General features: G+C 38.5%; 1 protein-coding gene and 1 non-coding gene across 2 annotated transcripts; both read left to right on the forward strand.

Moving 5' to 3' along the window:
* Nucleotides 1-15,106: 15,106 nt before the first annotated feature.
* Nucleotides 15,107-106,603, forward strand: EYA4 (EYA transcriptional coactivator and phosphatase 4). Its single transcript, XM_068984957.1, has 18 exons — nt 15,107-15,200; nt 34,559-34,720; nt 36,511-36,579; nt 44,465-44,557; nt 49,549-49,615; nt 51,135-51,277; nt 51,455-51,598; nt 53,313-53,392; nt 55,444-55,609; nt 63,001-63,137; nt 66,790-66,873; nt 88,763-88,852; nt 95,084-95,142; nt 95,250-95,410; nt 97,918-98,032; nt 99,979-100,100; nt 102,539-102,639; nt 106,523-106,603. Exons 1-18 carry the CDS (start codon nt 15,107-15,109, stop codon nt 106,601-106,603), a joined length of 1,968 nt encoding a protein of 655 aa, XP_068841058.1.
* Nucleotides 35,372-35,443, forward strand: TRNAC-ACA (transfer RNA cysteine (anticodon ACA)). Its single transcript has one exon. It is a non-coding gene; the product is annotated as a tRNA-Cys (tRNA).
* Nucleotides 106,604-144,179: the final 37,576 nt, after the last annotated feature.

Genomic DNA, 144,179 nt, shown 5'->3' on the forward strand with positions numbered 1-144,179 from the left:
CTGCCTGTCTGGCTGAGATCTCGTGGTTCACCTTTTCAAACACTCATCTGCATGGACTCAGCTTTCTATCCCTTTTTCTTCTTATCATGCCCTTTAGCAAAATCAAAACTGTCTGCCCTCTCTGCTCATATTCTCTTGGCTTTTGATTGTTTGAAGACTTACCTTAAATAATATTTAGACTGACAGAGAAATCTAGGAGCGCCCTCAATTAAAGAAGATAGCTGTTTCTTCTCACATAACATTCCAAAGGTTGGTAGATGATCAAGAGCTGGAGGTTGGTTTCCTCTTCACTTGATTTTCCTTGGTGGATCCAAAGTGGTGGTTGTAGTTATTACCATTTCACAGCAGCTGAAAAAGAATAAGAAGAGGGAAGACCATAGCCCAAATGGAAATGACACTTGATCCAATTAGTTAGAATGCAACTAAGTGTGCAAGCCCATATGTAAGAGAGGTTGTGACATGCAAAAGTCTGGTTGGGTGAACATGAGCACAACTAAAATCATATTTATTACAAAAAAAGAAGGGAATCACAAGATATTGAGAAATAACTACAAGTGTGCCAAAAAACTCTACCAATTCATCCTTCATTCTCCAACTGGGACTTCAGTCCTGCCTGACAGTTATTCTGTTTCACATCAACTCCCTTTCTCATTTATGGTAGTATTTATTTAAAACTTTCTCCACTATCCTTAGCCTTATTCCATTTTATCTTCCCACTCCCATGTTTGAATATATTGCTTCCTATTTCCCAGATAAACCAAAAACTGCAAGCAAGGAATTTCCTCTGCTTCCTTTGCTTATGCTGTCAAAGGCCAAATCTCCCATATATGTTCTGGGTCCCCTATAATTCCAGAGGTTACTAATAACTTCTGGTATTAATCCAATGAATATTTTTAACTATCCTGAGACCATTCCCTCCTGACATTCCTTCCATTTCTTCATTCTTTCTTTTTTTCTGATGTCTCTTTTGTGTTCCTCTGTTGTGACCCATCCCTTAAGCAGCGGTGCTTCCCAGGATACTACCACTGTTACCTTCTAATTTACCACTCTTTCACTGAGTGATATTTTCCTTAAGCCGAGCTGGTGAATATTTAGGCTGATGAATCTCCAATCTGTTTCCAGCACAGATCTCTCCTCCAAGTTCCCTGTTGACTGCTGGATGTCTCTACTTGCACCTCCCTTAGGCACTTCCATCTCAACATGTCCAAAATTGAACTCAAATGTCTTCAAAATTTCTCCTGTTTCTTTGCTTCCTATGTCAATGACTCATGCCTTCTCTATCACAGAAATCTGAAAATCCTCCCTTGATTCTTTTCTCATGCTCCACTCCCATAGTTGATCAGTAATTCTGTCTCCTTAGAATTTCTAGAATCTATTTACTTTTACTGATCTCTACTATTCCTGCTCTAGTTCATACCCATAATCCATCACCTAAATAGCAGTCTCCTAATAATTTCCCTGCATCTAATTTTCTCTTTCAATCTACTTTACACATTAAGCAGAATGATTTATACAAAGCATATGTTTAATTTCTCTTCTTAAACCATAGATTCTCTCTGATACCTTCAGTATATATTAATTCACTTTTCTTAGCCAGACGTGGAAGGCTCTTTATGATCTAGTGCCTACTGATCATTCTAATATTTTCTCTCTTTCTTCACCCCTTATAATTTCCTTGCCTCAATGCTGTTTGCATGTCTGAGCTTTTAAGTAGGTTCCCCACTCTGCCTCAGTTTTCCTATCTTCCCTTAGCTCAGCTCCTGTTTGGGTTTTAGAACATTGCATTTGATTTCCTCTGCTAGGAACCTTTCTCTGATATACCCCCTCCAAGGACTGTTGAAGAATGCCTCTTGCTGCTGCTGCTGCTGCTAAGTCGCTTCGGTCGTGTCCGACTCTGTGCAACCCCATAGATGGCAGCCCATCAGGCTCCCCTGTCCCTGGGATTCCCTAGTCAAGAATACTGGAGTGGGTTGCCATTTCTTTCTCCAATGCATGAAAGTGAAAAGTGAAAGTGAAGTCGCTCAGTCGTGTCCGACTCCTAGCGACCCCACAGACTGCAGCCTACCAGGCTCCTCTGTCCATGGGATTTTCCAGGCAAGAGAACTGGAGTGGGTTGGCATGAATGCCTCTTATATATTCCCAAATGGTTGTGTGTTTTCCCCTGTTGTAAGTGTCTGCATCCCCACTAGCCTTTGAGCTTCTTTTTTTCTAGTCCCTTTGTTTTTAAAAAAAATTTATTAAAATATAGTTGATTTACAATGTGTTAGTTTCAAATGTACAGCCAAGTGATTCAGTTTCACATATCTATATATATATATATAACTTTATATATCTCTCTATATATATTCTTTTTTACCTATGCTGTGTGCTTCAGTTCAGTTCAGTTCAGTTGCTCAGTTGTGTCCAACTCTTTGCGACCCCATGAATCACAGCACGCCAGGCCTCCCTGTCCATCACCAACTTCCAGAGTTCACTCAGACCCACGTCCATCGAGTCAGTGATGCCATCCAGCCATCTCATCCTCTGTCGTCCCCTTCCCCTCCTGCCCCCAATCCCTCCCAGCATCAGAGTCTTTTCCAATGAGTCAACTCTTCGCATGAGGTGGCCAAAGTTCTGGAGTTTCAGCTGTGTGCTTAGTCGTTGAGTAATGTCCGACTCTTTGCGACCCTGTGAACTGTAGCCCACCAGGCTCCTCTGTCCATGGGGATTGTCCAGGCAACAGTGTTGGAGTGAGTTGCCATGCCCTCCTCCAGGGAATCTTCTCACCCAAAGGACTGAACCCAGGTCTCCCACATTGCAGGTGGATTCTTTACCATCTGAGCCACAAGGAAGCCCAAGAATACTGGAGTGGGTAGCCTATCCCTTCTCCAGGGGATCTTCCCTACCCAGGAATTGAACCAGGGTCTCCCGCATTGCAGGCAGATTCTTTAACAGCTGAAAGTCCACTTTTTACATACATATTTTTTTTTTACATTCTTTTTCATTATAGGTTATTACAAGATATTGAGTATAGTTCCCTATGCTGTATAATAGGTCCTTGTTGGTTATCTGCTTTATGTGTAGTAGTGTATATATTTTAATCCCAAACCACTAATTTATCCCTCCTCTTCCTTTCCTCCTTGGTAACCATAAATTGTGTTCTATGTCCCTCTACCTAAATACCAGCCCTCACACATGAATAGCAGAGTAGGGCAAAGTACCACCTCTCTCACAGCATCCAACGTAGCTTCACAAAAATGAGTAGAGATGGTGGGGCCAGCTGACTATGGTTATAGCACTGTGGGTACCAGGGCAGTTGTGGGACTATGTTTAACACCTGCTGCCTACACCCATTACATCCACCCTCCAACCCCCTTTTCCTCTGGTAGACACCAATCTGATCTCTCTATCTATGGGTCTGGTTATGTTGTTTGTTTCTTCATTTGTTTTGCTTTTTAGACCCAACATAAAAGTGAAATCGTACAGTATTTTTTTTTGTTTGATTTATTTCACTTAGATTAATACCCTCAAGAGCCATCCATGTAACCGCAAATGGCAAGATTTCATTCTTTTTCTTGGCTGAGTAGTATTCCACTGTGCATGCATGCGTGTGTGTGTGTGTGTGTGTGTACCACATCTTCTTTATCCATTCATTCCTTAGTGGATACTTAGGTTGCTTCCATATCTTGGCTATTTTATATGATGCTGCAGTGAGCATAAAGGTACATATATCTTTTCAAATTAGTGTTTTCATTTTCTTTGGATAAATACCCAGAAGTGAAGTTGCAAAGTCATATGGCAGTTCTGTTTTTTAATGTTTTGAGGACCCTCCATACTGTCTTCCACAGTGGCTATACCAGTTCAGATTTTTCTCAACAGTGCAGGAGAGTTAGTTCCCTTTTCTCCACATCCTCACCAATACTTATTTCTTGTCTTTATTAATTGCCATTCTGACAGGTGTACAGTGGGACAGTTGTCTTGACTATAGGTTTTTACAATGAGGCTTTTGATATGTCACTTGACTATTAAATTTAAAGTTAAGATAACTGGTCTTAATAGTCTATAGCATAGTCTAATATTCATTAGGGTTGGAAGGGACTCAGAAATCAGTTAACTCAAACTTACTCAGTTTATAGAGAGGTAAACTGAAGGTCAGAGAGGTCAAGTGATTTGCTCAGTATTTGGGAGGAAGATCCAAGACTAGACATTAACCTTCAGTTCTCTTCCCACTTCACTCTATAAACTATGTGGTGCCTAAACAGGAGAAGGAATGCCATCTTTTAGGAAGGTGGATCTTTTGATTGGTCAGTAATTGTGGTTGAAGCAGTAAGTTCTGGACAGTATTGTGATGCACACCTGAAACAGAGTGGGTCGGGATTAAGGTGAGGTAAATGAGAACAAGAAATAAAAGGCAAATGTGGGCCTCTTTTCAAGCTCATGGGACTTGTAATGAGTTTGTTAACACACAGTCATTTGCACATGGTATACAGAATATATATGTTGTGCAATGTTGAGTGAATAAGAATTTCTCTCTGTATGCATGTGTGCGTACATATCACAAATACACTCTAAAATGTATATTAAATCATACTGCTGCTGCTGCTGCTAAGTTGCTTCAGTCGTGACTGACTCTGTGTGAACCCATAGATGGCAGCCCACCAGGCTCCTCTGTCCCTGGGATTCTCCAGGCAAGAATCCTGGAGTGGGTTGCCATTTCCTTCTCCAATGCCTGCATGCATGCTAAGTCACTTTAGTCTTGTCCGACTCTATGTGACCCTATGGACAGCAGCCCACCAGATTTCTATGTCCACAGGATTCTCTAGGCAAGGATACTGGAGTGGTTGCCATTCCTTCTCCATATTAATTCATACTAGTAAAAACAAAACAATAACCAAAAAATAATTTTTTTCCTTTAATCTTTTCAATAATACTAATAGGTATTGTTCCCACTATATAGATAGAAATAAGGCTGCAAGATGCTTGGCCACATCCCTCATGGCTCAGATGATAAAGAATCTGCCTGCAATGCAGGAGACATGGGTTCAATCCCTGGGTTTGGAAGATTCCCTGGGGAAGGGAATGACAATTCACTCCAGTATTCTTGCCTGGAGAATTTCATGGACAGAGGAGCCTGCTAGGCTACAGTTCATGCGGTCACAAACAGCTGGAAACAGCTAAGCGACCAATACTTTTACTTTCACTTCAAGGCTCTGAAAGGTTAAATGTTTGCCCGAAATCACAGAGTGCTGTGAAGCGCTGAGTTGAGACTTCATGACACATTTCTTGAATTAGAATCTGGATCTTTCTACAAGAACCTTTTTAATTGCCCAAAATATATAGGCAGTATTCCGTTATCATTTTTTTCCTGCCATGGCTGGTCTTCAAACCAAATGCGTCATTTTATTTTTTTGTTGTTTGTATTGCATAGTATTCCTGCTTGAAGGTATACTCCACATCCTCTTTTCTGATATTCCGTATTCGTTTTGCCTTTACTGCTTTTCCCTGGTTTAGAGGGCTCACCTGATGTGCTGCACTGTGGCATTAGTTTGGCTTGTGATCTTCAGTTTTCCCACTTTAGGTCTTCATCCTTCAGCATTTGAGGGGAAAGCAATACACATTGTTAACCTATGTGCTAACTAGTAACAATGTATAGAGTCTGTGTCCTGGTTGACTGTAAGCAAGGAGTGTTCATAAGAGCCTACCTCTCTGGGCGGTGGCTAACAGCTCACATTTTTCACAAAGGGGATATGACAGCTGTGGCTGAGCTTTGGGCTTTGTTATGCATATACTAGACTGTGAGACGTCTTGTAAATCTCTTCTTCCCACACATCCCAGCATAGCACCTTGCATACAATAATTGCTCAAGAATCTTTGTTAAATGCATAATAAATTAAAGTTATTACTGCCATTATACTGTGGACTTTTTTCCTGACTGTGACGTTTAACATTGAAATGTAAACTGATATACATATACACACATGCATTATATGTGTATATATACACACGCACATAAATATATACAATCCATGTTTATTCTCAAACTATTTCAAATATAGTAGTTGCTAAGAAAGTACACAGATAAATTGTATGAAGTTCGTTACATGAGCTTAAGGTTTTATTCAGCCTGAGTACTTTATGTTTTAGACAGGTTAGCTGGGGAAATGTTAGTTGAGTAACTCAGCATAACTCTATAAACAGATTAACCAAATAGATAGTCTGGAATCTAAAGAAAAATTATGGTTTTATAAAGTTTACAATTTTGGCATTTCCAGGTTAGAATACTGTATACTTCTTTCTTTGATAGATACTTGTAAATAGAGGAATAGCTAAGCCAGCAGCAGTCATTTCTAAATTGATGAAGACTTACTGCTGTGGCATTCTGTTCCTGTGATTAATAGACATAAATAGAGTGATGTAATTTCCTGTTTTCTCTCTCGTTTCTTTTTAAGAAATTATTTTATTGAAGTATAGTTGATTTACAATGTTGTATTAATTTCTATTGTATAGCAAAGTGACTCAGCTATATATATTCTTTTTCATATTCTTTCTCATTATGATTTCACAGGATGTTGAATATAGTTCCCTGTGCTGTATATTAGGACCTTGTTGCTTATCCATTCTACATATAACAGTTTGTATCTGCTAATCCCAAATCCCCAGTTCGCCCTTCCCCCACTCTCTCCCTGTTGGCAACCATGGCAACCACAAGTCTATGCTCTCTGTGAGTTTGTCTCTCTTGTTTCTAGGCCACTATTAGGGCTGGACTATCTAATCATATCCACGCATAGACCATGGGATGGCCTTTTCTTATAGAGGATGGATTATGCAATAGTATGTCAATATTCATTCCAGAAATTCCTTGAGTTCTTTAATATCTGATGTGATTTCAGTAAGTACAGACTTTGCATAGCTTTATAAATGAAGGAGACAGGATAGTTTGGGGGAAATATCCAATAGCATGATTTCCATTTATATGAATTCGTGAACAAGTGTATCTGTCAGCTTTACACTTTTGGACGGGCAATGTTTGCCCAAATATTATTTGTTCTAGATCAAAATGGAAGTGTTTTGTTCACATGCAGATAATTTCTGGTCTAGAAGATCATCGAAAATCATTCATAACTTAGCATGTAGGAATTTCTCTAGAGGCATTCTTTTAGCAGAAAAATCATATCTTCATACTTACTTTCATATTCACTATAAAGTCTGTTAACATTCCCTTGTGGTGCAGACGGTAAAGAATCTGCCTACAATGCAGGAAACCTGGATTCGATGCCCTAGGTTGAGAAGATCCCCTGGAGAAGGAAATCGCTACCCACTCTAGTATTCTTACCTGGAGAATTCCATGGACAGAGGAGCCTGGTGGGCTAGAGTCTGTTGCGTCACAAAGAGTTGGACATGACTGAGTGACTAACACTTTCACTTTCAACATTTGTTCAGCATCCCTTGTAGGCAGAGCTGATAGCCTGCTGATAAACATCCAGTGCTTATTATGTAACACTGTAAGACTATAGAAAGAAGGAAAACTTTGTAAATATAAGACCTCTCTCTCTACTAATGAGTATTTTTGCCATTATTAAAAAAATATCTTGTATTTGCATATGATTTCCAATTTTAAGAGCATCTTCCCAAACATAGTCTATGGTCTTTACACCATCTACCTTGTTGGGCAGGACAAGTGTTATTTTCCTGGTTCTCTCCATGAGGAAATAGAGGTGCAGTGGCATCTAAGTAATGTCACTCCCCCTGGAAAAGAGTGGAGACTGAAGTCCAAGCCTTCCAGACATGCCATTCTTCCTGCCAGGCCAGTTGAACTTTTTAAATAGAACTCTGAAACCAGCTTCATGAGTTTACCTTTTGCTGACTACGGTGTTCGAAGGAGGGGCGACCTTGATGACACTGAGGGTTTTAACACTTGTGTGAGCACAAGCCACATCCATTTCGCTGGATCCAGAGCCTGTCTCCATGTACCCATCAGTGACTGGAAGTAGAAGGGTCCACCCTGCCGTGTGGCAGACTACTAGAGCTAACGTTAGTGATGGCATGTGCCAGAGGAATCCAACAAGCAACTCTCTCAACTCTGACCCTCAATTTAGTGTGAACTGAGCAGGCCCCACAGTCATTCAAGAATTTGCTGCACCCTTCGCACAGAAGTTACTATTGCACAGCCTTTTATCCTTTTCTTCTCACTGCTGTTACTGCAGTCTGCCCTCTAAGTTAAATTTCTCTGCAGAAAGGAGATGGAAACATGCACGTGCACGCTTGCACACACACACACACACACACACACACACACACACACACTCGCGCAAACCCTTCCCTTCTTTCTCCCATTTGCCTCATTCTTCCTCTCCGGGGAAGATGAGGCTGCTGCTGCTAGGTCGCTTCAGTCCTGTTCAATTCTGTGCGACCCCATAGACGGCAGCCTACCAGGCTCCCCCGTCCCTGGAATTCTTCAGGCAAGAACACTGGAGTGGGTTGCCATTTCCTTCTCCAGTGCATGAAAGTGAAAAGTGAAAAGGAAGTCGCTCAGTCGTGTCCGACTTTTAGCGACCCCATGGACTGCAGCTTACCAGGCTCCTCCATCCATGGGATTTTCCAGGCAAGAGTACTGGAATGGGGTGCCATTGCCTTCTCCAAAGATGAGGCTAGATGCAGCCATACAAGAGGCAGGTCAGAGTGAGCCATCTGCTTCCTCTCCCCACCCCCACCCCACAAAGATGTGCTCAGCAGCTCCTCCTCCACATGCTGACTGTAATTGCTCCTGGAGTAAGGTTCCAATATACATGTCATTCAGATTGCCTTGCCTCTTCTACCTAAGAATTCTTGTAAGAATCCAGGAAGAGCTGCTCAAACTGCTAGCTATGAATCCAGACATGCCAAGGAGTCTAAATTAATCAAGTAACATCTCATTTGGGATAAGGCTTAATACACTGAGCTTGTGGCAAGCCACAATGTTTGGAATGTGTTGCACATGCCTGAAATTTGGTTATAATAGGTTTCGTTTAGCAGGGATTCTCAGGAGTAGCCCAGATAGTATTCATCTTAATGTTGTTGTGTTTAGGAGATAGTTCCGTGGGTATCCCTGAAGTTCTACCTTACTTTGAGGTGACCCTGAGAGTCACTGAATTGGAATATCCAGAGTTTTCTGAAATTGGGCATCATGAAATGAGGATTGAAACCATGTTTATCTATTATTTTGCTTAAAGCTAAATTTGCCCAAGAGTAGCTCAGCTTTGGAAGATGTTTTCCTAGAAGAACATCCCCATCATCAAAAGCCAAGCTGTTTACGGGATCAGCTTAACCAGGACATTTTTCTCATGTTCATAAATTCATAGATGGGTGTGAATTCGGCAGTGAAACCTAATCAGCCTTCATCACCTCTGTTATGACCTAATACTTCAGTATTTTCTATTATAAAGGGGTTTTAAAGCATCATTAAAAGTCTTGTAGACATCATAAAGTCTACACGATTATATTTTTGTTTTTACACTATAATAGAAAAAATGAAATAGTTTTAAAACCAATCTTTCTGGTTTGAAAGAGAATAAGACTATTTTTTAATTTTCACTCACTTATAGACATTTGTACACACACTCTATGTGAGACCTTAACATCAATTCGTGGTCACTTTGGAACAAAAAAAAATAAACACTACAGACATTGCTTAAGATCCTTATTTACTGAGCTACCTACCCATCCCCTCTCTCCTTGAAAAATAACTATCTGAATTAGGAAATTATCATTACCATGAGGGTAATGCTGGGTATTGTTACCTCAGCCAGATATCCTTGGAGTGGTCATTCCTGACACGCCGGCAGGGCTTCAGGACCTGCCTGCCTGGTTCCCTTGTTACCGTGGCCTCCCTATACCCACTTTGCCCACTCATAAACTGTCCCCATGCCAGTGGAGAGATGTTTCTTCCTCAGGTGGCACTTCTGATCCCTGAAAGTGAAAGTCACTCAGTCGTGTCCAAATCTTTATGACCCCATGGACTATACACAGTCCATGGAATTCTCCAAGCAAAAATACTGGAGTGGGTAGCCTTTCCCTTTTCCAGAGGATCTTCCCAACCCAGGGATCGAACCCAGGTCTCCCGCACTGCAGGTGGATTCTTTACCAGCTGAGCCCTGCTCAGCCTTTTTTGAGTGGTAAGGGAGGGCTTGTAGTGAGAAGGTTGGGATGGGAAGAGAAAAGGTACAGATACGTGACAAGGTGTCTCCAGGAGTGGTCATGCACTGAAGGGTTTACACTGAGGGTGTCAGAGAGGAAAAGGAGGAGGGACATGGGCAGGAGAAAGGGATTTGGAGAAATCTAGGAAGATGAACTAAGCTGTGGAATATTTACACAAAATACACCAAAAAAAGTATTCCAGTATGTTTAAATGCACCAGTAGCTAAAATAATGAAAAATTGAAAACTGGTTCTGCAACCATCAATGCTATAAACATGTTTTCAAGTTTGTTAGATCTTGCCATATTTCTCTCCAAATGTGCTGTACCAATTTACATATCTACCAGAAGTATCAGACTTACCTCCTTTACCACACTCTACCCAACATTAGCCCTTATCAGATTTTGTCATATTTTCCAGTCTGATGAACCTAATGCAGTATTCTCTTGTTGTTTAAAGCTGCAGTTCTCTGATTAGTAGAAGAGTAATTCAGTGCCTGGCCAATGTGCTTTTTATAATTTTTACAATTTTGAAATGAATTTTATTTATTATAGGTTAATATAGTTTTACAGCATCATATTTAAAATTTAAGAAAGCAACACAAGAAAATTAAAATTAACTTCTTTTGTGAGCGTGATTGTCCACTTTTGAGGTATACAGAAAACCTTCCTCAGAGGTATTTATTATTTTTATTTAAATATAGCTGATTTATAAGTTGTCCTAGTTTTAAGTGTACAGCAGAGTGATTCAGCTATGTATAATAATTATATGTGTGTATATGTGTGTGTGTGCATATATATATATATATAGTTCCTTTTGCTATACAGTAGTTCCCTGTTTGTTATCTATTTTGTAAATAATAGATATAGTGTGTATATTTTAATCTCAAAGCACCAATTTATCCCTTCCCTATATTTTTCCTTTGGTAACCATAAGTTTGTTTTCTATGTTTGTGAATCTCTCTCTATTTTGTAAATAAGTCATTTGTATCATTTTTTAGATTCTGCATATAAACAATATCAAATGATATTTGTTATTCTCTAGCTGACTTCACTTTGTATGACAATCTGTAGGTCCATCCATGTTGCTGCAAGTAGCATTATTTTATTCTTTTTTATGACTGAGTAATATTCCATTTGTGTGTGTGTGTGTGTGTGTATGTGTGTATACACCTCTACTTTATCCATTCATCTGTCGGTGAACATTTAGGTTGCTTCCATGTCTTAGCTATTGTAAATATTGCAAATAGTGCTGCTCTGAACATTGAGGTACATGTATCTTTTCAAATTATGGTTCTCTCTGGATGTATGCCCAGGAGTCAGATTGTTGGATCATATGGTAACTCTACTTTCAGTTTTTTTAAGGAACCTCCATACTCCTCAGATTATTTAAGCTAAATGTATAAAATAAAACTATGTACTTAGCATAAAATTGAATATACATATATATATTTAGTAAAGAAAGTCTTAAAAGAGATATACAAATGAAAGACTCCTCCATATAGCCACTGAATATGTTAATATAGCTCCATGGCTACAGACATACTATTAAAAAGTTAATAATAGCAGAAAGTAAATAAAACATAATAAGAGAATTGGGAAAAAATTAACCCATAATCCACATACAAAGACACTTACTATTTTTATTGAAAAACAACTTTATTGAGGTATATTTAACATGTATATTTTACATGTTCAATTTGATGATTTGACATGTATACACCAGTGAAGCCATGACCACAATTATCCATCAATTTATCCATCACCCAAAAGTTTGTGCCTGCCTCTTAATAATCTTTCTTATCTCCCTTCCACTTCCCCCCCACTCATTTTCTGACAGCCACAGATCTCCTTTCTATTTATTTTCACTCTCTTCCATGCTGTGAGTATCTGTCAGCGTGTAATTCCTTTGTATTGCTGTATTCTGTTGGTTAGTACCTCCATTTGGGCATTCACTTCTTGATGGATATTTGTGTTGTTTCCAGTTATTGAATTGATTGACTTTTTTAGAGAATATATATATATATATATTATATATAAATATATATATATATAAATTTTCTCATAAGCAAAACATTAAACACAAAATCATACCTGTTATTAATCAGAGCCTGGGGCAGTACCTGGCATGTATAGGTGTTCAGTAATTATGTGATGAAAGAGTTAGATGTTTGTTGGCAAATCTGAAAGCTAATGAGGAAAACAAAGCAGGCAAACCTAAGTAAAAGAGTATGGGGCAGTTGAACTGAACTAAACTCAGATATTTTTCCTTTACCCCCAGGTCAGGAGGTCCTGCACTGCTTACTTGCAGATCTTTCCTTCAAAGCAACGTATCAACTCACTTTCACTGAAAACAGTCTCTCCACTTTGTTCCTCTTTTGTTCCATCCTTCTCTCAACCAGTGAGGTCAAAGCCTGGATGAGCTCTGAAATTTCCCTCTCTTCACGTCTACTTAGTTTCCAAGTTCTGATAACCCAGCGTCTGGCGTGGCTGTCATTGCATTGCCCCTGTCTTGCTTGAGTTCAGTCTCTTCCCACGCCTCTGCCTTAGCAGGTCGACAGGGTCTAATCTCAACCCCCCTCACCCCGCTACTCCAGTTTTCCCCTCTCTAATTCAGACTCTGTGTGCTCATCATATATATTTTTTAATATTTTCTAAAATGAAATTTTGGAATTACTGCACTGCTCCTCTCTGCTAGCAGGATACAACTCAGTCCTCCTCATAGATGGGAGGACTCTGTGCTCTGTGTGACCTGCTGCCTAATCTCTAGACCCAGAGCTGTTTTACTCCTGCGGTATCTCAGCACACCAAATCATTTCCTGTGCCCATGCCTTTGAATAAACCTGTCTTCCCAGCTTCTGAATTCCCTCAGCAACTCTGACCAGAGGAAATCACTCAGAACTCTGTCTTGAAGCTTTCCTTTATCTCTGCACACAACATGCACGTTCATTTACACAAAACCCGGCAAAGTTAACCCTTCTCTCCTCTGCTGCCAATATCCATAACACTGCCCTTAAACGCTGTGCTGTAATTGCGTCTTTCTACGGGACTTTAACCACAGTCACAGTGTGAAGTCCGTTAAGTTTTTCTTTTGAGTCTAGCAACAGGTGGAAAGGCAGGGACCTCACATGCGCTCAATAAGTACGTTGGTTGCTCAAGAAATACAAATAACTCAGACTGTGGTACTCAGTACTTATGAATAAATGAATGTCTGACTTAAATGTCTGATCATCAAGCTGTAATTTTCCAGCACAAAATGTTTAATACCTTTCACTTGTTTTCAATCCTGTCGTCAACACCTTAAGTCAAAAACCATTTAACTTCCTGAACTATTGAGTCAGCATCCAAAAACCATTTAACTTTCTCAACTGTGGCATCAGCTTCCAAACAAGCCTGTGTCAGTAACTTCTCCCTCTTTTCTAAACCATGCTAACACAGAATAGCTAGACTAAGCTCATACAATGACTGCTTTATTTACAGTACCCCTCCCCCACTGCCTGGCTTTCAAAAGCTCTAGCTGTACTGGTAATCCATCTTTTTTCTCTTCTCCAACACATAGTCTCCATTTTAGTTGTCCATTCTTCTCACTTCTCCATGCCACACTGTGTCATTCCAGCGGTTTTCCAGGGTTCCAGTCTGTCCTCTCCCCAGAATACCCTGTCTTCTCACCTCCATGTGTCTGAATTCTATGAATCATTTGTCTTGTTAGAGTTGTAGCTGTGTGGCTGAGCCACATCTCCTATGGATACCTTTGGTGTTTCTGATCTATAGCACCCAGAATCTTAATTGTATCATAGTCAGTCTGATAATAGATGAAGTAACCCATTGCAGCCTTTGAAAGTGACCGATGGTTACAGTATAAGAGTATGTATATTCTTCTCCCCTACCTCACTCTAGAATTTAAGCTCCACAAAAGCAGAGAATTTGGTTTGTTCATAAAGGAAAATCAAGGGCACCTGGGCATCCAAATACCTGTCAAATAGCAAAGGTATGAAATTGTCTACTACCTGGTGGGGATTCAAATAATCGTTTCTTTAGAAGAAGAACTTGAAAGGAAATATGAACAAGTTTGAGTGATCTCTGAATTTTAGAGAATGTGATACATTGAAGGTAGTTTCTTAAGTGGAATCATAAGAGCAGCAAATCACCATATTTATTTTTCAAAAATGTAGCGTGTACATTATGAATTGTGGAGCAGCTTCTCAAAAGTAATGATTTCTGTACCTGTCAGTGTTAATCAGTCAATCATATGTTTGCTGGAATTCTTGTACATTAGTATAAGATGAAAGATCAAGATGAATAATCAAGATCATTCCAGTACAGGTTTAGATAGATAGAACATAAAAAATGATGTGAGAATATTCTACCTCAGAGAAAATAGATGCAGGTTCTTGGATTCAGAATAGAATGATGATACTTTTATTTCACCATGGCTAAGGTCATCTGCCAGCTCTTCCCTAATTTTATGCAATTGTTAAAAGAAAATCATAGCTCACTCTTTCAAAGATCTTAACCCAGAATCTGATGTGTAGTACATATTTGTTAAATATTTGAACTTATACCACTAGAGAACCTTTTGTGTTTTGTTTTGTTTTTTCTTCCTGAGGGGTAGGGGAGGGTAAGGAATTTAAGAAGGGAAGTGACATGATTATAGTTGTATTTGAGAACAATAATTGATTATTGTATAGAGGGAGATTTAAAGGAAAGATAGAATTATCAGGAAGCTGTCTGTTCATTCATCAAGGTAAGGTCAGAGCTCCTACTACTTGGAATGCACTTAAGAGTGAATGAACTGCTAAGTACTGACAAGGATGAAAAGGAGTGAATATTTTGGCATCTATTTAGGCAGAAGCACTGAAAATATTTGGTGAACTTGGTAAAGACTGAGAGCTTGAGGATATTACCCAGGGTTGTGATTTGAGTGACCAATTTAATAGTACAGTAAGAGATAAGAACATGAATAAGTGCGAAAGAGAAGATGATGAGTTTGGCTGTGAACACAGAACATTAGAAGAGTCTGAAAGAGATCCTGGTGGAGATGACCAGTATAGTATTGCAGATAAGATTTGGTATTTAGAAGAGATTAGAAGGCTGCGATTTTTGAGGGAGCGATTTTGAATTAATTAATGAAAAATAGTGGTTGAAGACATAAATCTGTATGGAAATTCCCTGGAAGAGCGTTTACCTGAGTGACATGACATGAGGGCTGAGACTGCAAAATCACAGACATCAAAAGGTTAAGAGAACAAGAATGACCCACAAAGCAGTCTGAACATTAATGGCCAGATGTGACGTAAAGAAACCAGGAGAGAGTAGTTGTATCAGTTAAGATGGTTTCAAGTGCAAGTAACAAAGAATCTGACTCACCAGGCTTTAAACAATAAGGTCATTTATTGGTTCACATAACTGGAATTCCAGAGGTTGACTGGCCTTAGACTGGTTGATCCAGGTGCTCAATAACTTCATGAAGAAATCACTTTACTTTGTCTCCTTTTGCTGCCTTCCACAATTTCGAATTTGTCCTAAAACTTTTGCTCCCCTGGGGATAGAATGACAGGAGGCCAGGGTTGCAGTAGGGTAGAAATCAACAGTCTACTCTCCCTCATTCATATCCAGCTGAAGACACAGTTTGAATCTGGAAGCTCTCCTAGAAGTGTGAAGAGGAACTTACCCACAAGTCTCCAGCAAAGTATTCCTTAGGTCCCATTGGCTCCTTACGATTCCTGATACAGTCATTAACTGGGAAGATTAGACTGTCGTCTCCTGGAACCGAGAGTAGTCTTAGCTTTCCCTGATATGTTGACCTTCGTTCGTAGAAAATGAATACCTGAACAAAAAGTAAGATTATTTTGGGTGAAAGGAAATGAATAGAAAGTGCTGAACCCATGACCAGGCAACAGAACCACTACAGAAATCTTAGATAAGCCTAAGAGGAAGAATTTTTTAGGAGAAATCATTACCAGTGTGAAATGCCAAAGAGGACAAACTAAGAGTTAAAGAAACAAGCCCATTAGGTTAGGAATTACAAGGAAGTGAATCTGAGTAGACTCTGGAAACTGACCACAGAGATGACTGTGAGGCGAGAAAGAAAATATGAAACACTGACTCTAGTTTGAAGATTCTGGGTTTTGAAAGCAAGAATAATGATTATATAGCAGCTTGATGGGAAAATAGTAAGATGAGTGGTGTTTTGCAGCCATCAATTACTGTTTCAGAGTCAAGTCCACAGATTCTGATTAGAGCTAGTCCAGTGACCAGTTGTATGAACTTAGTAAACTTGTCGAGTTCTCTTGAGTTCTCATCATTTTAGAGGGACAAAAAGGCACCTGTGGTACTTCGTTTTTGTTTTTAACCTCACAGAGTTGTTAAATTTCAAAAATATTAAGAAAAAAATATGTAATTTTTATTTTAGGTGACCGTGTATATGTGTGTTTAGGAGAGATTTTAAATGCTGTAGTTCATTGAGGCTTCAAAAAATACTTGCTTGGGGACAGAAAATAGAACAGTTTTTCTTTCAACCTCATTATTTGGTGCTGTGGTCTGAATATTTGTGTCTTCTCAAAATTTGTATGTAAAAATTGTAGCCCTCAAAGAGATGGGCCTTTAAGAGGAGCTTAGATCATAAGGGTGGCACCCTCATGCATGGAATTAGTTCCCTTGTAAGAGACTCCAGAGAATTTCTTTGCCCCTTTCACCACGTGAGGAGACAGTGGGAAAGCACAAAGCATGGACCAGGAAGTGGCCTAACCAGGGAAATCCACCCCACTGGCTCCTCAATCTTGGGCTTCCTAGCATCCAGCCGAAGAGCAATACATTTCTGTAGTTTATAGACTAGCTATTTTGTGGTATTTTGTTATAGCAGCCTGAACATACTAAGATACTTGATCTCAAGCTAAAATTTGAATTTTGTAAAGAATATAAGAAAATGTTTAATTTCAGGTAAAACTGTTACTTAAAATATAGAAAGCACAGTACTTAACACATGCTACGTGTGGAAAGTGTTAGTCGCTCAGTGATGTCCAACTCTTTGCAACCCCATGGACTGTAGCCTGCCAGGCTCCAATATCCATAGGATTTTCCAGGCAAAAGTACTGGAACAGGTTGTCATTTCCTACTCCAAGGGATCTTCCTGACCCAGGGATCAAACCTGGTTCTCCTATACTGAAGGAGGATTCTTTACCTGAGCTATCAGGGAAACCCTCATTAAATAATTATTCATTTACTCTAGTCTTCCAAATTTAAAGATGATAAATACTAGCGATTCTCTCAATCAGATTGTAAAATTCTTTGTATTTGAACTGTATTTTTTAATTATCAGAGAGTTGATTCTAAAAAACAATAGAACTGTGCCACAGAAAATTAGTGATATTGAGGTATGTGATCAAGCCTAGGTAACTAAGAGTAACAAGGTCTGTCTGTTGAAATTACTAAAAAACCTATTTGTACATTCAACAACTATTAATTGAACACTTATGTGCCAGACACTGTTCTAGGTCCTAGAGCTACAGCCCTCTTCTCTCATGAGCATACATTCTAGAGGGAGAGACAGTTAAACAATACATTAATATATACTGTGTCAAGGGAGATAGTTGCCTTGAAGTAGAGTAAAGCAGTATTGTACATGGCATAATTATAGTATACATTGGATAACTTATATATATAGTATAAATTGGTAATCACTGGGTGGGGTTGTTGCTGAGGAAGACACAGAATCGATCTCTGAAATAAGAGATAACTGAACAGAGGAACAAGACAAGGAGGATGGCTGGGGGAACTGAGCCCCAGGGAAAGGGAACATCAGAGGCAGAGACCCTATTGGGAGCTTGTTGGGTATGTTTGAAGATGGGCAGGTCAGGGCTGGGGAGAAGAGGGTGCCGTGGACTGGAGGAGCTCTCTGTGTGAGGGAATCACTTGGGAACCGAGGTCAGAGAAATCGGGCATCAGTGTATCAGGTAAGGAAGTGACTTGAAAGGCCAGGTGAGGAATTAGAGAATTTCTCCAGGAGGCATGGGAGGGCATTAGAGGGTTCTGAGCAGAAGTCGAACTTGGTTTGAGTTGGTTATTGCAAACCTCTACCCTAATTACCATGGGGAGAAGAGGATGTCCTAGGCCAAGTGTGAAACTGAGAGATAAAAACAAACACAGCTTTCTTTTCTCCTTTTAAATTCAGAATAAAAATTAAGCTACCTATCTAGGAAGTTTGTCTAAGTAATGGAAAGGACAAAAAAAAAATCTATTCTAAAAAATAGATAGTATTTGGTTTGTAGTTGTTAGGATAGTAATTATTCATACAGAACTATCAGTAAACACTAGTAAACCATTCTACGTGCAATTGTACATATTTGGGAAACCTTGCTTTGTAGCTGGTAGAATAAGAACACTCTCCCCCTTTAACACCAACAAACTACAAAGGATTATTGAATTTAGTGTCCTAAAAGGTCATGACATTGTGCCATTTTATTGTAAAGAAAATGACATAGTAGGTATTTTTGGCAAGCTTTTAGGAACTGGTCGATGTTTTAAATTCAGAACATTGTGTGTTCCCCTTATATGTTCATGGTTGGAACACATTTAACTTTATGCAATATTGAAAAACCTTTTTGGCAATGAGACTCATGGGACAGTGATCTCAAATCTTCTCTCACCTATATTTTATAGGCTACACAGCAACTGACTTCAGAATTTAGGGGCAGTCATCTCTGCTTTCCAGGCAGAAGTTATGGAGTGATTTTGTTTGGAAAACAAGAAAAAGGAAAGGTTGCACATTAGCCTAACAAAATCCCATTCAATGTGCCGGATGTTTTTTGCTGACTGTAGAGCATTATTCCACACTCCCAGCTTTTGCAAACCACCCATCATTTCCCCAGGGACCTTAACAGATGAAGCATTGAATTCTCTGCAGTCAGTGTTACCTCCCACCTGGGAAAAAGACAGCCCTGTAATTGAATCCCAGCATATGCATTGTCATCCCTCCTGCCTGCCCCTCTGGTGCTACAGCAAATTAAAAGATCTCAAAGGCTCAGCCTGCCTTCCAGCTGCCAGCCCCCGGTAGACATGAGGGAGCCAGAAGGGACCAGGTGGAGCAGTTTTGAGTTGCACTAGACACCCAGCACAAGGAGGTTGGCTGTAACTTCCCAATGAATATTTATACCAGCCCCATTTCTCATCTTGCTCTTTGGCATGGATCAGAGCGCTGAGCTCCTGCTGATTTCAAGGGCCCTGCATTGTGTTTGGACCTGCTCCGTGAAGTATTACGTCAGATGGGCAATGGGTCCCAGGTTCCTATCACTAAGATGGCTGGTTGACTTTTTTTTTTAATGGAGACTATCATGTTATGGGGTCAGAGGACTGGGGCAGTGGGGGAGTTCCCTGGCATCTTCTGGCTGTTTATATGCTGTGAATCACGCAGAGCCTCATCCACTGCTTTCTGTAGAGCAGAAGTTGAGTTGATTGTATTAAGGCCACACAACCCCCTGGATGGTATATGGGCATATTACTGCATTTTCTTTATCGTTTTCTTAGAGGTTTTATTTTTGTTTGCTAAGGTCAGGCACTTATCACAGGGCTCCCTCCTCACATTTCACATTCTGATCCCCTGTGGCAGGTGCTAACTTCCTTGCGTTCAAAGTGAATGGGTTGAGTAACCTCATAAAGATACAGAATGTCTTGGCATAGAGAGGGAGAGAGTACAGAATGCCTGTCTGTGGAAGACTTGCAGTGTTATTTCAAGAGACCTGTAAACCTGAGAAGAGATTTGGAAAACCATCTACACACACAACCATTAACTTTTTCTAGGTAGTAGATCATAGACTTAGATTCCTGTTCCTGATTCCCTTATTGTTATCTAATAAAGCACATGCCTTATGTACACTTTAGCATCAGATTTCTTAAGAGAAGTCACTTTTCTTTGTTTCTTTGTATGATGCAATAAATTTTAAACCAGTGATAAAAATGAACTTATTTACAAAACAGAAACATAGAAAACATACTTATGGTTACCAAAGGGGAAAGGTGGGGGAAGAGATAAATGGGATAAATAAGGAATTTGATATTAGCATATACACACTACTGTATATAAAATGGAAGCAATGAGGACCTACTGTGTAGCACAGGGAACTATACTCAATATTTTGTAATAACCTGAAAAAGAATATACATATGTCTGTATATATACACCTTTGCTGTACACCTGAAGCTAACACAGCATTGTAAATCAACTATAGGTCAATGAAAATTAAAAAGTAAAATAATGTTCTAAATCAATCTCAAAAAATAAAATTACATTTTTAGATACTTAAATGTAAATAATTAGAAAGCAGGCTGTGATCATGAGAATCCAGCTTAAGTTCTCCAAGCAAAAGCTGTACAAGAATAGCCTGACAGCAATACCAGAAAAGAGGAACAGAAGCCTGTTTTATGCTTAACATATGGTATTCAACAATATGTGTCTTAAAGCCTCTAAATATGTGCTGAGTCACTTCAGTTGTGTCCAATTCTCTTCAACCTTATGGACTGCAGGTCATCAAGCTCCTCTGTCCATGGGATTCTCCAGGCAAGAATACTAGAGTGGGTTGTCATGTCCTCCTCCGAGGAATCTTCCTGACCCAGGGATCAAAGCCGCATCTATTATGTCTCTTGCATTAGCAGGCAGGTTCTTTACCAGTAGTGCCACCTGGGAAGCTTGAAAAATAGTACTGCTAGTAGCGCAATAGCTATTTCCCAGTGATTTATCTCTAGAAATATAACTCTAGTGTCCTCTTTGGCCTTTGAACATTGGCCTGTTCAACATGTTTATTGTGATTTGGCAATGGATGCATGCCAAGAAAGTTTATAGGTGTCATGACACAGGAAAGAGTGCTTTGAACAGCAAAGTTGGAATCTAACAGGACAAGATGAAATAATGGACTCAGTCCAACAAACTAGCATTTAAGAAGAACACATGAAAAGCTATTCCCTTAAGTTCCAAATGCCAGCTGCATGTGTTGTGGCTGAGAGAAAAGAAGGCTGTAAAGCATTGTGTGGGATAAATCCTAGGGGTTTGGTTGGCTGGGTTTCAGTGTAGGTTCATACCATAAAGTGTCTGATAGAAAAGCTAGTGCACTCTTCAGGCTACACTGATAGGTCCAGAGTCATTGTTGTGCTGTCCCTACTGTATGTTGTACATTTAAAGGTTCTGAGTTGAGACATTCCTCTCTGATATTTAAAGGGCAGTGATGGGCTCCAAAATCACTGCAGATGGTGATTGGAGCCATGAAATTAAAAGACGCTTACTCCTTGGAAGAAAAGTTATGACCAACCTAGATAGCATATTCAAAAGCAGAGACATTACTTTGCCAACAAAGATCCATCTAGTCAAGGCTATGGTTTTTCCTGTGGTCATGTATGGATGTGAGAGTTGGACTGTGAAGAAAGCTGAGCACCGAAGAATTGATGTTTTTCAACTGTGGTGTTGGAGAAGACTCTTAAGAGTCCATTGGACTGCAAGGAGATCCAGCCAGTCCCTTCTAAAGGAGATCAGTCCTGGGTGTTCATTGGAAGGACTGATGTTAAAGCTGAAACTCCAGTACTTTGGCCACCTCATGTGAAGAGTTGACTCATTGGAAAAGACCCTGATGCTAGGAGGGATTGGGGGCAGGAGGAGAAGGGGACGACAGAGGATGAGATAGCTGATGGCATGACCGACTCAATGGACATGAGTTTGAGTGAACTCCGGGAGTTGGTGATGGACAGGGAGGCCTGACCTGCTGCAATTCAAGGGGTCGCAAAGAGTTGGGCACGACTGAGCAATTGAACTGAACTGAACTGAACTGAATGGGAAAGACTTCCCTGGTGGCTCAGACAGTAAAGTACCTGCCTGCAATGTGGGAGACCTGGGTTCAATCCCTGGGTCAGGAAGATCTCCTGGAGAAGGAAATGGCATCCCACTCTAGTACTCTTGCCTGAAAAATCCCATGGACAGAGGAGTGTGGTAGGCTGCAGTCCATGGGGTCGCAAAGAGTTGGGCACAACTGAGCAACTTCACTTTCTCTTCTTTCTTCTAATGGGAAAGAAAGTTTAGCCTCGCCCCATGTTAATGGGTTAAATTTCTTCCAGGACTAAAGTTGCCTGAAAAACCATGTATGGAAAACTTTCTGATAATAAGAGTGAGTTGAAAATGAAATGGGTTGCCTCTTAAGAAAATTATTTTCTTGATACTACAGGTTTTCAAACAGGTTTTCAAATCCAGCATTTATTGAAGGTGTTGTAGAAGTAACTGTAGTCCTAGCTAAACTTCATGACTTCATAGCCTTCACAGTCAAGGCTATGGTTTTTCCAGTAGTCATGTATGGATGTGAGAATGGGACTATAAAGAAAGCTGAACACCGAACAATTGATGCTTTGGAACTGTGGTGTTGAAGAAGACTCTTAAGAGTCCCTTGAACTGCAAGGAGATCCAACCAGTCCATCCTAAAGGAAATCAGTCCTGAATATTCATTGGAAGGACTGATGCCTTGGAAGGACTGATGCTAAAGCTGAAACTCCAATACTTTGGCCACCTCATGCGAAGAGTTGACTCATTGGAAAAGACTCTGATGCTGGGAGAGATTGTGGGCAGGAGGAGAAGGGGACGACAGAGGATCGGATAGCTGGATGGCATCACTGACCTGGAGGACAAGAGTTTGGGTGAACTCCAGGAGTTGGTGATGGACAGGGAGGCCTGGCGTGCTGCAATTCATGGGGTTGCAAAGAGTTAGACACGACTGAGTGACTGAACTGAACTGAACTGAGCTGATGCAGAAGCTGAAACTCCAATCCCTTGGCCACCTGATGCGAAGAACTGACTCATTTGAAAACACCCTGATGCTGGGAAAGATTGAAGGCAGGAGGAGAAGGGGATGACAGAGGATGAAGTGGTTGGCTGGCATCACCAACTCAATGGACATGAATTTAAGTAAACTGCAGGAGTTGGTGTTGGACAGGGAGGCCTGGCGTGCTGCAGGCCATGGGGTCGCAAAGAGTCAGACATCACTGAGTGACTGAACTGAACTGAACTGAACCTTCATGAAGGTACACTGTGTGCCAAATTTTATGTACTTTGCATGGATGATCTTATTTAAGTCACTCAGTCACCCTCTGGGGTATCATTACCTCCATTTTTGAGCATAAAGTCCACTGACTGGTAAATGATGGAGATGGAGTTTAAAACTCAGGTTTCACTCTATGGGATCTTTCCCCAATGGCTCAGTGGATAAAGAATCTGCCTGCAATGCAGGAGACGCAGAAGGCGTGGGTCAGGGAGATCCCCTGGATGGCAACCCGCTCCAATATTCTTGCCTGGGAAATCCCATGGACAGAGGAGACTGGCAGGGTACAGTTCATGGGATGCAAAGAATCAGTCACAACTGAGCACGTGCACATTCAGGTTGTAGTGCAGGCCCCAAAGGTCACACTCACAGCCTTGTGCATAAAATGATGGTATGTTTGCATTCAAGGACATTGGCTGTCCCTGGAGACTGAAATTCCATCATTTTTACAGAGAGCTATCTTTATTTTGTATGTTATTCTAATCAGTTACTCTTTTAGAGTCAATATTCTAGCATTGGAAAGCCTTCATTTATTCATCTAGTAAAATGTTTGATTCTTATTGGTAGAGTTTTTTTTTCCTTAGAGAAAGAGTCTGTACATTTCTTGGTGTAATTAATGATATTAGATGTTTTGATTGTGGCCTTATGGCTTTATTCTTTTGCTTGCTAGAGGGAAATAATTTCCTGCTTCACTAACCATGGTTTGTAACCGATCTAGCAGAAACTTGAGTCCTGTACTATTCAAATAACGGTTGGAGAATTCACTGGGCTTGTTTTTCCTTTGTTTTCAGAGTAAAGAAGGAGGGTTCTGAAAATCTAAATTTAGAGAAATACTTTAGAGGTACATTTTATAAATATTTGCTCACATTTCATGGATGGGGGGGAGACCATGTTTTATCTGAATAATCTGTTAGAGTCATAGTGAAGAAAGAGCCAGAGCTGCAAGACTCAAGTAAGGAAGAGCTGTAAGGAAGCCCTGGAAAGGAAGGACTGTAAAAGTGTCCAGAGAACAGTGTGTCCATGGCTTTCTTTGCTGTTATTCCACGGCCTGAGGTCACTCTGGCAGACAGGTCACTTGCACTGCAAGCATTCAGGCCTTGGGGACAGGCATGAGATCACCGGCAAATTGCAAGCACAGCTCCCATTATTCATGGCCCACTTCCCCGATCCTCGTTGATAGAGATCTTCCTCCCATATATCCTTTTCCCTGCAGCAGAGCCCATTTTTAATGATGTCTGCTGAAGTGGGCTAGTGAAGGCCTCCTTCTGTGATGGTCTGGCCATCCCATCAGTGACATAGACAGTGTGTAGCAGAGAGCATTCACGTTTCCATCCTAACTGCCAGGAGAGAAACTGGCTCTGGGCTGCAGCTGGGACAAGGGTTTCTTGGCTTATCTGAAATGTGTTGGTTTAAGATGGCCAGAAGTGCTTTATTCCAGAGAGTGGGAATTGGTACCCAGTAGTCACATGCCCCAGTACTCTTGCCTGGCAAATCCCATGGGTGGCAGACCCTGGTAGGCTGCAGTCCATGGGGTCGCTAGGAGTCGGACACGACTGAGCGACTTCACTTTCACTTTTCACTTGCATGCATTGGAGAAGGAAATGGCAACCCACTCCAGTGTTCTTGCCTGGAGAATCCCAGGGACAGGGGAGCCTGGTGGGCTGCCGTCTCTGGGGCCACACAGAATTGGACACGACTGAAGCGACTTAGCAGCAGCAGCAGCAGCAGCAGTCACATGCTCATGACTTCCATCTGATCTAGGTTGACCAAATGGGCTTATCACATTGTTTTCTTGCATAGTGGTTTTCCGTATCCACGCAGAGCACCTTCCTTCCCACCCTCTTGCACATGCATGCGCACATGTGTATATACACGCACACACACCCTTCACTCATTTGAGAGCTCTGACATTGCACATGCACATATGAAAACTTCCATACACATTGACATCACCCTGCTAACTCCCATCTCCCTTCACCTGTCTGCTTTCTCTCCCAGTGGCCTCCAAACTCTCAAAAGATACTTTTGGATTCCTAGATACATCCCTGGAACTTGCTGGATGCTCAAGCAGTGTTTGCTAAACTAGAGTACACTTGACTCCAAGTAATTCAAATCATTTCATCTTATTTCATTATTTATCCGTAGCACTCACTATGTATCCAGCACAATTCTAAGTGTAGAAGGAAAAGCAATGAATAGAAAATAGCCCCTGCGCTAACCTACAGTCTCATTAAAATAGAAGCTGATTTTGTTCTTCCTATTTTTTCAATACCAAAATCAAGTCGATTACATTCTTTGTAGCCAAAGATGGAGAAGCTGTATACAGTCAGCATAAACAAGATCTGGAGCTGACTGTGACTCAGTCATCAGCTTCTCATAGCAAAATTCAGGCTCAGACTAAAGAAAACTGGGAAAAACAGTAGGCCAATCAGGTATGACTTCAATCAAATCCTGTATAACTTCACAGTAGAGGTAACAAATAGATTCAAGGGACTAGATCTAAGAATGTGCCTGAAGAACTATGGACAGAGGTCCGTAATACTGTACAGGAGGCAGTGAACAAAACCATCCCAAAGGAAATGAAAAGCAAGAAGGCAAAATGGTTGTCTGAGGAGGCTTTACAAATAGTGGAAGAACAAAGAGAAGCAAAAAGCAAGGGAGGAGGGAAAGATATATCCAATGAAATGCAGAGTTCCAAAGAATAGCTAGGAGAGACAAGAAGGCCTTCTTTAATGAGCAGTGCTTAATAATAGAAGAAAACAACAAAAGGGGAAAGACTAGGGATCTTTTCAGAAAAATTGGAAACATCAAGGGGGCATTCTGCCCAAAGATGGGCACAATAAAGGATAAAATGGTAGAGACCTATTAGATACTGAAGAGATCAAGATGAGATGGAAAGAATACATGGAAGAACGGTAAAAAAGATGTTAATAAACCAGATCACTACTATCGTCTGGTTTGTCACCCAGAGCCAGATATTCTGGAGTGCGAAGGCAAGTGGGCCTTAAGAAGCAATGCTCTCAATAAAGCTAGAGGATGCAATGAAATTCCAGCAAAACCATTCAGATCCCTAAAGGATGATGCCATCAAGGTTTTGCACTCATTATGTCAACAAATCTGGAAGACCCAGCAGTGGCCACAGGACTGGAAAAGGTCAGTGCTCATCCCAGTTCCCAAGAAGGATAGTACCAAAGAAAGTGCTAGCTCTTGGACAGTCACACTTATCTCCCGTGCTAGTAAGGTCATGCTTAAAATCTTGCATGCTAGGCTTCAGCATTGTGCGAACCAAGAGCTTCCAGATTGTCCAAGCTAGGTTAAGAAAAGGAAGAAGAACTAGAAATCAAATGGCCAACATTTGCTGGATCATGGAGAAAGAAAGGAAATTTCAGAAAAACATTGATCTCTGTTTCATTGACTGTGCCAGAGCCTTTGAATGTGTGGATCATGACAAACTGTGGAAAGCTCTTAGAGAGATGGGAATATCAGACCATCTTATTTCTCTCCTGAGAAACCTGTGTGCAGGTCAAGAAGCAACAGTTAGAATCCTGTATGAAACAACTGATTGGTTCAAGACTGAGAAAGGAGTACAACAGGGCTGTCTTTTGTCACGCTGAGCACATCATGAGAAATGCCAGGCTGGATGAGTTACAAGCCAGAACTAATATAGGTGGAAGAAACATCAGCCATCTCAGATATGCAGATGAGACAACTCTAAAGCAGAGGGTGAAGAGGAACTAAAGAACTTATTGATGAGGGCAAAGGAGGAGAGTGAAAGAGCCAGCTTAAGACTAAATATTTAAAAAAAACTAAGATCATGGCATCCGGCCCCAGTACTTCATGGCAATTAGAAGGGGAAAAGGTGGACATAGTGACAGAATTCCTCTTCTTGGGCTCCAAAATCACTGCGGATGGTGACTGCAGCCATGAGATGAGAAGATGATTGCTTCTTGGCAGGAAAGCAATGACAAACCTAGACGGTGTGTTGAAAAGCAGAGACGTTACTCTGCCAACAAAGATCTGCATAGTCAAGGCTATGGTCTTCCCATTGGTCACATATGGTTGTGAGAGCTGGACTGTAAAGAAGGCAGAATGCCAAAGAATTGATGCCTTTGAACTGTGGTACTGGAGAAGACTCCTGAAAGTTCATTGGACAGCAAGGAAATCAAACCAGCCAATGCTAAGGGAGGGTCAACCCTGAATATTCACTGGAAGGACTGATGCTGAAGCTGAAACTCCAGTATTTTGGTTATATGGTGTGAACAGACAACTCACTGGCAAAGTCCCTGATGCTGGAAAAGATAGAAGGCAGAAAGAAAAAAGGATATCAGAGAATGAGATGCCTGGACAGCATCACTTAGCAATGAACATGAACTTGGGTAAACTCCAGGAGATAGTGAGGGCTTTCCTGCTGGCTCAGCTGGTAAAGAATCCACCTGCAATCAGAAGACCTGGATTCAATCCCTGGGTTGGGAAGATTCCCTGGAAAAGGGCATGGCAACCTACTCCAGTATTCTCCATATGGAGAATCCCCATGGACAGAGGAGCCTGGTGGGCTACATTTCATGGAGTCGCAAAGAATAGGACACAACTGGGCAACTGAACAATTTTTCAGCTAGGGAAGTGTAAGTCATTCAGTCATGTCTGACTCTTTGCAACCCCGTGGACTATAGAGTCCATGGAATTTTCCTGGCGGGAATGCTGGAGTGGGTAACTGTTTCCTTCTCCAGGGAATCTTCCCAACCCAGGGATTGAACCCAGGTCTCCCGCATTGCAGGCAGATTCTTTACCATCTGAGCTATCAGGGAAGCCCTTTTTCAGCTAAGGAGAATGAAAAGGTTTGTTTAACATTTAAAAAGGAAGTCATGAGAAAAGCATGACTTGTCCATAAACACTTGTCCATAAATGCATTCTGATGGTCAAGTAGACCTTGAGAGCATTGGACACAGAGCCCTGCATACATACTGTCCACTTTGTGCAAGAGAAAAGCTGCCATGAGAGGGAATGCCTTTGAAAGTCTAGGATGCTTTTGCATTTCTTGGGTCATGAAGAATTGATGGAATCTCAGCCTGTAAACAAATAGGCTATGACTCATTACTAGGGTCTGTGCAGAAGGAATCATGGTTTCTGAGTTACAGTAAACTCTAAATGCACAAATATAAAACATACTCTTCTTGGGTTTTGAAGAGAATATTTAAGTCAGCTAGAAACAAATTCCACCTATGCTACAGATAATACAGACAAGAACCAAGAAGACAGCTTCATGTGACAGGCAAGTCTTCTTTCTTTTCTTTTCTTTTCTTTTCTTTTTTAAAGCGTTTTTGTTTTATTGTTCTTTTTTTTTTTCCTATTGTCCAGAAAGATGCTAGTATTCACATGACATTATGACATGGGTAGAAAATGGTATCTTGGAAGGAAAAAGGAGGCACCTTTATACACACATACGTACATTCTTTTAAAAATTCTTTTCCATTGTGGTTTACAACAGGATATTGAATATAGTTCTCTGTACTTTTTAAAAAGGGATTACCTTTAAATATGGTAATGTAGATTTGGCAGAGTGTATGCTTATATTGAGTTTAATAACTCTTGAAAACCATTCAAAATGTTTCATTGCAGAAATAAGCATTCCTGATAGTGGTTTCACAATGTGAAAGAATTAAAGTCACTTTTAAAAAAATGGGAAACATACAATGTGACAGGAAGAACCTGGGCTCTGGCATCAAATAGACTTGAGTTCCAATTTTACTGCTGCTACTTTCTATCTGCAAGGTCTTGGGCACGCTGTGTATCCTTCTTGAGCCTCAGTGTCTTTATCTATAAAATATGGAATATAATACGCACATCAGTGTGTTAATGTAAAGATTAACAGGGTATTTTTGAAGTACCAAGCATTGGCTGTGTCTTACAGTATGTACTCAGTAAAAATAGCCTGTAATCAATTTTATGCTGTTGCACTCTAAGGTAAACTTTATATTTTATATATTACTTCTAAACAAATTAGACTTAGAATCTGTTAAAGAAGTTTAACATACAAAAGAAAGCACAGGAATACTCTTAAGGTATAATTGATGGCAATAATGCCTGCCTGTTCTCTAAAAGCTCTGTTAGTTGTAAGACATCTCAAACCCATGAATATGAATTCAAGCAAAGGGGACTTACTGTAAAGATTCAGGTAATTGCATTTTGGATTCCCAAAAACTGGAATGTAAGATACAAAGGCAGTTTTTGCTTTGCGTTGCAGGAGGGACATATTCCTGCTCCTCTCTGTGATGTGGGCTTCATCCTTTCATTCCTGACTGATTTTCCTCGCTTCCTCTTTCATGTCGTTCACGTTGGCAGTCAGCCACCACACTACCTTGCAGCTTCAGTAATACCACTGACCAGATGCTTACCCTAGAACCCCCACTTTGAATTCATCAAAACCCAGCTAACAAGTTCTGAGAAAATTTTCCAGACTCTCTAACTTCACACTGATTTCTGTCTGTTCCACTCAGTGGGCTCTTAAAATATTGTTGTTTTCTATGCACAGGAACTGCTTTCTCATTTAGAAATAGGTTTAAACGTATATCATAAATTTCTTGAGGGTAGGACCACAGTTTCTCCACTCAGCAATCCTAACACCTGAGACAGTACTTCGCACATTATAAGCAATCATTCATTTGTTTGCTGGGAGGGGGCTTCAGGATGGGGGTCACATATGTATCTATGGCCGATTCAAGCTGAAAAATGGCAAAACCATCACAATATTGAAAAGTAATTATCCTCCAATTAAAATAAATAAATTAATTTTCAAAATCTTTATGTTGGTTTCATTCAGAGAAAATAAAATCACAAGCATTAGTTGTTTACTATAATGAAGCCCATTATCAGGAGTGTGAGATCTATGATACTTTGGGAGGTTCCCACTATTCTCTTCTCCTCTGTGTCTTTTTTATCTGGTTGCTATAAAGCTTTCCCTTTATCTTAAGAATTTGACTATAATGTACTGAAGGTTTGACTTTCTTTTTCTCATTTGTTGTATTTCAAGGCTTTATGGGTGGCTGTTTATTATCAGATTTGGCCATTATTCTGAAATTATTCTGTTTCATTCCCTTCCTTGCTTTCTGATAATATCCCACAAGTTACTTATTTTTTGTTGTTATTCAGTTGCTAAGTTGTCTCGAACTCTTTACGACCCCCTGGACTGCAGCACGCCAGGCTTCCTGTCTTTCCTTCACTGACAGAATTTGCTTAAACTTATGTCCATTGAGTCAGTGATTCCGTCCAACCATCTCATCCTTTGTTGCCCCTACTCCTCCTGCCCTCAAACTTTCCCTGCATCTGGGTTGTTTCCAGTGAGTCGGCTCTTTGTATCAGGTATTGAGCTTCAGCTTTAGCATCAGTCCTTCCAATGAATATTCAGGACTGATTTCCTTTAGGATTGACTGGTTTGATCTCCTTGCAATCCAAGGGACCCTCAAGAGTCTTCTCCAGCACCACAATTCGAAAGCACCAATTCTTTGGTGCTCAGCTTTCTTTATAGTTCAATTCTCACATGGGTATGTGACTACTAGAAAAATCGTAGCTTTGACTAGACGGACCTTTGTTGGCAAAGTGATGTCTCTGCTTTTTAATACACTATCTAGGTTTGTTATAGCCTTTCTTTTAAGGAGCAAGTGTCTTAATTTCATGGCTCCAGTCATCATCTGTAGTGATTTCAGAAACCAAGAAAATAAAGTCTGCCACTGTTTCCACTTTTCCCCCATCTATTTGCCATGAAGTGATGGGACCAAATGCCATGATCTTGGTTTTTTGAATATTGAGTTTTAAGCCAGCTTTTTCATTCTCCTCTTTCACCTCATCAGGAGGCTTTTTAGTTTTTCTTCACTTTCTTTTTTTCCTCTCTGCTTCAGTTTGGATAATTTCTACTGGCTCAGTTTCAGGTTTACTGATTTCTTTTGCAGTATCTTTATAAGTCCATCCAAAGACTATGTTTTAATTTAATATTTACTTTCTATTTAATAATTTTCATTCTAGATCTTTCATTTGGGTATTTCTTGATGTTTTCATATCTTTTCTATAAGCAATACATAGACATAATAAACATGATATTATAGATATAATTAATAATTATATGCATATAGAAAATATATGGGCTTCCCAGGTGGCTCAGCAGTAAAGAATCCACCTGTGATGCAGAAGCTGCATGAAACACAGGTTCTATCCCTGGATCAGGAAGGTCCCTGGAGGAGGGCATGGCAATCCACTCCAGTATTCTTGCTTGGAGAATCCCATGGAGAGAGGAGCCTGGTGGGCTACAGTCCATAGGGTTACAAAGAGTCAGACACAACTGAAGTGACTTAGCATGCATGCATGCACATAAAATATATATGACACATATGTATCCATGCATATATGTATTTATATACATGGCATATATATATATATATGTATATACCTTGTGTGCATATCTTTTCCTATAATTTTTTTGTACCTATAAAATAGTTTTAAATCTTGGTTTGTGCATTCCAAAACCTAAGTCACTTGCAAGTCTACCTCTTTTTACTGTGTTTTATCTCTGTTATGTGTACTATAGTCCTGCTTCTCGTTATGACTCAAGAAGTCATTCTGAACATGACGTACAAAATATTTATAGTATTCTGAACATTATGTATTTGTAATTTTCTGAAGATTATGTCCAAAAAGCCAGTAGAGACTGAAGTACGATATTTGTTTTGTTGTATTTCTCAAAAAGTCTAAATCTTTGCTCTGGCTTCCAGTGAAAGTGAGGGTCCGAGCATTCAGATTCTTCTTGGAGTTGAGTTGAGCTGAAGAGAGACTGTGAATAGCCCAGCTTCCAACCTCCTGTTTTGATAGTTCAGTATGTGAACTAGAGAGACATTGAAGTTTCAGACATTTTTGGTCTGTATTTTTATTTAGTATTAGTATCACCCTTGTACCTGTAATTTTGATAAATTCACTCATTAGTTTTAATAGGGTTTTGTTTTTCTTTAGTGGATTTCTCAGAATTTTTTACATGAACAATTATGTGCTCTGTGAATTAACATTTTTCACTTTTCTAAGCTTTACTCCTTTTGTTTCTTCATTCTTGTTTTCTCCCACTGACAAAGAGTGCTGATAAAGTTTTGTTGAAGTGGCAAAAAGATATCTCTACCTTTTCATATCTTTTCTATAAGCAATACATAGATACAATAAATATATATATAATTCATAATTATATGCATATACAAAACATATTGGCTTCCCAGGTGGCTCAGCAGTAAAGAAGCTGCCTGTGATGCAGAACCTGCATGAAACACAGGTTCATCATTAGTGAACCTGTGAGAAGTAACTCAGTATTTCATCATTAAATATAATAAAAGATGTAGATTTTTCAAGAATGATCTTTATCATATGGGAGAAAATGTTTCTTTTCCTAGTTTGCTGAGAGTTGTATGAATGGATGATGAATATTGTGAAATGGTTTTTATACCCATTGAAAACATATTCTGTTAATATATTGAATTGAATTTTTTGATTTTCAGGTGTTAACTCAGTTTGAATTCTTAGGATTAAACACACCTGGTCATCATATATTATTCTTTTTAGTACTGGATTTTATTTAATAATATGTCAAATATGTCAAAACTATATTTTCATCTATGATCATGAGAAATATAGATCCATAATTTTCTTTTCTTGGCATTTCTTGGTAGATTTTGGATCAGAGTAATTATCGTTACATACAATAGAGTAAAAAGTGTTACTCCTACTTTTTCCAAAAAATTTTAAAAATATTATTGTTATTTTTCCTTAAATGTCTGCTGCTAAGTCGCTTCAGTCGTGTCCGACTCTGTGCAACCCCATAGACGGCAGCCCACCAGGCTCCCCCGTTCCTGGGATTCTCCAGGCAAGAACACTGGAGTGGGTTGCCAGTTCTTTCTCCAATGCATGGAAGTGAAAAGTGAAAGTGAAGTCGCTCAGTCATGTCCAACTAGTAGCGACCCCATGGACTGCAGCCTACCAGGCTCCTCTGTCCATGGGATTTTCCAGGCAAGAGTACTGGAGTGGGGTGCCATTGCTTTCTCCGTAAATGTCTGCTAGTATTCACTAATGAAATCATTTGGCCCTGGAGATGTTTTCAAGTGTTTAATTATGTATTCAACTTAATTGTAGTTTAATTTGCTATAGGACAGCTTTTAAAAGTTGTTAGCAGTTTTTATAGTTTGTGTTCTTTTTAGAAAGTCTGATTTTATCTAAACTATTGAATTATTTGGCATAATGTTTATAATATTCTCATACCATTTTTAATATCTTTAGTATCTCTAATAATCAAACTCTGGATTTGTAAGTTGTCTATATTGTTCATAGATTTTGTTTCAGCGATTTTTGCTTTTTATTGTTTCCCGTCTACTTACTGTGGGTTCAACTGCTTTTCTTTCAGTTTTCTTAAGGTGGGAAGATAGTTCTTAGAATCAGATTTTAAATCCTTTTCCTTTTCTTATGTAACCGTTAAAAGGTGTATATTTGTCACTAATGGAGAAGGAAATGGCACCCCGCTCCAGTATTCTTGCCTGGAGAATCTCTTGGACTCCTCCGTCTGGCTCTTCTGTCCATGGGTTGCAAGAATCAGACTCGACTTAGCTACTAAACCACCACCAACCATTTCTCATTAATCACAGCTTTATTTGCATACCAAAAATTTTGATCTGATTTTTCCTAAGACTTTATTTTTTAGAGCAGTTTAACATTTATAGCAAAATTGAGAAGTAGGTACAAAGACGTCCCATCTACTTCTTACCCTACACATGTGTAACGTCTCCTGTTACCATTCCAGCTTCACTCACCAGGATGGTGCATTTGTTACCGAGGATGAACCTACATTGTACGTAGTTTACCTTGGGGTTAGCTCTTGGTTTTGTACATTCAGTGGGTTTGAATATTGTATAATGACACAACATTTTTCATTACAATATCATACAGAGTTATTTTCACTGTTCTGAAAATTCTCTGTGCTCTGCTGTTCATCTCTGCCCAGTCTCACTCCTGGCAGCTATTTTTTATGCTGGAGTTGTCATATATTTTACTTTTACCTTCTATTATCAACTGACAGTTCACTCTGTATTTACTTAAATTTACCTTTCTGTCACTCTTCATTTCTTCCTGTAGATGTGAGGTTTTTTTTTTTTTTTCCAGTTATTACAAATAACCAACAAATCTATCATGGAAGCTTTACTTATTTATTAATTTTTGATGGACTGCCATGTTCACCTAGTTAACCAAACATTCTTAGCCATAGGTTTCAATTCCTGTTATTGTGAGATCACATGCATGCTCAGTAGAGTGATTTATGTAGTTTATTAAGAAATCACTGCTGAAATTTTCAAATTTCTCTCTAATAGGTCTATGGAAATGCAGGACCTAGCAAGTCCTCATCCTCTTGTTGGAGGTGGTGATACTCCTGGAAGCTCCAAATTGGAGAAAACTAATCTCAGCAGCACTTCGGTCACCACAAATGGGACAGGAGGTAAGTGTACAATCCTGAAGATACCCCGAATCACATTGCAATGTTTGTTGTAATTTTACATGGTAGAGGTATGCTAATAAGTAAATATCTCATTAGCAATAACACCAGAGTATTATATACTTAGTGGATTATTTGTTGTTCTGTTCATTTTCTTGATATTTTTGCTCCTCCTCTATAACTGGAAATATTCAGAAAGAATAGATAGCCTTGAGCAACATTTTAAAGGCTTTTAGCAAGGCTTTCTTTTTGTATTTGCCCTTGTAAATATTTTTTAAAATGTACATAATGTGTCCAAAGGATTTATGCTCTGATCTTAACACCCCCCCCAAAAAAAAGAAATTATGCTAGTTTTAGGGTTTATTTTGAATTTTAAGAGAAAGGCTGCTCCAAAATTTTTCTTAAAAATGATTTTAGAAATAGAAAAATGTCCATATCTGCTGCATTTTCTTTTCAAAGAGAGAAATACCTAACATGCATTTAGAATAGAAATTGAAATTTTTTCCAGACATCTCATTTGATTAGCTTGTAATTATGTCACAGCATATGGCAACAATAGCAACTGTTTAAAATATTCCACCCTATTGCTATTATAAAATACATTCAACTTATAAGAAAATATGATCTGAGAAAGCCTATACATATATATGGACTTCCCTGGTGGCTCAGATGGTAAAGCATCTGCCTACAATGCAGGAGACCCAGGTTCAATCCCTGGGTTGGGAAGATCCTCTGGAGAAGGCAATGGCAACCCACTCCAGTACTATTGCCTGGAAAATCCCATGGACAGAGGAGCGTGGTAGGCTGCAGTCCATGGGGTCGCAAAGAGTCAACACGACTGAGCAACTTCGCTTATACGTATATATGGGCTTCCCTGGTGGCTCAGATGGTAAAGAATCTGCCTGCAATGCAGGAGACCCGGGTTTGATTCCTGGATGGGGAAGATCCCCTGGAGAAGGGAATGACAATCCACTCTAGTCTTCTTGCCTGGAGAATCACAATGGACAGAGGAGGCTGGCAGCTACAGTCCACAGGGTTGCAAAGAAATAAACACAACTGAGCGACTAACACTATACATATATCTGCACATATATACACATATATAAACTGCATTTTAAATTATTCACAGTTCTTTTGAAGTTTTGTAGATTTAGTTGTTTTCATTAATGAGTGAAAAATTATTTGAAAATTATTTTAATTTATAAGCTATTCATGTTATTAGATTAGATATTAGCAAAGCATTTGCCACATCATATTTTCTTTTAAATTTATGAAATTTATACACCTCTTTACACTTATTTTAGAATAACTGTGAACTCTAAAATTTTCTTTGTAGAGTTGTGTGGATTGCAACTTGCCTGTATTTAATAATTTTTTTACCCAAAACCCTTTGTAAATTAACATTTTCCCTGTTTATAGTGTTTATCTGTCTCTAAACATGCATCTATAATTTCAGCTAATTAATTGTAGGATTGCAAGTTTATAGGATTGTTAAGTGATAACTTGTGGAGTAAGAACATTTATATTTAAACCTTAACTTGGATGTAAATAATAGATTTTTTAAAAACCCCATGCACTCTGAAATCAGACCTTGAAGGTCACTAATCATTGTTATATATATATTTAACTAAACTAAACAGACCTGATAAACTAAAATGCAAAAATCATGCCATGCAGTTGTAATTTTGGCAAGAGGGCCAGAAAGCAGTACAAGCATCAGTGCAACTGATGACTGTCCTCGTACACTGAGCAGGCATTCCGACAATGAACCCCTATGCTGTTCCTGTTCTCAGGGGACAACATGACTGTTTTAAACACTGCAGACTGGTTGCTGAGTTGCAACACCCCCTCCTCCGCAACAAGTATGAGAGATGATGGTACACTGCATGTGTTTGGATGTGTGGATTTGCCCTTCTGGTTTGCTTCCTGTTGCTATTTCTGTTTGCACTCCCTTTTCTGTATTCAGTTCTCATAAAAAGAAAAGGAGACATGAAGACACCTTTTAGTTGTTTATTGATAACAGTTGGCTATGTTTTTCATTTCAACTAGCATTCTAATCTTGGGTCAGTGGTGTTCTTTTCTTAGGTTTTTCATAATTTTGCGCAAAAGGCTGCATCTATTAATTTTCTAACTACTTATCCATTTATTAAATAGTAAGAATTCAGCACAACTGTCGCATTAATGAGAGCAGTTGAAGCAGATTGTGCCTGTGTATAAATTCAGTCTCCATAGCCTATGAGTGTTTGTTCAGTTGCCTCAGTGGTGTCCGACTCTTTGCGACCCTGCGGACTGTAGCCCTTCAGGCTCCTCTGTCAATGGGATGCTCCAGGCAAGAATACTGGAATGGGTTGCCATTTCCTCCACCAGGGATCTTCCCGACCCAGGGACCAAACCCATGTCTCCTGTGTCTCCTGCATTGCAGGAGGAGTCTTTACCCACAGAGCCACCTGGCAAGCCTATAAACTTTCATAAATTAAATTCATAGCATGGCAGAAAGATATTTTCTATTTTGTAGACTTTAATAAACATTATAATTAAAATGCTTAAAGTAATATTAACTTTTAAAATTTACCATTTAAAAAATTACCAGTAATGAAAGCTATATTTTTAAAATTGTAAGTTGTCTCTTAAGATGTTTTGAACTATAGATGTTAGCTACAGTCCTTTATTTACATATATATGATATAAGTATGGGTTTCTCTGGCAGCTCAGTTGGTAAAGAATCTGCCTGCAATGCAAGAGATGTGTTTGATCCCTGGATCAGGAAGATCCCTTGGAGAAGGAAATGGCATTCTACTCTAATATTCTTGCCTGGGGAATCCCATGGACAGAGGAAGCTTAATGGGCTGTAGTCCATAGGGTCACAAAGAGTCAGACATGACTTAGTGACTTAACAACCACCAATATAATACACTTTCTCCAAAACCAAAGGTTAAACTATCAAAATTTAAAAATTAAAACCATATAAAGCTTCTGTGGAATCACCCAATTCTTGGATTAAGAAGAAGAGCTCAGGACATGTTAGAAATGTGAATTACAAGCAAGCAGCTGGAATAGCCACAGTTTGCCTGGACCTTGCTGTATGTAGATTAAATTAGATATATAATCAGTGAATGAAGAGAATTCCGTTATGCCCATTATTTAAATTTTTATAATTTTAGTTTCTTTTTTTTTCAATTCCACACTTAAAACATACTTTTAATATGTAAAAAATATATTGCCAGAATTTAGTTCCTCTTAATAATAACTCAAGGGTTTTTTCCTGTAAAGAGCCAGACAGGAAATGTTTTAGGCTTTGTAGACTATGCTGTCTCTGTCTCATCTATGCAGCTCTATCATTGTACCTCAGAAGTAGCCATAGGCACTACAAAAATGGACAAGAGTGGTCAGGTTCCAATAAAACTTAATTTATCAACTCTGAAATTTAAATTTCATTAAATTATCATGTAACAAAATATTCTAATTTTGATGTTTTTATAAACATTTAAGATTTTAAAATCGTACTTAGCTGTTATTCTATTCTAAACTATTAACATAACATATACAACTTTACAATAGTGAATATATATAATCAATATTTAGTAATTTACATCTAATTTCCAACAGAAACATTTTTCTAAGTGTAAAACATCAAGTTTTCTTGGTTCTTTGTATTAATGTTTAAGAGTTGTGTGACCATATGGGAAAAACAAGGATTTCTGTGTCAGGAGGACTATGGATGTGAAACATGGTAATGTATTTACCAGCTGTGTCTTCTTAGACAAGTTACTTAACCTCTCTGAGTTTTAATTCTTTTTTATAAAAGGAAGCCAGTAATACTTCACTGGCAAGGCTTTTGTTTTAAATTATATAATGTATGTAAATTTTTGGTAATATAAACCAGCTTCCCAGGTGGCTCAGTGGTAAAGAATCCGCCTGCCAATGCAGGAGACACAGGACATATGGGTTCGATCCCTGGGTTGTGAAAATCTCCTGGAGGAGGAAATAGCAACCCACTCCAGTATTCTTGCCTGGAAAATTCCATGGACAGAAGAGCCTGGTAGGCTACAGTCCATGGGGTTGCAAAGAGTCAGATACGACTGAGCATGCACACACACAAATCAGTATAATGCCTTTTCCTTAATTAATAATTAATTAATAATTAGGCAACAGTTTTTAGGGAAAATGGAAACATGCAGTGTGTTAAAAGACTGTCCAGTGTTTGGTGAAATAATACATTTTCTTCATTTAAAACATGTAAACTGGCCACAGAGGCAAACTTTTAGTAATTAAATGTTAAGTATACTTTATTAATGATAAAATAGTTTTATTTGTTTATTTATACATGTATACTTTATAAATTTAATTTATTTGTATATATCATTAATGTCAATATGATTTATTTATAAATTTTAATTACATAATATAGTTTATTATATCTTGGTGGCATAATGATATGAAATAGAATTTTAATGACTTTATGCCATGTATTTGTAACATAGCTAAGCATTGCTGCACATTTCCCATTGAGAGTAAACTATTTTATTTATAATTCTGGATTTTACTGATGGAATTAGATTACCTTATAAAATTATTGTAATAAAACAAAAGGCAAAAGCTAATTTAGTGGCTTTTCAAAATCTTTCCATTAACTCTAGATTTTCAAAAAGATTATTTTAATAGTCTTTATGACTACCAATGCTGCTGCTGCTAAGTCACTTCAGTCATGTCCGACTGTGCGACCCCATAGACAGCAGCCCCCAGGCTCCCCCATTCCTGGGATTCTCCAGGCAAGAACACTGGAGTGGGTTGCCATTTCCTTCTCCAATGCATGAAAGTGAAAGGTGAAAGTGAAGTCGCTAAGTCATGTCCGACTCCTAGCGACCCCATGGACGGCAGCCCACCAGGCCCCTCCGTCCGTGGGATTTTCCAGGCAAGAGTACTGGAGTGGGTTGCCATTGCCTTCTCCTATCACCTTAATATCCCACCATACTACCTTGGTGCTGTATAAATATATTATATTACTCCTTAATTTATAAGGGTTCATCACCCTAATCCTAATTATATAATAACATCTGCAGATTTACATTGGAACCTAGATTTTCCTTTCAAATCTTTGTCACTTGATAAATTGTTAAAATGAAGAACTGTCAATAAAAACAGAGTAAATATAGTCATACCTTGGCATATAGATCAGTGGTCAACAAACTTTTTCTGTAAATAGTCAAATAGTAAATATTTTCAGCTTTGCAGGCCGTACGGTCTCTGTTGAAACTCAGCTCTGCTTTCATTGCACAAAAGCAGCCATAGACAATATGTAAACAACTGAGCTTGACCGTATTCAAATAAAACTTGATCTGTGAACACTGAAATTTGAAATTCATAGAATTTTCATATATCACAAAATATTATTCCTCTTTGATATTTTTCAACTATTTAAAAATGTAAGATCATTCTTAGCTTACAGGCTATACAAAACAAGCCATGAGGTAGGTTTGGCATGTAAGGTATAGTTTGCTGATCCCAATATAGATTCATGTATGTTACTTCATGTGTCATGCTTCGTGTGTTTGCATATAAATGTACGTAAATGCATGCCAATCATGTGAAAAGTTACTTCCATATATAAGATTCTAATTTCCCTAATAGTGTTAAGATACATAATTAGCTGTACTTTATATGCAAAATACTTAGATTCATTGGAAGTTCTAGGATACGGTCTAAAATGTGAATTTTCACTTTCTCACGTAAAATATATCAAGTTCCTGTTATATGCCAGGCTCTGTGCTAGGAAATGGGAACCCAGTGACCTATAGAACATGATACTGGCCATCAAGGGACCAAAAGTCTAGCAGGGGGAAACAGAACTGAAAATAATGAGTGCATAATGTGTTCAAGGTGGGTGTACAGCAGAGGGAGGGAATATTTGATTCTACATGGAGATTAAGAAAATACTTCAAAGAGAAGATTTGGGGGAACCAGGATCAGACATTGTGATCAGGTTTATGGTATTTTCCATATTTGAAATCTATATAGCATAGAAAAGGATCTCCTAGAATTTTTAGTATATAGATGATTGACTCACATGGGATGAATTTGTTTCTGAATATTATATGTCTGTGCAGTAGAACCACCTACTGTTGTGGCTCTGCTCTTTTAGATTTTCTTTTTGAAATGAAAGCTATAAATTGTAAGCATCATCAGATCATTTTATAAAGCTAAATACTTTATGGATATTTAAAATGAAAAACACTTGATGCTCGTAGGTTTTGAAATGAAAAAATTGATTTAGAAAAACATAAATCATAAAACTGGTAGGCAACACTTCTTTCCCCCCTGTTGAGTTGTAAATTTTATCCTTCCTGAACTAACTTTTCCTGAAATTCTTTCCTGAATCTAAATTATCAGAGGTGGCTATGCAATATTTTGTGGTCCAGTTTAAACACAGATTTCTGAGGATAACATGTGAAATGTAAATTACTTGGGTCACCTCTATTTCAAGGATTAATTAAGCCTTATATTGTAACAAATGAACATGAGCCTTGAGTTATGATAATAGACTTCCCCTAAAAATAATTAATATATATTAATTTTGTACTTGAATTCTGAAGATAATCTGAGATAACAAGAGTAAGTTTGCTTTGAAAGTACTTGCATGAGGTTATGAAAGAGGTTGGGATGTAAAGAGAGAAAATCAATAATTCAGTAGCCATAGCTGACACCTGACAATAATCACATGCAATTTTGATTTAGTCCATAGAAATCAATTATTTTTGAAAGTTAAAAATAAAATTAAATTTTATCAGTATAATAAAATTACTTTGACTCTTTTTTAGTATTTGGCTTTATGAAAAACATCTAAGTTGCAAGTGGATAACTAGTGTGGAGGGGGCCTGGCAATACAATTATTTTTTGAAATAATGGTTCTGTATAAAATGCTACATGTATGTAGTTTTTTCATCTCACCTTTTGGGAAATGAACCCTTGACTCACACATATGGAGCATGTAGAAGAATAAAACCACAGAACTCTCTAACCTAATGACTAAAATATGACTTAATGACCTAATGACTAAAATATGACTTCTGCTTTTTAAATCAAAGTTTATTTTGTAAGTTTGAGTTTAGGTGATGAAGAAGATGCTTTTCTTCAATAGAACATTATTATTTCTGTTTTATAGCTTGTACTGTAATCATATCAGACATTGTCCAGAAAAAAAGTTAAAAGCCCTGTTTAATTTCTGTGTTAAGAAAAATAGAATACAGTAAAAAAAAAAAAATTTGAATATGACAGTGAATATACACCATAAACTTTTGGAATGAGGATTTTTTAGAAGTTTTAGGAAATAGGTGCATAGAACTAGACTTGTTTCATTGATGAATATCTTTCTAATAGTGCCTTGCATATACTAAATTAACAAAGTTTCCTTCCTCTAGAAAAGTATATGGTATGTCTCATTTAAAGTGTAGAAATAAAAGCAAGACAAAAGAAAATGAAATACATTTCAAATATAATCAGACTTTTACTGAAAATATCTTTCAGTTGTCAAACTTTGTGATTATCATTTTTAGACACTTCTTTGTATTTTACCACCTTTAATAAATCAGCTAATCATATAATGTCTATTTCACTTCTAAGTTTTCTTTCCCTGAGAAAAAAATATTATTACTTAATATTACTTACTTTCTCTATAAAAATCAAAATAACTTTGCATCTTACGCAAGAGATGTTTGTTGATGCTGGCCTCCTGTGAGCATAAGTTATTTTCTGTAGCAGTATGATTAATTCTCCCCCTTTTCCCTATTATTCAACTCTTAACCACATATGAAAAATAAGTTTATATTAATGTGCACTGTTTTCCTCCAAGTGTTAGCATCCACTTAGCTATTATTTTAAATCCCTACATTCTGGTACACTGAACACATCTTGGTGTGTATGCTTCTCTTTATAATCTTTCTAGAGATGCCTCTTTTCAGTTAAATGAACCTCCTTTGTCTTTGACTAACAGCAGACCTTTAAAATTTTAATGAGAAATGTTTCCAGGATAATGAATGCAACCTGGTTGCATTCATTCTCTAGCTTTCCTTCCTTCTCTTTTTAACCACCTGAAATTTTCAAATTGAGGAGATTTTAATCAACACCAATACTAAGTTTCTGAAATCAGACTTCAAAGTTGGGATTCAAAGTAACAGAACTAAAACCTCATGTCTAGCTTGGGAATTTTTTTAGACGTTTTGCTCCACTCTCCGTGGTTCACAAGTGCAATATAGATTACCTTTAGTATTAGTAAACCTATTTTACAAATGTCATTTATAGATGTAGACATGTTTAAATGGGAATTTAGCCACAATTAGAATTTGGAGGTTCTCAGACACTGTCTCTTGCCTTAGTTTTGCTGGAGGCTTTGGATGGTTCCTTTCTGTCATATGTCAAAAGTCACATGAGGACCCTGCATCATTGAGAGTAGCTGTTACACCTTTCTAAACCCTGCTCTGGATCATCTCTCTACAGATGAAAGGAATTCTTAGTGCTGCCTGTGAGGCAGTATGGTTTAGAGTTTGGATTCTTTCCAACCTTTGCAGTTTGAATCTTCCAGCGAATCTTCATGACATAGTTAAATCACGGATGCTAAATTCACACCAGAGTTCACTGAGGGAGGGTGCAGCCGATTCTGTTCATGTGGAAAGGGAACGTAGTCATTACTGCATGTTTCTCCATCATTAATTGCTTTTCTAACAGAGTAACGTTGCTGACTTGCTTGGTTGGTGGGTATGCTCTGAGCCCATTATTCTTTCGGCCGTATTTGTCCATAGTTGGCTAGTCTTCAGCTTTCTTTATAGTTCTCTGCTTGCTTCTGAGGTTTTTAACTGTATCATTCCACTTATGACTAGGAAACATAAGAGGTGTCAAGTAGAAAATAATTTAGTGTATTCCCTGGCTGCTGTGATATATGGAGCTTTGCCCACAAAGGGAAAATATGGTGTGACAAAATGGGTGGGGGCTTTTGCACAGACCCCGCCAAACTCGTTGCATCTAATAATGACAGTATTGTGTACCTCAGTGGCGACATCATTGCCAATGAGGATTTTGCCAAGATATACCACCTCAAAGGAGAAATAATATATTAAAGAGTTTTCAAAAGCTGTACTTCCTGCTGTAAAAACCATCTCCTATGCTTGTCTCTATAATGTATTAAAGATCATTATACTATTAGAATAAAAAAAAAACAATACCTTATGGCTCTTTTGTCTTTTGTAGAGCAGAAATTTATTGAGTGCCTGATTTTCCTCCCACTATATGAATACACACCCAGGTTTCTGTGTACGCATATGCCACCATTGTTCTTAAGCAGTCTTTTCTTTTAATGTCTTCTTGGGAAGAATAAAATATAAGCAGTGAATCTCTGTTATGATTTGGATTCAGTGTGCTAAAGACTGACTGATAATTCCTTTCTCCTACCGTTTGACTATAATATCAGAGTGTGCTTAGGTGAGTTAAAAATGCAAATACGTGTATACTGCTGTTTCACTGTGTCAGGTTAACTGCCTTTAAAAGCCAGATTCGAGAGAAGCAGCTTAGAGGATTTTTAAATTAAATCCTCTATAAATGCATGTCCATTCAGAAGCTAAATTAACAAAACTCTCCTCATCGACTTCTCAAGTTTTCTCTTGCATGCCCATGGTAGCTAGAAAAGCCACTAGTTGAACAGTCAGCATCTTTGATATAAAGTTAGAAATATAACTCACGTGTACTTATTCTTCTACGTAGTGTCTCTCCTTGCAGTCAAAACAGAGCCTTTGAACAGCAGTGAAACCACAGCCACGACTGGAGATGGAGCGCTTGACACTTTTACTGGGTCAGGTAAAGCCTTAAGCTGTGTCTTGTTCTGTACACATTGTGGTCCATGTCGTCCTCCTAGTGAATAATTGAGAATTTGGATTTTTATAAATTCAGCAATAAATTTACTTTTGGGAAAACGTATTATCATAAAATGATGTGTTTTTAGAAATAACGTTTGGAATTGTTTTACTGCATCTGCAGTTGACAACCAAGCAATGCCCTGACTTTCTTATTAGAAGTAAGCAAAGCTCGCTTCTTTCATAATTATTTTATATATAGTGTTTGATTTAATTATTAGGTTGTAATAGTCAACTTTGTACCTTCAACTTGCCCATTTAAATGACTAAAAACTGCCTTCTCTCCAACATTCGAGATGTAAAACTATCCATTTGATTCCTTCTAAATAACCTTGTTTCCTCTCTGGGTTTAAAAAAAACCCTCCTGTGTAAGCAGCTGAGTGACAAGTATTAAAGGTTAATGGGCTGCAGGAGAGCACATGCTGGTCGCATTAGAACACAGCCTCTGAGAGCACTGACTTTCCCTCTATTGCTTCAAAGAGAACAATAGTGTGTCTTTAAACATCAATCCTCTTTAAATATAAATACCTGATAACTCCCAGGTGGGCAACAAGGACACGCATTGAGTTGACTTAAAGATCCTCCCCCCCTCCTGCCCCAGTACAATATTTCGTTTGGTTGATTATCTGATGAGAAGACTTTTTTTAACCTGAGGAGGAATTTTATATAGCAGAAAGATGAACATTAAACCTAGAAAAGTATTCATGATATTAAATATTGGTTCTGTTATGCTACTCTAATGTATTTTATACTTATTCATATTCTCACATACAAGAATTTGATGTGGGTATGCTTCTCATGTAAAAAGAGTGGAGGTAAAGCCTTTAACTCTAATGTCATTATAGCATCTATTTGATTCTTATAGATGCAGATGATCCCATTTCATTGGTTCACACTGATTGGAAACAGCTGCCATGTAGTCACATAAATATTAGTACTCCAAACAGAAAGATACAATAATTTATACACTTTGTATAGAGAAGCTTTGGAGAAGGAACTGGCAACCCACTCCAGTACTCTTGCCTGGAGAATTCCGTGGACATTCTGTTCATGGTAGGCTGCTGCCCATGGGGTTGCACAGAGTCAGACACGATTGAAGCGACTTAGCATGCATGAGTGCATTGGAAAAGGAAATGGCAACCCACTCCAGTATTCTTGCCTGGAGAATCGCAGGGATGGAGGAGCCTGGTAGACTGCTGTCTATGGGGTCACACAGAGTCGGACACGACTGAAGCGACTTAGCAGCAGCAGCATAGAGAAGTTTGTGTCCTAATTCACAACCTTTCTAGCAATTCTCTTGCTGCTCAGGAGATAAGATACTAACTTACCCTAGCATTTGTATTACTAACTTACTATAACTATTGTAAACTTTCTGCAAAACAAATGTATATATGAACATGGTTTTTAAGGTTAAGAATGAAATTAAATAATTGCTGACATACTTAAATAGCATACCACAAAGTTAATGAAAACTGACTGAAAAAATTATAAGATGTTAGCTCCAGAAAAAATTGCAGAGGTCTCTGATGATCCATTTTAAGAAGCAAGAGTATCGAAGCACAGAAATGTTAAAGATGGTTAAAGCCAAACAGTCAGGGCCTCCTGGGTGGTCACTGGTATAAATGAGTCTAGAACAATGTCCTGGTCAGTCCAAGAGTCCTTTCTTTAAAAGTTTATTGGAAAATATAGATATGTTAAAAGAAATATGTGTGAACTGTCAAGCTGTCTGGACTTTACTGTCCGGAATTTACTTGTATTATATAAATAGTTTCCCAGATTTCTTTTAAGAATTATCTAGGGTTGGGCTGTCCAGAAAAGTAGCCACTGGCCAAATGTGGCTATTTAAGTCTAAATGAAATATTATTTGGTTAAAAAGCAAAATTTTTTAATCTAGTCACATTAATTATAAGTGTTTAATAGTTGTATGTGGGATATTTTTAAATAGTGGCTTGTTTAATAGTTGTATGTTTAATAGTTTTTAATGGCTACCATATTGGACAACTCAGATATAGAATATTTCCAGCTCCATGGACCAAGTCCAGTTGTGTGTGTGTGTGTGTGTGTGTGTGTGTGTATATGTGAGTGTGTGTGTGCTCACGCACGTGCAGTTAGTCACTCGGCCATGGTTGACTCTTTGCAACTCCATGGACTGTAGCCTGCCAGGCTTCTCTGTCCATGGGATTTTCCAGGCAAGAATCCTGGAAAGGTTGCCATTTCCTCCTCCAAGGGATCTTCCTGACCCAAGGATTGAACCCACATATCTTTTGCCTCCTGCATTGGCTGATGGGTTCTTTACCACTGTTCCACCTGGGAATTCAAGTTCAGTTGGACAGAGTGATTTAGGTCAGAGATTCTCAACAGCACTGCTGTTAAAAATGTGACCTTTTTTTTCTTGTCGAAGAGCTGTCTTCTGCAATAGAAGGTGTTTATCAGTATCCCTGGCACCTATCCCAAGTTTATTGTAGCATGCCTCCATTGTGACAGCTTACCGTGTCTCCTGACATTTTTAATGCTCCCTGGCAGGCAAAATTTCCACCCACCCTGCTACTCATCTCCCATCTCTCATCCCCTAGAGAGGCAGTGATCTAAAGTATTAAGATTGCTTGATACCACCTTGTGAGAATCTGATAATATTCATTAAAAATATGTTTTACCTAATTTTCAGGCATTCTGAAGACAGACACTTTTGATTACTTTTATATGAGGAAGTGATGGAATATAATACCTTGTGTGCTTTGTGTACATTTCTTTATTAATTAAATGCTGATAGGGAATAAAAGAAAGGTCTCCTAAATTTGTACGTGGTGTTCCAGAAATCATACTGGAGAGATTAGGCTGTTTTGTGAACAGTCTTTACTTTGATCAGCGTAATCTCAGTTTACTTTAATCCAGTATTGTCGTCGTTTTTCATTATCTGCAGATTTATTAGTTAGAATAAAATGTATACTGCATAGTCAAGAAGTATACATTTTCTAAGTTTTATATAAACAGATTTCTGAGTCATAGGTTTTGTTTTCTACTTAAAAAATGAACATATAGACATTAATATAAAATTTTAAAAGTTGCACCTTTGTACTATTATGCGTACATTATTCTAATGATGTCTAGATTCATTCATTAGAGGGAAGAAGCATCCTGTATATTCAGAATTGTGTTCATATATGTGAGGCTTTTAAAAAAATAATTTTGTTTGGCTAATTTAATAAAGCTAAATATTTCTTTTCATTATTTGATATTACTTTAGAAAAGCCTTGTGTTTCACAATCTTGAGAATAACTGATTAGTATAGTCTGTCTAGCATGTACCACAATGAAGTTTTATCAATGAGATGAAAATGTGGAATTAAGCCTTACTTAATCATATTTCTGCTAATCATTGTTAATTAATGAATCGGACTGAATTTCCTATGCGATATACTGTTGCTGTTATGCAATGTATGTTTAGTGCCCATAGTGTGATAGAAAAGCCTTGTTCTAATTGAGTTGATTTGAAAGCTTTGAACATTTTTAATGCTTTTAATAAACAAGTAGAAAATTAATGTCTCATTGCTCCACGTATTTTTAAATATACCTAGCAAATTCACTTAAATTTTGGTTGCTGAAAACATGTAAGACATTATACCTCAAATCATATTCAGTGATTGTCAAAACTGATTCATAATATTCTTGAAAATGTACTTTATGCACTATTGCTATGAAAACTATAATACACTCTCCATACTCAGAGCTTACAGTCCAAATAGCATTTTAAATACATTAAATTCTATGTGTTTATGAAGCAATAGATCACAAGGATAGTTAATAGCATTTGGATATAGAAGTATATCATGTTTCATAAAATAGTTAGCAACCTAAACCTATTTGTCACTTTTACAATTCTGAAAGTTTAGCTCCAGAATTATGAACAACTTAGAAAGGACACAGTACTTTGAAGTATAACTATGATTGATTAGGCTAAACTAATTCCAGCGCTGCATTGTATACTACTTTAATCTTTTTGAAAAGTGAATGAACAGCAGATGGCCTAATAAAGACACTCTGTGTGCTTGCCCAGTGTGGATTGGCTCTGAAGGGACGGCCTTAACACTTTAGGGTCCATATATTTGCAATACATCTGTCTTAGTCAAGGCACATGGTTAAAGGAAAAAGAAACTTCCAAACTTTTGGAAATAGTCCAATTTGGGACTGCATGTTTGGCTGAAATGTTGATAAGACCTGATTTTCACCTTTAAAATCTTCTCAAAAAAGTCTAGTCTGTGAGAGTTCAAAATACATTTGTAAATAGGATTGCTGCTGGATGTCATAGTTCTGCTTTTTTTCATGTTGCATTGTCACCCAGGCTTTCTGTGTATGTTCCAGTTATTACGAGAATTATTTGGACTCTGCATTTTAACTACTCATCAGATTGACAAAATGAAAGGAAATAGAAAGCATTATCATTTTATAACTTGAAAATGAAGGTTGAAACATCGCATTGTTCTTAATTTTTATTTAATTTCTATTAGAGTAAATGCAGGAAGAACACTATCTTGTCATCATGTGTGGAATTTAAAACATGAAGTTTGCAAATGAAAAGGTTTACTTTTATATCATTAAAGCTTAATTACTTATAATCAAGGTTATTTATTCATAGCATATTAATGCATAAGAGCCTGCCACTGATTTGAGAAAATGGAAGAATGATGAAGGGCATTGATTTGTGAGAAGATTTCATGTCATTTTCCTAGAACAAATATGGAACAGTTTAATTAGAAGAAAATGTATAGGCATCTGTTTCTGTTTAGAAAACGAATGAATTTTCTATTGAGAAAATGAGTGAATTTTTTGAAATACCTCTCTAACATGGTCATTTCTTTAAATTAGTTTTGATTACTCCAGTGAAACCAATGAAACATATTTATGAAGCAACCTTTTTTCTATTTTTTGTATCTCACAGTAATAACAAGTAGTGGCTACAGCCCCAGATCCGCGCATCAATATTCCCCACAGCTGTATCCTTCCAAGTAAGTGGTCAGTAGTCTTTCAGATTTGTTAGAATAATTTTCTGGCATTATTTTGATTAATCATATTTACACAATATAATAACTTTAAGTCAGGATATATTCATATATATATAAATGTTGCTGCTGCTGCTAAGTCGCTTCAGTCGTGTCCGACTCTGTGCAACCCCATAGACAGCAGCCCACCAGGCTCCCCTGTCCCTGGGACTCTCCAGGCAAGAACACTGGAGTGGGTTGTCATTTCCTTCTCCAATGCATGAAAGTGAAAAGTGAAAGTGAAGTTACTCAGTCTTGTCAGACTCTTCGTGACCCCATGGACTGCAGCCTACCAGGCTCCTCCATCCATGGGATTTTCCAGGCAAGAGTACTGGAGTGGGGTGCCATTGCCTTCTGTGAGATAAATGTTATAGGTAGTTAAATAGATAGATTTTTTGATAGATTCATTGGATAGATTAGACCTATAAATAAATATCTTTCACAAATCTAGGAATATATTCACTTTTGTCCAGACAGTTCCTTTAATTTCAAACATTTATATATTTTGAAGAAAGCATCAAGCACAGATCAGAATATACTGATTTTTTAAATAAAAATTTGAAAACTGATACTAGTTTAAAGAAAATCGGAAAAGATTACGTTTTACTCAAACCTCAACACTTCATAATTTGTTCCAGCTTTATAATATTTTTATTGGATTTTAACTTCTAATAAACATTTTGGAAAAATATGCACTATTGCTTGTATAACTAATGTAGTCAACGTTTTGAAGACAGTGGTAAACATTTCAAGCTTAACCATATTGGGTGTATATCTGAATTTGGTTGCCGTCAGAGAGATATGTCAAGATTTGGGATTCCTGATCATGCATATTTAAAAGTTATTTTCTACAGCAGCTACAGTGTTTATCCTTAAGCATAGGCTAGAGATTGGATATCTATTTTGAGGACATTCTGTAAGATGTGGCAAGATAAAGGGAATGGCTTTCCATTTCAAGAAGCTGCATACTTTAAAAAAAAATTTTTTTTTGGTAAGATTTTTAGTTCTTGTAAGGAATTCTTCCTAGGGCTTTTAATGACTTTTGTAGTCATTACATGGCATTGGGTCATGCATGGTAACAGAAAATAATGCTCATGAGTTAATTAATCAATTAACTGACCTGGGCTCATTAATTAACTGACCTGGACTCCACTTTCCTCATCTATGTATCAATTGGAGTACTATTTCAGATGTAAGCAATATAGACCTGGAAGAGACTTTCAGGATAATATCTAAACCAAAGTTTTCTTTTCACAGGTGAGGTATAGACTTAGGAAGTTTATTTGTCCAAGGCATTGAGACTGGCTTATAGCAGAGCCCGCTCTCCTGACATTCAGACTTTTGTCCTTTTCTATATTGTAAAAATGGTATTGTGGATAAAGAAGAGGATTACTTCCTGGCTATTATCAGGTTTCACTGAATCTAAGCTGTCTGAAATAATATGCAGTCTTTGTTGCCACAGTAATGCTATTTTTCTGATATTTAGGCCCTATCCACACATTCTTTCTACACCAGCAGCTCAAACAATGTCCGCCTATGCAGGCCAGACTCAGTATTCGGGAATGCAGCAGCCAGCCGTCTACACTGCCTACTCACAGACAGGACAGCCCTACAGCCTACCCACTTACGGTATTTCCCTTCTTCTCTCTTCTCCTTCTTTGGTTACAAGCAGGTAGTCCTGCTGGCTAGTAGCTGTGTGTTCTAATATTCTTATATAAACTCTTATATTCTAGTATAAGTTGCAACTCATGTTACAGCACGATCATTTTACTAATAAAATGGTTTGCACATGCACTTTCCAAACAGATCTGGGCGTGATGTTACCGGGCATCAAGACAGAGAGTGGACTCTCACAAACTCAGTCCCCATTACAGAGTGGGTGCCTCAGCTACAGCCCAGGCTTCTCTACCCCACAGCCAGGCCAGACACCTTATTCTTACCAGATGCCAGGTAAGCAGCCACCCAGGATACATGTTAAGTGAGAAAGAATTCTAATGAGACTCCTTGGCTTCAGACTAAGAATATATAGTCATGAAGACAGTATTAAATGTTACCACTGCTCAGACGATACCATTGGAAAAGATAACTAAGAGGGAACATGATGAAAAGAGCTCAACATACATCCAGAAACATGACCCATATTAAATTTAAATACTTAAGCTTAAGTTGCATAAAATTGGCAGGAAACTACGTCCAAGCAAAGCAACCTCCAAGCCAGTCACCACACCAGTCACATGTTTGGCAACTACTTAAGGGATTTCAAAGATTCATGACAAAATCCAACATTTTCTTGTCAGGATTCCTTATGTATGTAATGCTGTTTTGATTTAATTTAAAATTGAGTTAGCACTTTTCTAAGTCCTATATTTACTGTTGAATGATTGAGGATTTTTTTTTTTGTTCCTTTCTAAAATACCTCCCCCCTGTTAGTACTATATTTCTTAAATAGGAATATTTAAATCGTTTGTACCTCCCCTCTTAAAACTTTTTTCTCCATATATGATCATTATTTTTCTTTTGTTTTTGTCTCCAATTAACAATTATTTTTGAACATTGTATAATAATTGCAGAAAATAATTTAGTGACATGGTAAAAACATTAAAAGCTTATTTTTTACCTGTCATTTTTTTCTAATGATTAGTCATAGTTTGGGGGCTATATGAACATTATTCAAATGAACTAATATTGACATTTTGGTTGATTGACTAAAATGAAATAATTACTTAGGCCTTTTTTGGCTGAAATGACAGGTGTCTTTTTTCCTTATAATATTGGTAGATAAATATTTGCATACATGCCTCAGCCACAGTGAGCTTCTCAGCTTCACTTGGCAGTGTAGAAAAAGCCATAGAGACATTTCCATTTATTCCCCAAAACACTTTGATATTGGATATTCCAGGCTACATTAATTTGCATTATTACCTAATACTATTGCTATTCAAAACATGTTGATGAAAAAAAAAGTCAGCTGCCTTAATAGTCTTTTATTCCTTAACAAGTGCATTCCATGAGAACATATTTTTTTGAATCAATAGATTGATAGTTTGCTTGTTTTTGCCTTAATTTCAAACAACTAAATAACTTGCTCAGTTTGTCATAAAATTTTAGGTTATCAAACCTTAGATGATTATGGTATAAACAGTCCTCCCTTGGGTCTGAGCCCTAGCCTACAGCATTTTTGTTCTAAGGAAAGAACATAAAGGAACAAAAGATGGGATGCTGGAAGCCTCATTTCTAAACGGATTCTGTATGTTTATTTCCTAAACTAGCCTCAGCCAGTTGTTTAAACTTGAGTAATTTTTGTCTGCATGTGCAGTTGATATGACCATTGGAAAGTTGCAGTTGTTTCCTGGAAGTAGTCTCACTATTGCTATTTTATTCTTTGAGTACTTTTCTACGTGTAGACATTGGCCCTTGAACGTTATCTGAGTCCTTGGTAAGACTGTTCCCACAAACTTCTGTTTAACTCTACAGAATTCTAAAGGAAGGAATTTACCAGTTGTCACAAGAAAAAGCCAAGCATATTTCCCTTGAAAATCTCTCCATTTCAAATCTCACTGCATCAACAAAATTTAAAATATATTGCATTGAATTATGCAAAGTGAAATATTTTAATATTTTTTGAGAAATACTTTTTAAATGCAATTTGTTCTTTTATCTCTAGGTTCTAGTTTTGCACCATCTTCTACTATTTATGCAAATAATTCAGTTTCAAATTCAACGAATTTCAGTGGTTCACAACAGGTATAGTAGCTTTTTATATTTATGCTTTATATATATATCAGATTTTTGAAGAATAGTATCAGGTTAATAAACTTTATTTATTTAAAGTTAAGACAGCATTTCAGAGTAGTAAAGATTAGCTATCTAGATTGTTGGGATATGTATAATTATGGGTATTTTAAGTTTCCTGATTGCTAAAGGTTTACCTTTTAAACGTTTAAGCCATGATTGTTTTAGTCATAGGAGGAAATGAGAAAATCTGCTACATCCTTTCTGATTATCTTAAACCATAATAAATTAATTTTATTTTTTCTTAGTTAAAAAAGTTATGAAAATTGATAGGTTGAACTATAATCAATAATCAGATTATGATTAGAGTATAGAGCATGCTTGGTCCAAACCCAAATCATTTTTTTCCAAAACAAAATGCATCTCAGACTCCATACAGCTTTTATTTTTTAGTTCTATTAATTTTTTGATAACTTTAGTTCCTACTCTCCTGAGAACTGTAATTTTTTGTTTTTGTTGCTATACCTGCTCCTAGAATTCCTTAGCCCTCCTAGTGATGTTTGCTTAATCATTTCGTGAGTTTTGAAACCTACGATTGTTTCTAGAATCATGTTAGAATTATATGTGGAGCAAGAAGCAATGTCTCTGAAAGGGTGAATCAGCATGGAGGGAGAAGAATTTGTGATATATTCAGATACTTTCTTATTTTCTCCCTCTCAGTCATATTCAGAGTAGTTGAGATGGAAGGATAGTTGATTTCATGGGTAAGCAATACACTATTTTACTCTTAACAGACTTGCTGGACTTCTGTATATTTTAAATAAAAGTTATTGCACAAGCGTTTGCTCTTTGGATTTACTGAAGGAATTATATTGCCTTCTCCTGTCAATTCTTATTAAGACAACAAGAGGCTAAGGGGAAAATTTAATGATTAAACAGTGGAATAATGTTAATAATATTTTTGACAAGATTGAACTGCTAATTTGGCATTAGTTTGAAAAATAGTTTCTTAAAACACTGAACATCAAAACCAGTATGTATGTTTTATTATAAAAAATTAAGAATTTTTGATAATCCAGGTAGCTTAGTTTCAATCACTCATTTATTAATACTTGAATACCTGTTAGCCATTAGATTTTTGACTATGCATTGAAGATTTGAGAATCATAAGTCAGTGTTCCCTGCTCTCTGAAAGGATCCAATCCTCCTGAAGACATAGATATGAAAGTAATATGGACAAGGGGTAGAATATTTTAATATAATAATAGAAATATACACTAGACAGAATGGAAGCATAAGGAAAATACTGCTTTGTTCTACTTGGGAGGATTAAAAAATGTAATATGTAAAAGGATTTTAAAGGACTATTTAGATCATTTTAGGATTATTAAAAACTTTTAAGAAAAAGCAAGTGAGAGGAATTGATCCAATGGCTTTCCTTTTTCCTTAACAAATGATGCAAACTAAATGTTTGGAAACCTCACTAAAGATTTATTTAAGTCAAGGTCTCAGGTGGAATGTAGCCTGTGAGAAACTGGGTAAGAAAATCTTTTAATCATTTTATTACAATTATCTCCTGCCAAGAAAACAAAATTATCAAGGGCAGCCTAAAAAGGGAACAAATACCACAATAATGCAGCCCAGGGTCTGTATGGAAGTGAAGGAAGGGCACACCTCCTTGCCGGTGGTTTTAGAAGATGAGATTGAATGCTGTGAATACAAGCATCTCCTTCTCTCCTCTTCAAGTGCATAAGATATGACAGTGTACACCCGTGGATGCATAATTCTGAGTAGGGGAGTGAAGCATATATGATCTGTAGGTAGATTAAAATGTGTTTACTGGACCTGGTTTGCAGAACCCCATATGGTATTTCATTACTGTGTGCATGTAGAAGATACCCACAGAATGGTCTCTGCTTTTTAGGATCACCGTAAAGCTGTGAACTCCAGAACCAATGGAGCCAGATAGTATTCTTTCCGTTACCTTGTGATTGCTCTTCTTTGGAGCATGCCAGAGGACAGTCTGTCTTTCACACACACACACATCTCAATTGTTATTTCAGGATTATCCATCCTACACAGCCTTTGGCCAAAACCAGTATGCACAGTATTACTCTGCATCGACGTATGGCGCATACATGACATCAAATAACACAGCTGATGGCTCATCCTCCACGACCTCAACCTACCAGTTGCAGGAATCTCTCCCAGGACTGACTAGCCAACCAGGTACAGATCTTCATCCAGGTGAAATATTTTTTATATGTTTTGCTTGTCTAATAATATGGAGAAAATGGACATTAAAAAAAATCTTTTTTAAAAAAGACTGAAAGCTCCCAGATAATTGTGCTGGTGTTTAATCTGTGCTAGTACTGCTGTATTAGGTGAGGTTTTTCTGGTGTTTCAGAAAACCCTTCTTTTATTAGTAGGTGTGGGATAGGCAATTCTAATCTCAAATGACAGAATATGTATAAATATGAAGATAAAAAGGTAAGTGAATCTTTTTCCATACTAATTATTTAGTGGAGATCTTAACAACATGGAAAAGTAGTAATATTATCTTCTTTGGGTAAAATTGATAATATTTCCTTTATGCTTGAGAAACTGTTTGACTTATTCACCTTATGAGTCATCAATAGCTCAAGCCAGTGAAGATTTCCTATATTCTTAGGATTTTATATATATCTTAGGATATTCATAGGGTCCTTGGTAGGTAATTTAATACCTTTGTCTGATAAACACATATTTAAAATCCATTATATTCTTCATTATCTGTATTCTTATTAGAATTGTATTTGCTGACACGTTTAACACTCGCCTTAACCTCCACCCAGCCTAAGTTCTGTGTTCCAATTCTGTCCTGATCCTCTTTGAGTAAATACTTAACATTTCGTTAAGAGTCTTACATTAATTTAAAGAATGAATGATTTCAGAATCCTTGCTTAGCAAATGGTGGAAACACTTCAGGTGAGGAGATGTTTGATATTCCCATCACACTGTAAAAGGTGTTTCTCACTGGTGAATATGTGGGGAAAACAAGACAGGATAACTATTCAGAAGCAAAACCACAGAAGTATTTGATTAAGACATCAGAGACTGAGTGATAAGACCAGCAAAGTGTTTTGGAATTTAGTAGTATTGCGCAACCAGGAATGAAAACTATTTATACACTAAAAACTTTTTATGCTGAGTAGAACTTTGGGTAGAAGATTGACTTTGAGCTAATGTCAATATGACCACAAGAATTTCTCTGCAGGAAAGACACAGATGGGTACTTTCTATTATCTAAAGAATAATCAACTTTCAGAATCACTCTTTTATTTATATTAAAAATACTAAATGTAGACATGTAGGTATGCTGAGTGTATGACTTTGAATGTAATACATTTGTATGTGACAAATATGTTGTCTCATATTCGCTATCAGAACACTGCAGTTTCTTCAGCTTCCCATTGGTTGCTAATGCCAATGAATATCGTTTGACATAATTTTCAGATCTTATGAGACTTTCTGTTGAATTTAAAGAAGAAAGTATTTCTATATGTAACCATATCATTCTCTCAACCAAAAACATAACAGTGTATGTGTCTGGATCTTTAAGAAATTCTGTGACCTCAGAGCTTTCGTCAAGACAGTTTTTAAGTCTGATTTTGCCTTTGCAGACTGGCATGCATCTGAAAAGTAAACAAGTTCACAACTATGGGAATTTTCTCTATTATTGATGAAATCTGAGATATTTTGTTTAAGGGCATAAAGAGTATTTTCCATTGACTGGCTCTGCATTTGGACTCAAAGCAGAGACCTAACAATTAAAATTTATGAAAACAGTTTTTCATAAATCTTTCCCTGTTGACTTCTCCTGTGTTTAAAATGGAAACATACGTTATGTTCTATAAGAGACAGCTGGTTGCTCTGATTTAGCGATAAACCTAATGAAACAAAGTTGGATATGAATATCCAAAACTTAGAAGGTGCAGTTCTTCATTATGGCACTGATTAAAAGATAATTATTTAATCATGTGTAGTATTGGCTCAGGAAAAAGCCTAGGGCAATGGGTAATGACTGCGTTATTTGAAAATTACGAATAACATTCAGTTATTTATCAATCCTTTACCTTACTAGGTAATTTGACAATGTATTTAAAGAAACATTACCATGCGGATTAAGAACAGATATTTTAGTTTATTTTCTTTGAAAAGATATTTCTTTGCCTTTACCATAAAGTTTATCTTAGGTATTTGCAGTCAGAATGTTTGATGACTGATTGGCACATTCAGCTTACTGATAGCTTTATAGCTCCTTTTTAAAATTTTAAACATTTTAAAAATTAAATATCGCTAGCAATTTGTAACAGTATTCTGTACTCTGAGACCTTGAAAACATAGGACATTTGCTAGTTAAACTTTACAAATGCTGCAGAAAAGTAAAGGGTGTAGTAAGATCCCTTCACACTTTGAAAAGCCAATTTCTTCAGCAGAACCCAGTAGTCTTTCCAGGTTTTATGGCATTTTACATAAGGACAGGAAGGAAAGCAAAGTGCTAATTCATTTCATTGAAGCCAACAAGAAGATTTAGATGGAAAGGACTAACCACATTTAACTTCTCTGCCAATTTGCATTTTTCCTACCTACAGTGTTACTGTACCCTAATGCAATTACCTGAGTGAAATTGACAGAGGCACTGGAATTAACAGCTTTCTCCTTAAAAAAAAAAAGTCAACAAGTGTTTAATGATCAATTGAGCTCAAATTTCTGGTTTTAACCTTTATCAGGAGAAAGGCTAGAACCTTGAGAAGATATGGAGGTCAGTTCAGTTCCATCTGAAGGAGCCAAATATAGCATGTGCCCCTTTAGGATCTGTCCTTTTACTTTGATGCTCTTTAAAGTCTATATACTCTTTTGATCAGTAGAAACACATATAGGTTTGACCTCTTTGTAGTCTGAACAGTCTGTTGCTATTTAGGGGAGGAGGTATTACCTAGTGGTTAAAGCAGGAATTCTGGAATCATACCAGCATTTCACATACAAGCCATTTCATCTTGGTTAGTTAACTGAGTTCCACATGTCTCCAGTTTTCCCACTGTTAAAAGAGGATAATGAAAGACCAAATTCACTAGGTTGAAGTGAGATTTGAGTCACATGTGTGTGTAAAGAATGTTTCACAATAAAGAGCTCTGGAAAAATCAGCAAGAAGGATAACCCAATTTTTTTAATTATCCAAAGATTTAAACAGTTACTTTGTAAAAAAAGAAGATACTAACTGAGCAAGAAACAAAAGTATTCTATATCATTACTCATCAAGAAAATGCTAATTAAAACGGCAGTGAGATACTACTATACCCCGATAGTTGCCAAAATAAAAAAGACTAACCAAGAATTGACAGGGATGTAGAGAAACTAGAACTCTCGTTGCTGGTAGGAGAGTGAATTAATACAACCACTTTGGAAAAAGGTTCTCAGTGTCTATGCCTTCCCTCTGACTCATCAGTCCTGCTGCCAAATACATACAGATAGGGATATGCTAGGCATCCAGATAGGGATATGCTGGGAATAGGAGCTTATGTCCAGAGATACAAACAAGAATGTTAATAACAGCTTTATTCAGAGTTGCCTAAAATTACAAATAACCCAAATATTTTTTAACAGAGTGGATAAAGCATAGTATATCATGAAGTTCTAGCCACACTGAGGAAAAAACAAACTGCTCCAGGCTACAATGTGGGTGAATCTCAGATACAATGAGCAGTGCTTTAGTCAAACACTTACTCTAGTAAACTTTTTAAAAGAGAAAGTGCCTGGGACTTCCCTGGTGGCTCAGTGGTAAAGAATCTGCCTGCCAATGCAGAAGACACGGGTTATAGCCCTGGTCTGGGAAGATCCCACGTGCCACAGATCACCTAAGCCCATGCACCACAGCTATAGAGGCTGTGCTCAGGAGCCTAGGAGCTGAAACTACTGAGCCCACGTGCCACAGCTGTTGAAGCCTGCATGCCCTAGAGCCTGCGCTCTACCATAAGAGAAGCCACCACAATGAGAAGCCCTCACACAGCAACTAGAAAGTACCCCCTGCTCCCCATAACCAGAGAAAAGCCCAGGCAGCCACAAAGACCCAGCACAGCCAAAAAATAAATAAATAAAATAGAAAAAAAAGTGTGTGACACATACTAAGAGTTTAATGAATGTGGAGCCATCCTTCATAGTTTTCTTCAAAGGCTGTGCCTTTACTTTCATCAGAAACACTTTTGTCCATATTTTGTCCAAATTCTTAGAGTCCTTTTAAGATCTTTCAGTAACGTAGAATCATTGATATCAAGTCCTCCTTCTGTTGAGAGTGAGACACCTCCTGTGACCAGTTTTTTTCCTTTCTCCTTCTACTCTTCTGACCCCCTTGTCGTCATAGCTGCTGGCTTCCAGTTCTTTTGAGTAGCTGAGTTGTTCCTGCCAAACTCCATTGTTATGGATCCAGTCAACAATCAACCACCCATAACTGATGACAGTAATTTTAGGCTTTTGCAAGATTTTTTCCTTTCACCTCTTGCACTGTTGCAGGAACAAAACTGCCTGATGAGAGTTAACTTCTAAAAAATTGATCTGTAATGGATAGAAAGACAGGTTTTATAGAATGTCAAGCAAAAATTGGTTTACATTATAAGCTTAACATATGTGAGTTAATTTGAATCAGTATTTTACTTGAAAAAGAACGTTTGATTTTTAGGACATAGTAAGGCAATGGCAACCCACTCCAGTACTCTTGCCTGGAAAATCCCATGGACAGAGGAGCCTGATAGGCTACAGTCCGAGGCGTTGCAAAGAGTCAGACACGACTGAGCGACTTCGCTTTCACTTTTTAGTTTCCTGCATTAGAGAAGGAAATGGCAGCCCACTCCAGTGTTCTTGCCTGGAGAAGCCCAGGGACGGCAGAGCCTGGTTGGCTGCTGTCTATGGGATCGCACAGAGTCGGACACGACTAAAGCGACTTAGCAGCAGCAGCAGCAGCAACCTTAGAAAAATTCTATTTTATAAAAATAACTGAAAATAGAAAACATTTTGTGTGATTTTTAAAACATTAGTTGTGTGTTTAAATACTCCAGACCTCCTTTAATGTCTGCACAAGTAAGCTGAAACATGATTTACTATGACATTGGGCTGTAGTCAGCATTCATAGCTAAAGAATCTTTCATTTTGTTATTTACTCTCATACATTTGATAACAAAAACCCATGCAAGGAACTGTGCTATCAGTGTTTTAAGAGCAAATAGTATTTGGAGCACAAACATTTCTTTGATGCTGCCCTGACATGCACAATGTTTCCCAAAGAAAACATTTGACCATTAGAAATTATTAGAGGTTAGCTTTGTAAAAATTATTTACTTAGAATTTCTCAGAAAAAATTATTACTTACGTTTTATCTAGTTTGTTCAGATGTGTTTATTTAGATTAGTAACTGCTTGGCTGTTCTTGTAATTATTTTACTTTAATTTTTGTGATAAGGCATGAGAATCATGGAGAAGGAAATGGCAGGCCACTCCAGTATTCTTGCCTGGGAAATCCCATGGACAGAGGAGACTGGTGGCTACAGTCCATAGAATCAGAAAGAGTCAGACATGACTCAGCAACTAAACAGCAACAACAACAACAGGAGAGTCATAACATCTTTATATTTAAAACTGTGTAACTTTGATATTGTTTGCTGTTGGATTCTCCTAGACATTTTAACTTTATGCATATGATTTAAATTGAGTGTAAATTAGATTTACCTCAGTAATAAAAGGTAGCTGCTATTACTGGTGTTTTAATATACAAAGAAACTAAGATTCAGAGAGATTGAATAAAACACTTGAAGTCGTATGGTACATTGAACTCCTGTTACCTGTGAGGTTTTACTGTACCTCGCTGTTGCCTCAGTTTATCTCAAAACCTTCCTCACAGATCTGCCACTGCTCCGTGCTCTCCACCTCATAAGGTGCTCCATCACTTAGCTTTAGACATGTCAGACTTTCAGGTATCTATGGGACATGCAGAACCCAAACATAAAGTCAAAATGTAGGATTTGACCCAGTATGATTTATGCATCTTAGAGTAGAAAGTGACTGACCTATGAGAGGGTTAGATTGCCCACATGGTGTGGAGTGGGGAAAATGATCAAAAGATAGAACCACTAAATCCCAGCATGTGAGGAATGGGAGGAAGAAAAGGAGTCCATGTCTCCTAGACAGAGAAGGACTCATGGAAAAAATTCTAGAAGATTCTAGCAGGGTATCAGCTACTAAGTGGTTCTGAAGAGGTGGTGTTTAAGAGAATCGATCATACGTAGCACAGAGATCCAGGAAGGTAAAGACTGGGTCTGTTTATTATTGCGTGTGTCATTTAAGTGGCTTTTGGAGACTCTGGGTAAGAATAGTTTTGTTAGAATTCTGGTAAACTAAAGCTGGATTATGACAAATGAGATGTCAGAAAGTAGAGACAAATGTGACATTCAGTTCTGTAGCCAGTGACTTCAGTCTATACTAGCTCCATTGCAGGGGCCTGGTAGGCACATGTACCTACTACAGATCCAAGTCAGCTCTAAGTGTCATATACACACAGGATTTCGAAGACTTAGTGTGAAAAAGAAATTATGTAAAACATGCCATGTTCATATTTATTATATGTTGAAATGATAATGTTTTCCATATATTAGAGCAATTAACATGTAGGAATAAAAATAATTTTACATGTTGCTTTTTACATTTTTTTAAAATGCAGCTTCTAGAACATTTAAAATTATATGTGTGGTTACATTCATGGCTCACATTATATTTCTATTGGACAGGACTAGTATGCCCTGTTTTTTTAAGAGAAGATCCTTTAAAAAGAAAAGATAGCAAGTAAATAGTTTCTATAGATGCAAGGTTAAATGGAAGGACTTTTTAATTTGTCTGTGCCTGAACCACCCCCTCACCCCAGGAAAGGGAGAGGTTGAAGGGAAGGTAAGAGAGTGTGAGGAGTGGAACATGATTTCCCAGTAGGTGAGGCTCAGAAGTCATACTTACATGTGGAGGAATGGGATCTTCTCTTCTGACATGAGGAGTTGAGAACAGATCTGCTGCTAAGTTGCTTCAGTCGTGTCCGACTCTGTGCGACCCCATAGATGCCAGCCCACCAGGCTCCCCCGTCCCTGGGATTCTCCAGGCAAGAACACTGGAGTGGGTTGCCATTGCCTTCTCCAATGCATGAAAGTGAAAAGTGAAAGTGAAGTCACTCAGTCATGTCCGACTCTTTACAACACCATGGACTGCAGCCTACCAGGCTCTCCATCCATGGGATTTTCCAGGCAAGAGAACAGATCTAAATTTAGATAAATATTTAGGTGGGGATAGAGACAGGCAAGTTGAGAGCATCTCAAGTACAAAAGGTGTTCAGGTTTAATAGCTCACATAGATCGAATCTAGGAGAAAATGATGTGACCTGCAAAATTTTTTGACTAAATTAGGATTTTTATGTATTTGGGATTATATCTTTTCTTTCCTTTTTTTTTTTTTTGGTCATAAGGAGCTTTTTGTTAAGATAATTCATAATGAAGACTTACACCTGATCTAAAAATAAAGTGCTATTCTTGACACAATTTATGTTATTTACAGGAGAGTTTGAAACTGTGCAGAGCCCCTCCACACCCATCAAAGATCTTGATGAGAGAACCTGCAGGAGTTCTGGGTCAAAGTCCAGAGGAAGAGGCCGGAAAAATAATCCCTCCCCGCCTCCTGACAGTGACCTGGAGGTATGCTGACTTATCTTTAAGAGACGTAATAGATGTTTTATTCTGTTGGATATGTTCTATACTTTATAGTTTCATGAAGTTTCAAACTTAAAAGAAAAGGACGTATAATGAAATGAGTGGACCTACATGGAAGCTGGCATTTCACAGCTCTAAAATTGGAGATATCATCCATTATAATACAAAATTGAAGACAGTAACTTAAAAATGATGCTTTACAAATTCCAGGCTGGAGATAGTTGGATCTTTTGATACAAAAGGCACAAATAGAAAATTATTATTTAAAAATACAGCCATTGTACAATAAGAAACGCTCAGTTGGGAGTAGTAGGGTAATGAAAGGTGTTCATATAGGTCAGTAAATTTTAAAAGGTAAAATTAATCTGTCTGGAAAGGAAAGGTGGTCATCGGATAATGAGAAAAATTCTAATCATTTGATATATACGGTAAAATGTTTATATCTGTGACATTTTTTCAAGTTGGGATGGATCTCTTGAAATATATTCATACTAAGCAGGCTGACTTTTATTACAAAACATCAGAAGAAACTGTTCTTAACTATAATGTGCTACTTCTTATATAACTGAGTATATTAATTATGAAAAAAAGTTTAATCTTCAGATTTAGTAAGGTCAAGGAATAATCATTGTACCACTTCCTAAGACATCACTTCCTTGATGTTTTCAACTAAAAAAGATGCACAACTTGAAAGTTGCGAGTTAAGTTTTATTTGGGGCAAAATGAGGACTGCTGCCCCGGAGGCAGCATGTCAGAGAGCCCTGAGAGACTGCTCCTTAGCGGCAGTGGGGGAAGGCCAATATATAAGGTTTTGGTGAAGGGGGAGTTCAGTACCATTAAGCACTCATTTTACAAAAGGCTTTCTGTTAGTCATAAGGATCTGATGTCACCATGAAGGGATTTAGTGCTTCTCTAGACATGCTCAAAATTCTCTAAGCCAAGCTTCAACAGTATGTGAACCATGAACTTTCAGATGTTGAAGCTGGATTTAGAAAAGACAGAGGAACCAGAGATCAAATTGCCAACATCCATTGGATCATCGAAAAAGCAAGAGAGTTCCAGAAAAACATCTCCTTCTGCTTTATTGACTATGCCAAAGCCTTTGACTGTGTGGACCACAACAAGAGATGGAAATACCAGACCACCGGACCTGCCTCCTGAGAAATCTGTATGCAGGGCAAGAAGCAACAGTTAGAACTGGACAAGGAACAACAACTGTTTCCAAACTAGGAAAGGAGTACATCAAGGCTTCATATTGTCACCCTGCTTATTTAACTTATATGCAGAGTACATCATGAGCAACGCTGGGCTGGAAGAAGCACAAGCTGGGATCAAGATTGCCAGGAGAAATATCAATAACCTCAGATATGCCAATGACAACACCCTTATGGCTGAAAGTGAAGAAGAACTAAAGAGCCTCTTAATGAAAATTAAAGAGGAGAGTGAAAAAGTTGGCTTAAAACTCAACATTCAGAAAACTAAGATCATGGCATCTGGTCCCACCACTTCATGGCAAATAGATGTGGTAACAGTGGAAACAGTGTCAGACTTTATTTTTGTGGGCTCCAAAATCACTGCAGATGGTGATTGCAGCCATGAAATTAAAAGATGCTTACTCCTTGGAAGGAAAGTGATGACCAACCTAGATAGCATATTGAAAAGCAGAGACATTACTTTGCCAACAAAGGTCTGTCTAGTCAAGGCTATGGTTTTTCCAGTGGTCATGTATGGATGTGAGAGTTGGACTGTGAAGAAAGCTGAGTACTGAAGAATTGATGCTTTTGAACTGTGGTGTTGGAGAAGACTCTTGAGAGTCCCTTGGACTGCAAGGAGATCCAACCAGTCCATTCTAAAGGAAATTGGTCCTGGGTGTTCTTTGGAAGGACTGATGCTAAAGCTGAAACTCATCCTTTGGCCACCTGATGCAAAGAACTGACTCTTTGGAAAAGACCCTGATGCTGGGAAAGATTGAAGGTGGGAGTAAAAGGGGATGACAGAGGACAATATGGTTGGATGGCATCACTGACTCGATGGACATGAGTTTGGATAAACTCCGGGAGTTGGTGATGGACAGGGAGGCCTGGCGTGCTGCAGTCCATGGGGTTGCAGAGAGTCAGACGTGACTGAGCGACTGAACTGAACTGAACTGAACTGAACATGAGGAGATACAAAGATTGAGGCCATAAAATCTGTTCCTAAAAATATTCAACTATCTAAAAACCTGTTCCACCAGATTCCCTGGAGCACAGGGTGCCTCATTCCACCTGAACTCTCTCAGAGGTTGTTGAAGGTCAACAGCTTATAGCAGCCTGGGGTTCAGTCTCTGTAGAGGCAGATGGCAAATGCTTTTGTTGTCCAGTCATTGGCAGTGCTCTTAGTTAGTGCCAGTTTTTGGTTGACAATGTGAACAACAACAGTAGCAGATTAAAATGCCTTCAGGAAGGTAGAAGGTGATATAAATGAGTGGGCTGGGCTAGGGAGCCTGCAGATATTGAAGAAGAGGAAGCACTGGCCAGTCTCAAGGGGCTCCTGCATCACTGACCCATGGAAGGTCAGCCAGCATTGCTACAGATCAGAAGTTTGTCCACTGCAGTCAGAACCCTGAACTTTGTGAGAAGTCTAATCTCAAAATGTTGATCAATTATTTGAAATCTTTCAAAACAGTGTGCAGGCCAAACAACATATCTTATCACCTAATGTGACCCAAAGGTCCACACTTTACAATTTGTATTTAGGGATTGATTCTTTTAAATATTTTTAAAATTTTAATTCTTAAAGTAAAATAGTGTATATTATTTGATGCTGTTTTCATAAATGTATATTTGCAATACTGAAAAAAGAGCTACCTAAATGCAGTGATGGTAGATACTACCTAAATATAGTAAGCTAAAAGATGATTTCCATTTTGCTTTTCCTTCTGAGTGCCTGATTCTTTTTTTAAAACAATAAAACATGATTATTACTTTTTTGATCAGAAAAAAATTAATTCTTTGCATGAACTGCTAAACTTCATCATCTAAAATTTTGTAAAAGCACACTTTTATCATAAAATCCAAATGTGTCTTCTGGGAAATTAAGTGCAAGTAAATATTTGGATGAATTCTTTCAAATTAGGACATCTGAATTAAGCTTATTATATTTGTTTATCACTCTTCCTTCTAGGTTTTACAGGAAATAAATCTGGCAAATTTGGGGAAAAAAATAATAGAGTAGCATTTGTTGTTCAGCCACTAAGTTGTGTCCAAGTCTTTGTGACCCCATGAACTGCAGCACGCCAGGCTTCCCTGTCCTTCATTATCTGCCAGAGTTTGCTCACTCATGTGCATTGAGACAGTGATACCAACCAACCATCTCATCCTCTGTTGGCCCCTTCTCCTGCCCTCAGTCTTTCACATCATCAAGCTCTTTTCCAATGAGTCAGCTCTTTACATCATGTGGCCAAAGTATTGGAGCTTCAGCTTCAACATCAGTCCTTCCGATGAATATAATATAATTTCTTTGCTGTCCAAGGGACTCAGTTTTCTATATGGTAGTGTCAAGATGATAGCCAACAATAAAGCAAAATGCTTTCTGCCTATAAAGAGATTTGTCTTTCCTTAGAACTTGATGGTTCTCTGATATTTATCTTTTTCTCCAGCGTGTGTTTGTCTGGGACTTGGATGAAACCATCATTGTTTTCCACTCACTGCTCACAGGATCTTATGCCCAGAAGTATGGCAAGGTAAGGATTCAAGAAACTTTATCCCAAGACACCTTGTTAGAATTTTATTTTGAATAAATTTAAAAGCCATTTAAAAATGCATTGAAGTGTTTTTATTGCAGCCTATCAAATCTGCTCTTATTTATTTATTTCTAGTAGCTCATTGTTATTCAGCATGAACTAAAAAATTTTATAAAACATAATTTAAAATTGTATTCTTTTTTCCTTCTTCACTATAACTTTGAGTTTTCTACATAAGAAACAATGCTTCTTATTCCACCATAGTTATTTTAGAAAATGTTTTCATAAATTGAAATGGACTTTAAACATTATGAAATGTATATTATCTTCTAATACAGGAACTTTAAGAAATTGTTTGAATTAGCTTGTTGCACCAAATGTTGCTATGAAATGGCATTTGAAATAAGAAGTAACGTTTTAATGTTTTGTCTGTCAGGTCCTTTGGATTTATGAATACAATTATTTTTTGGTAACTTTGAGGAAGCATATTGTAGTGACTGAGGGTAATATGCCTTCGCACACAAATATTGAGACAGATGGTCTCATTACTTTCCTTTGTCTTTTGCCATTATTTTTATAGTTCACTTGCTTCTTGTACCAGTGTTGTTTTATAGGCATGTGAGGTTGTTTCAAAGACTGATGCACCTGCAACAGACTTTTCAGCTGGAAACACCATTTGAGTCTTTAATTCTGTAGGACTCATAGTCTAACGAGAGTCAGTTCACAGCATGGCCTGCCTTTGATCACTGTAGTCAAAGTTGTAGCTGACCGGTTCCTTTTCATATGATGCAGAAGTGTCCCCTTAAATCTTTACAGTGTCACACTGTTTTACAGGGTCTCATGTCAGCTCAACATGCAGTGTTTAACAACTTTGTTAAGCTTTGTAGCTTTGTCTTGTTGTTGTTGTTGTTGTTCAGTCACTCAGTCATGTTCAACTCTTTGTGACCCCATGGACTGCTTTATGCCAGGCTTCCCTGTCCATCACCATCTCCTGGGGCTTGCTCAAACTCATATGCATCGAGTCTGTGATGCCAACTTCTAGTGATAAATTAATTTCACTAAAACATTACCTCCTAAATTGCACTCTTAGTGAATCTGCAGTGAATTATAGTATAGGTAATGAAAGTTGCTCCCACAGTCAGTCTCTCTGATCAGGAAGCTTCCATAAGCCACTTATCCTTCTCCATCAGAGGGTAGACAGAATGAAAACCACAATCACAGAAAACTAATCGAACTGATCACATGGACCACAGCCTTGTCTAACTCAATGAAACTATGAGCCATGCTGTGTAGGGCCACTGAAGACAGACGGGTCCTAGTGGAGAGCTCTGATAAAACGTGGTCCACTGGAGAAGGGGATACCACTTCAGTATTCTTGCCTTGAGAACCCCATGAACAGTATGAGAAGGCAAAATGATAGGATACTGAAAGCGGAACTCCCCAGGTTGGTAGGTGCCCAATATGCTACTGGAGATCAGTGGAGAACTAACTCCAGAAAGAATGAAAGGATGGAGCCAAAGCAAAAACAACATGCATTGTGGATGTGACTGGTGATAGAAGCAAGGTCCTATGCTGTAAAGAGCAACATTGCATAGGAACCAGGAATGTTAGGTCCATGAATCAAGGTAAATTAGAAGTGCTCAAACAGGAGATGGCAAGAGTGAACATCAACATTTTAGGAATCAGTGAACTAAAATGGACTGGAATGGGCAAATTTAATTCAGATGACCATTATATATCTACTAAAGTGGGCAAGAATCTCTTAGAAGAAATTGAGTAGTTCTCATAGTCAACAAGAGTTTGAAATGCAGTTCTTGGGAGCTGGCTCAAAAATGACAGAATGATCTGTGTTCATTTCCAAGGCAAACCATTCAATATCACAGTAATCCAAGTCTATGCCCCAAGCAGTAAGGCTAAAAGCTGAAGTTGAACGGTTCTATGAAGACCTACAAGACCTTCTAGAACTAACACCCCAAAAAGATGTCTTTTTCATCATAGTGACTGGAGTGCAAAAGTAGGAAGTCAAGAAATACCTGGAGTAGCAGGCAAATTTGGCCTTGGAGTACAAAATGAAGCAGCACAAAGGCTAACAGAGTTTTGCCAAGAGAACGCATTGTCATAGCAAACACCCTCTCCAACAACACAAGAGAAGACTCTACACATGGACATCGGCAGATGGTCAGTACTGAAATCAGACTGATTATATTCTTTGCAGCCAAAGTTGGAGAAGCTTTATACAGTCAGCAGAAAACAAGACCAGGAGCTGACTCTGGCTCAGATCATGAACTCCTTATTGCAAAATTCAAACCTTAAAGTGAAGAAAGGAGGGAAAACCACTAGACCATTCAGGTATGACCTAAATCAAATCCCTTATGATTATACAGTGGAAGTGACAAATAGATTCAAGGGATTAGATCTGATAGAGTGCCTGAAGAACTATGGATGGAGGTTCGTGACATTGTACAGGAGGCATTGATCAAGACTGTCCCTAAGAAGAAGAAATGCAAAAGGCAAAATGGTGGTCTGAGGAGGCCTTACAAAGAGCTGAGAAAAGAAGAGAAGCAAAAGGCAAAGGAGAAAAGGAGAGATATACCCTTCTGAATGCAGAGTTCCAAAGAATAGCAAGGGGAGATAAGAAAGCCTTCCTCAGTGATCAATGCAAAGAAATAGAGAAAAACAATAGAATGGGAAAGACTAGAGGTCTCTTCAAGAAAATTAAGGATACCAACAGAACATTTAATGCAAAGATGGGCACAAAAAGTACTGAAATGGTATGGACCTGACAGAAGCAGAAGATATTAACAAGTGGCAAGAATACACAGAAGAACTCTGCAAAAAAGATCTTCATGACACAGATAACCATGATGGTGTGATCACTCACCTAGAGCCAGGTATCCTGGAATGTGAAGTCAAGTGGGCCTTAGAAAGCATCACTACGAACAAAGCTAGTGGAGGTGATGGAATTCCAGTTAAGCTATTTCAAATTCTAAAAGATGATGCTGTTAAAGTGCTACACTCAGTATGCCAGCAAATTTGAAAAACTCAGCAGTGGCCACAAGACTGGAAAAGGTCAGATTTCATTCCAATCCCAAAGAAGGGCAATGCCAAAGAATGTTCAAACTACTGCACAATTGCACACATCTCACAAGCTAGCAAAGATGCCCAAAATACTCCAAGCCAGGCTTCAACAGTACATGAACTGTGAACTTCCAGATGTTCAAGCTGGATTTAGAAAAGACAGAGGAACCAGAGATCAAATTGCCAGAATCTATTGGTTCATAGAAAAGGCAAGAAAATTCCAGAAAAACATCTTCTGCTTTATTGATTACACCAAAGCCTTTGCCTGTGTAGACCACAACAAACTGGAAAATTCTTCAAGAGATGGGAATACCAGACCACCTGACCTGCCTTCTGAGAAATCTGTATGCAGGTCAAGAAGCAACAGTTAGAACTGGACATGGAACAACAGACTGGTTCCAAATCTGGAAAGGAGTACGTCAAGGCTGTATATTGTCACCCTGCTTATTTAACTGATATGCAGAGTACATCATGCGAAATTCCAGGCTGGATGAAGTGCAAACTGGAATCACGATTGCCAGGAGAAATATCAATGATCTCAGATACGAGGATGACACCGACCTTATGACAGAAAGTGAAGAAGAACTAAAGAGCCTCTTAATGAAAATGAAAGAGGAGAGTGAAAAAGCTGACATCTGGTCCCTTCACTTCATGGCAGATAGATGGGGAAACAATGGAAACAGTGAGAGATTTTATTTTGGGGGGGCTCCAAAATCACTGCAGATGGTGACTGCAGCTATGAAATTAAAGGACACTTGCTCTTTGGAAGAAAAGCTATGACCAACCTAAACAGCATATTAAAAAGCAAAGACATTGCTTTGCCAACAAAGGTCCATCTAGTCAAAGCTATGGTTTTTCCAGTAGTCACGTATGGATGTGAGAGTTGAACCATAAAGAAAGCTGAGTGCCAAAGAATTGATGCTTTTGAACTGTGGTCTTGGAGAAAACTCTTGAGAGTCCCTTGGACTGCAAGGAGTCTATCCTAAAGGAAATCAGTCCTGAATATTCATTGGAAGGACTGATGCTAAAGCTGAAACTCCAATTCTTTGGCCACCTGATGCGAAGAACTGACTCATTTGAAAAGACCCTAATGCTGAGAAAGATTGAAGGTGGGAGGAGAAGGGGACGACAGAGGGTTAGATGGTTGGATGGCATATCCAACTCAATGGACATGAGTTTGAGCAAGCTCTGGGAGTTGGTGATGGACAGGGAAGCCTGGCGTGCTGCAGTCCATGGGATCGCAAACAGTTGGACATGATTGAGCGACTAAATTGAACTGAATGAAAGTTGCTAAACAGATGAAAGGTAACAATTTTGTATAATGACCATTTCGAAAAGGTAGTCTTGCACAGAGTTATGGTCAAGAATGAATGAACTTGTGGTTACTGGGGGGAAAGGATAGGGGGAAAAGATAGTTAGGGAGTTGAAGATGGCCAGTACACACTGATGTATTTAATGGATAACCTAGAAGGACCTACTATATAGCACAGGGAACTCTGTTTATGTGGCAGCCAGGATGGGAGGGGAGTTTGGGGGGAAATGGATACATGGTATATGTATGGCTGAGTCCCCTTTGCTGTTTACTTCAAACTATCACAGCATTGTTTATTAATTGGCTATACCCCAATATAATAAAAAGTTTAAAAAAAATAACAGACTCTATATGCAAAACACAAAAGCAAAAGGAGTCTTAGCCCCTTATCGCAATCATTATTATCTTAAATCAGTGGTCTCCAGGATGGATGCTTATGTGTCACATACACACAAGGTGTTTCATTCAGATAAAGAGAAAACATATTGACATGTGTGTATGTATACACACACATTTATGCCCCACAATTTCTACTGTTGTCTGTTTCACAATGCAGGTACATTATAAATACATGTAAATGATTACAACTTTCAAAACATGTATGTGATTTATAAATAAATTAACTATATATGAATTTGGGGTACACACTCGAATTCTATTACTGGTAGAACATATAGTGTAAAAAGTTTCCAGACAGCAATTGAAAGCATTTTCTTCTGCAATAATTTTAGCTTATGTGGAATATGCAGTAAATCCTGTTGAACTGATTGCAGTATTTATATGCCGTTTCATATTAGATAAATGTTTACAATTAACAGTCTAACTTGAACACACAAATTCAAATAAAGTTCCCTTCAAAATATTCACCATTAGAGGCTGTACCTAAATATCTGTGTTGCTTCCATTGTGCCAAATCAGTGGTAGAACTCATCTTTTGGAATTATCTTTAGATTTTTAAAATATTTCCTGATTTCAAACCTTTATCCTTTTGTGGTAATCATGATCTTTAGAAATAGGAGAATAATTTGAACCCAAGGCAATAAATAAAGAACACAGTTAAAATGTCTGTGTGTGTGTGTGTGTGTGTGTGTGTGTGTGTATTTTTTTTTCTTTTTGTCAAAAATCTTTTAAAGTTTTTACCATGCCAGAACTGAGCACAGACTTCCATTTGGGATAAGAAGGAGCTCCAATAAAGTAGCAAAAAAAAGAACATCATTAAAAAAAAAAAAAAAGAACATCAAATAATGAGGCCGCTTTTCTCGCATGACTCAGAAACTGGCTCTAAGAGCAGTTCCAAAAGCAGCCTTCTCCTGCTTTCTTCAGCAGTGACATGTCACTGAAATAACCATCACCTCCTGGGATAGCCCCCTGGTCATACAGCATTCATTTCACAAACAAATTCCATTACTTTAAAGAATTATCAAAATGCATTGTTCACATAGAAAGCAGAGGCATTCTCTGTCCCTAGAGGCTTAAAACAGCAGAGCTTGCAGAGTGGGCAGGGCAAAGTGATGGAAAAAAGGGCACCACTGTTTATTTAATATCCATGATATGCCAGGAGTTAAGCGTCACAAACATTTTAAGGGATGGGTTGTTCTCCCCAGTCTGTACATGAGGAAGAATGCTCAGAGAGGGAATAAGATGTGTGCAGAGTCACAGACCTAGACAATGGCAGAGATGAGGCCTGGGGCCCTGGACATTTGACCCTAACCCCATGTTGTTTCTGCTAATAGAATATCACATGGCATAGACAAGTAAGCTACCATGAACACAATATATAAGTGACATTTCCTGAAACAAGAATGGGCAATTAAGTATGTATAGGCAGTTGTGTGAGTTCTTTTTTAAGCTGGAATAATTCTAAATATCTTGTCTCAGATCACTGGGATCGTTTTCCATCAAAAGGAAAAACTTAAGAAATATTCAGTGAAATAGAACGTCCAGACAGATATGCTTACAGTGGTACAGAACAGCAAAAGGATCAGGGGCGTGTTGGAAAGGTGTGGGAAGATAAGCCTACCTCCTACCTGCCACATGGTAGCACCTGTGTTTGGTATTTCACAAGCAGTAGGGATTGGGGCTAATGACAAGAGCCTTTGAGTTGGACAAACCTAACTTTGAAAGCCAAGTGCTGATGCTTACAGCTTTCTGATCTTGGGAAAATTAATTCTTCATTCTCAATTGCTGTAAAATGGGAATAATATTGTCTTATAGTGAATGAGAAAGATAACATGTTAACGGCTTAGCAGAACATTTGATGTGAATTGTTGCTCAAAAAATTGTAACTGTGATTAGTCATTTTTACAAATGTTATCCAACTTAATGCTCATAACCCACTCTGCTGTAATTTATTGTGAGCCAAGTTCTGTGGATGAGGAAACTGGGTTTTTAGGGTTTGAGAAAATCAACCAAGGTCACAGAATGTTAAATGCTGGTACAAATATTGGAAACCAGGTCATTCTCGTAACACAGCTTTGTCCTTAATACTGTTCTCTGCTACAGGAAGGGGACCTGCTGTAGTTGACCATGTTGAATAATGGTTTACTCAGGGAAATTTGAAAAAATTAGAGTGAAAATGTTTTTAGGCTCAATATTTTCCAATCAAAATGAAAGTACCTTTATTGAGTTCCATGAAAAACAACTTAGATGACTTTGTTTATTGAATTATTGCTTATTTATTTTTAAAAGTAATTTGGTCATTGACATTTTTCTTTTTTTTTTACAGTAGGTTCTTGTTGGTTATCTATTTTAAATATAGCAATGTGTACATGTCAATCCCAAGTTCCCAATCTATCTCCCCACCCTTCCCCCGCTGGCAGGGGGGGACCATAAGTTGGTTCTCTAAGTCTGTGAATCTATTTCTGCTTTGTACATTAGTTCATTTGTATCATTTCTTTCTAGATTCCGTACAGAAGTGGTATCATATCATAATTATTGACATTTTTCTTAATATCAATAAGGAAATTGTTGTTGTAGTCTAGCTAGTAGGACATTAATATCTTGGCATATTAAGAAGTGGCTTAATAAGGAATGTTGTTTTATCAGACCCAACTTCTGAAGCTGGGGACCACATGCAGCTCAGGAGCCATTTGAAGGGGACAGAGAGGACATTGGGTCATCTCAGCTCTACCACACACTAGAGCTGCAAGAACAGCTAGGTTCATCTAACAAATATTTACTTATCAGCAAATATTTACTCAACAGAGGCACACATGCTTCCTGCTCTCATGGAGCTTCCAAGCAAGTGAAATTATTTCAGATTGTGGTAGCTGCTTTGAAGACAATAAAAACTAGGTCAGATAGAAATTGACAGGGGAAGGAAGGTGACTGGGGAGGTGACATTGATATTGAGACCTGAATTACAAGAAGGTGCTGCGTACAGATTAGGTGGGGAAGGAGCGTGGAGGGGCGAGTTCCAGGCAGAGGACACAGAAGGGCCCTGAAGCGGGAACAATCTCCCAGTGTTCCAGGAATATAAAGGAGCAGTGTGACTGGAAGGGTGTATACAAGGGGGAGAAACACAAGGATGAAAGCAGAGAGGCAGGCAGGGGGCCGCAGCAGTTCCCCCGTAAGGTGTTTGGGATTTATTTAGGTGCAGTGGAAGCTGTTGTAGGGTTTTAGATTGACTTGGGACCTGGTGGTTTAAGATCGACTGCTGTGTGGAGAAAAGAGTTCAGAGGAACTCGGGTGAACCCCAGGAGATGATTTTGAAGGCTGCTGACTTTAACTGGGCTTCTCGAACAAATGTGAGCCATAGTGAGCCTCAGAGTGTGTAAAACAGAAATGGCTGGTCCCACCATCAGAGTTTCTGATCTTGTAGGTCTGAGGGGTGGGAGCCTGAGACTTTTCGTCTTTGGAATGAATTTCAGTAAGGTTGCTGAAGGTCTTATTAAATGCTTTACTATCTCCTTGGCTTTCACCGCCACCCCACCCCCGACCCTATGCGATGGAGACCGTGTCACCCAGCTCACAAGTGGTTTGGCCAACCAGCACCCACTACTCTTCCACCTGCTCTTAATCTCTGCACTCTTTTGGTCTGTTGTCTTTCCCCACCACCTATAAAAATAAAACCCATGGATCATTTAGGAATGCCATTTTTATTCATAAATTGCTCTGTATAACTAACTTTTATGTTTTAATTTAAAAAAAACTTTAGAAGAATCCTGCTTCAGTTTATAAATAAATAATATTATGCATTTTCCAAGGATCTCCCTAAGATGCAATCATTTTGGACTCTGTTCAGTCGTCAACAGAACTGTTCCTGGGTGTTTACCGTGATGGCAAATGAAGGATGTTGGTATTTGAGTTCTGCTGCCTGTGGAACTGACTGAGCACCAGTCAGCATGTATACCAACACAGCTCTCAAAATGAGAGTTTGTAAATTTGGCAGGACACAGACCAGGAATCATCCCTCATCTGTTAGAGTTTATGAAGATTATTCCCGTTCCCCGATTAACTACATATAGTATTTTACCCGAGAAGTTGCAGTAATTCCTCTTGGTTAGAGGGAGGCGTGAAGGAAGCTAAATAAATTGTGCTTCAGGGATTTAGTCTGTTTTGGAGCATTAATACGTCATGTGCTATGAGGCTGTGATTCTCTGTAAAGTTATTCCGCAGGAAGGATGTAAAGCCCATAGCCCAAGTCAGGGGAAAGACTGAAAGAAAAGTGAACGGTTGTATTGTGAAACTGAAATTCAATCTCCCAATACTACCTCCCCATTTTAGACAACCTCTTACATAAGAGCAGCACTGGAGAAATGATGAGCTCATCAGGATAAATCCACTGGATACTTTTATGTGAAACAATCCACACACACTTACCTTGAAAGGCTCCCAAAATAGCATGAAAAGATTTTAAATTATAAGATTGTAGTGAAGATAAGTGGGGCTTTCCTGGTGGCTCAGTGGTAAAGAATCCATGTGCTAATGCAGGAGACATGGGTTTGATCCCTGGGGTTGGGAAGATCCCTTGGAGAAGAAATTGGAAATCCACTCCAGTATTCCTGCCTGGAGAATCCTATGAACAGAGGAGCCTGGAGGGCTATAGTCCATGGGGTTGCAAAGAGTCAGACACAACTGAAGCAACTTAGCAAACACACACACACTGTATTTATCAATACCAGAAATTTGTAATCCGTTTATAAGATGAATTGTCTGTCAGTACCTATGGCAGTATATAAGACATGTTACAAAGCACTGGAGATACGATAGATATTGCTAACAGTAAACATCAAAAATAAAATGATAATGTGAAAAGGAAAAACACATTTATTTACAAGCACAATGATTCATGCATTAATAACAGAGCAGCAATGTGGTTGCTTTTGCCTATACACCAATGAATGAACCATTATAAAAGTTTTATGACACACAGTATTACAGTCATATTCATAAAACAGTATCGGAGGCATTGTTACATTAAAAAAGAAAATAGCACTTAACTGTGATGATAAGCTGATAGGAAGTTTTTCCAGTTACTAGAGAGAGGGCTGTACTGTACAGTCATGTAACTCTTTCAAAGAAAAGTTATAAAACAGTAGGGAAACTAACACATTCTTAATTTTCTATATCTCTCACCTTATGCACATGTAAAGATAAGCTGTACACTTCAATACAAATCTTTGCACACGATGTTCTACACGACAGATAACTTAGGTAGTGATGATTATGGGACAAAAACGTGTCATACAGTCCTTGACATACATTGATTAGGTTTATATACGAAGACACTCAACACACATACACAACAGATAAGCTTATTAACTGTCATGACGATTACTATTCATAAGGTCTTTTCCTTCATCCTCTTCACAGTGGGTAGGCTAGAGAGGAGGAGGAAGAGGAGGGGCTGGTCTTGAGGTCTCACCAGGTGGCAGAGGCGGGAGAATAGGAGGAGGTGGAAGGGGAGGCAGAACAGCAGGCATGCTCACTGTAACTTTCCAGAAATACAGCACAATTTCTGTCTGACTCTGGCTTTTTCATTTCTCTATAAATGTTTCTGTAAGGCCCAGTCCTTCCACTCTTTGCTTTAGTTTCAGTTCCCATATCATAGAAGGGTCCATATCATAAAAGAAATAAAAAACCACTTTGAACAACAGAATGCTTCTGCCAGATTGCCTAACATCAGTTTGCTTTAGTTTATTAATTTTTTAATTTAAATATTTTTAAAATGTTTACAATGTTGTGTTGGTTTCTGCCATACAACAACTCAAATCATTCATCATTATACATACATCCCCTCTCTCCCTGTTCTCCCTCCTCTCCCCTGATCCCATCCCCTCCGTCCAGGTCATCACAGAGCAGGAGGCTGGGCTCCCTGTGCTACCCAGCAACCTCTCACCAGCTATCCGTCTTACACCTGATAGTGTATATGTGTTGATGCCACTTTCTCCGTTCGTCCCAGTCTCTCCCTCCCCCGTGTGTCTGCAAGTCCATTCTCTACAGCCGTGTCTCCCTTCCTTGCGAAAGGTTCATCAGTATCATTTTTCTAGATTCTGTGTTGCTGTTGTTGTTCAGTTGTTAAGTCGTGTCCAACTCCCTGTGACCCCATGGACTGCAGCACACCAGGATTCCCTGTCCTTCACTATCTCCTGGAGTTTGCTCAGATTCATGTCCATTGAGTCAGTGGTACTATCTAGCCATCATCCTCTGCTGCCCTCTTCGCCTTTGGCTTTCAGTCTTTCCCAGCATAGGGTGTTTTCCAATGAGTCGGCTCTTTGCATCAGGTGGCCAAAGTATTGGAGCTTCAGCTTCAGCATCAGTCCTTCCAATGAATAGTCAGGGTTGATTTCCTTTAGGATGGAATGGTTTGATCCCCTTGCTGTCCAAGGGACTCTAAAGAGTCTTCTCCAACCCCACAGATCAAAAGTATCAGTTCTTCAGCTCTCAGCCTTCCTTGTATTTGTTTTTCTCTTTCTTACTTCACTCAGTATAACAGACTCTAGGTTCATCTGCCTCACTGAAACTGACTCAAATTCATTCCTTCTTATGACTGAGTGATATTCCCTTGTATATATGTACCCCATCTTCTTTATCCATTCTTTTGATAGACATCTAGGTTGCTTCCACGTCCTAGCTATTGTAAACAATGCTGCTATGAACATTGGGGTATGTGTGTCTTTTGGCAACCTACTCCTAGTACTCTTGCCTAGAAAATTCCATGGACAGAGGAGCCTTGTAGGCTATAGTCCATGGGGTTGCAAAGAGTCGGACACGACTGAGTGACTTCAGTAACTTCACTTCACTTCAGGGTATATGCCCAGTAGTGGGGTTGCTGGATCATATGGTGGATTTATTCCTAGTTTTTTCAGGAATCTCCATACTGTTCTCTGTGATGACTGTATCAGTTTGCATTCCTGCTAATGGTGTAGGAGGGTTCACTTTTCTCCACAACCCCTCTGGCGTTTATTGTTTGTAGATTTTTTAATGCTGGCTATTCTGACTGATGTGAGGTGCCACCTCATTGTAGTTGTGGCTTGCCTGTCTCTAATACTTGGTGATGTTGAGCGTATTTTCTTGTGTTTATTGCCCATCTGTATGTCTTCTTTGGAGAAATGTCTGTTTAGATCTTCTGCCTTTTTTTTGTTGTTGTTTGATTGGATTGTTTTTTTTTTCCTAATATTGAGTTGTATGAGCCGTTTATATATTCTGGAGATTAATCCTTTGTCAGTTTTTTAATTTGCAATTATTTTCTCCCATTCTGAGGGCTGTCTTTTAATCTTGTTTATTGTTTCCTTTGCTGTGCAAAATCTTTTAAGTTTAATCAGTCCCATTTGTTTATTTTTGTTTTTGTTTCCATTACTGTAGGTGGATCACAGAGCATCTTTCTGTGATATATATCAAAGAGTGTACAGCTTGTTTTTTGATGCTGCTTCTTCTTCACCATCTAGCATTGGTTCAGAAGCACTCACCTCCATCAAGTTGTCCCCTGTTAATTCCTCTGGTGTGGTGTTTATTAGCACTTAAATTTCTCTGTGATCTATATCTTAAAACCTTTTGTCCCCACCATTCTTTGCTCTATCCACCATCTCTTTCAAGATTTTCTTGACTGGCTCTTTTGTAAATCCTGCGACATCATGCACAAAATCTGGACACAATTTTCCCCAGTAGGAGTTATTATTACTGTCTTGATGGCTTTCAGGGCTTTTTCTGTATCAGTGATGGCATTTTCGATGACATAATCCCTCAAGATGTTCATGATGTTCTCTGTTGAGGTTCTCTTCCACAGCACTGACAATCCTTCCCATAGAGTACCCTGTATAATGAGCCTTCAAGGGCCCCCTGACCCACTATTCTAGACACTGAATTAGAGATGTTGTGTTTAGGAGAAACACTTTATGGTGCCTTCGGTGTTGAACTCATGGGGTCTGGGTAGCTAGGGGCATTGTCAGATATCCAAAGAACTTTAAAAGGCAGTCCCTTACTAAGAAGTTACTTTCTGACTCCAGGGTCAGAGCAACAATAGAACCAATCCAGCAAAAGTCTTTTCATTGTCAGGCCTTCTTGTTGTACAGTCAGAAGACTGGCAGCTGGTATTTATCCTTTCCTTCAAGGGTTGGGGTTAGCAGCTTTATATGTCAGGGTGATCCTGATCATAAACCCGGCTGCATTTGCACAAAACAGTGATATTAGACTGTCCTTTCCTGCCTTAAATCCTGGTCCTTGCTTCTCCTCCTTATTACCAAGTGTCCTTGGTGGCATCTTTTTTCCCAGAATTGGGCACTTTCATCTACAGTAGAAATCTGTTCAGCAGATATTTTCTCTTTCTGTGATTTTCTTAATGGTGTCTGGGAGCTCATCTGCTGCCTCATGGTGGATGAATCTTCTTCTCCCGCTATCATGACATTTTTAAAGCCAAGCCTCTTTCTAAAATTATCACACCATCTTTACTGGCATTAGTTTCTCCAGCTTTAGCTCCTTCACCTTCCTTTGGGTTTGAAAATGAAAGAATTAGTTGCAAGAATACTGGAGTGGGTTCCCATTCCCTTCTCCAGGGACTCTTCCCAACTCAGAGATAGAACCCAGGTCTCCTACATTGCAGGCAGATTCTTAAGTTGCCAAATAATGGCTTCAGCTTTTTTCCAGTCATACTAGTGTCTATAGGTATGGCTTTCTTAAAGCAATCCTGCACCCACATCAAAGCTGGACTTTCTTTGTGAGATAAATAGATATTTCTGGAAAAAAAGAAGAGATTTGAGCCTGCTGATGTAGCTGCAACCATGGCTTCACAAATTTCCTTTATTTTTTGCAATAGTCCTTATGCTGGATTTATTTATCCTGACATGGAGGGCAGGCAAAGCTTCAGACTTCAAGCTATGGTACATACCAAGTAATTCAGGTTTTTTTCTTGTTCATGTCATGACTTTGCTTCTTCAGTGCACTTCTAGCATCACTAGGGGCACGTCGTTTGGGTCCCCTGGAGTTGTTTAAGGTTTATGGTATTGCAGTAAACACAACACAAAATATACGAAAACTGCAAAGAGATCACTTTTTACTGTAGTATCCAATTTACTGGAGAAATGAACCGCTCACAAGGAGATGATTAGCATCACTCAGCATTTCAGGCAGATCCTTGCAGCACTTGAGCTCACCAGATAACAGGAGATAGCTACAAAATTATTACAGTAGCACAGTGTGGACTCTAGTTAATTTATTTCAGTTACAGTTTAATACTACATCTTTATATTTGTATACATTACTCTTGACTGTGAATGGTGTCATGAATGGTCTGTGCATAAGTTTTGGTCAGTTTTAACTTGTCTTAATAGATTTGTGTGTATCTTATGGTATTAGATGGTAAATAGACTAGTATCTATTTATACTTTATGGATTCATGATATACCTAAATTCAGAATATTTTTTTTCTATATTTCTAGGCTATGTAGTTAGCCTGCAAGTTTTTTCAAATTATTGCAAATCTCAAAAAAGTTCCAGATATTCATTGAAAAAAACTCCACATATAAACGGACCTACATGGTTCAAACCTTTGTTGCTCAAGGGTCAACTGTATATAACGTACGTAAAAGTAAAGCTAAATCAAAGATAGTGACATTTCTCAAATCCTCAGAGGGAGTTTGAGAGATGGCAAAACTTGAAACTAATACATGAGAAATATAAGCAGTAATTTGTTTCTTAAAAAACACAAGTTCTGGAGGCACCTTTTGTAACCTTCCCTAAAGTTTCAGTCTCAGTTTATTGATTTCGGCTAATGAACATTCAGCCTCATATCTTGGGGAGTTGGAGGGGCAGATGAGATTATTAAATTTACATAACGCATCATCAACTCTCCTTTGTCTAAATTCATGTGTCACTTATCTTTACTACAATCTTTCACTAAGGTACTCATCCACCTTTCTCCAAGTCCTGAGGCTTGCCGTCATTTGCCATCTCCATCATTTTTCTCTCCGTCCTGTGCTTTCTAGGTCATCCTCCCATGGTCTTTCTTGCCACTGTCTTAACTTTTCCCTTTCTATCCAAGTGCTATGCTCTAAATTATGTATTGTATAAACATAATACTATGCTATTTTTACATTTTAAAGTATTTGTGACATATTATAGGCTGGAAGCAAGTTCCATCAATCCAAAGTCTCTGTAATAGCAATGGTATATAATATAGCAGTTCTAGTTGTAGCGTATTAGTACTGCTGTAACTCCCTTCAAAGTATGTTCAATCTGTTATTAGTTTAATAAAGGTGGGTGAGCTTTATTCATTGGATTCTCTTCTGATCTAAACAATAGAAGCTAGTAGTAGTAGATAAGCTGTGTAATATTACTTTCATAGTTTCTGATTACTTAATATTGACTATTATCTAATTACAAATATGATGCTTACATCAAACACTTGAATTTTGAACAAATCATTTTAATAGAGAGGAAAAATTTGCTAGCTTTTCATGTTTACCTGCTCTCTAACAAACAGTTGGATATATGACTAAGAAAAGGGGCAGCGCAAGTCACTTGGTCCCGAAGTCCACAGAAGATCTTTATGGAGATGAAACTGGGACAGTGCATTCTTATTCATAACTTTAAGCTATTTCTGCTGCTGCTGCTGCTGCTGCTGCTAAGTCACTTCAGTCGTGTCCGACTCTGTGCGACCCCATAGACAGCAGCCCACCAGGCTTCTAGGGAATCTTAATTCCCGAGAAATTATACAGAATCATCATTCTACTCAGTCATCAAACTGGCTCACATTTTAAGAGTCATTTGGGAGCATCTCAGAGATTTAACTCCCAGGAAGCCAGAAGGCCATGCTAGCTCTGGTCTTCCCTAACAGTCCCAGACCTTCAGGAGAGCTCTTAGATCAGTGCTTTTTAAATATTAACATGTGCATGAATCACCAGGTGATCTTGTTAAACTATAGATTCTGCTTCAGTAGACCTCTGGGATAGTTCTGTGAGTCTGCCTTTCTAAGAAGTGCACAGCTGATGCCAGTGCTGCTGGTCTGTGGGCCACACTTTGAGTAGTAAGGTCTTACTCAGTTGATTCTCAGTCTTGGACTGAGAATTCTCAGTACATTGGAATCACTGGAGAGCTCTCAAAGTGCTGGTGCATGAGTCCCACCTTAGAGGATATCTGATTGAACTGGTACAAAGCAGTGGCCTGGGAGGCAGGATTTTTCAAAGTTCCTCAGTTGTTTCTCATATGTGGTCAAGTTGGAGAGCCTGAGCCTTAGACGTGATCATCCCAGTCCTGGATGTGATTCTCACCCCTCTTTTGCAAAAAGTCTTATCATCTTTATCCCTCTTTTTCTCCATCAGACCCACCTTGCAAAAGCAAACAAGCGAACAAAAAAACTACACACACAGCATCACCAAAAGAAACAGAAAACTTTGCCCAACACCCTACCTGTATCTCAAGTGGCTGAATGTGGCCCCAAGTCTCCAGTGGGTCCCAGCACTGCTGGTCTAACTCCTCCAGCTTATTATTTAAAACCTTCTCTTCTCTCACCTGCTCAAAGCCCCCGTCTCCATTCTGCACAAAACTCTTCTATCACTTTAAGATAAGAAAGCAAACTGGAAGAATCACTTTATCTTTACATCGTAACCATATTCTTTTCCTGCTCTCTGCACCCCCACCATGCCCTGGCTCCAGGCCCTCTCACTTATCCAGTGAATCGCCTCCTGAAAAGACCTCTTTCATTCCTGAGTCCTAAGGGTCCCACTTTTCTGGATTATTTCCATCGCTCTTTTTTTAACAATTTATTTTTAATTGGAGGATTACTGCTTAACAAAGTTGTGTTGGTTTCTGCTGTACAACGTAAATCAACCATAGAGTATGTGTATACATGTGTCCCCTCCCTCTCGGACCTCCCTCCCAGCCTCCCTACCCCTCTAGGCCGTCTTTTGTGTGCTGTACAGTCCCATCACCAGCAAAGCCTTTTGAGCCATTTTCCAGTCACAGCCCACTTTCTCTGCTCTTCCCTCACTTGCCAGTCCAACAACTCTCTTCAAGTCTGAGAAGTGACCTGCATGCCAGATTCAGGGTTTATCTTCCTGGGGTCTCTCTCACCTGCATTGGATCCAGGGAGCACTTCCTCTTTATTAAAATTCCTGGCCCACGTCATGTCCCTCACCTGGGTCACTCGGCCTCACACTCTCCCACACACACTGGCCTCAGTGTTGCCTCTCCGGGTATCCCCAGCTGCCTCACCTGTGCATGGCCGAACTCTCCCTTTTCTCAGGGCCCCTATCCTCAGCTGTCATCTCCTGAGAAAGGCCTCCCCTGCACTTTCTTTACATGAGTCTTCACCACCCAGCCCCATACCCTCTGTGCCTGCTGACTGATTTTTCACCACCTGGAATATTTTCCTGGGCTTTTGTCCATGAATTTATCAGAGGGCTCATCCAGTAATAAAATAAATCCCATAAGAGCTGGGACTTTGCTTATTTAATTTTCTGCTCTCTGCCCAGAATTTGATCATGTCTGACACGTAGTAGACACTCAATAAATACATGCTAAATACATGAATGTTGCTGAAACCTTTCTCCAATTCCCCCTGAGAACGCATGAGCCCACTGGCTGTCCATTAGAGACAAACAACTCAGTTGCAAAATTTCCCTTCTGATTCATAACTGAATGTCAGTGGCATTTCTTGTCTCTGATGAAAAGAGTTTCTGTATTCTAACTAACCCACCAGCTGTCTCCACCTTGATTCGTGGAGCTGGTTTGTCCTCCTTTTCCTGTAATGAACTGGCACATCTTTGGCCTCTGTGTGCACATGTCTACAAACTTGCTTCAGGTCTCCAGGGAGTAACTGTTCCAAGAGCTTGAGTTCTTTAGGGGAAAAAAAAAAGAACCCATTTCTTTAAAAATACATAATTGCTGCCTCTCCTGAGATATTTTTACAGTGTGTCCCTGGAGGAGGAATTCCAGCTGATGGGCCAGTGCAGGGCAGAGGCCCCTAGACAGACTGTCTGGCTCCAGCTCATGCTCTGTGCTAACACGGCTAATAGGCGTTAGAATTTTGATATAGAGAAGCACCGTCCTTGATCCTGACTTTGTTCCACAGTGTTCACATCCGGCTGAGAAGCACACAGCTGAGGGCCAAGAGCTGCTCATTTTCTTCATCTCCTCTCTGTCTCTGTTTCTGGGGCTCTTGTCTCTCTCTCTCTTTGCAACAGATGTCTTAGGAATAGGTTCAGTATTTCATAGAGCACACACAAAGTAAATTTCAATTGGCAGAGGTTCAGTTTGCCCCACATGAAACTTTGAGCTGACTGGAACTGTTCTACATGTATAATAGGCATCAGAGCTGCCACAAAACCCTGTTACTGCCTTTATTATCCCGCTTTCCCCCTCTATCCAAATTTTCACTGTCACTTCATTCCAGACCCTAAACTCAACACTCACTACAGTTAAACTGAGAAAAGGCAGTAACCCTTGATTCATAAAGTGCCCATAATTCTACAAACATCTAATGAAAACGAGCAAACATCTCTGTATAAAACTTGGGTTCAGTTCAGAAATATGTTTAACTCTCAAATGCCTGATAAAACCGTGGGATTGTAGGCTCTGACAACTCCTGGCTGGTGGTCTGGCGAGGGAGAGGGTGCCCAACATGAGAGTGACCTCCACCAAATTCCTGCTCATCTTTTTGGATTCTTACATCTGTGGGCCCTTCCGTTGGAAAATGGCACTGGAGTCTGCTTACTTAGAGTTAGCTATTCCAGTGACTTAGTAAGCTGGAGGGGAGGGGAGTAATATTAGATATATGAAAGTAAGCCCTTACTCGACCTTCTCTTAGAGACAAGACCAGCACCTCTTACAAGCATGGTTTTCCTTGGCTTGTGGGAAGGCTGTTCGTAGCCCTTCTGCGCCAGGCCTTCAACATAGCTTTCAACAGGCCTGGCTCTCTCGAAACCTTAGCAAAATACAGCTAGTTCACACTCAGGCAGACCTCAAACCGAAACCCTCCCAGTTAGCAAATGATGTTTAGCCAAAATGCTTAACTGAGTCCTGGCTCTAGGAGACTGTGTGATGTGGGATTGCCATAGCTCAAGAAATAAACCAGCAGCCCCTTCATTGCCATGGGATGCATTCCAGTGCGATTCTCAACAACTTTCATCATATCCTATGCTAGACTTCCTTGTTGGAGAATTCCTGTTGGTTTTTTAAAAATTATATTTGTTTGCATGTCCATTGGCTGCCCAAAATGCATTCTTTATGGATTTTCCTATCACTGCTTGGGTTGCGTGGAGAGTTACATACTACAGAAGCGTGGCATCGATGAAAGTAACAATCAAAGAGAAACAGTATGTTTTCCCCCCTTCCCATAAATCTGATCTGTAAATGCAAAGAATGGGAAGCATGAACATAAGAAATTTAAAAATTGTATCTAAAACTTAAAAAAGAAAGATTGGCAAATGATAGGATAAGACTTTAAACAATCTAGTCTTGAGAAAGAAAACCTTTCCTATAAAGACATTTCTGAACCTCCGTCTGAAATACATATCTTTGGGGCAGTAATCATCAGAAACATAACGGAGTCCTGTGGAGCTCGGTTTTATTGTCTTGCATCAGTGAACATTCCTCAAAAGCATAGAGTGTCACTAATGGAATTATGTGTTTTCATGGTATAATTACATTTGATTTTTCCTGATATTTCTGTAGGCTTTTTGTTCATGGTCCCATGACTAGACAGAATATTTACAACTTTTTGTGTGTTATTAGCCTATTCAATCCCCACACCCATCCCCCTCATAATAAAAGAGACTAGAAATAGGACTTTTTAACAGAAAAAAGACAATTTTTTAAAAAAAATTTTTCCTTCAGAGGTTACCCATCAACATCAGCAACAAAACACAAACAACAACAACAAAGAGAAATAAGAATTTTATACTGGAAGGAAATAGAGCAAGAGATCACTCTGAGTTTTGAAACTCTTTGAGACACAAAATGGGCACTTAATCTCTTTTTTCTTGATCTTGAATGAATACTTGTTGGATGAAATGGAATTTATTTGATCTTGCTTGACTGGTAGCTCAGCTGGTAAAGAATCTGCCTGCTGTGTGGGAGACCTGGGTTCGATCCCTGGGTTGGGAAGATCCCCTGGAGAAGGGAAAAGCTACCCACTCCAGTATTCTGGCCTGGAGAATTCCATGGACTGTATAGTCCATGGAGTCACAGAGTCAGACATGACTGAGCGACTTTCACTGTCACTTTGGGTGTGTGGGTGTGTGGAGCACTTGGGTGCTCCAAATGATCCTGTCACTGGAAGAAAGATGAGTTTAGCAGTAGAGTAATACTGACCGGAGGACACAATACCAAGATGCCATCAAGTATGTGAACAGTGAATCTCTGTTTTTGAGAAAAGAGAATGTCTAGCTATGAAATCACAGAAATCTCCAAGAAAGAGACATCAGCAGTTAGAATATTATGTTGACACCCAACATATGATTGTCTTCTCTTCATCTTCTCCCACATTAAGTCTTAGCTTTGCTCAACATCTCAGTGACCACTTTCCTTCTAAGCACTCAATTCCTATTCTGTACATTTCATCACTACAGAATAGGAGAATGACGCTTCAAATATGCATACACTCTAAGGTTTCCCCCCCTCAAAACATATTAGAAGTAAAAGAGAAAAGAATGATTCTTGGTATATAGGTGTGGACTGAAGAGAGTCTTCTGCTTGCTAAGTAGAGTAAGTTTGGGAGTCTATATGAACAATGCTAGTCCTGACCTGGGTTGTATATTCTTATCATAAAATGAACTGAAGTTAGCATTACATTTCCCCAAGTTTAAATACATTTCTTGAAATGCCATTTATTAGATCATTGAAAACACAAGTGTGGTTCTCTGTCCTCAGATCCCTACAATCTGGCTCCCAGCCCAGCCACTCAACCCAAATCAGCCTCCAAAGTCTTCCAAAATAACTTCTCAGCCAAAACCAATAGTATCCTGTAGACTTGTCAGCTGCATCTGAAACCATTTTTTTCGCCTTGCTAACACCCATTCTGGTCTCAGATTCTGAAGATTCGTTCTTTCCAGACTTTTTGTTTTCTCATCTCCAGAGTCACATCCAGAGCAATTCTCCTTTAGAGATCTTTCCAACTTTGTAATTTTAAACACAAGGCTTGTGCATGAATTATTTACCTAGCTCCAGCCCTAAACTCTCCTTACTTTCAAAAATAAAGTTTTACACCTCTGTGCCAGTCTTTCAACTGTAATTAATTGTGGTAAAGTACCAACTCTGATTTTCATTCTCAGCTCCTTGCTGCTGTATAATCTCTTGGTTTCTGTAAACAAAAATTAAGTCACTTTGACTTTTTGCTAATCCCCTTACTTTCATTAAATTTCTAGATGTATATATTTTATTTTTATACATTTATGTATTATATTTACTGAATTAATGTTTCTTAGTCATCCTCCACCCTTCCCTCTTCATCCTTAGTCAAGTGCAGGTGAGATCATACTTTATAAAGATTCAGATAAATATTGTCTGTTGATCAGAATGCAGTTAATAATGAAGGTGTGGTCCCATCAATCTCTACCAGCTCTTCCTGTCCCACTCCAAACAGCACTGCCTGCTCAGATCCTACAAACATCCAATAAATCTTCCTTTCTCTCTCTTTTCCACTTCTTAGTTGTTGTCATTCTTAAAAGGATGTCCTTTACTCTTTTTAACAGATCCGCTCCATTCTTCAGTGGCGAAAGTCCTTTCTCCAAAGGACTTTCTGTGGAGTATATGTAAACTCCTATGAACCAGCTTGCTTCCTTCCTCCTCTTCTCATGAATATATAGCTTTATGTGGAAGCATATCTAAGTCATCTTTCTGTGCATATCAATTCCTGTAATTTCACAGATGTATCAGTATATCTAGCATATTTTAGATAACACTTTAGAAAGGCATCTTTTCGGTTAATCAGGAAAATCTTTTGCATTCTTAGGTTAAAAATCCCTATAGTCTCCCCATCCCCACAACCATATGCACTTAAGATAATTTTCAGTAACCACAGTTATTATTAAAAACTACTTCATACTGTGTGCATTTCCTTTTCAGGATCCTCCCATGGCTGTAACCCTTGGACTTCGAATGGAGGAAATGATTTTTAATCTTGCTGATACACATTTATTTTTTAATGATTTAGAGGTAAGAATTTTAAAAGGTAAGAATAGTTGTATCCAACTATTAAAACTCATATCTTTTCTAGTTATATGCAGATAACCTTGAAAAACACCTGGAAAGACAGAAATTTAGCTCAAGAGAAAAGTAAAGTTTCTGTCAAGGGAGACATTGTGTATGCAAAATAAACAAAAGCTAAATTGTGTTCATGAAAGATATATATTTACTGGCATACACTGAGAATAGAAATGTCTTCAGAAAGGAGGTCTTGCCTTGCTGTCCCATACAATACACCCCTATCTGCTGCTCCTGGTCCTTTTAGTGTCTCAGCCACAATTCATTTTATCTTTGGAATCAACATTAGCTTTTCCAGATTATTAACCAGGATGCAATTTAGGTTAATGACTGCACAATAGTCACAGTGCTCCTAGTGCTGTCATGGGTCATTAAATTTTATAGACAATCTGAAACTTAATGCTAGTCATTATCATTCCCTATTATTCCTCTTCTGGATAAAACCTTGCGAGAACTATTTATGTAGTACTTCTGACCAGTTTGATTGCATTTATTTTCTCTCTTTTCCTAATTTATCTTTTCATTTCCAACCTTAAATGAAGAGAAGGTAAAAGCAGTAACAACAAACTGAAAGAACCCAAGAAATATAGCCTCAGGATAGCTGAATAAGTACTGTAATAAGGTATATAATCTGAGTGCTAACGGTCTGAGTCATTACGCATTTAGATGATAAAATGTGAAATAACCGAGCAGCATGGGCACTGAGAACAGATTCGCACAACTAGACTGAAATAGACTTTTCTTTCTCTTTTTAAATGATCCATTCAAATCCATTCAATTTTTTTGTCTCTTGGTTTCACAATGAAATTAAAGTGTTTACCTATAATCACAGTATGAATGAAGATGGGGATTGTTATTACTGAATCTGCACCTTGTGTTTGACATTTCCACTAATCAGTTACCAACCTTTTGTAATAAATACGTTTATCATATAACTTTTGTAGAGAAGATACTGTAAGGTCTATCAGCATAAAAATCACATCTAAGTTTACCTGCTAAGTGGTAGAACTGGAATTTGAAACTTTGGAATCTACCAGGCTCCAAAACATCTACTCAGCCCCCATGCCATGCTGAAATTAACAGACAATAGAGAGGAAGATAAGCCAAGTTAGTCAGTGTCTTAAATAAGTTTTTTTTTTTTTTAATTGACAAGGTCTTAAACCCAGTTTTAAGGCATCTCAAGTAAAAGATATGTTGTTCAGCATACCCCATAAATGTATGGGGTGGAAATACATGTAATAGCATTTTCTTTCTTATTCTTTCTTCATTGAGTCACTGTTTTTACTGGATAATAAAATTTTAAATTCTGTTTAGAAAGGTTTTATTGTTTTCTTTAATAGACAGTATGGAAGATCAGTATTCTTGGGCAAGTCTTCTAGTTTTAGATAATAAGAAATAATAATCACCTCTCTAAAACCTGATATAAATTAACCTTTCTGTCTAGTGTACAGAATGATTTTTTATACACAGGATAATAGAAAACATACTTTAACCTTTTAGGAACTTGAATTTTTTATACATGTATGATGATAGCATATAACTTACTGGGTTTTCTGTTGGGTAAAGTGGATGAGTCTCATTCTGAAAAAGAACTCTTAAAATTATTATTCCTCTCAAATCTGTGAAACACACACACACAAAAGAAGTTTAATGTGATTTTACCCAAGTTTATAGCTTTATTTCATTTCAATTATTATTTTTTACTAGACATAAATGGAATAAATGACCCTTTAGGTTTCTTAGTGGTACTTTTGAAGCCAGATGGAATAAATTTACCACCCAACTTCTAATAGAACACTAAAGTGAGAATTTGAAAGTAGTGTATGATGAATTTAAATATACCTTTAGCAATTTTGACATGAATATTGGCATATCAGAAACATATGGTTGGCTCTCCTGCTTTAAGAATTTTTATTTTGGATTAGATACTGTATAAACTATATCTTTAAAATACCCAGCACGATCTCTGGTAGAAATAGTAAATGAGAAAATATTGGTATTGACTTTCTCTTCTCTGATTATAGCTTTTTAGTTGTGCTTTAGAATGTGATAAAAATTCCATTCAACTCAACCACTAAAACTTAATATCCAACAATAACTTACTGAATCAAAGAAATGATTTTGTCTCTGTATATAAATTGATTGAGTTCTCAGACAAGAAACACACACACGTTCACACACATCCAAGTGGCCCAAGCAAACTCAAAGGCTTATACTAACTTAAGTGAGATAAACAAATACTAAAACTAACAAAATCTATAGTTTTCAAAATCATTCAGTCCAGTTACATACATACCCACTATCCTTCTGCATCTGATTTTGAAACTTTACTTTCTCCCAGGTTTTCATTTCAGTAAACCTCTTACAAGCAAACCTTGGCATGAGCTTCATGACTGGTATTACTCTTTGTCAGCTTCTAATGACATAAAGTATGTTAAAGAGAATTAAAGAGAATTCCTTAAGAGAATAACTCCATGTTTTGCTTATTGTGTTTTTTCCCCCTTGTGCATTTAATCTCTGGGGATTCCTTTTTTTAACCTAAAAATCTATGTGAGACAAACCCTTCAATAGAAACTGCAACATGTGTAGTAACAGCTGCTCTCACATAATTCCTTGAAAGATGCAAATTTAAATCCTCTTAAAAGAAACTTCACTACATCCTTTCCAACTGTGGAGAAGGCAGATGCTCACTCTGCTGCCCCTAAGAAGTGGATGCTCTCCATTTAAATAATATGTTATTTCAGTTAAAATAACTTCCAGAAGAGAAGGCATCAAGGAGTTTGGGCTTACAAAAGTGAGAGAAGACTGCTATGGATTATAACTGATAAAGATCAGTGACAACTTTGCAGTCACTTTCTAAGACCTTCTAAAATTAAAGAATTTAAGATTAGTGCCAGAATTATTCCAGATGCTCGCGTTCTTACACTAAAGTTTGTGAAAGCCAAAGCATGAAACTCTTTTTAGTATCTTAGGTTTTAGTCAAAATAATTCTTGTAAAGTTCCTCTGAGTGAATGCTAATTGAAGAACAATTATTTAGATTTTTCTAAAAATGTAAGTGATTGAAGTTCAGGTTTCTTTCACTGGACTGTAATCCTCAGGCACAGGTCCAGAGTCAACAAGCATAGTTAACTAGGCATAAATTTAAAGAAAAGTTCCATTTGGAAAAACCTCAAACATAACTTCAAATATGGAACTCACGGTCCAGTAAGTTTGATATACTGATGTCCTCAAGAGTAAAAAATAAATTTGAGGGCAAAATGTACAAATTAACCATGTGAGTTAATACTTGAAATGTCAGAGGAATTTCTCTAAAAATTAGATGAGAGAGTATTAGATAAAGAAATGACTTACAGTTACCAATGTAATTCATAAGAACCCTGATTTTTAATATAATTAGCTTATGGTAAAACTGTGGAAATTATTTACATGATAAAGATTTCAGAACCTCGGTGGAATGAGCAACTTTGCATGATTCCATTTCGATGGTGGTTTAATTTGGTCTTCATACTTAACAGGAATGTCACCAACTCAAAAAATAATTCTTGTCATCTAGAACTGCTTTGCTACCTCAGTATTCTGGAAGAACTTTCATTTCCAGCTTTCATACTTAGCAGTTACATCTCACCCTTTCCTTTAGAGCTCACTCTAACAGCTATTATGGTTGGTATAATGCTTTTCCCTGAGAATTTTCTGGAAACCTAATGCCTTCTGAGGTTAAAGTTTGAGCTGTGTCCTTTTCAACAAATACTCGGTCAAACTGGGAAAGAACCTTTTAAAAATGCCTGTCCTGCAGCCTCAGCCTACATTCTGTTCTTTTGCCCTTTCCTTCACTCTTGATATATCTTCTTACAGCCCTTACCATCTACATATTTTATGATATTTATATTCTATAAAATATTTAGAATATTTTATATCACCATAAACTTATGTCAGAACATCTAAATGATTGTGGTAATTCTGTCTTGAATTACATTTGTGGAAAATCCCATGGATGAAGGAGCCTGGTGGGCTGAAGTCCATGGGGTCGCTAAGAGTCGGACATGACTGAGCGACTTCACTTTCACTTTTTACTTTCATGCATTGGAGAAGGAAATGGCAACCCGCTCCAGTATTCTTGCCTGGAGAATCCCAGGGACAGGGGAGCGTGGTGGGCTGCCGTCTGTGGGGTCGCACAGAGTCGGACACAACTGACGCGACTTAGCAGCAGCAGCAGTAGACTTTTATTTAGTCAACAAAGACTTGTTGAGTGATTGCTTCGTGCCAGATTATGCTTTAAATGTAGGTTTATCCAGGTGACCCAAACAGCCCCCTCAGGGTGCTTCCAGTCAGATTAACTTTTAAGGCCCTCTCTTATCTGTGAATGTATTTATTAAAAAGTTAAACCCATAATTTATGTTCCTCATGTGAATCTTTAAGATTAATTTACCTGGATTTTCAAATCATCTACTAAAATTGTATTGATTGAGGTACTCACTAAGTTTCATATTTTAAAAGAAGCCTGAGCCAGCTAATTTATCCTCACACTGAAGCAGGATCTAATATACTCAAGTGTCGAAAGCTGGAAATGAGATATTAAATGTTTCACTGTCAGATACTTCCAAGTCCTATAATAATTATAAATAGTAGCTGAAAAGTCTTTAGTATGGCATCTTATCTTCAAATGTAATGATTTTTTAGAGTTGATTTTGAAAGATAAGCACTTAATATATATATAGTCAGTCTCTGTGAGTTTGACTAGAATAATTTGATGAGAAAAAAATGAGGTCTGGAAGACAAAACCATACTTATTCCGAAAGTGAAAAGTGATAGTGAAGTCACTCAGTCATGTCTGACTCTTTGCGACCCCATGGACTGTAGCCTTCCAGACTCCTCTGTCCATGGGATTTTGCAGGCAAGAATAGTGGAGTGGGTTGCTGTTTCCTTCTCCAGAGGATCTTCCCAACCCAGGATCGAACCCAGGTCTCTGGCACTGCAGGCAGACTCTTTACCGTCTGAGCCACCCTGAAGTATTAATAGATTCTCAGTGTGGAAATGCCTTAGCCAGATTCCACCTTCATATCATGTACTACTTCAGTGGAGCTTTGCAGATTATTTGAAGATAGAAAAAGAGTCTTAGAACAACAAAGAAGAATTGAATTCTTTTTCCAAAAAGTTGCCATTTGAGTATGCTATAACAGGTCAATTATGTGGATGTATATACCTAAAGTCTGTTTTCCTCTGAATTTGTAGCACATTGAAGATGGTAAATCTTCATTATTTCCCTTTTACTTGCAGTATTCTTTTCAGCTTCAAGATTTAAAAACAAGCTATAAAAAGAAAAAGAAAAAACCCACCAGCTTCTATGGTTACCAGCTTTTTGCTGTATTGAAAGACCAGGACTTTTAAACTAATATCACCATGGTTCTTTCATGGTATCACTCACCCTGCAAAAAACCAGGAAGTCATAGAAATTTCACAGAACACCATAATCATCAAGCCCCTCTGTTGCTGCTCAACAAATAATACATAATAGTAACCACTGGGGTTAGTCTTAGTCACTCAGTTGTATCTGACTCTTTTCAATCCCATGGACTGCAGCCCACCAGGCTCCTCTGTTCATGGGATTTTCCAGGCAAGGATACTGGAGTGGTTTGCTATTTCCTTCTCCAGTGGATCTTCCAGATCCAGGGATCAAACCTGGGTCTCCTGCACTGCAGGCAGATTCTTTACTGACTGAGCTACCAGGGAACACCACTGGGGTGTCCAGCCCAAATAAGTTTTGAGTATCTTCAGATTAGCTTTGCTTTCATATTTATGTGTGCATAACAGAAATGACTGGAAGTGATCACCAATATTATTTTTGGGGTAGCAAAGAGTCGGACATGACTAAGCGACTAACGTAACATAATGGTGATTGTAAAGATTCAAAAGAAACTTCTTTATCAGTCATTTTAAGATTAAAATTAATTTTTCATTTGTTCTAAAGAAACCCATGTGCCCTCTGTCTTCAGGCTTTAAGGCCCTCGACTGGGTTTAGATTTTATAGGTTGGAAATAGTGCCATTTCCCAGCCTGAGAGGGCAGGAAGGGTGGGCAAATGCTGCCCTCTTCTGGCCATAGCCTGATCAAGTGGAAAGATGGAAAAAGCTTCAAACATGGTGACTAGCATCCTTTGAAAAACAACTCTTCCAATGTTTTTAACAGGAGTGTGATCAAGTTCACATAGATGATGTTTCCTCTGATGACAATGGGCAGGACTTAAGGTAAGCCACGCCTTTCAGTATGCTCTTTCCTACAGAAATTCAGCTGTGAAGTTTTGCACATGTAATTATTTCTTTTATTTTTTTTTAATGTATTTTGGGTGTTGCAGTACCTACAGTTTTGCAACTGATGGCTTCCATGCAGCTGCAAGTAGTGCAAACCTTTGTTTGCCAACAGGTGTAAGAGGAGGGGTTGACTGGATGAGGAAGTTGGCTTTTCGTTACAGAAGAGTAAAAGAATTATACAACACCTACAAGAACAACGTGGGAGGTATGTGTGGCTTAACATTTAATAAAGATACTGCAGATAGATGTACAATTTGAGCTACAGTTTCAAGTTTCATATTAAGGATGACCCTTCTGTAAAATAAATTATCAAGGATTCATGATGGATGAGAGTAAGCCAGAATTTTTAGTTTCTTGGAGTTGGTGGGAAAAAATCTGACGGCACAGTGAAGTGTACAGCACTGTCAGATGACTGGGGAATTCTTTGTGCCCAGGTGTTTGGTCAAGATATATAGCAGGACATTTGTCTGACCCTTCTTCAGCTGGGACATTCCCAGTGAAAACCAGACAGAGGACCTGATGGAAGCCATGGAAAGAAGACCTATCTAAAGACAAGAGCCCCAGTCATTGAAGCAGAGTTGTTAGCAGGCATTACCTTTCTGGAATCCTATCAGAAATAAGCACAAGCAGCGCTTTATGTTGTTCCAAAGACATCAACTAAATTTACCCTTTCAAAAATTGCATATTATCTGTCAGTTTATCTTTGCCATGTATGTCATGGTTTTTAAGAGTTCAAATGTTCTGTGGGTAGTGACTAAACCATTTTATACTCATTCATAAATTACAGGTAATATCAAAACCTGTGATATCAAAACTAAGATCCTAGATGTGCTTCTTAGTATAATAAGCCTTAATGATCTCTATTGTTAGGATCAGTTTTAGGTCACCAAAATCCTAGGGTGGGCAAATCCTAGGGATTAGTTATGAGGTCATTTAAGGTTCTTCTCCTAGGGCTTTTTGTTTGTTTCACTTTTTAAACAAAAAGAGAGATGACTGAGGAGTATAAACCAGAATCTAAAACTGAAGAAGACAGTTAAATATATTTGTGAATGCTCTACATGTGTATGTTCACATATATGTCATAGAATGCAATATAATAACTAAAATTTTCATGTATGGTGTATATTACACCATACACGTCATGAGAGTGGACTCTGTGTCTGTTGGCCTTGTATCCAGTGCCTAGCTAGCTTGAAGCACATAAGATGTTCAGTAGATACTCTGTAACTACAGGAGAACGAAAACATGTAAAACCATGGATAATAATAATGTTAAAACCAAAATGAAGCTTAGGTATGGATGTTCTTCATTTCCAAGTGAGAACCAGGCTCTTGCAGTCTACTGACTTGCCCAGCCGTTTAGGCAGACAACTCAGAAACATGTTTCCTAATTCACTCTAACATTCTATGTAAGACATTTTTTGCAAAACCAAATAAATAGATACTCTCTTTAAAAGCAACTGAGGGTAATAAGTTCAACTTTAAAATAAATATCCCTTTGGGAAATCTGAATTAACTTTTCTCATTAAAGCATGTTATTATTTCCCTCTTAAAGGGTATTATTCAATTCAGTCGCTCAGTCGTGTCGGACTCTTTGTGACCCCATGAACCGCAGCACACGAGGCCTCCCTGTTCAGCACCAACTCCCGGAGTTTATGCAAACTCATTGAGTATCCCAAATCCATTGAGCTGGTGATGCCATCCAACCATCTCATCCCTTGTTGTCCCCTTCTCCTGCCCTCAATCTTTATTATTATTAAAATTATATGAAAATTAACAAGCTTGCTAGTAAATAACCTTATAGCTGAAAAAGTTTAAACAATGAGATATGAGTCCATTTTGTGATATGTTAGCATCTCTTTATTGAAATAAAGACAAATGAGATTTGATAGAAACTAGAAATTTTGATTTTAAAAATATCTACCTAAATATCCACCTATATATATATATGTACTCAGTATTCTGAAATAGGATTTAAATAAGAAACTCTATTTTTTAGTCAATTTACATGTTCTTGTTTCATCATGAAAGCATAAGCTTTCTCTATAAAATTAGTTTAACTACTTCTTTTCTTGTCCTAATGCCATTGTAATGTTCAGCCATCATCTGTAGCTCTGTCACAGGCTTTAGGATTTTCAAATTCGCAACTTCTTTTTACAAAGCAAAGTATTTCTAATAGCTTCAGCATTAATATTAGAAACAAATTCTAAAAAATTCTAAAGCTACATGTGGTAATGTCATTATTATTTCAAAGTGGTAATAGCTGTAATTTTTAAGAAGGTAAACATTTTCTGACAGTCACAATATTTGGGATTCATATCCCTAGGCTGGTAAATCCTTACTTCCCCTGCTAGACCTATTCTGTCAGTCTACTGGAGTGGAACCCGAGCAGGGGAGTTGTCAGAGGCCCTCCGGTGACTGACGGCAACCGTGCCAGATCCTAGGATCAGTGAAGGCAGAGACTATGACCCACCCTTCACTGTTATATGCCTAGTTTTTAACCCAGACTGTTACATGTAGAAGTTGTTCAGTAAATGTTTGTGGAATGAATGAATGGATAATCAATTCTGACATGAAAGATCAGGGTTGATATGTCTCTATTTTTGATATAGATGGGAATAAAAATTATCCATAGTAGACAGAAGGGAGACTAAGCGAGGCATCCCTAAAAAACGTTGATCTCTTGACTCTGCCCTGCTTTTCCGTGTTGCAGGACTTCTTGGCCCGGCCAAGAGAGATGCATGGCTGCAGCTGAGGGCTGAGATCGAAGGTCTGACAGACTCCTGGCTAACAAATGCACTTAAATCTTTATCAATTATTAGTACGAGGTAAGCCTCATTGTTGCAGTTTCTGTATTAATTGTATTGAAGATGTCCTTCTAGTAGTCTAGCATGTATCAAAATATTTTAATTCCCAGCCTTGTTTTAGAGGTTGAAGGGACCTAACACTTCTGTGTGTGCATGTGTGTGTGTGTGTGTGTGTGTGTGTGTGTGTGTGTGTGTGGTGGGAAGGGGTATAGAGAATGGAGGTTGCTGCTTTTTATCCATTTCGCCTCATAACCCTTGATAAATCCCATGGGAATGTCATTTGACTTCCAAATTTTTTTTAAAAAGCACTCTGTTGGTGGCAAAATACAGAAGATGGTGGCAAAAATATACATTGTTTTTATCGTCTGTGCATGTTTTTAAGTCTTTTAGGCCATTATAGATAATGTACATAATTCAACACATCCAAAAAGCAACAGAAAGCTCCTAAATAACTTGAAACCTTTGTGTTTGAACAGAACAATGAAATGCTGACTTTTGTTAGTATAGATAATAGAATTGAATAGACATAATGAGTTGCATACCATGTGTCATAAATACTAATGAATAAAATAATATAAATCTGGAACATGATAGCTGAATAGGGTGGGGAAGAATCTTTGTTCTATCCTATTCCTCAGTTTTATTTCTGAGTTGGAGGAATAAATAAAATTATGCTTAGCAAATGTGTGGAGGAATAAATAGAATTATGCTTAGCAAGTGTGCTTAGCAAAACAAAATTCAGAGAAGAGCTAATATTTGGACTGGTAGAATCAAGATTCAGAGAAACCTTGACAAAGTAAAAGGAGAGTCTAGCATTCAGAACACAGAAGTAGACAGATGTGCCCCCAACCCTATTCGAGACTTGGAGCCGCATGTTATGATGAGCCGCTGCACTGGAAGCAGAGAGGCTCAGTGGTAAGGGAGGGGCAGTAGAGTTCCCGGGTTGGGCTAAGCAAGCAGAACAGAGAACATTGCTCAGTTCTGGGCACCTCATTCCAACAGGGACTGTGACATATTTGAAGCACCTTGTGTCCAACAAAGTGGCCAGAAGTGTTTAGGCCATGGAAACTACATAAAAGGAACAATCAGAGGAAGAAACCAAGGAGTTTAGTCTGAGAAAGTCATGAGTGGGACAAGGTTACCGATGTCGACTGCTTGAGATGTTGAGCTGGAAACAAGTTACATTTCTCTCTCCATCTATGAAGGAGAGAGTTGGTCCCAATGAGTAGGAATCCTAGGAAGGGAGCTTCTGGCTCCATGGAGGAAGAATTGTCTACAATTAAAGCTGTTTTAAGATGGGATTTGCTGTGACGGTGACCTGGAGACCAAAGGTCAAGGAGGCTGGGATGTGAGGACTGCAGTCTGAAATCGAGTGTAAAATACAGTAGAAGGTGCTTTCATTATTTTTAAAGAAGTCTCCTAGATAATCAGAAACAAATGTTATTATGCTATTGTTTAGATTATCTCTGTGTTACCGAAAGTATATTATATATAAATCATTTTTAAACACATGGGTATATGATATAAATAAATGTATGCATATGAAACATAAATGTATGTAAGTAAATAAATACACGAATAACAAGGAAAGGAAGGGGAAAAAGAAGTCATTATACAATGATGGTTTTGAAATTTGTCATGAAATTTGTGACATTATCCACATCCTCACCTTATTGGTAAATTTCACAAAATACATCAGGAAAGCAGATGTTTATACCAGTCGTTGCTGAATTATGTATCAGAGCAAATGCGTGCATATTTTCCTTCACTACATTTTGGGATCTATTCCCAGCATCTGGCATTGTACCTACTAAGTGATAGGCACCATGAACAACCGTTGAACATTGAAAGGTTGGCCTATCAGGGGGTGTTTATTATCGAATTGAAAGATTACAGTGATAATTTAAAATCTGCACGAGTAGACGTTACTTTAGAAAACAAATATGCCAATTTCCTCCCCATCTTAGGAGTAACTGCGTAAATGTCTTGGTAACAACAACCCAGCTGATCCCAGCGCTCGCGAAGGTTCTACTTTATAGTTTAGGAGGTGCTTTTCCCATTGAGAATATTTACAGTGCAACTAAAATAGGTAAGAGGATTATTTCTAACTGTGTGAAGTATGTTCAGATCTGTGTTTGGGGGATTTTCTTAATGTGTGTCTTCCCATGATTCCCTCTCTCATCCATTTGGCTATTAGAATATCAAACAAATTTGGCAGAGCCCAGGTAACAAAGTTCTCTGCAACTGTTTAAGCATGGGTAAATTTTATAAAAGCTGTTGCCTAAGAAATTTTGAACTCTGTATCTGACTCTTTATATATACGTTTATATTATTTATTTGTATTCATTATGGCACATGCTATTTAAATAATATATAGTATCTTTAGCCATAGAGTTTAATCTTTTAATAAATATATGTGGTATTATATCTTGCATATGCAGTAATCTAGATCTAATATAAAAATGCCATTTTAGCATCATATGGGAGTATCAGATGAATTAAACTAGTATCCTTAATTCAAGAGAGAAAAAGTTTCATGAATCAGAAAACACATTTGGAACATTTGTATCATGTGAATGGCTGAAAATACACATTTCCCAAAAAGTTTGGTAGCAATCAAAGAACTACCACCTTGTTTATTTAGATCACAGCTATCTATGGAGCCATCTTTGACTTTAAGTGCCTTTCACAGGCGCTGAGACTTCTAATAAACTTTCAGAAACAAAACCTCATCAACTTCTGCCATCTTGAAAGAGTTAAAAGAAAACAACTCCTGTTTTCTGTTGTCTGTCAAGGAAATGCCTGGGGAAATAGATGAGTTGTATAATGTGCCTTGAAGGTCAACAAACTTGGGCTTTGGCAGCTTGACAAGAGTTCAGAATCCTAAAATCCCCGACCAAAAATAACCTCCCTGGGCCTTGCACAGTTCTGATATTGGCACAGGCAGAAAGAGCCCCCAGCTGCAGCTGTTTGGGGAGTATAGTTAAAGAGGGCCAAGCTTTCTTAAATTCCTGGTTGTCCTGAGGATTGCAGTTCAGAGCTCTAATACCAATCCCATTCATTTTTTCGTTGTTTGTTTGCTTTTTAACATTTATTTTAATCCAATCATTTTTTCTCTTTTTTATTTTTTAAATTATGAAAACATTTACAGGAGACTTGGAAAATATAAAACAAAGTTACATATATTAATAGTTCTATATGTTATAACTTCTTAAAGTAGTTGAATTAAGATGTCTTAATTGGAATTTTAATATAAAACTCTCAAAAATTGATAGCATGAATATAGACAAGTAAAAGGATATAGTAGACCTGAAAAGTACCATGAGCCAATTCAACATAATTAAGATTTATACAATTTTTCATAGAACAGTAGGATACAAATTCTATTCAAGTTCCCATAGACTATACACTCAGAGACACTGGAACATATCCAAGGACATAAAACAAGTTGCAAAAATTTCATAGTCTAAAGGTATTGACATCATACACCATTCATTTATATATAAATGTGTATATTTATGCTAGCAGGAGTACTACATGGAACCTGATTTTGCTTTTTGATAAATTAGTTTTACACAGATGTAAACATCTCCTCTAGTAAGGTCAATAGTCTTTCTTATTAAATAAAACTAAGTTGTTCCTTATATCTAATCTGAAAAAAAAATTATTTTTCCCTTTAAGTCAGTACTTTTTGGAGTTCTGAACTAACAGAATAAGAAAAAAAAATGCAGAGGTAGCCATGACTGCATGAACATACTGAGAAAGAAATTCAAAGCATAATGCTAGTGTTTTAAAAACAAAGAACCTGTAGAAATCGTGATGTTGTTCCCATGGTGCAGTCAGAGGATGCTAGTGTCACCAGTACTGTGGCCCAGACAGCACCGTTAGTACAATTAATCTGAGCAAACTAGTTTCCAGCCACTTGAAGAAAGGAGTTGTTTTATCACAGTAAACCCATATCTTAGTATTTCCTCTCTCATTCTAGGTGAACCTTCAGTATTTCACAGTAATATTTTTAGCTGATTTGTCTATACTACTGAAGACAAACTAGATAAAATTGATGCATAGTTATACAAATAAATGTAAAAAGGAATAGTTGCTTGTAATGTTGTTCCTGTATTCTTTAGGTAGAATGAAAGATATAAACATGTTTCTTTGGGTCAGATGCCTAACCTTTCTGACATTTTTTGGAGTGTGGAATACATTTGTTTAATAATCAGTCTCAAGTAAAAATTTAGAATATTCAACCATATTTGTTGATTTCATAACCCAGAGTTTGCAAGCTAGTTTAAGTGATATATGTTCAAGAGAAAGTAACTTAACACTTTATGAATCTTTAAGTTAATGATTCCAATGGCTGGAAGAATAAGCAGTGCATTGTTTTTCAGGCAAGGAAAGCTGTTTTGAGCGTATAGTGTCCAGATTTGGCACTAACATAACTTATGTTGTGATTGGAGATGGCCGAGATGAGGAGCATGCCGCTAACCAGGTAACTTCACTCTGAACTTTATCTTGTTTATCTTCCAGGAAAAGAAAGTTGCTTTGAACGAATAATGCAAAGGTTTGGCAGAAAAGTAGTATATGTTGTAATTGGGGATGGTGTAGAAGAAGAACAGGCAGCAAAAAAGGTAACCTGTTTCAAACAATGTTGGTGTGATACTTCTAAATGCAAGCTTTTTTGTTTGCATTCCTGTAGTTTGGCCCAATGGCAGCTTGACAAATGATTTAAATTTATAGATGCAAAACAGTAAGAGCATGAGAAGGTCAATACTTACATTCAAATAAACCATTTGGAGTCTAGCATTTTTTTTTTTTTGCCTGAAACTTCACAGGAAATATAGGAACATTTAGTTATATTTATCTGTGTGTATGCTTATGTGTGTGTGTGTGTGTAATACACACAGATATAAGAAAGATGGGGCAAAAATAACCATTTTGAACACATGAAATTCAACAAGTTTAAAGATGCTTAATGAGCTCCATAGAAAACCATGTGAGTGGCTCAGTTCTTACCCTTTTCCCATCCAGCCTCTGTGCCATATGTGCTGTGAGTGCCGAGTATCAATTGTGCCCCATGATGATAAATGCTGATGATAGCTTTAATAGCTGAAGAAAAAACTGTTGCCAGAGAATTTAATAAATGCTGTTGGAATGGGATATAATATTCAAATCCTTTGGTGCCAACTTATTGTAGAGACTTAAAGGCAATGTACCTTTCATATACATCTTCGAGAAGAGTGTTACCTTTCTGGTAAATCCTTGGTACTTTTGTGAAGCCAAGCAGCTGGCTTTGAATATATTCAGAAGATCTCATAGACCCTAGGTATTTAAATCAGCCTTTTCATCTGGCCCACATTTCTAGAGAAATCAAGGAAGTTAAAAAACCTTAAATGGTTGGTCCAGCATCAAGAGGGGAATGATATCATTGGCTTGGCCCCAGATACCAGACTGTAAGTTAACACAACATTGAGATCTACTGCTTTCTTCACTGATTAATAGCGAAATGTCATCTAGAAAGGATTAAAGCGATGTAATTTATAAAACAGAGCAAAATGATGAATTAATATTGTTAAACAATGACATATCAGCATATATTGTTTTCCATAGGAAAAAATATTATCCTTATTCTCCTGAAGAGATTTCATAGCATCATCTTAAAAAACCTTAACTAAACACTTGCATGTGCTTGAGTGTTTATCTGATTTCTCTCCCCGTGCCACCATCACCCCTGCCCCTCCCCTGAAAACCTAATATAAACAGTGTCCTAGAAAAGTTTATAGTGATATTAGAAAGTTAAAAGAAATGATTTATGATTGTAATCAATTCAAATCAAGCAAAATGGAGAAAAAAGAAAGAACTTCCACTTTAGAAGGTTTGGTGACACTCTGGAAACCATACTTGAAATACTCCATGATTTCCCATAACATTAAGAGAGTTGCTTTAGTCTCAGCCTCCCACAGAGTCCCTCCCCTCCTCGGTCCTAATTAGCGGTGTCAATGACCCAAGAGAGCACACTGGCCCCACGGACTTTCTGTATGAGGTCAGGGATGCAGCCTCAAGAAATAGAATTTCCCAGCTAACAACCACTTGAAATCCTTTGGGTCACACACAGTTGAAATATCCTCTGGAGTTTGTCAGTGCCCTGAGTCCCTGTTGTTTTAATTTTTCATATTAACGCTGTAATTACACCTAACAAAGAACAGCCAATGCAGCCACCATGGCAAGCATTTTACATATCTTTTAACCTATGTGAAATTCACACATATCTAGGTCAGGGCTGATAGAATTCACTTTTCCAAAATAGTTTATTGCCTTTGAAAATTAAAACTTATAAAGTCTACCCCACTTACACATAGCATGAAAACTAGACTTGGTATACCAGTTGTTGCACCTTCAGCTTTAAACCTACAACTTCAGGGGAAAAAGGCATGACTCCAATGGATAAGAACCTTTAGAATGCTATTTCCAAATGGTTGCATATGTCGGTACAGTTTTGGTGATGGTGAAGGCTTATAATTCTGTTTTGAAATACAGGTGGCTGGTTTCTCTAGTATCCAGAATGCATGCTTTTTTGGGGATGTAGCTGTAATCGCATGTGCAAAAATATAAAGTACTATTTTGTTACTACAAATAGATCTGAGCTGAATATTTTTTAAAAATTACTTCTAGGTGAATTTCATGCTTTAATTTGACCCAAAAGTATAGGGTTGTTGTTGTTGTTTTTGTAAATGTAAGAAGAATTTCAAAGTTTACAACTGAACTCCCCTATAGAAACGTGGTATGACCCATATTTGTCATTTTAAATTTTGTGGGAGCTGCATTTAAAAAAAAAAGTTTAAAAAAAAAACCAGAATTAATTCTGCTGCTGCTGCTAAATCGCTTCAGTCGTGTCTGACTCTGTGTGACCCTATGGATCATACCCCACCAGGCTCCTCTGTCCATGGGCTTCTCCAGGTGAGAATACTGGGGTGGGTCCTCGTGCCCTCCTCCAGTGGATCTTCCCAATGCAGGAATCGAACCCATGTCTCTTATGTCTCCTGCATTGGCAGGTGGGTTCTTTACCACTAGCACCCCCTGGGAAGCCCACTAGAATTAATTCCGGTAATATACTTTAATATAGCCATATACTCAAAATACTATTGTCTAAATACCTAATAAGTATAAAAGCTATTCATGTGATATTTACATTTTTAAAAAGTTCTAAGGCTTTGAAGTTCAGTATGTATTTTGAACTGGACTTGCCACATTTCAAATATTCACTCAATAGCCACATTGGACTAATGGCTACCATATTGGACAGTCAAAACTATATAACAATAGTGATTATTGTTTTAATTACTGCTTTTTATAATAAAGCGTCTTTACCATGTTATTTGTATACTACATATATTTCTGTTATACACATGAATATATATTCTATAAGATGTCATCAGCCTGAAGTTATAAATTAAGTTTTGGCTTTGTTCATTGCTATAGTGCAGTATTCCTTTTTTTCATTAAATCATCCATGATGAAGTACTTTTAGATATTTTTTTCTTAATTGCAATCCTTTATGTAATTTTAATACCACACATATACCATATACTGGGCTTCCCTGGTGGCTCAGACAGTAAAGCGTCTGCTTGCAGTGTGGGAAACCTGGGTTTGATCCCTGGGTTGGGAAGATCCCCTGGAGAAGGAAATGGCAGCCCACTCCAGTACTCTTGCCTGGAAAATTTCATGGACTGAGGAGCCTGGTGGGCTACAGTCCATGGGGTCACAAAGAGTCAGGCATGGCTGAGCGACTTCACTTTCACTTTTCATACCTTATACTGGTATACCTTTGGAGAGCCACAAACCATTGTAATATTTAAGAATGTTTTCCCCACAAGAACTCATCTTTGTCCCCTTCGGGGAGTGATATCTCCCACCTTGAACGTGTGCTTTCCCTCCATCCTATACCAAGGAAATGAATCAGGCCAACTCTGCTGACTTAAGTTATTTTTTGCTCCAGACAAGTAAGAAACTTGATCATGCCCACATTTTTTTCCTATCTTACACAGTCCAGTTTCAAGTTATTTCTTATGTAGGAAGGGATTCACCCTCTTCCTCTCAAATAGACAATAAGCCTTGGATTTAGGAAGCTTATCATTTTTTCACTTTATTTCTAACTGAGAGATAGACCTTAAGGAGTGACATAGGTAAAATGTGTTCTCCTCCAGCCACACAGGAGCTCAGCTTGCATTTCTGGATGCTGATATTAGTAATGGTACTTTCCAAAATGAATATTAATTTGATTAAGAAGCCTCATTACTTTCTTTAATTGTCATTAAAATTCAGTTCAGATCTATTTCTCTAGTATTTTGACAGTACCACATCGATGCTACCAAGCCTTCAAATACGATCATTCCTCCTTTCAACTCCCTCCCTTGAACTTGGGTGAACTGCCGCTGCTTCACTGAGATAACAGTTATGATCTCTCTCCATCCCTCCCCCTTCTCTCTCCCATCCCGCCTTCTTTTAACCACACAGCACAATATGCCCTTTTGGAGGATATCAAGTCACTCAGACCTCTTGGCTCTACATCAAGCACTGGAATTAGAGTATTTGTAACTGTGTTCTCTAGCTGGAGATCCGTTTTTGTTTTTTGTTTTTTTGTTTTTTAATTTCAAGTACACTGAATTTTTATGTGTGATTCAATGCCTCTGGCTTTACACATATAAATTGTCTTAAAGGATGAAATCATATTTGGAATGAGAATTCCAGAATGAAGAATTCAGATTGCTGAATGGAATTAAACTTTAGTGCTACAGAAAGGAAGCTCTATGGTCTTATATTTGCAACACTTTAATGGTTTAAAAACAAAAATTCTGTGGAGGTTGCTGGTACCCACCGAAGGAGTCCTAACTGGAATTAACTTTAGCAAAGAACTCACCCTGGCAAAGCACCAACACAGGCTCCGTCTGACAAGGTTCAACAACATTCCTCAAAATGGGAGATCTTCTTAGCCCTGAGGTTTGAATCTGACTTTAACCTACCTAGCCCAGAAAATCTGAATTGGAATGCACTCAGACTGTGTAAGGACAATCCTATTTAGACCTGTAATTTGTGTAAATTATTGATGAAAATAATTTACTGTGACTTTATTAGCAGCTGACTTTGAAAGTGGATGCAATTTTTCCTTCATTTGTTGGGGAGGGCTTTGGGAGGGGAAAGGGGAATCTCATCATGTCTGTTTTTTTAAGTTTGGCAAACAGAACGTTCATACTGATGTGCTGTGCCTTAAAGACAAGACAGCGTTTGTGTGTTACAATGTAACTTTGGTTAAAATCTCTGTAGATAATGAAAAACAAAAACCTTTGTGATCGTTTTTCAGATGACCAAATTTAAAATTCAAGCTATCAGAGCTGAATAATGCCTCAGCAAGAAACTGAGCATTTGTTGCAATAAGAAAATCATAATAATAATAAAGGAAAGCTTGTGTTTTATTTGGGCTCTTAATAATTCCAATAATTGTATGAGGCAACTATTTATGCATCCAACCAGAAGCAGAAGGTTTGGGAAAGACTGTGGGACCTTTACTTAGAAAGTGAAATGTATGTTGAAGCCTCGAGTACCCTTTCTACAGTTTTACTGAAGAAAACTAAAAGCCATATTCATGATGACCTGTACAATTTGGAGTTTGACTTTTTGATACGTATAAGTTGTGTAGAAGAAGATACTCAGATGAAAATCATAGGCAAATATCACCCAAACTTTCTTAGACTATGCATGAACATGGCTTAAAATTCACATTGGGTGAATGAACAGGGCTTAAAATAAAGCGAAGTGCATTTATTCCCAATGCCATTGCATAAATGAAATATCATCAGTAGTGGAAGGCAAATTCCCCAGACAGTTTCTAAGGAGAGAAGAGAATCAATAAAAATTTTTCCTAGCCTATCATCATAAAATAAATTTACAAATGAGACGAATCTTGGCAGCATAACTAAAATTAAACAGTGGAACGGTATCTGGTTCTCTGTCTTAACACATCCATCCAGTTTCTGTCCATTACAGACCTGTATATCTTAGTTTCTGCCTGTACTGTTACTGCACAATGGATTTCATTCATTGCAAGGAGAGCCTGTCATCGTCGTGTTTGCATGTTTTTTTTCTTCTTCTTCTTCTTGGTGTGTAACCCATGTTAGGAACGCGATACAGGTTCTCCTGTCATTTTGTATGACCTGATTTCCCTTGTGGAAATTTAAGACTTCAACAGAGTGTTTTAATGGTGTCTACACTGGCAGTTCTGTGTTTAAAGTGTCACAATGTGGAACCTGCCATCCAGCTACTAACCTGAGCTCCTAACCAGAAGCTGGTCCTTGATAATTCATCATCTGAGGCTTCCATGGCTCCCAAAAGATTGGTGCTTTGTAGATTGATCACAACATTCACTATGGAAGTGTGATTTTGTTTTTCAAGCTATAAACCTGTATTTCTTTATTGTACGCTAAGGTCTTGTTTGTATCAGGCAAAAAGAGTCTGAAATCATGTTCTGCAGATATTAATTAACATTGTGGTTTCATCACATATACCCCTTAATCTTTAAATTCTGTAACTTATGGCTACTTCTGCAACCAAGTACTGTTGCAGACAGATTAAGGACAAATACATAATAATAATAAATCTTACATTTCTATTGACCTTTAGCTTGAAAATGATAGTTTAAAAAATTAAGAGCTGTATTGATTATCAATACATAATTCTGTTTTGTGCACTAAAACCTTAAATGTTTATTACTGTGAACAAATCAAAATTATCTTTACTATATAGCCAGGTTCTTTAATAGAATTTTGGCATTATATCAAAAGCTCTCACTCTTTTTCATATTGAACAAGCAAGACTTCTTACATTGCTAACCCTGCAGGTACAGAAAGGAACATTGCTCTACAGGGCAAAGAGAAGGGTCGCTGACTGCATCAGCAGTGCTGTTTCTTACAAACCTCTTCTCTGATAATGATATGTCCAGAAGAGACTGCCAGCCTAAAACCTAAATGCTGGCTTGTTGGACAACTACTCGGCTGACCCCGCCATGGTGCAGGCCAGTGAGCCTACATCAGAGTTTGTTTTGTAATTTTGAGCATGCTCAAACTGGAATGTTTCTCTGCCCCACTTAGGAACTCAGGAGCCTCTTCCTTTCTTACCTGAAAAACATAAAATCAACCAGCCAACAAACAAAAAACACCACCTATGGCAGTTTCCACATTCTGTTGACATTTAGAAGATTGTGCCTTATTATAAACCAATTTAAAAAATGTTCTGTCTCAGACATGGGTTTTTGGTTCCTACATGTACAAACTTGGGCTATCACCAAGATAGGTAACCACCTCGTGTTGCACCTGAAAAGTAGTAGAACAGGTGGCCTGACTATAGTAATGTCATAGACGAGATTAAGTTACTATGCCCTGCAAAGATTTGTAAATCAAATTCAGAGGCAAAAAGAATATTTTAGTATCATGCAGTTTGCACACAAACAGTAGATATAACACTCTAAAAATGTTTTTTTCTTTAGTCTCTGGTGAACGGATTCAAAATAGTGTCAACAGCATGCTGCAGAATGAAGGTTTTGGGTTTTTTTTTAATGCACATTTGTTTATGACAAGCCTACATCCTCAGTGAATATGGCATTTAGTATTTCTTTTGAAAATAAATAAGCGTCTTGAGCCAAAGTTGCATTTTGACTCCCAACTATGATAGCATATGGAAATCTAACAAAGAAGAGGGTTTCTGTTATGTATTAGTAAAATATAGATTATTGGGGCCTACATAATTTAAAGAAATGTAAATTAATATTAAAAGCTTGTAAAAATATGTACATCTTTACTTTTTCTCAATAAATACCTTTGGAAATGTTTTCATTTTCTTCACATCCATGTCGTTGAGTTTCTGTTGTGTGTATTTAGCTCAACTCTAAATAATCTGAAATTCGTATTTAGGTTCCTTGCTGTGTTCTTACCCTCCCTTGTTTGTGCCTAAATTTCAGTTTGCAGTTAAAGCAAGCTGAGATGCAACACAGTGAAATGTCACTAATAAGACTGGTATTCTAAGAGATATGAGCACAGTTTTTTGCACACACATAGTTGTGCGTGTGTGCTCAGTCACTAATCATGTCTGACTCTTTGTGACCCCATGGACAGTAATCCGCAGGCTCCTCTGTCCATGAGATTTTCCAGGCAAGAACACTGGAGTGGGTTGCCATTTCCTTCTCCAGGAACTTTTCCCAACCCAGGGATCAAACACACATCTCCTGCATTGGCAGGCAGATTCGTTACCACTGAGTCATCTGGAAAGCCCCATATGCTTGCTTCAGTCATATCTGACTCTGTGCGACCCTATGGCTGCAGCCTGTTAGGCTCCTCTGGCCATGGGATTCTCCTGGCATGGGAATCCTGGAGTGCACTCCCGTGCCCTCCTCCAGGGGATCTTCCTGACTCAGGGATAGAACCAGCATCTCTTATGTCTAACCTGCATTGGCAGGCGGGTTCCTTACCACTAGCTGCCACGTGGGAAGCCCCAAGCCCCGTGTAGGTAGTTACATCAAAGTGCATGATGTAATCACACTTCGTTGGTGATTAAAATAATACCATTTAGAATATTTAAAGCAAGTTCCCTTTAGATGAATATGGCATATGAATTATAAGTATCTTCAAAGAGTGATAAAAGAGTGTTTTTTCCCCTGAAACAGATATAACAGCTCTTTTATTATCTTGTGTAAAGTATTGACTTATTTGCAAATCTGTTATTCAAATGCAAACAGAAGGGAAATTTGAGACCAATTTCATTCACAACTTTTAAAAACATCAACCTCCAAATTGCTGAGTAAGTCCTCATGTCTAAAATTGCGTCTGCTCATCCAACACTTCTGTCATGCCCCTGCTTTACTATTAAATAATACTTAGTCCTTACATTTACAATTATCCAACATGAAATATATCTTACATATATTTTATTTAAACTTGTATTGGATGATTCACCCATCAGAACGTATGTTCTATGAAGATAGGAATTTGTTTTGTCCTGTTCACTGCTATATGTCCCGTATCTAAGAATGTGTCTTTCATATAGTAGTTATTCAAAAAACCTTTGTTGAATGCATGCATAAACCATAGGAAAATATGACCATTGTTGGAAATTAAAAGAAATTTAAAATTGTAGAGCTAGATTTAAAAAGAAAAAGAAAACAGTTAAGAGCCTGATGTTGGGCAACACTGAAGACAGAAGGAGAAGGGTACAACAGAGGATGAGATGATTGGGTGACATCATGAACTCAATGAACATGAGCCTGACCAAACTCCAGGAGACAGTGAAGGACAGGGAAGCCTGGCATGCTGTAGTCCATGGGGTTACAAAGAGTCAGACACGACCTAGCGACTGAACAACAAAGTATGGATGGGACCAATGTGAATTTTTACAACTTAGCTGGATTGTTTACTGACTGAATATTGATAATTCATGAAAATAAAGAACAAGGATGGCCATAAGCAAAGGTATATTTGGGACAAAAGTTATACATGAGGAAAAAGTAAGTCCATAGTTAATCAGTAATTGTTTCTTCTTCCTTTTACTCTTTTATTTAAAAAAGTGAAACATCAATAGGTTTAGTTGATTTAAATTACTTAAAGCCACAAAATATTACATAAAAATCAGATCTATTTGCAAACTCTATAGTTCATTAGTCTGAATCCTAGAAACAAAAAGGAAAGTGTACGATTTCCCTCAGGTAACAAAAGATAGCTGTTGTTTAACCTCTGCTGTTTTTTTTTTTTTAATCAATTATTGGAAGTAGTGACCCCATATATTCTCATTCAATGGTCACTTCTCAAAACCCTCTCAAATCTGACTCAGCCAAGGTCAATCCTTAAGATGAATTGTGACCAAGAAAGATGCTTGCACAGAGCAAGAATGGTTCCAAGTTCTGACTTTAAATGCCTGACCCTCATCCAGAGGACCTTCCAGGATTGTGTTAGCAGAGTTTGAAAAATATGAAGACAGAATATCCTAATAAATCTGTGACAAACCAGATATATACAAGCCAGAAAATTGTGTTCCCTCCACATGAAATACTTGATGATTGGGGCTTGTACGGACACTGTCCCTGCAGCAAAAGGGCACTATATTCTACTTTGTCATCATAAAGTCTTAGGTTTTTGTACCCAGTGCCTACAGTCAATCTAGTTCTCTATGGAGCCTTCTGGGAAATACACTGAATTGAATGAGAGCGTGTGTTGGAGAAGATGGCAGAGCCACCAAGTCCGTCTCCACAGAACCACAGCTGGTAGGGCTCACCATGAACTCATCACTCTCTGACCCTCAGTTCAGTGGAAGAGACTGTGAAACAGTGTGTGAAAGGCACGAGGATGGGTAAGCACATGGTACGTGAGCAATAACTTGCAGACTCATCTGACTAGCCCACAAAGGGAGGATTCCTGGACAAAATGATTCTCAAGCTGGAACTCCGTGGGCAAAATGGAGAAGGCCAGGGAAAGGGGGATAGGAAGCATCCAGAAAAAGTGGAAAATATATATGAGAGGGTAGATAAGAGAGAGAAAAGCAGAATGATGAAGTCAGAGAACTGCAAGTAATTCTTATTTCTGGAGCATGGAGTAAAGATAGGAAACAGTAAGAAATGAAACTGGAAAATAAGGGTCAGATGATGAGGGTCAGATTTTGATCAGTTTTTATTTTATCCTGAGATCAGTAGGTATTTAGTGAATGTTCTATATGCAAAGGATTTATGTGTCAGGATTTACTCCTGATAACAGTTTCTCTGACCACTCCTTAGAGATAAGGGATCTAAAATGATCCTGGAGATTTATTGATGGATTGCTGAATTAAGTTGAGATATAAACATGCTAAGAAAAATAAAGATTTAGTAATTGTTGCTGCTTCTCAGGTAAATCCAGCCTGCCATTTCCAATTTGGGAAGTTTGGTAGAGGCAGAGCAGTTCACAGAAGATCAGAAACACAAGGAAAAGCTCCTGGTAGCTGTTTTTACCAGAGAAGGCAATGGCACCCCACTCCAGTACTCTTGCCTGGAAAATCCCATGGACAGAGGAACCTGGTGGGCTGCAGTCCATGGGGTCGCTAAGAGTCGGACACAACTGAGCGACTTCACTTTCACTTTTCACTTTCATGCATTGAAGAAGCAAATGGCAACCCACTCCAGTGTTCTTGCTTGGAGAATCCCAGGGACGGGGAGCCTGGTGGGCTGCCGTCTATGGGGTCACAGAGTCGGACATGACTGAATCAACTTAGCAGCAGCAGCAGCAGCAGCTGTTTTTATTGCTGTTGGTGGCACTTGTTATTCAAGGAGGGTACTGAGTCTAGTGTTTGAAGGTGTTCATTTGGAAGAATTGTTCAGTGCGAAGCTAAATTTGTAGCAACTCGCTGGGTGTTCATTAAACACCTTTCTGCATCATAACTGAGTTACTATGAAAACAGTCCAAAAGCTAAATAATTTCATCTGATCATACCAGTTAGTCGTTTAAGAAGCATTTAGCATTTGTGAAACCTTAAGACAATATGAGTGAAAGCTGGGAAATATGGCTGTAAGGTAAAAAGTGTAGGCAGGGTGCTGCTGCTGCTGCTGCTGCTAAGTCATTTCAGTCGTGTCCGACTCTGTGAGACCCCATAGACGGCATCCCACCAGGCTCCCTCGTCTCTGAGATTCTCCAGGCAAGAACACTGGAGTGGGTTGCCATTTCCTTCTCCAATGCATGAAAGTGAAAAGTGAAAGTGAAGTCGCTCAGTCGTTTCTGACTCTTAGCAACCCCATGGACTGCAGCCCACCAGGCTCCTCTGTCCATGGGATTTTCCAGGCAAGAGTACTGGAGTGGATTGCCGTTGCCTTCCCTTAGGCAGCCTGCACATCGGAAAAAAATATTGGGGGTGACGAGTCAACTGAACATGCTGCTCCAAATATCTTCAGTTCAGTTCAGTCGCTCAGTTGTGTCTGACTCTTTGTGACCCCATGGACTGCAGCACCCCAGGCCTCCCTATCCATCACCAACTCCTGGAGTTTACTCAAACTCATGTCCATTGAATCAGTGATGCTATTCAACCATCTCATCCTCTGTTGTCCCCTTCTCCTCCTGCCCTCAATCTTTCCCAGCATCAGGGTCTTTTCCAATGAGCCAGTTCTTCACATCAGGTGGCCAAAGTATTGGAGTTTCAGCTTCAGCATCAGTCCTTCCAATGAATATCCAGGACTGACATCTTTTAGGATGGACTGGTTGGATCTCCTTGCTATCCAAGGGACTCTCAAGAGTCTTCTCCAATGCCACAGTTCAAAAGCATCAATTCCTCAGCGCTCAGCTTTCTTTATAGTCCATCTCTCACATGGCTCAGACAATAAAGGGTCTGCCTACAATGAGGGAGACCCAGGTTCAATCCCTGGGTTGGGCAGATCTCCTGGAGAAGGAAATGGCAACCCACTCCAGTATTCTTGCCTGGAAAATCCCAAGGATGGAAGAGCCTGGTAGGTTAGAGTCGTGGGGTCGCAGAGTCAGACACAACTGAGTGACTTCACTTCACTTCACTCACATCCATACATAACTAATGGAGAAACCATAGCTTTGACTAGACAGACATTTGTTGGCAAAGTAATGTCTCTGCTTTTTAATATGCTGTCTAGGTTGGTCATAACTTTTCTTCCAAGGAGCAAGTGTCTTTTAATTTCATGGCTGCAGTCACCATCTGCAGTGATTTTGGAGGCCCCCCCCCAAAAGAAGTCTGTCATTGTTTCCATTGTTTCCCCATCTATTTGTCATAAAGTTATGGGACCAGATGCCATGATCTTCGTGTTCTGAATGTTGAGTTATAAGCCAGTTTTTCCACTCTCCTCTTTCATTTTCATCCAGAGACTCTTTAGTTCTTCTTCACTTTCTGCCATAAGGGTGATGTCATCTGCATATCTGAGATTATTGATATTTCTCCTGGCAATCTTGATTCCAGCTTGTGATTCATCCAGCCCAGCATTTCTCATGATGTACTCTGTATATAAGTAAAACAAGCAGCGTGACAATATACAGCCTTGATGTATTCCTTTCCCTATTTGGATCAAGTCTGTTGTTCCATGTCCTGCCTTACCCCAATTTCCAGTAAAGATAAACCCAGGATTTACAACCCTGGAGAAATCCAAGTGCCTCTGTGAGCTTTTCATCAGTGACTTCTGTACAAGTCATCTCCAGCTTATGTTGGATTGGAAACAGCATAACATTTCAAATTTATTTGCCAAACAAAGAAAAACTATTAGAGAAGGAGCTCTGTAGCAAAATGACAGATGACTCAATCAGTTATTCTTAGATTCGTGTTTTCCCCAAAAACATGGCTTTCATTAAGAGATATTTTGGTTGAATAAGCTATTTCATGAGAGTAGGCAGTAATAGCATGTCTGTGAACAAAAAATTAAAATTAATGCCAAACACACACCTGTAAAACCATCCTATTTGGCTCATGAAATTACTTTTACATCAGTTATGGGAACAGCAGGGGGTGGAGGTAGGGAAGGCACTAAAAAGGGCTCTGAAAAATGAGTGGTCTAACACATCATTTTTTAAAATTGCATTTAGTATTTTACAAATGACAAGTGCATTCTCCAAATTTTGAGGACCCACTGCTTTTCTAGAGGAAATCTACTACCACATACTATTATTGCTCCTTTTGGCAATAGGCTTTGTTACCAGGCTTGGCTCAAGAATTGCTTTTTAAGAATAGAAAAGGGAACATTTTCCTTTCATGCACAGACAGGGCATGGATATTCATTCATGCTCCTCCTTTCTCTGTGAAGGCTTTATTGTTGTTACAATTTTGCTTATTCCAACCTCAGCAGTGACAGCTGGCTGGAGACAGTGGGAACCACTGAAGCTAAGTGAGTGATGGGAACGTGCAGGAGGCCATCTTGTTTTGCTTTAATTGCTAGCTTTGGAGTCTGCTCTAAAAGAAGGGAGTATGCCAGAGAAGGAAGAGGAAGGAAACAAACATTTGGAGACACATAATGAGTCAGGAGCTTATCCTATGTGACCCCCTTTAATGATCATATCCCTGAGAGTTGGTATTATTAGTCCTATTGTGTAGTTTAAGTGACTTCCAGAGGTCACATGACTGGTGGGTGGCGCAAGTAGAACTGGAAAGTAGATCTAGCAGGTGAACCATGTGTAGTGCAGAATTACGTTCCTTGCACTGTGTCTCACTTTCATTTACTTTTTGTTCCTTAAGCTTATCAAGAGAGTGTGCACTAATACACAACTGGAAATGGTGATTCCTGGAGCAAACATTCCAAAGCACGCCCTCCAATCAATGTCTGAGAGAATAAAGGAGATTAGAATTGGTCCAAGTGTGTTAAGTGGTTTGAAACTCCTGATTTTCTGGGCTTGCTCTTTCTAGTTACACAGTGGCCAAGAGACATGGGATCAGCAGGAATGTAAAAGGGAAGAAATTGTTTATTTAAAAGAAAGGGACCTAAAATATCTTAGAATAGTTTTAAATTGTCATTTCAAATATTTCCCCCCTCTAAAGTGCCCTGGATCAGTCCTGTAACCTCACTATCTGTTACCCTGTAAATGGGCTATACACACTGAGAACACAGATATGTAGGTTTAGAATGTCAGCGCTCCATCTGCCTGTCTCATCCTCTCTGCCCTAAACTGTATGGCCACATCACTTTATCTAATCTGTGAAATGCAGTTTGGAACCAACTTAGTCAACAGAATGCCAAATCCTGTGACCACTTTTTATTTATACGTTTTTATTTCTTTGGGAAACTGTTTGGACTGTCAGCCTGACTCATGACTGTCCCACCAAGAAGCATGCAGTGTAGTCAATAAAAAGAGCACTGCCAAGTTCAGGCAAGTCCCCAACATTCTGTGTGATCAGAGCCAGTGTGGTAGTTAGAACTATACAGGATTTCTCTTCTTTCTTCTTCCCCATGTAATCCAAAGCATCCATACTGGCAACCACACTGAGAGCTTATTTACTTTGTCTTCAGATCAACCAGACCTTTGTTTTTTAATAACTGAATGAGAAACCCTAAAACTTTTTATTCCAGCAACTGACAGAACCTTAGTGCTAGGGAACACATCATGGTAATGAAACAACTCGTGACCCTGAACCACTGTGAGGTTGTTGTCTGTTCATCTTTTTACAGGGCAGTAATCTAACCCTGTAGGTACTTATTTCTTAACATTATATCTAAGAGTAAATCACCTTCCTGGCCTGAAATTCCCTTTAACTAATGACCAAATTGTACATAATTAGTGCATTTTTAATGTTTTTTTAAATGGTCCAGCAGAGTTTCCTTTTAAACACTTAGTTTGAATCATATTTATTATCTACAAAATATGAGACATTTACCAACTCTGATCATAAAGTGTTCTTCTTGAGACTCTCTGTGTTCTCAAGAGAATAAGAAGAGAAATATATTTAAAATAACCAATCCCATCCCAAGAAAACTTTGCAGTTGTTTTCTCTCCTTGGGATATTTTTTAATTAAACCAAGGTGAAATAAATAAAAATAAAACAGTCTGCAATAGTGGAAGCAAGTGGAATTAAAGTACCTTTCCATTCAAAACAATGTCTAAACTAATGTTTAAATTCATCAGACTTTCACTGCCTAATAATATGACATGTTTACAATGTTGAAGGAAATCAGGTGTTTTCATGCTAAATGAAAATAAAATTTATGTACTGTTATTACCATATTCTTTGCCTGGTGTTTCTCACTCTATTCATCATTAAAAGCTGCTCAATAAATACTGTGCAAACTGCATGTGGGGATGTTATGCAGTAATAACTCAATCAGCTATAAATAACCACCACTCAGAGCCTTGGGAAGAGTCAAGGACCTAAGAGGGAATGGTTGAAGAATTGCTAAAATGTGAAAAAGAGAGTTATTGGTGTATTTTCTCTTCATATTTGACACAGTAGAAGCAAATTTGGACACTAGTGCTCTAGCCTGAAATGAGGTCTTTATTCATCACGTGAGCTGAGACAGGCAGTAGGTTAGATGGTGTGATTTTGGAGACTGAGTTTCCTCTACCCATCTATACCAGAAAAACTGATGGAGAAGGATTTACCTGTCTACCCCCTGTATTAGTTAACCTTTGCTCTGTAACAAATTACCCCCAAATTTAGTTGCTCAAAACATCAAACATTCATCATCTCACGTGGTCTCTGATGGTCAGTAATCAATGAGTAGCTTCTGCCTCAGGGTTTCTCACCAGATTGCAGTCAGGTAATCTGGCTTTCAGCCAGGACTACAGTCATCTTCTAGCTCAACTGGCCAGAGAATCTTCTTTGAAGCTCATTTAAATCATGATTGTCAACAGCCAGTTCTTCCATGGTTCTTGGCTGCAGGCTTCAGTTCCTTGCCACGTAGACTGCACCATAACATTAGTCACAAAAAGATGAGAGATTCTCTGCCTCACGAGGAGAGATTCCCCAGGGAAAAGTGAGCTAGCAAGAGAGTGCCCTAAATAGAAGCTGCAGTATTTTATTCTGCATCTCATAAGTGGCATACTTTTGCCTTGTGCTATTAGTCATGCAGCTCGATGATGAGACTACACAGGGCGTCAGTATCAAGAAGTGAGGGATATTGGGGGCCATCTTGGAGGCTGGCTTCCTGTCTTAGATGAAGCTAGCATTGATGCCTAGGCACAGATTTAAAAAGTGAAACAAATCAGGATAGTCAATATATTCATTTCAGGTGTACAACATAATAAATTGCTATTTGTATATATTTTAAGATGGTCATAGTAAGTCTAGTTAACATCTATCACCTCACAGTTACAAACTTTTTCTGTGATGAGAACTTCTAAGATCTACTCGTTTAGTAACCTTCAAATATACAATACAGGATTAACTACAGTCACCATGTTGTATATTACATCCCCAAGACTTACTTATTTTATAACTGGAAGTTTGTGCCTTTGACCAGCTTCATTCCTCTTGCTCATCATCCCATCCACCTCTAACAACCACTCATCTGTTCTCTAGATTAGTATGTTTGGTGGAGGGACTTGTTATCTTTGTTTTTAGATTCCATGTATAAATGAGATCAGACAGTATTTGTCTTTCTCTGTTAGACTTATTTTACACAGCACAAAAATTCTTTTCTTTGCCACACTGTTTTTCAGGAACAATTACAAAGTAAAATAAGGGGATTGGAAATTGTTTACAATATTTTTTTTATTGGGGGATTCTAAGCCTTTGACTGTGTGGATCACAAGAAACTGTGGACAATTCTGAAAGAGATGGGAATACCAGACCACCTGACCTGCCTCTTGAGAAACCTAAATGCAGGTCAGGAAGCAACAGTTAGAACTGGACATGGAACAACAGACTGGTTCCAAATAGGAAAAGGAGTACGTCAAGGCTGTATATTGTCACCCTGCTTATTTAACTTATATGCAGAGTTCATCATGAGAAATGCTGGGCTGGAAGAAACACAAGCTGGAATCAAGATTGCCGGGAGAAATATCAATCACCTCAGATATGCAGATGACACCACCCTTATGGCAGAACGTGAAGAGGAACTAAAAAGCCTCTTGAAGAAAGTGAAAGAGGAGAGTGAAAAAGCTGGCTTAAAGCTCAACATTCAGAACACAAAGATCATGGCATCTGGTCCCATCACTTCGAGGGAAATAGATGGGGAAATAGTGAAAACAGTGTCAGACTTTATTTTTGGGGCTCCAAAATCACTGCAGATGGTGATTGCAGCCATGAAATTAAAAAATGCTTACTCCTTGGAAGGGAAGTTATGACCAACCTAGATAGCATGTTGAAAAGTAGAGACATTACTTTGCCAACAAATGTCCGTCTCATCAAGGCTATGGTTTTTCCTGTGGTCATGTATGAATGTGAGAGTTGAACTGTGAAGAAAGCTGAGTGCCAAAGAATTGATGCTTTTGAACTGTGGTGTTGGAGAAGACTCTTGAGAGTCCCTTGGACTGCAAGCAGATCCAACCAGTCCATTCTGAAGGAGATCAGCCCTGGGATTTCTTTGGAAGGACTGATGCTGAGGCTGAAACTCCAGTACTTTGGCCCACCTCATGTGAAGAATTGACTCATTGGAAAAGACTCTGATGCTGGGAGGGATTGGGGGCAGGAGGAGAAGGGGACAACCCAGGATGAGATGGCTGGATGGCATCACTGACTCAATGGACATGAGTCTGAGTGAACTCTGGGAGTTGGTGATGGACAGGGAGGCCTGGCATGCTGCAATTCATGGGGTCGCAAAGAGTCAGACACAACTGAGTGACTGAAGTGAACTGAAGCATTTATAGTCAATTGAAGCTTGGAAGTGAACATAATAAAAGGAGTATGTGACTTCTGTTTACATTTAGGAAAATTTTGGCACCTGGCATTGAAAACTTACTGATTCATTTATTCAACAAATACTTATTAAGCAGCTATTATGTGTCAAGCCCTCTAGTAGTCATTGGACCAAAACAGCAAAGGAAGGAGCCTTGGGCCCCAAGAGCTGTTTGGAGTTTGGAGAGGGCTAAAGTTAGAACCATAGACAACTACAATGCCTGGGCTAAGTGCTCTAATGAGAGCTGTATGGGATGGTATTTGGAATTGAATACTATTTCCAATTTAAAAAATTTTGAAGTGGAACCACTTTTCATCCGTGTTAAAACTAAAATGGCTTCCAAATCTTACATCACAATATAAACAGGATAATGGATTCCCAAAAATGCAGGCCTTCTGTTGATCTGCTGCAAAGACAGCATATGTGCTCAGACATCTGTTTAGACGTCCACTTAAGCAAGCATTCTGTCAGCCTGGCAGGACCAGGACCACAGCTGAAGCACATATAGCCCCAGACATCAGCTGTAAGGGAACCAAATGGTGCCTTCCCAAAAATTACCTTAGAATTCAAAGTATCCAAACAGCTTGACAGGCGCAACCAATGATATACAAAGGAAAACCCACAACACACAGACATATGTAGCCCCTGAGTTCAGTAAGGAACATTCTGAATTTCAACTGTCTCACTCTGGTCCTGAGTTGGGAATATTCTCTACTGAGTGGAACAACATATAACACCATGAATATAACCCAAAAGAAAAGATAAATTAGATACTGGCCAAATAATGGTAGATTACCTAATTGGTGAGAGATTCCACAAATCTAAAACACTTCGGTGATATTGGAAATCTCTGATTGCCTGATAGCCTGCTATTTTTATGCGGTTTCAAAACTGAAGATGCTTTATATTTAGTTTAGATTTTCATAGTAGTAATTCAGCAGAACGGACTATTAGGTTGTCACTGCATTGGTCTCATATCTATTGAGAATAATTAAAGAAAAACAAAATTGCCCCTTGCTCCCAGGAAATCCTGAAAGTTCTGAAACTTTGCTAATCACTAAAGACTAGAAACTGTTTTAAACCTGTTCAATTTCTTTTAATTATTATTATTATCATTTTGGCCATATCGTGTATCACATGGGATCTTAGTTCCTTGACCAGGGATTGAACCTGCATCCTTTCCCCTGGAAGCCCACAGTCTTAACCATTGGACTGCCAGAGATGTCCTCGTTAACCTTTTTAACCAATGCATTTCAGTTAAAGGGCCATGAGGAGAACATGGCAACTCACTCCAGTATTCTTGCCTAGGGAATCCCAAGGACAGAGGAGCATGGAGGTTACAGTCCATAGGGTCGCATAGCGTTAGACACAACTGAAGTGACTTAGCACGCCTGCACACACGATGAGACAAGTCAACACCAGAGCGGATTTTAAACTTACTTAACCAGTCATTGAGGACTTGCTGCAAAGAAGCAACTCTGAAAACCAACCAGTCAATGACAGTCTTACATTTTCAAAGTCAGCCATTGGACAGCACACACACTCTAGTGAACAGGATCCTAGGGCTGAAATCAATTCACTCTTACCCAGTCACCGACACAAAACCCTGCTTCCAAGACTGTGGTAACTAACACCACTCAAAACAAGTTCTTCCCCAAATCCTTTGTAAGACCTTCCCTTGCTCAGTAGGACTAGCTGAGTTCTCCCTTACTTAAGCAGTAAATTCAACTTTGTATTTTTGGGGATCCAGTGTGTTGATCCTTCTTTTTTCTACACTATATACACATCATTTTAAATCATATAATGACTCTAATCTTAGTTATCACTTTGTGCAGCCTTGCTTTTCTACATAATGATGCATGATGTTAAAATAATTTAGGAAACATTCTTCATTAAGTATAGATTCACCCTCTTATGTAAAATGTGTCTTTTACAAGTTTATCTTTACTTACAAAAACCACACTTAATCTGTCCAACATGCAGCTTAGATTCCCTATCTTTGTTTATGTCATAATTGTCCACTGAATTCTCCAAACTCCAAGCCTTAGACTTAGTAATGACCCTTCCTTCTCTTTTCCCTCTCCAGGTTTAGTGATACTATTTCTGAAATGTTCTTTAAATCCCATCTCACCTCACTCCTCTGGCCCAAGCCCTAATTAAAGATTTCATTTCCTTTCTGACAGGATGATTAGCAATAAATTACTACCCAAAACTGTCCCCCACCCCCAGCTTCTAATCAGGCTTCTCTGGTGGCTCAGATGGTAAAGAGTCTGCCTGCAACGCAGGAGACCTGGGTTTGATACCTGAGTCTGGAAGATCCCCTGGAGAGGGGAATGGCAACCCACTCCAGTATTCTTGCCTGGAGAATTTCATGGGCAGAAGAGCCTGGCCTGCTACAGTCCTTGGGGTCACAAAGAGTGGGACATGACTGAGCAACTAACACTTCAGCTTCTAATACATCCCCTGTAAGCCAGCTCACTGTGGTAGTAAAGAACAAAACTAAGTTTGTCTTTTTGCTCTTTGAAAGTCTTCTGGAAAGACCCTATCTCTTAAGGGACCAAATGATTGTCACTCTGCTTATTTAACTTATATGCAGAGTACATCATGAGAAATGCTGGGCTGGAAGAAGCACAAGCTGGAATCAAGATTGCCGGGAGAAATATCAATGGGGAAACAGTGGAAACAGTGTCAGACTTTATTTTTTGGGCTCCAAAATCACTGCAGATGGTGACTGCAGCCATGAAATTAAAAGACACTTACTCCTTGGAAGGAAAGTTATGACCAACCCAGATAGCATATTGAAAAGCAGAGACATTACTTTGCCAACAAAGGTCCATCTCATCAAGTCTATGGTTTTTCCAGTGGTCATGTATGGATGTGAGAGTTGGACTGTGAAGAAAGCTGAGCGCCGAAGAATTGATGCTTTTGTTCTGCAGTGTTGGAGAAGACTCTTGAGAGTTCCCTGGACTGCAAGGAGATCCAACCAGTCCATCCTAAAGGAGATCAGTCCTGGGTGTTCATTGGAAAGACTGATGCTGAAGCTGAAACTCTAATACTTTGGCCACCTCATGCGAAGAGTTGACTCATTGGAAAAGATCCTGATGCTGGGAGGGATTGGGGGCAGGGGAAAGGAACGACAGAGGATGAGATGGCTGGATGGCATCACCGACTTGATCGACATGACTTTGGGTGGACTCCGGGAGTTGGTGGTGGCCAGGGAGGCCTGACGTGCTGCAATTCATGGGGTCACAAAGAGGCATGACTGAGCGACTGAACTGAAGACTCTGTGGCAGCAATGTTACCAAATTCACCCTCCTTTATGGACTCAGTTTCCCATGGACCTCTTTTGCTCTTCCTTAAACACCCTGTACTTTCGTTGCTCTTGCTAAAACTCTTTCTAAATCTTTCCTCTTTCTGAAACCCCTTTTTATCTTCTGAACGAGGTAAAATCCCACTGTGGACTTAAAAATATTCACAGCCTACAAGTTGAGAGTTATGTTTTATTTGGCGAGAAGTTTTAAGATTTCAAGTCTAGGAGGCAGCATCTCAAGGAACCTTGAGAAAATTGCTCCTAGAAGGCGAGGGGGAAGCTAGGATATACAGCTTTGAAACAAAAGGTAGGTAGTCTGAACGTCAAAATTATGTAGGGGAAGATGCAAGAGTCTGGGCTCATTGAAACCATTTCTTTGATATGCACCTCACCTATCTGGGGCCAGAATCCCATGTTTTCACCTCCTGAGCTTCCTCAGGGCTCACCATAGGGAGCAGTGAGTGCGGCTCCGTGTGATGGTTGCTAGATGGCAGGTACCGAGTTTCCTCAGGGTTCACCGGCTCACATTGGAGGGCTGCAGGCCAGCAACTGCTGATGACTCTGTTATCCTCTTTTTACTGATACAGCAGGAAAAAATGTCATTTTTCACCACTCATACTAAAATCATCTCCCTATGCTTTGCAATTCATTTTGCGGTCCATTAACGCTCATGGTACGGTGCTTTACTCCCTTACTGGAAGCAGCTTAAGACAAAAGGAAAAATCTTTCTCTTTGGATTTTATGGGTGAGAAAAAATAGTAATACTGAATAATGTTCCAGTAAATGTTAGTTAAAAAGAAATTCATTGGTTTATGGGCTAGTTTCTGCAGCAGAGTTTAATATGTTCATAAGACTTGTAGAATTTTCCTGCTGAAAACTCTTCATCGTGTTAATCCACTTGACCCTGACCTCTCAGCACTGCCTATATTAAGGTCTCTAAGTTTCTATGAGCAAATGTGAGTGTCTGGTTTCGTTTTCGTCTCTGCAGGTCTCTCCCTGAGCTATTCTTATGAGAGAATGCCAAGGCATTCCAGAATTAATGTTTGCATGTGTTTCTGGAGGAATGTTTCTTGGACTTTCCTGTCTTCACTGTCATTTTAAAGGCATGACTTCTTAGATGGCACCAGAACCACATGACTGTATTATGTTTGCCTTGGCAGTTGTTAGTGATACTTTGGCAGATAGATTCCACACCTCCTGGTTTGGGAGGTGGGAGCTTAAAGAAACATTTAATGAGTTCTTACTATATGGCAGGTTCTAAATTAGATGGTAAGACTACAAAAGCTGCTAAAACAGATATCTGCCCTTAGAAATTTGCATGATTGTTATAAATGAGCCAGGTCTACATGCAAATAATAAAAACACTCAAAGAAAAGGTGGCATTGAGCCCTGAAGAATGTGCTCTGGAAGCAGGCAGAAAGACTAGGAGAGAGGGCTTCCTGAGGTGTGTGTATGTATGCATATGCATATAAGCATATTCACATATGTGTCCAAGCATGTATGCATATGCAAATGCGCATATACCCATATGCATATGAGCATATATTCCCTATATCTTCACATAGGTTGCCTGGAAAACATGAGTTTAAGGGTCCTGGAAAATCTAAGAAGGCTCTGCCACTAGGAAATCTTAGCAAGCTCTTTCAAGTTAATACTTGTAGTTGATATTTTAAATTTCTGTTAGATTCTGTTTGCTTATTTCTTGTTTCGCTTTGCCGAGTCTGAAACTATAGTGTACCCTATGACCATACTTCATGCATATCTTCAAACTAAGAGTTATGTAATACAGAAGTCTGTTTACAAAAGTAAATGTCACTAACCATTTTGAGGCCCACACTTCTAGAAGTTCCAGATTCTTAGCCTGGATGAGAGGTGGGGTCCTGACAACAGGCCAGGGAAAACGGTGAGATTGAATAACTCACAGAGCACCGTGTAAATATGCAGCTCATGTTCTAGAGCGGTGACGACACTTTGAACTGAGGCTGCCATTGACAGTGCCTCTGTGTCTGCTTGACTTGTATTCACCCAACTCCCAGAATCAGTGCAGGGTGCTCTCACCCCTCCTGCTGAGCTCAGGTCATTAAATCCTCACCCTACATTTTTACAGCTTCGGCCCTGTGACAGGAGAGCTGACCCCAACTTGGTGCCAGGGACTCAGTGAAACAGGGATTAATAAACCCCGCCCCAGTATAGCCAAGGGCTCTACAGCTGCTTCTTGCAATTAGACTTGTCATCATTCTCTTAAGAAGCCCCTGTTGATTCTTAAATCCTAATTGGCAGGAGACACCTGTTTCCCAGTGGAAGGATGGGAAAGGGTCATTCGCTTGTGGCAAGCATGGGAGAAAGGCTGAGAAACTGGTTGAAAGTGCAAAATACCTTTGTCTCAAATCCTCCTGCTTCTCTTGAGAGTTTCTTTTCTTTCTTTCTTTTTTCCAAGAACAACATGTCCAGAGTCAGGCTAGTCCTTGGGAATTAATAGTAATTTGGCTTTGAATATTTTTTTGTTTTTGAGCAAGAACTTACCACTGGTCTCTCCCTAAATCATCCTCCTTACCATCCAGCAGCCCCCCTTGTGATGAGTACTGTTTCCTGGTTATTAATATTATTATTATTTTTGCCAGATCCTGACTGTCATTCATTTCAGTATTTATATATTTATTAATTGCCTGCAAGCTGCCTAAACCCTAAACCTTGTAACCTATTTGTGCCTATAAAAAGTGTTAATTATATTTTTAGTTCCTGTCTTCACCAAGCTAGCATTCTAAATAGAGGTAGGCATTAGAACTGCCTGTAACAATACATCTAAAATATTATTTTTCGATGAACAAATTTGAGACAGTTTTTATGAGTAGAAAGAAGGAATGGTAAATGTTCTTAGAATGGTCTTTTAAGAGGTTTGAGCATTTTGATTTTCTCTGAAATTTAATCACTTTAGAGTTTCTGCTTAGATCTAATACTTCAAGTGGCCTAAATGTAACAAGTAATATCTGATAAAAATCACTGTAACCATTTCTCTTCATTTATACCACTGGAGGTTTCCAAATTAAGTACTATTATTATTTGTTAGACTCTGATTATTAAGACTAAATGTGGGGTAGTAGGAATAAAATAATTAGATAGAGCGCATCTGCCTCCAATGTAGGAGACCCGGGTTCGATCCCTGGGTCGGGAAGATCCTCTGGAGAAGGAAATGGCAATCCACTCCAGTATTCTTGCCTGGAGAATCCCATGGACGGAGAAGCCTAGTAGGTTACAGTCCACGGGGTCGCAAAGAGTCGGACAAGAACACTGAGCGACTTCACCTTCACCTTCATAAGTCAGTAAAAAGAGAGAAGCAATGAAATCATGACTCTCATTTTCACGCATAAACATTTATTGAACACTTAGTATGTACCAGCATCTTTTCTAACACTCAGGCTTCTCTGGATCACCCAAAGTTCAACTTAATTTGTAAGCACTGTCTTCTTAATGGGACTTTGCCAATAGCTAGTTAAGCCCTCTCATCTACCTTGCTATGTCCTTGTGGGCTTTGGTGAAATTAGGTAATCGACAAAGACTTGTTCTGCATCCAACTGAATACCAGTGAGACTTTTTTCAATTATTGTACAGCAATTTCAAATAATTTTTTTATTTTGTTTGATTTACTTGATGCCTTGTTTTATGTTTAGCTTCACAAGACTGTATGTCTTGTTTCCGTACAGTTGTATTGCCACTGTTAAAAATATTAAGGAAGTAAAAGACCCTATTCTTGCCCAATAGAGATTTGTATATTGGGATAACACATACATTGCAAGAACAATCACCTACATTTGGCAATTCTGCATGAAAGTTTTATTGAAGGCATTGTTGAAGCCCATTGCACTCCATCACTCTTCAGGAAATGTCACTGTTAATAGTAACCTGAAAGTCTCTTAATATCTTGGATAAAGGGTTCTCAAAAGTCACTGTCCAAAAAGATTATCCATGAATCTCATTAGAATCCAGATTCCCAAGGCCCTCAACTCAGTGATTCTGATTCATTATTGATGGTGAGGGCTAGGAATCAAAATTTAGCAAGCACTGCAGATGATTTTGATGGAGAGGATCTACATCCTACATTTTAAGAAGCTATGAGAATGTCCCCCCCCCCTTTATATAAGGGAAGCTACAAATGGAAGGATAAAATTAGAGGACAATCATTTCTGCCTCTTTCACTTAAGACCAAATGGATTTCAGTCATGAACACTGAAGGATTTCCAAGGCTCATGACTTGTTTTTTGTCATCCTGTACACAAAATTCCATTTAAAAGGTGGTTGGCTATACATGAATAACTGCCTTAAATACATTTTTTGTCAGGTACAGAAACAAGCTACTCTGCGTCTTTGGCTGTTGATACTGCCTCTGACTTCCTTGCTCCTTCAAAGATAGGGTCCTGTTTTGTCATAGGTTCAGAGCTGTTATTACCATATAAAGAAGGAGATACTGAGGGTAAACTCTCCTTTTACATGTTTGGAACAAAGGGTGAGGCCCTGCAGCCTCAGTGTGTGTATGACGTAAGCAACGGTGAGTAGCACAGGGAATTCAGAGGAGAGTGGGTGATTCATTCTGGAAGAAATAGCTTGCACCTGTGAGGATGCCGGAGGCGCCACTTGGCATCATTGGGGTGCTGCAACAGCTGGGGGGCAGCCACTGTCCCCAGACGAACTGGCGGCTTGTGGATCTTGAGCAGAACTGGGCCTCTCTCACTGCTCACTGTTATGTTTTGCTTTTGGAGTGAAGGCAAACTTGTGACTCACATGGGAGCCGAGGGGAGGTATGCGCTCAGCAGTGTTCGGTCTTGGCAGGAGGGCGGCTGCTGCAGACATGGGGTGCAATCTAATAAGCACATGTGTTCTTACAGTATGCCTCATGGCCAGACCACTTTATCTTCAGTAATCCCAATCCATGTCCCAGAATCACATTATTTGGCCGGGGCTCAGACCTCATGTATTCTTGGCTTGGGGAATAATGAAACGTGATCTCAAGACAAGATAGGATTATGATCTGAAGAGGTACTGATGGATTTGCCTCCCCCAGCAGCACAATGTTAATGGAACATGGCATCAGGAAAATATATTTAACATGCTGCTGCTGAAGAAGTTCAAACATTGCCTTTGTACATAGAATCTTGCCTCTATAGTTTATGATGGCTGACAGGAACAAATTGATGTTGAAGATAAAAGAGCATAGAAAACAGCTCTAGTAATAGGCTGCAGTAGTCCTGACTGTATTTGCTGTCTCTGGCAGTAGTTATTCGTCTTTGAGAAGGCATTACATGCTATTATACATGTCATTCAAGGGGCCATTTATCAAGAAAAGCCCTTCAGGGTAAAATAATGTTAAAAGAAAAAACCCTTTGTGCTCAAAGAGTATGGTGAGTAGGACCAGGCTGTGGCTAGAGTGCAGGACATCGCCTTTGGGCAAGCTTCAGTGCAGTGGGCCAGAGTCTCGGTAATCTAGGGAGGGTCACTGGGAGGGCAGGCTTCTAGAAGGCTCACGGAAGATCAGGACGGATTCCCTGTAGCCACTGACGATCAGAAAGTGGCTGGTGCTGGATCCAGTGATGGGAAAAAGAATCATTCACGTTGGAAAGCCTGAATCTCTTGAAATCACATATATGTCATACAATCTCTTAAAGCAGTGATAGTTCTTTTCCAACTCCATCCCATTTCCTATGATTAAAGCTCTGGTTTGCACAATAATCATCCCCTTTCAAAATATAAATTATCCTTAAGCTCAGTGTTTACACCGGGGACACATATGTAAATTGGACAGGTCAAAGTCATGGTTGCATAGAATAGAATTTTAAAAGTACAAGGCGGCTGGGTTTGGGGGGAGGTGGAAAACAAATTCTGTTGACTCTAGTTGAATACACTCAAGAAGTTCTAGTCCATGCATTTTATTATCTTGATGTCTTGGTGTAATACAACTCAAAAAATACCTCCAAGTTAAATTTCACAAAAGTTCCCAAAAGGAAAAAAAAAGTATATTTTATTTTTAAATTTTGGTTCTGTATTTTCAGAGAAATAAAGCTTTGTCTTCTTTTTTGGAAAGAAAAATAGCTATGAAATTTGTGTTTTTTTGTTTTTTTTTACTAAATGGCCAGTAATCTGTGATACATTTTCAGTGCAATTTGATTTGCTGTATGGTGAGTACCCCTAGAGAAGGATATGGCAACCCACTTCAGTATTCTTGCCTGGAGAATCCCATGGAGAGAGGAGCCTGGCAGGCTACCGTCCATGGGGTCACACAGCATCGGACACTACTTCCACACGCATGACGAGTAAGGCTAGCTAGAAAAAAAGCAGAAATAGTCAAACACTGCCACCTGCTGTTACTCTTTCCACATATACTGTTAAAACGTAGGTTTTATTCAACCTCTGTCTCATAGAGGCAGAATATGTAGAGAGCAGCAGTTCCCAAATTTCAACTGGTGTCAGAATCACCTGGAAGGTTACAAAACACAGAGGGATGGGGTTGGAGGTGGGTGGGAGATTTAAGAGGGAGGGGATATATGTATATGTAGGCTGATTTGTGTTGATGTATGGCAGAAACCAACACAATAGAGTAAAAATCCTCCAATTAAAAATAAAATAAAATTTTAAAGACAACATATATCACTGGACCCTGCCCCAGTGATTCAATAGGTCTGAATGAGGCTGGAGAATCTGTGTTTCTAACTAGGTTTCTAGGTACTGCTGCTGCCGGTCTGTTTACTGAACACATTTTCAGCCATTTCTTGCTCACAAGCCAATAATTCGAGAGGCAGTGTCAATGGAAAGGAAAGTCACTTTAATCAGGAAAATCCAACAATCTGAGGAGAAGATGGACCAGTGTCCAGAGACAAACTCTGAAGATTCTGCTCAGCCATGTCAGTTTTTAAAGGAAAAAAAAAAAATGGGGGAAGAATCTCAATAAACCATCGAGTCAGGAGCTTGGGATCTATATCATTCTGCTTCATGTATGGGCTGACTGCCTCTCTCTTCATATATTATCTTGCCCATGTGAGCTGCCTGCAGGGTTCCTTGGGGGACTGTTGGAGATAAATCATTCTTTAACTACTTAAGTGTTCATTCTTACTTCATTTTATCTAGGTATAGAATCAAAGGTCTGTCTAGTCAAAGCTATGGTTTTTCCAGTAGTCATGTATGGATGTGAGAGTTGGACCATAAAGAAAGCTGAGCACTGAAGAATTGATGCTTTTGAACTGTGGTGTTGGAGAAGACTCTTGAGAGTCCATTGGACTGCAAGGAGATCAAACCAGTCAATCCTAAAGGAAATCAGTCCTGACTATTGACTGGAAGGACTGATGCTGAATCTGAAACTCCAATACTTTGGCCCCCTGATGCAAAGAACTGACTCATTTGAAAAGACCTTGATGCTGGTAAAGATTGAAGACAGGAGAAGGGGACAACGGAGGATGAGATGGTTGAATGGCATCACTAACTCAATGGATGTGAATTTGAGCAGGCTTTGGGGGTTGATGATGGACAGGGAAGCCTGGCGTGCTGCAGTCCATGGGGTCGCAAAGAGTCGGACACGACTGACCAACTGAACTAAAAGAATCAACAGGTTAGCTAAGGCATGGTGTGTATTCAGGACAGCAGAAGTCAAGAGTTAGGTTCAATTGCTTAGTGATCTTATTCCTATAAATAAACTTTTAAGGTTAGAGGGGGAAAGAAATGGGTAAACTGGAAAGGAACAAAAGAGCTACTTTCAGATCCAGTCACTGATCTATTTTAAAATGCCCAGGATGCCCTGGGTTGTCTACCTAAAGGTTTCCTGACAAAAGAACTCAACTTCTATGGCCCTAGGAAGATTTACATTGTATTGCTTATTCTAACCTATCCTCTACCTCCCATAAGAAGAGTAAGTTGGGTTTGAAAGCCAAATCTGAAAGGAGTGTGATCAGAGATGCAATCAATCAGGCATGCAGGTTGCTGTGTTTGAGGCTGAATGATTATAACAGAAGAACATGGGATGAATTGAACTACAGGAGATTGTTTATATAAAGAAATAACTTGGCCTGGAATGCGAAGGACTTGCCCATATGTAAGAAACCAAATGGATAGTGCTGGTCTTTGAAGGTCTGGGCAGAGTCCCAATTTTTCTGCCTTTCTTTCATATGCCACATGTTAATTTGTCTTCAGGATTCACTTACTCTGAAAAGCAGATGGCCAGAAGTGTGAAATTTTGGTGGTATTAAGTGCTATCATTTTTGTCATCACCAATGTTTTCAGTAAAACCAGAGAGTTCATTGATTAAATAACTCGCTGAGCAAAGCTGTGCTTTTGAACTTTGGAAACTGATGAGAAGGAATGTGCTTTAACCACTTTTTAAAAAAATATGGTTAAAACACACACAGAGCATTAAATTTACCATCCTAATCATTTTTAAATATATGGTTCAATGGTGTTAAGGATATTCACGTTGTTGTGCAACTGATCTCTCAACCTTTTTCATCCTGTAAAATTGAAACTCTATAACATCCCCCCTGTCTTTGGCAATCACCCTTGAAATTTTTTTCTATAATTTTTTACTCCTTTAGATACTCCGTATGAGTGGAGTATTTATTCTTCTGTGACTGGCTTATTTCACTTAGCATAACATCCTTAAGGTTCAGCCATATATTTACCCATGTAACCATCCATCATATATTGTATCATATGATTTCTTTCTTTTTAAAGGCTGTATAATGCTCCATTGTATGTATTTACCACACTTTATTCACATGATGATGGGTAGTTTGATTGCTTTCATCTGTTGGCTAAACATGGATGTACAAATCCCTTCCCAAGACTTGGTTTTGAATTCTTTTGGATATGTACCCAGAAGTAGGATCACAGGGTAATTCTATTTTTAATTTTTGAGTAACTTCCATACTGTTTTCCACAATGGCTGCATGATTTTGCATTCCCACTAACATTGTGCAAAGATTCCAATTTCTCCACATCCTTGTCAACACATTTTTTTGCCAATAATTGTTATTATGTTCATTTTATTTAATATATTCAAAAGCAGAGACATTACTTTGCTGACTAAGGTCCGTCTAGTCAAGGCTATGGTTTTTCCAGTAGTCATGTATGGATGTGAGAGCTGGACTGTGAAGAAGGCTGAACACCAAAGAATTGATGCTTTTGAACTGTGGTGTTGGAGAAGAGTCTTGAGAGTCCCTTGGACTGCAAGCAGATCCAACCAGTCCATTCTGAAGGAGATCAGCCCTGGGATTTCTTTGGAAGGAGTGATGCTAAAGCTGAAACTCCAGTACTTTGGCCACCTCATGCGAAGAGTTGACTCATTGGAAAAGACTCTGATGCTGGGAGGGATTGGGGGCAGGAGGAGAAGAGGACAACAGAGGATGAGATGGCTGGATGGCATCACTGACTTGATGGACGTGAATCTGAGTGAACTCCGGGAGTTGGTGATGGACATGAATCTGAGTGAACTCCAGGAGTTGGTGATGGACAGGGAGGCCTGGTGTGCTGCGATTCATGGGGTCGCAAAGAGACGGACACGACTGAGCGACTGAACTGAACTGAACTGAACTGATGATAATGAGTGTGAGGTGAGATCTAAGTGTGGTTTTGATTTGCATTCCTCCAATAATAAGTAATGATGATTCATCCTCTCATGTGCTTATTGACCACATGAATGTCATCTTTGGAGAAATGTTTATTCAAGTCCTTTGCCCATTTTTCAGTTTGGTTATTTGATTTTTTTTGTTGTCATTGAGTTGTAGTTCTTCCTATTTTCTGGATATTAACCCTTGTCAAATTTATAATTCTCAAATATTTTCTTCTACAGGTTGCCTCTTCATTTTATTGATAGTATCATTTGATGCAAAAAGGTTTTAAGTTTGATGTAGTCCCATTTGTCTATTTTTGCTCTTATTCTCTGTGCTTTTGGTGTCGTATCCAAACCAATCTGGGAATTGATTCTGAAGTAAATATCATACAATAGCAAGAACCACTGCTAATTTTGTAGATGTGGTAACAGCATGCATGTTTAAAAAGGGGTCCTTTTCGAGGTTTGCACATACCTAGAGGTAAGATAATAAGATCAGAGATTTAAAAAATTAAAATATTTCATCAAAGTAAACAAAGAAAAGGAATAGTCAAGCAAAGGCAGCATTCTGCTGATAACTGTTGAATCTGAGGTTTCCATTGTACTGTTCACTCTACTTTTGTGAATATTTGTAATTTTTCATTGATATTTTAAAAATTTAAGTGAATCATATCAGATATTGGTAAATATTGAATTAACATCTTTTAAAAAGAAAGTAAATTTTTTTAAAGAAAAAGTATGCAGAAAAACAACACTTAGTTTCCTATTTCTTAAAAAGGGTTGTCTCAATTTTTAGGGTGTCTTGTTTACCTATTGGGAACTCCTATAATAATATCAAGGTGCAGGCCCCACAGCCAAGTAGTCATCTTACCAAGAATATCTATTGCTTTCCTACAGCTTGTGCACAGTAGATTTCCAGGCACAGAGTCAAACATAAAAATAGCATCAAATGGAGCAGTCTTGGGTGGTTCCTCAAATACTCCCCAAGGAAGATTATATGGATGACAAAACCACTGCAGGAGACCTGAATGGGAATCTGTTTAATTTCTCAGGTAAAATATTGGTTTCAGAAACCCAAGGTTACAATTCTATCAAGAAATAAACCAATTTAAAATTATAATATGTCACCAATAAGCATAAGTCTGTAATTTTTGGAAATGGAACACAGGTAAACCAAGACCAGAGCCCATGACTCAGAAAAGCCATTAAAAAATACTTAAATTATCCACTAGAGTGAAAAAAAAGAAGGAAAAAAACTTAGAATTTTTTTTTGATTTGACTAGTTTTTGATTATAATCTTTTATAATTATTTGTGCTCAATTAGAAAGATATTCTTAGGTCTACAAATTCCAGAGAAATTATTATTTTTTAATAAGGATCAGAAAGATGGGTCTCCAGAAAGACATGCAGTGACATCTATGATTTTCTATTTCATTCACCTTGTTCTCAGCTTAGGTAAACAATCATCAGAAATCAGTCATCATTCCCAGTGCTGACCATTAAACCTTGGTTCCACTTATGAAATGTGTCACACTTGATATTTATGGGGAAAATAAACAGATTATATGATTTTAAATTCTATAAGATGTCAGAGAGGCCTCTTTTGAATTGTATATTATATAATAAATGATATGAAACATTTTATTATGCTTATTTGGTTTTTATTTTTTATTTATCATTTGTTCAAGATCCTGATGACCCAATACCATACAGAAATGTAAAGGCCTTACACATGGTTATCCAAATATAGATAATTTATCTTGAATGTAATTTTATCATCCATTAATTTATTTCCTCTGCAAAATATTTATAAATCTTATTTTTTGAAACAAGCACATTCCATGCTAGGTGCTAAGAATACAAAAATGAATAAGACGTAGTCTCAGCTTTTAAGAGGCTCTAATACAAATGGAATGTTTAGATCTGAAAATGACTCACAAAACTCCAACAGCTAAGTGCTGTAGTACAGGTGAAAAGACGTGGTTTCAGTGATGACAATGGATTATGACTCAACTTCATCACAGGTAAATGAATAATTTCTGGATCCTGGAATTGTACAAGTACTGCTAATCAACCTCCAAGATTCAAAGAGGAAATATATATATATAGGTGAAAAGAGCAAATAAATTTTCAAAAGACTTTGATCGATCCTTCAACACAAAATTCTGGGGCTCTTCAAACTTTGAACCAACATGAATTGGAGACATCATCTTTGTAGCTTGTCGGTTCCCTACATTGTGGAATAGGCCATGAGGAGTCCAAAGAAGATAAAACGGAAAACCAACATGTAGCATGAGGGATATGGAACCCTGATCCCACAAATTCCTTCCACTATTTGCATTTCTCAGGAAGCTTCTCTTTCAGTACCTGACCCACTCTACTTCACATCTCCAGCCCCCTTTTGATTTTCTTGATTTGGATTTTATAATCCAGTCCTGAACTTTTTTTTTTTTACTTTTTTTTTTTAATGCTAGCTAAACCCCTCAGGTCATTGCCTCTGGTCATTTCCTCTAGGATCACTCACTCCAATTATACTCTAATGCCAAGTGCAGGCCTGGGGATACTGCTAGTCCAAATCTTCTGGTCTTTCATCTCCTGAGGAGGAACAGGGGCGATACTAAATTACGGCAGCATCAGCACCTCCTCTCTCTAGGCCAACCTCTAGGCTGAATCATAATGCACACAGGGCTTAATAATACATTTTCCAGTGCACCTCCTTACATTTTGCATGTTCTCATTCATACTGCACATGCCACCATCTTCATGACGCTTCCTTGCTCCCTGCTTTACCCATTTAATCTTTCCTCACAACCAACATTTTCTGAACAGCCGTTAATGTTCCACCTTTCCAACCTTCTTTTTACAGTCTTTGATTCCTGTATGAATGAACTCCTTATCCTCTCAGAATTCAATTTCTGCTGAGAAAGGTTGGCTAAGTTTTGAGTACAAGAGAATAACTCTCAGGCATATTTGAGACAACTTTGAGGATTCACAGAAACGTGGGGGAAGAATTTGAGGGTGGCTGGAATTCCCAAAGAGCAAGAAGAAGCTGATCTTATGTTGACCTGCAAGTTGGTGAATTTCTCTAAATAATCAGGAAAACCTGGTAAGCCAGGAAAGATTTGAGGATAAAGGAGAAAATTTAAAGTACTCCCTCCATCTTTCTTTTAGCCACTTAGCACAGTATCTGGCAAAGAGTAGAAAGCTCAATGAATAACCAATTATTAGAATTACTACTCTCAGAGGCCAAAGATATAGGTCAAAAGCTTTGAGGGAAAACAAACTGGCTAAAGTTGAGAGAAGACAACAGGAGTATAAACTCAACAGAGCCTAAAGAATGAGAGAAGATTCAAGAGGTTCCTTCAGGGGGTCCCAAGAATAACTCACAGATGCTTCCTTAGAATTGTTACAATTTTTTTCATTTAAAGGAGGAAAAACCATTAAACTGTACTTTGCGCGGTACTAAGTCACTTCAGTTGTGTCCGACTCTTTGCGACCCCGTGGACTGTAGCTCGCCCGGCTCCTCTGTCCATGGGATTCTCCAGGCAAGAATACTGGAGTGGGTTGCCATGCCCTCCTCCAGGGGATCTTCCCGACCCAGGGATCGAACCCGTGTCTCTTTTGTCTCCTGCAGTGGTAGGAGGTTTCTTTACCTCTAGGGCCAGTTGTAAAGTTTGGGAAGCCCCAAAACTTTACTTGATTCCTCTTCAATAATGTGCACTCATGCTTTTATTTCCTGACTGGCAATACTTCAAGGGAACACCAGAGGGCGACACATTTTAACGGTTCAGAATCCCTCTAAAAGGAGACTTACAGAGAAACTGCAATATTAGTTATTATATTATCCTTAAATACAAATATTTCATTTAACACAGAATTTGTGCTAACTGCACCAATATGAAGTTCATTCCAAGTCTGAAAAGGGGCAAGTACAGAGGAGAGAGTATTTGAAGCTAACCCTCTGTTAGCTTCCCTGCCAGGAATAAGCTTCTTTTCTGCAACTATCTCCTTGATCAGTGTGATATTATTACAAAGATCTAGATAAAGCAAAAAGAATTACAGAAAGGAAATATGGTGTTATATAAAAAGAACTATGCATATATGTGGAACATATATATGTGTATGCCTGTGTATATATGTACAAAGTTTGAGTCCTTTAAAAAATCTATGCATTTCTCAAGTATTAATGTTACAGATATCATTTCAGCATTCTCTATTATCTACAGCATTTTTATTGGGAATGGAGAGGAGGGCTTCGGTGACTAAAAGCCTAGCTCCCCAGTGCTGCATCTGCCAAGCATGTCACAGATGGGCGGTGGGGCTTAGTCATCCTGAGAAATGGGTTTCAATCCAGGTCCCTCTGAGTGGTGATCTCAGCCCTCCCTCCAGTTGAAACTGGGCTACGTTGCTTTAACTCTAGCACACCTGATTTACATATGCTTCATATAAATGCAACTTAGCTTAAAAATACCAGAAATCAAATCTCTGGTATTGGGCAAACACCCAATCCATTAATGAAAATATATTGATTCCCCTGATATCGCAACAATGATAGAGGAAACTGACTGGGTTAGTAATTTGCTTCCCCACACCCTCAACCCCAATCCCTGGCCCAATTCTAGACCTCTTGTAATCTCTCCACAAAAATGTGTGGCCCTGAAGTCCTGAAAACCTCTCTGAAACAGAAGTTAAGACTGCTATCTTTTCTCCCAGACCCTACAGTTTTATTTTCTGTGACACTGCATTTAATATTCAGAAATCATTCTATGACTTGCCATATAACAGCAGTCAATGGATGTGCAAAATTCACTTGACTCAAAATATACAAATACTGGAAGGGATTTTAGCCTGTAAATGAAATCTGCTAAGCCCCCAGACAGTTTTAGTGATTTTGAAACATTTTAAAAATTTAGAAAATAATTTATTAAATTCAAATAGTGATTCCAAGTTATTACTAATATTAGCAAAATCACTGGAATTTCAACTAAATTAACTATTAAAATCTGGAATCTGGGAATAGTATATTCACAATTTTTAGAGATGATAAGGCACTAATAATATTTTACCTAGTGAGTCTCATGTCAATATATAACACCCTGCAAGCTAAATTAATCAAAATTGTGGCTTCAAAATTTGGCTGCATTTGGGGTATCATGGTGAAGACCATTTTTAATGTATCAGAAAGTGAGAGGTCTGAAACTTGCCTAATTTTTACTCAAATGCATATTTCTTGCTTATGTACAATCTTCCTGAACCTCATTTTCCAAATGTAAACCAGCAATGAGAAAAAACAAATATTATTAAATAAAGAGCATGAAAATGTATTCAGCTTCAGTAAAATACTTAAACATTTTAAAATTGATTAAATATCCAGTTTTAATGAGGATGTGATGAAATTATATCTTCACGCATTGCCAGTTTTAATAAGAGTTAAAGCAGTCATTTTGAAAAGCAATTTGTGATATAGTTCAAAGGCAAGATTTTATTCATTCAGAGAACCAAAAAAAATAATTACCAAGTACCTCCAATACACTGATTTAGGGGCTGGCAGGGAGCACAGTGGCTAACCTATACTGACACACTGGCTCTGCCTTCATGTTGCTTGTTGTCTGGTATTACTTTGAATTGAAAGGAAACAACTGTCTATGCATACATATTCTCTGATATTCTCTGAACATAATCTAAATGTCCAATAATTGGAAAGGCAATCATTAAATTTTAGCTTAGCATTATTGTGCAAAACTATATAGCTATTAAAATGAGAATTATGAATAAAGCACTTAGGGAAATGTTTCTGATATAATATTTACTGAATTTAAAAAAAGCATTGATGATATGCCATGCATATAAAATAAAAACAAATATAAAGTGTAAAGGGAACATCAGAATGGTAGAGGAATTCAATATTTTATGCTCTATTCCCCATTCTTTTTGTCACAAAAGTTTTACAGTCATTGGAAATAATCAATAGTTGAGAAAAAGAATTTTCTCATACTTGACATCATAGAGCTTGCTGTACCCATCACTCCTTTAAAAAGATCTAATGTTTCCCAACTTATATTTTATGAGGATTCTATACAGTTTTTTAATTTATTGGAAATTAGCCTATGAGATGATTTTTCACTATTTACATGAACCTAAGAAAATTAAAAATACTAAGGGAACATTTCATGCAAAGATGGGCTTGATAAAGGACAAAAATGGTATGGACCTAACAGAAGCAGAAGATATTAAGAAGAGGTGGCAAGAATACACAGAAGAACTATTAAAAAAGATCTTCATGACCAAGATAATCGTGATGGTGTGATCACTCACCTAGAGCCAGACATTCTGGAATGTGAAGTCAAGTGGGCCTTAGAAAGCATCACTACGAACAAAGCTAGTGGAGGTGATGGAATTCCAGTTGAGCTGTTTCAAATCCTGAAAGATGATGCTGTGAAAGTGCTGCACTCAATATGCCAGCAAATTTGGAAAACTCAGCAGTGGCCACAAGACTGGAAAAGGTCAGTTTTCATTCCAATCCCAAAGAAAGGCAATGCGAAAGAATGCTCAAACTACCGCACAATTGCACTCAAAATTCTCCAAGCCAAGCTTCAGCAATACATGAACTGTGAACTTCCGGATGTTCAAGCTGGTTTTAGAAAAGGCAGAGGAACCAGAGATCAAATTGCCAACATCTGCTGGATCATGGAAAAAGCAAGAGAATTCCAAAAATACTTCTATTTCTGCTTTATTGACTATGCCAAAGCCTTTGACTGTGTGGATCACAATCAACTGTGGACAATTCTGAAAGAGATGGGAATACCAGACCACCTGACCTGCCTCTTGAGAAACCTATATGCAGGTCAGGAAGCAACAGTTAGAACTGGACTTGGAACAACAGACTGGCCCCAAATAGGAAAAGGAGTACGTCAAGGCTGTATATTGTCACCCTGCTTATTTAACTTCTGTGCAGAATATATCATGAGAAACGCTGGGCTGGAAGAAACACAAGCTGGAATCAAGATTGCCGGGAGAAATATCAATCACCTCAGATATGCAGATGACACCACCCTTATGGCAGAAAGTGAAGAGGAGCTAAAAAGCCTCTTGATGAAAGTGAAAGTGGAAAGTGAAAAAGTTGGCTTAAAGCTCAACATTCAAAAAACTAAGATCATGGCATCTGGTCCCATCACTTCATGGGAAATAGATGGGGAAACAGTGGAAACAGTGTCAGAGTTTATTTTTTGGGCTCCAAAATCACTGCAGATGGTGACTGCAGCCATGAAATTAAAAGACGCTTACTCCTTGGAAGAAAAGTTATGACCAACATAGATAGCGTATTGAAAAGCAGAGACATTACTTTGCCAACAAAGGTCTGCCTAGTCAAGGCTATGGTTTTTCCAGTGGTCATGTACAGATGTGAGAGTTGGACTGTGAAGAAAGCTGAGCACCAAAGAATGATGCTTTTGAACTGTGGTGTTGGAGAAGACTCTTGAGAGCCCCTTGGACTGCAAGGAGATCCAACCATTCCATTCTGAAGGAGATCAGCCCTGGGATTTCTTTGGAAGGACTGATGCTAAAGCTGAAACTCCAGTACTTTGGCCACCTCATGCGAAGAGTTGACTCATTGGAAAAGACTCTGATGGTGGGAGGGATTGGGGGCAGGAAGAAAAGGGGACGACAGAGGATGAGATGGCTGGATGGCATCACTGACTCGATGGATGTGAGTCTGAGTGAACTCCTGGAGATGGTGATGGACACGGAGGCCTGGAGTGCTGCGGTTCATGGGGTCGCAAATAGTTGGACACGACTGAGCGACTAAACTGAACTGAAGTAGAACTAAAACGGTGAAAATTATATTAAAAAACAAGCATAAGAAGATTCTGCAAGAAGGCAGATCAGTCATAGACCTCAAGATCTTGAGGAGCGTGCAGATTTTCCTTTTGCCATCTAGTCTTTAGACTGGGTACTGGAGAAACCAGAAATGCCGAGGGACAAAGACTTTAATAGCTCCAACATAGCCTGCTTGCCCTAGACAAAGGCTCAGAGAAATGGTAGCCTAGCAAGATAAAGAAAATTTTAGAAAATAACCACTCCATTGTCTCTAAACACCACACACACATACACACACAAACTGTAAAACACCACCTCAACCATGATATTGATATTGATACAGTCAAGATACAGAACATTGCCTCCCCCATGGCAGCCAAGGCTGAATGGTGAACCTACACTTTCCACCCTTCCCAGGCTGTAAGAAGGGGTCCCCTCGCCTCTGCTCTCCCGCCACTGGGATGGCATTGGAGGCTGAATGGAGAGCTGAGACTCTGATGCCTGATGAGTAGTAACAAAGCCTCCCCTTATAGCCTTGTCCCTGGAGACTACAGGAGAAGCAAGATCTTTTATCTCTAAAAAGCAGTAACAAGGTGCCCATCCCTCCTCTCAGGCACATTTATAAATGTGTTTGAAATAATTGGGAGAAAAATAATAGAAATATCAGCCTAAATAAATAAATAAATAAATAGAAGTCTCAGCAGAGAAGTAGAAAATATGAAGACAAACTCAATGGCAACTTTAGGAATAAAAAGTGCAGTGGAAAAAAATCAATCCCAGAATGTTGCATAGCTACGATTCCATTTATATAACATTCTTGAAATAATAAATTTATAAAAATGAAGAACCAGTTTAATGGCTGACAGAGTTTAAGAGGTGTGAAGTAGGCGAGTGTGCGTTTAAAAGGTCAACATGAGGGCTCCTTGTAGTGAGGATAATGTTCTACATATTGACTCTATCAATATCAATATCATGGCTGTAGTTCGTTACAGTTTTGCAAGCTATGACTACTGGGGGAAACTGGATAAAGTGTATCCATGTTGTCTTGTGTGTATCACTCAGTTGTCTCCGATTCTTTGAGACCCCATAGACTGTAGCCCACCAGGTTTTTCTATCCATGGAATTTTCCAGGCAAGAATACTGGAGTGGCTTACCATTTCCTCCTCCAGGGGATCTCTCTACCCAGGGGATGAACCCAGGTCTCTTGTGTCTCCTGCATTGGCAGGTGGGTTCTTTACCAACTGAGCCACTTGCAAGTCCCAGATAAATTGTACAAGGACTCTCTAAATAATTTCCTACAATGACATATGAAGTATAGTTGTTCTAAAAATAAACAAATTAATTAAAAACAAGGCATTCAAGCTAACTTTTAAAAACTATATAAGAAAAAATGTTATAAGAAACAATTAAGTTCAGTCGCTCAGTCGTGTCCGACTCTTTGCGACCCCATGAATTGCAGCATGCCAGGCCTCCCTGTCCATCACCAACTCCTGGAGTCTACCCAAACGCATGTCCATCAAGTTGGTAATGCCATCCAACCATCTCATCCTCTATCGTCCTCTTCTCCTCCTGCCCTCAATCTTTCCCAGCATCAGGGTCTTTTCCAAAAAGTCAGCTCTTCACATCAGGTGGCCGAATTTTTGGAGTTTCAGCTTCAACATCAGTCTTTCCAATGAACACCCAGGACTGATCTCTTTTAGGATGGACTGGTTGGATCTCCTTGCAGTCCAAGGGACTCTCAAGAGTCTTCTCCAACAACACAGTTCAAAAACATCAATTCTTCAGTGCTCAGATTTCTTTCTAGTCCAACTCTCACATCCATAAATGACCACTGGAAAAACCATAGCCTTGACTAGACGGTCCTTTGTTGGCAAGGTAATGTCTCTGTTTTTGAATATGCTGTCTAGGTTGATCATAACTTTCCTTCCTAAGAGTAGGCATCTTTTAATTTCATGGCTGCAATCACCATCTGCAGTGATTTTGGAGACCCCCCAAATAAAGTCAAACATTGTTTCCACTGTTTCCCCATCTATTTCCCATGAAGTGATGGGACCAGATGCCATGATCTTCGTTATCTGAATGTTGAGCTTTAAGCCAACTTTTTCACTCTCCTCTTTCATTTTCATCAAGAGGCTCTTTAGTTCTTCACGTTCTGCCATAAGGGTGGTGTCATCTGCATATCTGAGGTGATTGATATTTCTCCCGGCAATCTTGATTCCAGCTTGTGCTTCCTCCAGCCCAGCATTTCTCATGATGTATGTACTGCATAGAAGTTAAATAAGCAAGGTGACAATATACAGCCTTGACGTACTCCTTTTCCTTTTTGGAACCAGTCTGTTGTTCCATGTCCAGTTCTGACTGTTGCTTCCTGACCTGCATACAGGTTTTCAAGAGGCAGGTCAGGTGGTCTGGTATTCCCCTCTCTTTCAGAATTTAGCAAACTGAATCCAGTAATATCTGAAAGGATAGTGCACAACAAAGTGGAGATTATCCTAGAGATATGAGATGGTTATGATATCTATCCTTCTAATTACTAAAACCCAGACACCTCTATGTTTGAAGCCTGATTTTCTATTGCTTCAGTGGGGTGTTAGAAACTGGGATTGGGCATCTGCTAGACCAGAGGTTGCTATTTCGTAGTCTATGAAGTGCACATCTAGTGAAGAGGGCTTATTGGAATCTGATGAAGCACGAATGTACACACAGTCCTGGGAATAGGTGAAGGTCAATCAACACCTAGGGGCAGAGGAAGAGAAGGTATTAGATTATTGCATGGGTGACAGGCATCATTCAGCAGCTGGAGCTGTAGAACAGGGGCATGCAGCGAAACATGGCAGAAGAGAAGCACCAGTCAGAGGCACGCATGAGCCTCATGCTAGGGAGGACCAGGCTATTGCAGAGACTTTTCAAATGGGCCAGAGTTCCTGGAATTCTCTGGTTGGAGAGAGTCTGAAAAAAGAAAGTTTAATAAAATCTGGAGCCAAGGCTCATGAATCAGTGAACAGGGATTCCATTTGTATTCCCAACAGTGTCTAGCCCACTGCCTTGCTCATGACTGTAAGTCTGAGCTATTAATTAATTAATTATATATTTTATTGCTCTTCAAACTAGCGAAATGGATTGTGAGTCT

The sequence above is a fragment of the Capricornis sumatraensis genome, chromosome 13, assembly GCF_032405125.1.
Source record: "Capricornis sumatraensis isolate serow.1 chromosome 13, serow.2, whole genome shotgun sequence".
Classification (NCBI taxonomy): Eukaryota; Metazoa; Chordata; class Mammalia; order Artiodactyla; family Bovidae; genus Capricornis; species Capricornis sumatraensis.

Coding starts and splice junctions, on each gene's coding strand:
- EYA4 (XM_068984957.1), top strand. CDS start 15,107: ATGAATAAGTGCGAAAGAGAAGATGATGAGTTTGGCTGTGAACACAGA. Junction 36,580..44,464: donor CACCCCCTCCTCCGCAACAA/GTATGAGAGATG, acceptor TCTTCTACGTAG/TGTCTCTCCTTGCAGTCAAA. Junction 88,853..95,083: donor TATTTTTTAATGATTTAGAG/GTAAGAATTTTA, acceptor TGTTTTTAACAG/GAGTGTGATCAAGTTCACAT.